The 134,005-nt window shown below is 46.8% G+C and overlaps 2 protein-coding genes across 7 annotated transcripts; one reads left to right on the forward strand and one right to left on the reverse strand.

The window, feature by feature from the left end:
* The first annotated feature begins 756 nt into the window (after window positions 1-756).
* On the forward strand, window positions 757-40,951 carry GDPD4 (glycerophosphodiester phosphodiesterase domain containing 4). 4 transcript variants are annotated; one of them, XM_074932975.1, is made up of 17 exons: window positions 757-821; window positions 17,952-18,160; window positions 18,748-18,851; window positions 19,533-19,559; window positions 19,911-20,004; window positions 25,675-25,734; window positions 27,316-27,414; window positions 29,713-29,806; window positions 31,371-31,516; window positions 31,883-31,965; window positions 32,827-32,977; window positions 33,529-33,753; window positions 34,576-34,733; window positions 36,042-36,189; window positions 37,284-37,366; window positions 38,925-39,007; window positions 39,873-40,951. In XM_074932975.1, the coding sequence occupies exons 2-17, from the start codon at window positions 17,978-17,980 to the stop codon at window positions 39,902-39,904; spliced, it is 1,770 nt and encodes a 589-aa protein (XP_074789076.1). In that variant the 5' UTR covers window positions 757-821; window positions 17,952-17,977; the 3' UTR covers window positions 39,905-40,951. The 4 variants fall into 4 exon arrangements, with proteins under 4 accessions (XP_074789076.1, XP_074789066.1, XP_074789092.1 ...); XM_074932965.1 differs by lacking the exon at window positions 757-821 and adding an exon at window positions 1,960-2,120; XM_074932991.1 differs by lacking the exons at window positions 757-821; window positions 37,284-37,366 and adding an exon at window positions 1,960-2,120.
* Window positions 40,952-41,644: 693 nt separating this feature from the next.
* MYO7A (myosin VIIA) lies at window positions 41,645-110,346 on the reverse strand. Of its 3 annotated transcripts, XM_074918545.1 has the most exons (50): window positions 110,207-110,346; window positions 107,068-107,181; window positions 105,905-106,057; window positions 102,934-102,951; window positions 99,680-99,864; window positions 98,093-98,214; window positions 96,035-96,177; window positions 95,820-95,933; window positions 94,828-94,981; window positions 94,101-94,177; window positions 93,093-93,212; window positions 91,713-91,855; window positions 91,119-91,329; window positions 90,490-90,625; window positions 89,976-90,082; window positions 86,868-86,924; window positions 81,434-81,571; window positions 77,764-77,922; window positions 77,328-77,420; window positions 75,881-75,975; window positions 74,654-74,738; window positions 73,599-73,817; window positions 73,323-73,430; window positions 72,552-72,761; window positions 71,819-72,022; window positions 70,838-71,014; window positions 68,963-69,052; window positions 67,525-67,652; window positions 66,041-66,167; window positions 61,835-61,954; window positions 60,971-61,144; window positions 60,126-60,353; window positions 58,736-58,906; window positions 57,774-57,891; window positions 57,358-57,484; window positions 57,078-57,247; window positions 56,783-56,973; window positions 56,092-56,216; window positions 54,852-55,009; window positions 53,616-53,769; window positions 53,340-53,495; window positions 52,818-52,923; window positions 51,024-51,137; window positions 50,353-50,440; window positions 49,656-49,762; window positions 48,553-48,738; window positions 47,684-47,800; window positions 46,439-46,522; window positions 45,002-45,121; window positions 41,645-44,260 (listed from the first exon to the last, which is right to left on the reverse strand). In XM_074918545.1, exons 1-50 carry the CDS (start codon window positions 110,336-110,338, stop codon window positions 44,171-44,173), a joined length of 6,723 nt encoding a protein of 2,240 aa, XP_074774646.1. In that variant the 5' UTR covers window positions 110,339-110,346; the 3' UTR covers window positions 41,645-44,170. The 3 variants fall into 3 exon arrangements, with proteins under 3 accessions (XP_074774646.1, XP_074774655.1, XP_074774663.1); XM_074918554.1 differs by lacking the exon at window positions 86,868-86,924; XM_074918562.1 differs by lacking the exons at window positions 86,868-86,924; window positions 102,934-102,951 and having other exon boundaries at window positions 41,646-44,260; window positions 110,207-110,345.
* Between the last annotated feature and the right edge of the window lie 23,659 nt (window positions 110,347-134,005).

The following is a 134,005-nucleotide window of genomic DNA, read 5'->3' on the forward strand; positions in this document are numbered from 1 at the left end:
GGCAGGGCTCCAGCAGATCCTCGCAGCCTTCCAGCTGCCGGAAAGGCCACGACACCGGCTGGGGCACCGGGCGAGGGTTTTGCGGTTGAGATAAGCTGGTGAACTCTGAGCTGAACATAACAAAGCCAGAACAGCCTCTGCCGGGCGGTGAGTCCTTTGCCAGGTGTTTGCAGAGAAAACCACAGCGCTGAAGGATTTGCATCTCCGTACCTAGAAGAAAGTAAAAACATGGCGTTATTTTAGAGCAGAGAGCAGGATATTTGGGACTTTCTTTGCTTGTTAGGAAGTGGGGCTGTGGTTGTGTTTTAAACAAACTTTTTCATTTTTCAGGGCTCTTCCCCCCACTGCAGGGAGTTGTTCTTGCACTGACAATGTTCCTCATCCCTCACGTAACCCCTTGGACTCCATCCCTGCCGTGAGGATGCGGCAGCTGGCAGAAAGGCAGCCCGGGCCAGGATGATGATGAAGCCCCTCCAGCAGGTATTTTGGGGAGCGCTGACCTTGCTTCTGGCTTCAAAGGCAAAACAAAGCTCTTGGGCTCTCCGCTGCTCCTCAGAGCTGCCGGGCCACTCCCATGCCATGCCTCCCCTCGGCACGGACCTTCAGGACCTTTGCGTGGCCCCGTGATGAAGCTGGGCTCAACACAGCCACAAATGTAAAAGGAGAAATATCCAGTGGATCAACTCGGGAGATTAAAACAGCAAGGTACCTGGAAAAGCTGCTGTTGCTGCTCCCCACATCTCATCCGTGTCATCAGACTTCTTAATCTCACCCTTTCCTGCCCTATTTATGAGGTTTCCAGAAAGCAGACCATAAAGCAAGTAATATTTCTAGAGGCTCACACACAATCCTATGCCATGCTTCTTTACCCCAGCCAGCTGGGTGTCAGCTGGAAGATGATCAGCAATAAAAGCAGCTGCTTCTACCTTCATACCTTGCACTTCCCTCATTTTTTTAATATTCCAATTCCAAAGGGAGATAGATGATGATATTTTAGGACCTAGTGCTACGTATGGATTAGCAATCCTGCTTTTAAAGTGGAACTCTTATATTCCTTCTGCTCCTCATTAGGTTTCAGAGTGAACCAGAGTGCGATCTCTGTCATTAATCTTCTAATTAAAAGTTTCTCTTTGTAACATGAGCTGCCGAAAAACTGCTGGCCCATCATTTCTGTCCTGTTCTTCCCTTCTCTGTTTACCAGGGCAGTTTGCTGATTTTGCTTTTGAGGGACCCTCCAATCTGTCTTTTCATCAAACAAGAAAAATACCGATGTGAGAAACCACAGGAATGAAAAAACTGCACCAGTTTCAGAGAGCCCTGTGGGGCTAGAGGGGATGTTTCTTTAGCCTCTCATGCAGTGAAGAGCTTTTTAGGATCAGGAGGGGCTGCGTGAGGTTGTGCAGCCTGAGAAACTTTACAGTGGGATTTTGCCTCTCTGAAAGTCCAGGGTGCAAGTGGAGGTTACAAAATACAACTGCACAAACTGCTTTTGTTGTACTGACCTGCTCCCTCTCCCCCTCTGAAGGAAGTTATGTCTCTAATAGGATTTAGATATTAAAGCCCCAAATCGTTGCAAAAAAATAAGTAAAATAAGCAGTTTTCATCCGGGGTTACTCAGAAATCTGCTGCAGCGGATTCCTGCCCAGGGCTTACAGCCGTGGGAAACATTTTCACAGAAGAGGTTCAGGAGTTTTAATTCCGAGAGTCAGCGATGACACATCTTGCCCAAATCTCCTTTGGGATATTTTCTCTGACCCTATCCTTTGGACACCTAATTCTGCCAAGGAGGGATTTGAATACCAGCCGTTCTTGTTCTGGATGGGCGAGGGATGAATCAAATCCCGGTTCACCCGCAAGTCCCCGGCGTCTCCCAGAGCCATGCGGTGAGCAGCTGCCTGCGTCCCATGATGAGATTTTAATTTTTCCAGCCTTGGGGACTGAGTTTATTAAGCCCCGTGTGGCCCCTCCTACCGTGGGAGGGACAGCTCCAGCAGCCTCTCTAATACTGGGTGTCACACAGCGGTGCCACCATTCGGGTCCCGGAGTGTCACAAGCAAAGGACACAGCAACCCAAGTGCGGCAGAGAGCAAAAATAACCCCTCCATGTGCGTCCCGGTGAGGTAAGTTCCCTCCTCTCTTCTAACTCTTAAAGATGCTCCTGCCCAGTGAAATGCATCTCTGCCTGCTCTTTCCTGCCTGCCCTAAAAGTTAGCACCGGGGTGGGGGGGGTGGGGAGGAATTTCTTTGACTTTTCCTTTTTTTTTCCTTTGGACTTTTGAGTGTGTTGGTTGGGATGGGAGAGCTGGCGATTGAGCCAGCTCCTGCCTGGATTGCAGCGAGAAACAACGCCTGAAGAGCCGGAGAATGGGGAGAACCGTTAACAAATGGGGAGCGAAGGGGGGGATTTGTGAGCGGGGGTGTTTCTGATGGCTGGTTGGGGAGGAGAAGGTGCTCAGCAGTCCCGCTTCGCTCTCAGGGTCTGCGCTGGATCAGTTGTCTGTGACTTGTTGAGGGGAGAAATGGGAGCTGGGATGAGATGGGGGCAGTGGGTGGCTGGTGGGGTCGCTGGAGCTGGGGTGGGAGGGAAACAGCGGCCGAGCGTTTGCAGTGCTTGGGATAAAGGGCTGTTTCCATAGTAAAAGGGAGAAAGGAGCCTCTCTCTTTCTTCCCCTGAGCTCGCCTAGCATGTGAACGGGGAGGTCGACTCGGGAACAAATAACCCGTGAAAGGGTAACATCTGGGAACAGCTGTAAATAATCAGGACTTGGTTGGAAAGGCTGGAAGCAACCTTCTGCTCCAACGTTTGCCCTGCCGCTGCACATCACCCTGGGAGTTTTGATGGGCAACTGTTTGGAGAGGAGCGTAGTTCACAGCTGAAAGCAGGATCTGGCCCTGGCTTTAGTCTGCTGCTGTTGTCCGACTACTGCCACGTTATTTGTAGGCATAACCATAATTAGCAGTGAAATGGGGGAATTTTCACTTCTAGGAAAGAGTGAATTTTAATTCAAGGTCAGACGCTCAGCAGATACGCACCTGGGGACCAGCCCCAGGTCAACTTTGGGTTGGATAGTGCAAAAGTTGATTAGCTGGATGTCCGGCCCATGGTGTACATCACCTCCTCTTCACTTCTACGCTTTCTTTGGGAATCCTGATCTCACATTATAGTGTCTCTCAGGACTTATTCCCCGGCACGTGATACCAGGTGGAAGGGCAAGAGAGAACAGAAATAATTTTCTACAGCTGCTCAGAGCTTTTAAGCTGCATTTAACAAAACAACAAAAAAAGCATAATGTACCACGGGACCAGCTGGATTTTAATTTAAAAAATGTTCTGAATGTGAAAGGAGCCAAAACTGTTGCTTCCTTTCCAACTTTGCTATTGGAATGTTTAAAAGGTGTGCAAAATTTCCAGGGCAATTTGAAATCTCTGCAGAAAAAGACAAAGCTGGATTTCATGACCAGTCCTGTGACTTTCTTATGCCATGGTGGTGGAGGTGACTGGATGGTGTCTTTTGAGCTTTATAGTCGTGAAAATGCAGTTCTTTAAATTTGATGGTGGTAGCTTCTTGTGAGACTACCTGCAGCTTACAAAGTGCCTCTGCGCAAGTTGTCACCATACAGTGGTGTTTAGTGTGATAAAATATCAGTCAAAATTCAAAATAAAGTGCTTTTTTCTTTCTTTTTTTTTTTTTTTTTTAATGTTTGGCCCTTTGACAATGTACACTTAATTTCCTTGCTGTGTCAGAGCTCAGAAGCCCTCCTTCAGGCAAACATGTCTCATTGCGTGAAAATGGCTTCAGAAGTCATCACCCATCAGCTGACACACGTGTGCTTCTCCCTCCTCGCAGGTGTGGAGCAGATCCTGCCCCGTGGCCAAGTCCCAGCTCGGTGGCTTTGTGTGGAGGGGACAGGCTGGAGGGTGCTCTGTGATGGTTGTTCTCAGCGGATTGCAACGCTGGGCATGTGTGCAACAATAGCCTGGCTTCGGTCCAAACCTAGCTGTCTTGGGATATTTTGAAGGAGGAGGTGTGAACCTCATCCTGGAGTGACCACCTGTGGTTTGGGTTGTAGGACTGTAGGATAAATGAGGGTCTTGGGCTACTTTTAAGAAGAGGTTGGGAAGATCCTTTGAGCTTCAGATGTTACTAGAAGAAAAGAAAGGGAGCTGGTGTGGGTAGAGCAGCTTGGAGACACGATCTGTGATGCACCCTGGACCCATGGCAGGATGAGCCCTGAGGGCAGCACAGGCTTGGCTCCAGGTTGTGACCTCTGCTCCAGCTATGGACACCTTGTGTGAGAGAGCCGAGCAGGCTGCCTGCAGGTGCTCATCTCTTCAGCATCTTGTCCTCATCCTGTTCTTCATGTGCTGGACGCTCCCCTCCCGGCAGCGTTTGAGGACACACGGCTGGCTGCTTTTTGCTGGATGAGGGGTTGGCATTTTATAAGATCCCAGTAAATGGAAGGTGGCCTTGGCTCATGCTCCCTGTGACTCTCCCCACCAGCAGGACATTGGCATCTGCTCCATTTCTTGTCCTCTCCAGGAGAAAGGAGGGAAGAAGAAACAGTGATACTTTAGAGGGTTCAACAGATTGAACGTGCCCCAGTCCTGGTCTCATACTGCTCCTATTCTCCTGCCACTGTTTGCCTCGCATGACTTTGTGGTGTTCCCAGGGAAGATGCTGTGTTCAGCATGATGAGGATCTGCTCTCAGGGTCAGGATGGACCCTCCATGCTCCTGGTCCAGGTCCTTTCTGGTGGTTGAGCACTTGTAGTCTATATGAGTGCACATGATGCTATAGCAGGAGAGAGATGATGAACCCTGTCCCGGGACTCATCCTCTGCAGGTCTGGCACCAAGGGAAGGCTCTTGGATCCACCACAGTATGCCAGTGCTTTTCTTTAGTCAACACTTGAATGGAAAGGACCAGGGCAAGAAGTTAACCATGGTGGTGGTGCACTATAACAGCAGCAGGCAGGGAGATAGGGCAGGACTGGGAGCAGGGAATGTGTGGGAGTGTGAATGAAGTTGTGGCTGCTGCCCATGGGGGCAGTTTTGATGTCAACTCCACTGTTGGGTGTAAGAAAGAACACATCTACCAGCAGGGCACAGCACGGGAGCAGCTCAAAGCATCACTTGTATGCCTGCACACTCAGGCTGGGGTCTCACCGCTTGTGTAGAAGCGTTTTGGAGTCAGTCCCTTCCTTACTCTCCTGCTTCGTTTGCTCTGTTCTCCAACACAACCTTGTTTCTCCAGCCTCCATCAGCTGTAATTAGGCTGGAAGCCCCTGGAAGGTTTTCAATCCCTGAGACATTTACACAGCACCGAGCCTCTGTGACAATTATGGGTCCGGTCCTCTCTGCTCCCGCGGTCCCGGCTGCCTCCGCTGATTCAGCCCAGTCCTTTCAGCAGCTGCTCTGAGTCGCTGAACTTATTTTGGAAGGTCTCCAGAGCTGGAAGAATAAAAGACACTTTAGAAAAGTGGGGAGGAGGGGAATTGGCAAGAACGATTGCTTTTTAAAAGGCTACTTATTTCTTAAGATGTACTTGCTACCGATTGATTCATGCCTTAAAGCAGTCAGAAAGGTTCTGTGGGGTCATGGGGGTTCTCTCCTAAGTGCTTGCTTTCCGTGCAAAGCTTTTAAAAATTTTCGGCTGAGCAAAACCCAATTCTTGCAAGAAATGCAGGTGAATGACACCAACCCTTTTACCTTCTCCATCCCCCCAATTATCCAGCCCCTGTCTTAGTGCTTTACCACTGTGACCTCTTCCTTCCCTCCCTGCTGTCAGTTGGCAACCTGCTACCAAGCTGATCCTGTCCCATATTCCTCTCCAGTTCATGATGAATGCTGGTTTTGGGGATGATTTTTTGGCTCTTCTGTGAGAATAAGGCACTATTGGGCTGGGAATTATTGCCCTCAGTAAGCCTGTTGGTGTCTTCTGTGTGGTCCTAGCCATGGGACCATCTGTGGTCCCTGTGACTGCTTCATGTATCACCGCATGGAGAATTTTTTGGCTGCCCTTTGCATGGCAGCAGGGATAGACCCACAGCCAAGGCCCTGGCAGTGGTGGCCTTGGCCTCTCCATGCTGCTGGCTGGATGACAACAAACAGCCCTGACCACCTCTCTCCCTGCAGAGTGGGGGCCTGAGATGCACCTGGCAGAAACTGCTTTTTGGAAAGAGGCGTTTGTTGGGCTGGGAGGAAATGAAACACTATCTCTAGGTGAGAAGGCCTTTAACAAAGGTCCAGAAAACATGGTCACCTGGAAGTGTCACCAGGGCTGGTGTCAGGGGAGCCCGTATGGGACATCAGAGGCATGCCTGCTGGCTGCTGGCATGAGCTGGTGCATGTTTGTGCTGGCTCTGACCAGCTGTGATCACAGAGCCCTTGTGCCTTGACCCAGGCACAGACATCCAGGGCTCCCAGTGCCAGAGGAGCTAAACCAAGGAAAAACTGAGCAGGGCAAGGTCCATCACGTGCTTGGCAGTGCCTGGCTCTCCCTGATCCTGACATACTTTCCTCATCCTGTTAGCTGATGCCTGCCTGGTCTGAGATTTTCCATGGGGGGTGTCTTCCAGGTAGCCATGGGCTTTGGTGCCAACACCAAGGCAGCTTGTGAAGCTCAGGATGCAGAAGATCCTTGGAGGTGAGCTGGAAGGGTCACAGGGCTGAGCTGGGCTCACTGGGTTTGAGTGGTGAACTCCCCTTCGTCTTGGGCTGGGTTCATGTCCTGGCGCTGTGGGCACAGGCGACGCAGCTCATCTGCCCTTGGATGAGTTGAGTGGTGCCTCCTTCTCTTCGCTGGCTGTACCAGGTGCTCAGAGTGACCACTCAAACACAGAGGAGTCCAACTGCTCTTCCAGGAAGACCAAGGGAGGAATGAAAACATCCATCCACAGCTCTGCAACTAAATAAATTGCTCCCTTCCTCCAGGCTGCTGGGATGTGAGTCTGACTGTGCTGGGTGTCCTGGGCCCTGAGGAGGCCCATCAAGGTTCTGCCCATGGGTTGTCTGCATTGATCTTCCTGTCTTGCTAAGAAGGCTCCATGGCTCACACCAGCGCGTGGATAAAAATCAAATGAGCAGTTGGCAGACCCCTGAGTTGGGAAACTGAGGCTCTGGGTGACGGCTCCCCTGTATCCGTAGGCTGGTGTTAGACCAGGGGATTTGAACACGGATCTTGTGCGTCAAACTATCCTTTCAGTCTGAAGTGGGTTCAAAAGTTTTCTGTGATGGTTTATGCGGAAATGTGGCAGTGTTTAATGAGCTAGAAAGGATTTTCCCCTAAGAACAGCAGAACCACATTCTTATGGTGCAAAAATGGGCCAGCCCTGATGCGTTTGCTGTACATAACTAAACAGAGAAACCTCTGGCCGGTGGCGTGGAAAGCATCCTTTCTTCCCTTTTTCTCCCCTCCTTGCAGGGGTGTTTTGCTCAAAGATCTGAACTTTAACACCCAGAGCTTGGGGGAGGGCCAGTGCTGGGGGCTCCGGCGTGGTGTCCGTCTAGGGCCCCCGTCCTTTGTCCAGGCTGAATAGCATTCTGCAGAGCTGCCGGGCAGAGGTATGCAATCTGCAAACCTCTTTTCTTCCCCCCTCTTGGCTGACAGACAGAGTCTCCCCTCGCAGACGATGTTCATGGTGGCGTGCTGCCCTTGGTGGGGCTGTGGGGCTAGAGGGGTTCCCCCATGCTGCGTCCCAATCTCTTCGTCTCCCCTTAACAGCAGGGCACAAAGAGCCGCTTAGACATTCACCGGAGCAGGGAGGGACCCAAGCCAGGGCATGCTGAATTGCACAAAGTAGGATTTATCTTCAAAGAAATTATTTCCCCCCTTTCTAAGCTCCTTTTTTTTTTTTTTTTTTTTTTTTTTTTTAATATTGCAAGGGATTTATTCCCCCTCCTCCTCCTGCCCCAGGCAGTCTTTGAGCTGTGGAAACACTTTTTGCCTCCCCACAGTGGCTTTTCAATGGTGGGAGAGTGACTTCTTAGAAAGCCACGGGCCACCCAGGGGCAAAGCCCGGTGTTGTGCCCCGTGTGCTGCACGGGGCTGAGCTGAGCACGGCTGCACGCGTTGTTGCCGGTGATGTTGCGTGGCAACACCCATGCTGAGGACAAAACTCTTCCCTTCTCCTGTTGACTGTGCTGAAGAGCGAGGAGCAGCATTTCACCCCAGTTTGATCATACTGAATCTCCATTTTCAAGCTTGACCTGGAGGTATGATCTCACTGATGCTCCTGATTCTCTTTGGGTGAGTAAAATGGCACCTAGACATGGACATCTTGCTGCTGCCAGCTGGGACCAATACTTGGACGGGTGGTGGAAGATCTCCATGTGGTCACAGCTGGAAGGTCACTGTTCCTGACCCCTTTTGGGTCTAATTTTTGCTTCTTCCCATTTGTACTGCCCAGAGGAGGGATGCCGGCTTCCCCAAAGGGCTGGCTGTCCTTACATAGGGGACCCCCAAGACTGAGCCAAGGGGGGCCTATAGCAAGTTGCTGGGTTATATATCAGTTATATGAAGGAGCTCGGGGTCAAAGAGAGAGGGCACTGCTGATGAGTCTGGCGTCAACAGACACAAACCTACTTGTGCCTTGTGCCCATTTCTGTGATGCTGGGGAAGTGCCCGTAGATCCCGTTCTTAGATCAGAGCTTTCTTACACCAGGACCCATGTGAATATACCCCGGGAAAGCAATTCCTGAAAAGCACATCATCCAAGCCATTTCATACGGGTGAATACCTACTTTTTAAAAATGAGATTTCTGATGTACCAGAGTTTTTCCAGCCCTGCCATGGCCAAACTGGGCCCTATCCACATTTTAGTACAGAGGAAAATATGGAAGACAGACATGAAAGTATAAAATTCTGCTGGTTTTGAGTCAGCATTTGATGCTGGATTTTGGGGATTCTTTGCTATCCTCGTTCAGAATCTCCTCTCCCTCATTACCATCAATAAATCTGACAGCAATTGTTGCCACCTGGGGCTAGGAGAACACCTTGGGTTGGGCACGGGTCACCCTTTCCTCCTTTTGGGACTGGTGAGACTCCTGTTCACTTATCACCTGGACCCACCACGATGGAGCAGCTTCAGCTTTAATCCTTGGGACCATGGAGAGCCAGGACTGGTGTGGCCTGATGGCTACCAAGCATGCTGGGGTGGTGGCTGTGGGTAGCCACTTTTGCTTGAGTGGTGCAACAGAAGCTTCTAGAAGGACAGTTAGGCCAATTGGAACTTTCTAGAACCTCTAGAAGGGGAGGTGCAACATTCTGCAAAGAGCGTTGGGGTAGGCAAAACATCCCAGAAAAACAGCAGAGTGGACTGGGAGGACCATTTTGACCAAGAAGGCCAATGGCATCCTGGCTTGTGTCAGCACTGGCGGGGCCAGCAGGGCCAGGGAAGGGATCTGAGCCCTGGGCTCGGCACTGGGGAGGCCGCCCCTCGATTCCTGGGTTCAGTTTTGGGCCCCTCACTCCAAAAAGGCCATTGAATGACTCGAGCGTGGCCAGAGAAGGGCAACGGAGTTGGGGCAGGGTCTGGAGCACAGGTCTGCTGGGGAGCGGCTGGGGGAACTGGGGGGGTTCAGTCTGGAGAAGAGGAGGCTGAGGGGAGACCTCCTGGCCCTCTGCAGCTCCCTGCCAGGAGGGTGCAGAGAGCTGGGGATGAGACTCTTTAGCCTAGTAGTAAGCGATAGGACAAGAGGGAATGGCCTCAAGTTGTGCCAGGGAAAGTTTAGACTGGATATTAGGAAGGATTTCTGTGCAGAAGGGGCTGTTGGGCGTTGGAATGGGCTGCCCAGGGAGGTGGTGGAGTCCCCATCCCTGGAGGGGTTGAAGAGTCGGGTTGACCCAGCGCTGAGGGATCTGGTGTGGTTGGGAACTGTCAGTGCTGGGTTAACGGTTGGACTGGATGATCTCCTAGGTATTTTCCAACCTAGACGATTCTGTAATTCTGATTCTGTGATTCTGTGACCTCTCTAGAAGGTAAGTGTGGTGTTGCTCTGTAGAAAGAAGCTCTCAGACAGAAATAATTTAAACCCAGACTTCACTGAACATCTGTTCTTGGAATAACCTCCCATTCCCCCTCAAAGGAAAGTTTCCGTAGCTGAAATTGTTCCTGTCTGTTTCAGACCCATGCTTTGCTCTTTGCAATGGAGGGATGCAGAACTAAAACTGCTTGGCTCTTTTCGGAGGTTTCTGAGTAATAATAATGGATGGGAATATGCCTGAGTCCAGCCAACAACATGGCAAGTTTTTCTCCACCCCTTCTTTTTTTTTTTTTTTTTTTAGCTCACTATTCATCAGCTTTATTCAAAACACTCATTTTGCTTCTAGCAGGCGAGAGGGAAAATCTATTGTAGCACCGTGAGACCGTTTTACAGACATGATGATTTCCCCTTGCCTGTTTCCACACGAAGCTGAAAGCATTTGTATAAAACCCATTGTAAATGCTCTGAGCCTTGGCCAGTAATTTTCTGGGCACGCATTTGTTAACATAGCCCGTAAAGTGCTTTGAAGATGAAGAAAAGCAGCTGTAATTTCTAATGACGATGATTATGTTTAAAAGAGGTTTCTGCAAGTGTTTGTGGATGATGAGTCATCTCTGGGGGCTGGACGCTGGGGACAAACATGCTGCAAAAATGAAAAACTATTGGGAGAGGTACCTTGAAGGAGTAGGGAGACACCGAACATTTTTTGGGGAAGGAAAGAGTGATCTGTGCAAAAATGTGGTTCAACGTTGGAGCTTTATTTCTTGTGGTGGTCACTCTGGAATAAAGCCAGAGATTAAGGTTGGGTTTTTTATCCTAAATTCTCATGGCTAACGCTTGGTTTTGTTTTAAGGTGAATAGGTCCTACCTTGGAGTGAGGTTTGCTTCACCATGTAGGGATATATGTAGAAGTTTGGGGCCGATAGCACTATTACCAAACCCATATCACTCATCCCTAGCAATGGGGGTTCCTCAGGGCTTGTCAAATTGACCTCACAAAACTGATTGGTTGCCTCAGAAGATCTCGCCTTAAAGCATTTGCATGTGACCACAGACGAATCCTGGTCTCAGCAGACACTGGGACTGAAAACTGAGCAGCATTGAGCTGTGCATGTCCAGCACAGCTCCTACTGGGTGTCTGACCTTTAGACTGTAGCGCAGAGTCCTCTGTGATGGGGGTAAGTCCCTTATTATCCCATAACGGATGCAGGATTCTGGTTGTATTTGTAGGTTAGTTTGGTAGAAATGTGTTTGATTATTTGCATCTGGTCAAAGTGTGGTGGCATATTACAAAATACAGGGCGTTAACCTTGGTGGAAACCTCCCCATAGCTTTGAAAAACCACAGACATTGCATGTTGGAAGTCTACTACAACAAATAAAGCGGATAAATATTGTCCCTGCAGTTGCAGGAACAGTTATTCCTTGTTAAGCCCTTCTACTACTTCCACATTCATTCATTATTTCTTGTGTTAAGCCCTGTTGTCTCTTTGCACTAACGGCACCTCAAAGCCAACAGCTAATCAATTAATGAAATGTATTTTGCACGTGTTTGTCTTGAGCTGCACATACTCCCCGGGATCCCACACATATGTAAGGTGTAATTAGGGTTTATAAAGAAACTGTTGAAAGTCTTAGTGATAAATTATAATTATCTGTCAGGGAAAGGAAAGGATATCCAGTATATTCCATGTCATAGGAAGGTTAGGACTAGCTTCATTTTCTTTGATCCTTTTTCCTTTCCTGTGTTAAACCTCGTTAACTCCCTGAAAAGAGACGGGAAGAGGATGGTGGTGAAATAAAAGGGATCCTAGGCTGTGATCCAGCACCTTGGGCAAAAATGCAGGTTTAAGGTATGCTCTTTGCCGAGCTTTTCTGGTTGGTGACAAGGTCTGTGTGCAGCTCGTGGTGACGGTGATCAACCCCCAGCTTGCCAGCAGGTTGATTTTACTCCTTTTCACCTACCGCTTGCTGCGATGCTCCGGAAAGCTCCCAGGTGGAAAGGCAGGAAACGATGCCCCAGGGAGTGGTGGGATGGCACCAGAAGTCCCCATGCAAGGCAGTTGCTGGTGCCAGGGAGGCCCAGCTCAGGCTCAAGGCACCTCCCTCGCCTAGCATGGGGTTCCCTTTCTCTCTGAATCCCTTGGTGTGGGCAAAGTGGGCATTGCTCCTGTCTCCTGCCTTCTGACACCATCAAGACGCTCAGGGCAAGCTGGCCATGCTCAGGTGCTGAGAGATGACCATCTCCATGTCCCTCACATGGCTCCTGGTACCCATGTAATAATTTTTTCCAACTCTCTTCTTGCAGTGGACTGGGGAATGTGTTTGTGATATCTGGAAAGAGCCCTGCACCCACCTGCCCATGTGTTGTAGGATATTGTGTGGGAGAAAACTGGGGAGATGCAGGCGAAAGAAAAGGAATACTTAAAAGACACGAGGAAAAAGCTATGGGGCAATGCCAAATTTGGCTGCTGTGCCTGTTTGCCCTTTGAAAGATGAACGCCCCAGCTCTGCAGCACCAAAAAAAGACAAGAGCTTTTTCCCTTTGCTTATGCACTGGCATCTCAAGCAAGCTCTTCTTGCAGTACCTTCTGCATTCAGGCTCTGTGGCTGTAAACGTTTCCTGCTTTTTCTCTCCTGCTCCTTCCTCCATCATCCCCCCAGGCTATTTCTCATGGTTTTCTTCACTCTCTGTCAAGCAGTGAGAAAAGAGCAGCCCTGTCCAACTGCCTGCGATTATGGGGACTCTTATCTGCGAGCAAACAAAGTCTCTGTTTGCAAGGGAAAGACCTGAGGTCTCTTGGGTTTATGGAGCTGAAAAACATATGTTACTGCTTTCGTGGCTCACTTGCTAAGAAGTCCTAAACTTTGCTCTCCCACTGATACATGTTTTCCTGCTTGCTCTTTGCTCCCATGGCTTTCCCAGTGAATGGATTTAAGTTTGCTGTTTCCCTCCTCTATCCATTTACCTTTTTTCCCGCTTCTATCCATTTACTTTTGCCTGGTGGAGATGGGCAGGGATTGCAGACGAAATCTAAATTTTAGGGGTGCTGTGCTTCAAATCTAGATGCAAGCAACTGTAAGGCCTCTTGCTACATCCTGGAAATGACTGAACTGTTCCCAATTCTAACGCAGACCTCCTGTCCTTTGGCTTCTGCTTCTACCATACGTTGTGGTGTTGTTTGCCCCGTAGGTTTTTGCTGGGCCCAGATGCGGGGATATTATCTTTGTTAGGATCAAGATGCCTGTGAATTCAAATGTTGAAATATTCGACGCAGCCTGAGGCATTGCAGATTCAGCCAGACCTTGGGAGAGATGTTATGGCTTCTGAATGCCGTGTCACAGCTGGAAAGCAGGCTGGGAATTTGATAGCAAGGATGAAACCATGGAGCTGCAGGGTCCTGGAGAACCTGAAGGGTGGCTGAGGTGTAAGGGGAGAGCTTGTATTAAACTGAACGCAATTATCTGAGCACATAGAGGTGCACCTGAGGGCAGGAACCTGGGAGGAGATGTGGAGGTAAAAGGGAGGGAGTGATGCCTGTGTGGAAAGAGAGACAAAGAGAAGAAGATCTGAGTGCCTGTTGAGCTGAGTTTCTGACTGCCCTTGCGTTTTCTTCCTCATCGTCACACGGGGCTTGTCACTGCTAAGAGACGTTTTTCCTGGACTTCTCCTGGAGTGACCACTGGAGTGTTTGCTGTTACCAGCAACAGCACAGTGTAAATGCATCATTTACATGTTGCAGAGCTGCAGAGGGAGATGAGCCCTTCTTAGGGGTCACTGTCTTCAGGGTGAAGTAGCCCAGATATTTGTTGAGCTGTCCCTGTCCTTCCTGATTCCTGTCAACTCTTCCCTTTGCATCTACACACAAACATTGCCTTTTGTCTAATGCCTCAAGCATGTCTTGTGCTTCATTCCTCAGCAGGGACCCAGCAGTCCCCTACAGCTGTGGGGCAGAGTGGCTCAAAGTCTCCCGTTTGCTACGTGAGTGCTGTATGCCCAGCGGGAGCAGGAGCAGCCTTGGGTGAAGTCATGATCTGAGGCTTGGCAGTGTGGTTTCTGCTCTGGATGAGAGCTTGGTATTCCCAGTAGATGTGGTACAATGGGTTTATTGGCTTCCCTGGTCTCTAGCCACTGCTGGTGTCTGGTTAGACTTCTAGATGGGACTGCGAGATGACTGCAAGGTCTTTTTTTGCATAGCCATTTCTCTTTCAAGCAGAGGAGGGGGCTTCAGCCACAGTAGCTCTCATTCCCTAGTCAGCTCATGTAAGAGAGGAAGAGCAGATGCTTGTAAAGAATGGAAGAGAGTGATGGGCTCCTTCTTACAAACAGCTCCAAAGAATCATTTTTCTGGACGCAGAATCTATGAACTCAGATGTCTAAACGTAAGCCTCCTAAGTGCCATTTCCCAATGTTTGGCAAGGGCTGGATGCCACCATGCCCTGAGGACTTTGATTGGGGTCAGCTCTTGGACAGGGTGTCCCCTTTGAGCACCAAGGGCTCTGAGGTCTGAGCCTGTGATGGATACCTAGTCCTGGTCTGGCATCCATCAGAAAAGAAAAGGAAAGGGATTGCACCGTGTTCTTCCTTCTGCAGTTGGTGATGTTTCTGCTGTACGTTCAGACACTGCATTGCATCAAAGAGCTCCTGTATGCCAACCATACCTCCTCATCCTGGTGGAAACACCCTTCAAAACCCCAAGCTCCTGAAATGCTCCTGAAGCAACAGCACTTTGTAACTTCAGCCTAGCATCACTTAACTAGCTAAGAGTGATTGGCCTGTGGGGACCACGTATCTCCTTAGCAAGCCAGACTGTCTCTTGTAGGACCATATATCTCCATTTACTTGAGTGGAGATATGTCAGAAAGCATGTGTGCTCAACAAGATGAAAGTTCAGTCTAGGATTATTGCTTTTGTGGGATGCTTTGGCTCTTTGCAAGCTGCAGAATGGCAGCTGCGCAAGGTAGCTCTGTCTGTTGGGGCCTGGGAAAGGAGGGTCAAGGTCTTTGAGAAGAGAAAGAGAAGAGGCAGGGCAAGGAAGAGGGATGGATGGATGCTGTGCCAGCAGAAGCCAGAGCCCAAAGCAGGGGTCAAGTTATGCTCTTTGTTTCTTGATATGAAAGGTTTTATGAAGCTACTTACTGCTGTGGTACCCTAAACACGTTGGGTAACGCGGTCAGTGGGGATTTAGGGGGTGTGAGATATGAAGGTTTTCGCTCATCTTTGGCCAGTCTGATGTTTTTGAGAAGGCCGGGGGTTGTTGGAGGTCATTGTGGAAAGGAGGCTGTGTTCCTCTCTTCTTCCCTCCCCAGCCTCCCCTGCAATGAAGGGTCCTTTCCCCCACAACCCCTGGGTTTGAAGAGATGACTTGCATAGGAAGACTAAGGTTCATTAAATTCTTAATTATAGCTATGTTAAGTGCTGTGGTGCACAAAGTTGAAAACACCTTTCCCTTGCCACTGGGGGGTGAGTCCAGTGTGACTTATTTACGCATTCAGATGACCAAGGCCAAGGTTGTGTTCGATGCATGAGAGAAACTGGATATTGCAAGTGTCGAGTAGCCTGTGCTATGGGTGAACGGGTCTGCCCTGGAGGGGCTGTGAGTTGTTCACCATGTCCTGTTATAGCTACCATGTGTCGAAAACCATGGGAATTGCAAGGAAAATCCCAAATAGCAGGTGGCTGGGGACACCGTATAAGGATGTCCTGAAGAGGAGAAAACATGAACTACAAGGAAAGACTAGAAAATATGGGGTTGTTCAGTCTAGAGAGGGGTTAGGGGAAGACATCCAAACGGCTGTGAAATATGTAACAGAGGAAAAGCTTAAGCTGTTCTTTATATCCACCATGAACAGGGCACGAAGTAGTGGGCTTAAACTGTACCACAGGAGACTGGACATTGGGAAAAAACTTTTAATGTTAAAGTTAGTTTGGACTGAATTAGTCTGTCTTGGGAGCTCCATCACAGACGATTTTTGTGAGGGTGAAAGACTAACCCTTAGATTTAACACCCGACATGCGGTTGTAACCAGCCAGATGGAGCGAACAGTGTTTTGAGATGTCTCTGTTATCTCTGTTTTCCTGTCAAATCTTACGTGTTCATAGGTAAATACTGATGTGTGAGCCTCGCGCTCACACCAGGAATGTGAGTAACAAACCTCATGGCCCTCTGACAGAAAAACCAACGGTTTTGGTGCAGTGTCCTGAACTCCTGTTGCCAAAGGAGAAGGACGGGGCAGGAGCAGGTGCCATGGTGCAGTGATGGGGGAACTCATGGTTTAGGGATCCTCCTAGGAGGTAACAAATGCTGCAACCCCCGCGGCACATAACATCCTTCTGGTAAGAGCTCTGACGGTTCTAATGTATTAAAAACTGTGGCTGGGGTAACTTAGTACTTGCTGGGTTTATGCCAGGTTTGCCTGAGGATGACTGATGAAGACAGAAGGATCAGCTGTTATCAGCACCACTCGCCAGTGGCATAACACCCGCACCCCTGCCTGTGCTCTGAGTAATTCTAGAGCAGGATCACCACATGAGATCGGCATCAATTTTTTACTCCTAGTGCCCAGATCTGATACTGCTGAGCTTCTAGGCATGGCTTAACCCCACTGTATCCAAGAGCGTGTGTTTCCCTGTGACTGTCCTGAATGTGCAGACATGTCTGTCTCGGGAAGGCGTTCGGGGCATGGCACGCTTTGGCACTGCTCTCTTAGTAATGATCCAAACAAAACCCCCTTCTGTTTCATTTCCATCCTCTCTCCTTGCTGCCAGTGGGCTGGGATATTTGGAAAGGGTACCAAGGATGCGTCATTTCAGTTATAACTTGCATCTCATGTCTCTGTTTTATTTGTGCTTTCTGCAGACTGATCGGGTTTTTGGGAGTGTCAGTTTGCAAGGCTTTATCCACTGATTTCTGTAAAGACACGCTGGTCTCTGGGTTCTTTGCAAACAATTTGTGTGTGCATTTCATCCGTGTCTATAGTGCAGCAAATTGTTCATTCTGGTTCTTAAATGACTGTTATTACATCAGATAAATCAGGGAATTTGAAGTTCTAAACTGGGACTTTGGAGCAGGCATGCCTGGATTTGTACATGGTCGATATGGACTCAAGGATACGATGACACTTTTTAATGCAACAGAAAAACGTCTCTGGATATCTCTACTCTAAAGAAGTGCTGGATAATGGGGCTTCTTTGTATGCCCACACAAGACTTTTTTCTTTTTCTAAAACTTTCTCTGCAGTCTTGATAGTGTCCTGCTGGGTGAGCTGCTCTTTGCCGGCACAAACTCCTGTGCTATTTGCTTTGCTGTTTACTACATTGGTTGCCATTTACCACCAACTTCTTTGTTTAAAATCTCGATTATGAAGAGATCTCCCACGTGTGCATCTTTACAACTACTCTTTCCACCATTGAAAAACTGTGCCAAATAAAGGTCTTTAAGTCAGGAAATATTTTTTTCCTAAGGGATCAGTCTCTGCAGTGCTGTAGAGATGTTGCCAGGATAAGAGAGATGTTTACCTGGAGAGTGTTAGTCTCTTCCCTACGTGAACTAGTTAAACTGGTAGCAGGTTGTGGACAGGTCACCGTGAAGTTGAACTAGTTCCCATGGCTAAGCCTAGGCTCAGCTTCATCTGACATGATCTGAGAATCTTCATGGATTGCTTAAGTTGGTGATTTCATTTTCCAAAGCCCCCTGTATAGTCAAAAGGAGGTGGAGGTTTCCTCAGAGGTGATTCAGATTACCTAACTTACAACCAGGAGTACCACTGACTGCTGACAGGGCTTGCAGTGACCATGCTTTTCTGTTAGACATCTCACTTTGGTATATACAATTAAATGGGGCGTCCTCAGCACCCTTTCCTGCTGGTCCTGATGAGAAAACTTCATCTTTTCTTTCTGATATGAAAATCTTACCCAAAAGGAAAGGAGGGTTACAGTCTCCCCATAAAACTTGTGGTCTTGTTTCAGGAGGAAGATGAGATAAAGCCACTCAGATGGAGGCCAGTTCCACCAGCCTCAAGAGGCTCAAGTTTGGGAAGCTGAAGGTGGTACGTCGGCGCTTGCTGCAGAGGTATGAGCATCAGCCCTTCATCTCCTGCCTGGCTGGTTTCTACAGCTGCCGGTGGAAGCGGTACCAGCGCAGACGGACCGAGCCTGGGAAATGCTGCTGCAAGACGGTAAATTAGTTCAAAATCAGCACAAACATTGACTTCTGTGTAGGGACAGCTCAGTCCAAGCTGCCAAGTGATTGAGGTCTTGTACCCAAGATCTGTCGGGTTGTTAGTTTTTGCCCCAAGTGCTTGATGTAGCGCTGTGTTTCTGTGGCAAGCTCAGTTTGTCTGTGCCATCACGCAGGTAACAGATTTGTGGGGGTAGAAAAGGACCTTGCACCAACCCCTCCCAGCCAGTGAAACATCTCAAAGCCATAGCATCAAATTAAAGTAAAATTTGGGATGGGTGTGCAGTAAGAATTGCAAAGAGGGCTGCTGCGTAGTGCAATTCCCTCTCATGTGAAGAGGTTAAAATCCTGTTCATTTGTGAAGCCATGAGATCTGTTTTCCCTGAAAATAAATACCCCGGAGTACGCTTTTGAGGACATTCCCCTGGTCACAGGGACAAGGAGGGAAGTCATCTCCATATTTACTTCAGGAGGTCCAACACCATGCCACGTGCTTTAGGAACATCCTGAAAGTATCTGTCATTTGCTCTGACTGCTTTGGGGTAGCCAAGGCTCTGACCACTTGTCTTTCCTCTCCCTCTCCAGCGGGAATGCGTGTTTTTCCCACTGCTTGTTGGAGCTTTCTGCTTTTCTCTGGTCTTTCTGTACATGTGGGGTGAAGCTAAAAATGACTACAATAACTTTGACTGGTAAGTACCATTTTTTTTCACCTTTTCTGCTTCTCGGGCAGGTCCCCAGGGTGGCTGGGAAGAGCTGAGCACCGTCCCCGGCATGTGTCCTGCAGCAGGGCACTTTAGCCAAAGATTTGGTTCCTTAAACTCTTGGTTACAGCATCCAAATTAAATGTTCAGTGACTTCAGAGGTTCTGAGGCTCTGCCCTTTTCTTGGCTGCAGTTTTTAAGCGTAAGTGCGAATTTGGGAGAAAGGGGAGAATCATTATCACAAAAGTTGTGAGCGAAGGGGACTAAATAGTTCTTTCCTTTCCTTGTCTGAGTCTTTTTCACCATCCTGTTCCCTCTAAAGAAATATAGTGACTGGTGTCAGAGGCATGGCACCAGCTATCTCACTGCAAAGAGCACTGCATGTTCCCAGGCTCCAAAGTGAGAAATAACCAGCAGGGGATTTATGCAAATTCTTTCTTTCTGCAGCATGTAGGTAACAGTTATGCAAATCTGGCCCCTAGAATTAAATTTAAACATCTCAACTATTATGGGGAGGGAAGGTGTACTCATTTTATTCATCCTTATTAGGCTTATGAGTAAAAGGTAAAGCTTCCCCCTCTCTCTCCTTGGGCAATCCCTCTGCAGCTCCTCCAGCTTTCTGGTGTTTTCTGCTTCAAAACCTGACTCAAATCTCCTTTTTTTCTGCAGCGCCCTACACAACCACAGGCAGACAAGGTGGGCTGTTGGCCTGAGTTATGTCATCTTACTGTTTCCCCAGGCTGCCTTGTCTGCAGCAAGGTGCTGTGTCTTACAGTCAGACTGGGAGTTCTCTGGAGCAAAGATATCAATTTGGTCCTGTATTTTACCCCCCCAGGACATTGAGATGTTAGTCTGGTGGTTAATACAATCATGGATTTGGGGAAGGAGGCTCTTAACCACTTTTGCATGTTACAGACTCTATTATTCCTCATTCCCTCTTCGTTTTATTGCTCTAAAAATTTCAAAATTTCAAAGAACGGGGCTGTTGTTCCCCTCCAGTCCATGTGCTAGACACAAACACTATTATAATATTTTATTGCTTTTTAGGTATAACTATGGGAACCTGGGCTTCTGGTTTCTCTGGTCTCTCGTTCTCCTTATTGTAGCTGCAATCTTGTTTATGTACATCACGCTCTTATTGGTAAGTAAAGTTCCTTGTAGGCTGACCATGATTTATAGCTGTAAAAAGTAAACATAGGAATGACTTTAATGTGTCAGACCAAAGCTCAGCCTAGCCCCACATAAGATCCTTAGACAGTGGATGCCTTGGAAATATTAGAAACACGACGAGTGTTTATGGTCCTTTCTCCCCATACCCTCCTGTGGATGAGCAGTTACAGCTTGGGGGGCTCTGAGCCAGTTTCTGTGATTTCTCTCAATGTTTTCTCTTCCATGAATGTGTCCAGTCTCTCCTTGAACCCAAGGAAAGCCAAGCCAGAGTGGCTGGATTTAGATTTAGGGGAAGCTAAAGATTGTTGCTCTGACAGCAGGGAAGTTTGGAGCTCTGAGGCACATAGCGGTGGTGATACGTCAGCAAGGCTGAGTTATTCCTCTAATCCTGAATAAAAAGACTCATTAGAAGAAGGGGAACATTATCACTAAAGTTGCTTTGACTCACTCTTCTTTGCTGGAGGGTTTACCTCTAGGTAGAGACTACAGACACGGCCAGAAAATGCTACTGATGTTTACCCCCGAAGAGGCAATGTTTCTGAAATATTCACTTTTCCAAATCCTGTGAAATTTTCTCTAGAATTCTGATCTGCTGTCTGCTTTGGTTACTGGAACCATATCAAAAGCAAGTGTTTCCCAAAATTTCTACCTATTCATCCCTTTTCTCTGTCCTTTCCCTTGTAGGGAACTCTCCAAATAAAGACAGATCTGTATCTGTGTTTCCGCCTTCTTCATCCAGAGCTTTACGCTAAGAAACCACTTCAACTCCAAGGACTGGAGTCCACGTTCAGCCTCATGCTTGCTCCAACTTTCGTTTTGAAATGCCAGGTGCTAATGGGGAGCTTATGGCTTTGACTCACCTCTGTGACCAAGACAACCAGCTTTTATCATCAATTCCTGCGGTTCTTACCCATTCCATGATGTGACATCATATAGCCAGTCTGTAAATTGCTCATGGCAGGGAATCTCTTTTTGCTTTGTTCATGCAGTGCCTAACACAATAAGTTTCTGGGGGTCCTCTGTCATCACTGAAATAGTGATTTTATTCTAGTGCTAGTAATAAAAAACCAAAGCGATAAATAGGTCGGCTGCTTGGCCATGCCCACAGTGATCAATAGCATCGTAAAAGCTGTGGACTAACTGAGCTCTGAGTAGAATAAATAACTATTTAATTACAAGGATTTTGTGACATCCTGGTGGCTCTAGGGCTCCACATCTATTATTCAGCAAAGCCTACCTGGCTTTCCCAGTGGCCATGGAGTAGTGTGAGTGGTTTGGTGGTTACAATGCTACCTTGGGCAACTCAGAGCTTTGCCAGAGATGTCCATGTGACATGGATGATACCTCTGAGATCATACCTCAGCAGGCTGTGGGTCTGGAGACAACCTCAAGATCGGACTAACGCATCATAACATATGCAAGAAACAGGCTTTACAGGTTTTCCTGGGCTTGAGGATCCAGAAGACTCCTGGGGCTTGATGTGTCAGCTTGGTCATGCTCTGTCTGGATCCAAATATCAGCCAATGTCCAAGCAGTGGACTTTCTTAGAGGAGCTTCATGTCTTTGGCAGCATGAATGTGACGACTGCAAACTACTGGGGCAGGTGATGGGTATAGTAAAGCCTGAAAGGAAGATGGAAAATATGAGGTGAAAGTGGTGTCCTACATGGTTCAGTTCAGCCTCGGTCCCACTCTTTATTGTGTAGACACATCCTCCTCCTCCTCTCAGCGTTTCATTTCTGTCTAATGAGGGCAACAACATTTGCCTTCCTCAGGAGGGTGAGCACAGATAAACCTGATAGAGTACAAGTAGTCTGGATGCTATCAGACAAGTCCTACAAGCGAAACACTTCAGAGGTTCCTCTGCTCTAGTGATAGCCCCTACATTTGCTCCTTGCTTTCATGAAACTGTTAACTGACCCACCCAAAGCTGTTTGTTGGGTACTTTTAAGGGCACTTGCCCTCTTTGGTTGCATCACCATGTCATCGTGTCTCATTTGGAAAGATTGCTGCATGCATCTATGTTGAGCAGTGGGTGTTGGGAGGCATGAGGCCCCATGCCACCAGAGCTGTTACCTAAATAGGATTAAGTTTTGAAGGAAAGGGGAGTGAGAAAAGTAATCACCACCACCATTCATGCTCCCACTATCTCAAAAACATGTGGAGTCACATGATGGTCACATGCCTGCGTGCAGGGTCTTGTGACGACAACTGTGGCTTGGCAGTGCTCACCCCAGCAGGGATCCTTTCAGAGAAAGACTCTACCAGGGATTGCCCCTCCATCGCTCTTTGCAGACCTTCCCTGTCACAGCATCTGGCCCTTCGCTGGAGCCTTTAATGAACCACCCAGCAAAACACTGGGAGCCTCACAAGTGCAACTCAGCCCTTTCACATCTAAATAAATCTGCCAGTGTGGTAGCATATGATAGCTGGATTGCTTTAACACATTTCAGATAGCTGATGGCCGTATAGATTGCCCCCACAATGAATTACATCCTATGTTCTGGTTGAACAGTGTTGGATGGAGACTATCCCCACACGTGTTGCAGGAAGGACTGGAGACCTTCACCCAGGCGATGTTTCCTTGTGATGTTTTGCATCAGCAGCCCATCACATCAGAAAGCGGAGCACCCTGATGCCTTTGTTAAAAGATTTTATAGCAACCAGCATCTGGTCTGGTTTTGTTTGTGAGCACCATGCCCCCTTCCTTAATGATAGCACCCACCCAACCCTGCAAGCCTCCTTCCACGACCTTATTGTGAACCACTGAAGCAAACACTCTCCTGCCCACCAGCCACCAGCAGCTGGACAAAATGCTGCACAAAAAAAGCACTTGCTGTCTGTACAAAGACGCTCTCCGTCCACATGCATCATTGTAATTTTTTCAGACAATCAATTTCAATTAATTCAATTGTTATCACTCCCCAAGACAATTTTCTCATCCCCATTAGAGCTAAAAGGTTAAGCTGAGGGGTCTAATTGCAGGACCATTCATGCTCAGTGGAGAAGAAAAAACTTTTCTTGTTCAGTGTTTCAAACATGGTATTTTTCTCTCCGCAGTTCAACCATGTTTGTTCTAAGCGTTTTGGGGAGGTGACTCATGACTGTACAAAGAGGTTCAGATGTGTTGTGTCAATTTGTAAGCTAAGACCAAACTCAAAATAGTACATTGGCACTGAAGTTCAAAAAGTGATCTCAAACCTCCATCCCTAAGTGTCTAGGGTACCAGACAAGTTCTGAGTTGCTGCACTTTTGCTAGAAAGTGAATGTAAGCACCTGGATTCTGCTCTTGTGAACATTTAGGTGAGCAGATGTTTCAGGTGAGCTGAGTGCCTGAGTGCCTACCTCCACGTCCTTGTGGTGGTAGGTTCAGAGCCTGCCCAAGCCTCACCAGCAGTACTGAAATAAGTACAAACTCATTCCCATGTTGAAGTAGAGTGGGGTTAAGCATCTATCGTTCATCCTTTTGCAGCATAATCTTGTGGTCAGTGCATCTACTCAGAAAGAGGGAGACAGAGATGCAATCCTCCTTGCAGTGAATCCATCTCTCTTGCCACGGGAAGCATCCCTTAACTGCCACTTTGCGGGTAGATGATGGAGGGGAAACACTTCCACACTTCATATGAAAGAAGAGAAGAATTCAAGTGTTGGAGGCTGTAAGATTCAGAGAGATGATGGCACTGGCAAGAGGGGCCTTGGCTTTAGCCTCAGCAGTGCTAGTCAGAAACATACCGGTCACCTCAGCCCACATGTGTGTGTACTTGTATCGGACAATCCCCGAATACGTGTGGAAGCAGTTTGGAGGAACAGATCTGCTGGTGATGGTTGTCCCTTTGCCTGAGGAAGTCCTGTTCTAGGTGCAAGCATGTGGGACATTGCTAAAGGCAGCTGCTCTCTGTGGAAAAGCTTGTTGGATGGGTCCTGAGGCGGGTTTTGAGGAGCAGGATGAGCTGGGTGACTGTGGCTTGGGATGTGAAACTTCAGGGGTGCACATGACATCCGATCACTGGTCCAGCAAGATGTGTTTTACAGTGATCAGCGGTGCAACTGCAAGAGTTCCTTCTTCACCCTCCAAGGATGAAACCTGGAGGTTATTCTTCTTGTAAGCTGATAAGGAGATATTGTTTCCATCCATAAAAATGAGCTCACCCGTCGATGACATTCCCAGATGTGATGCATCATTCATACAAAAGTTGTACTACAGCAGCAGGGGAGAGCATGACCTGTGAAATAAGTACTTGTCTGTACCTTAGGCAAGGATAGGTCTTTGTATAACATTGCTTGCAGAAAAGAGGCAAAAGTGTCTTCTTTTTTTTTTTTTCCTCTTTTTTTTTTTTTTTTTTTTTTTCTGACATAGCTTATTTAAATGGGGCTGGCTTAAGATCTTTAGCAGTAATTCAGTTCTCTCTGAACTGCTCCCATGGTTACTCATCATGTGCTGGGTGTAGGATTCAATTAAAGGAGGCTAACATGTCAAGAAGCACTTGAAAGTTGATCTGTATTCTCTGCTGTGCTTATATCTTGCTTCAAATCAGCATGATCCTGGAAAGAGAGTGTATATTAGCTGGATGGGAAACAGCTTACATTTTTTGTAGTTGTGTTTCGGGATAGAAGAGCCTCTTCCCATGAATCTATATGTCCTGCTTTCATACAATCCCACTGTCCTACAGTCTGGAGGTGCCAGCATCATAAATGATCCTTCTCATCAGAGCACTGATGTCTACTAATAGATACTTTTCTCTAAATCCTGATATCTTGTGATACTGGTCCCCAAACTGTCCCTTACAGTGGTCAGGAAGCTTGTTCCAGGCACTGAGATTCCTGAGCACAGACCTGTGCATTTTCATGGCAGAAACGAACTTCTCTTGGTGAAATTCATCTCCAGGTTCATTGGCTGCTTAGGTCTGGGACAACTTGAAGAAACTCTCCATCAGAGCCGTGAACTGGCTTTCCTCATCCTTTGCTTCCTGGTGTCGAGGGCTTCTTGGGTTGTGTGCTGCCCTGGCTGGGGTTTGTGCCATGCCTCACAGGAACCATCCCCAAGAGCTCCAACTTGCCATTGGAGGGAAGAAATGTGCCAGTCACCAAAAACTAGTCTTTTAATCTCCAAGGCAGTTTTCCCTGTTCTGAGATGTGCCTGTCTCTTGTGTTTCCTGCAATTACTGTGGAAGCGCTGTCCCCGTTGCTGTCTGCTCTGTATTTTTGTGGTGCTTTGGAGGCATTTTTTTATTCCCTGACCTCTCTCCCGTGGTTGATTTGCCTCTAATCACAAGCAGTGCACAGAAAATAGGCAAAGTTAGTGCTGTATTGGGTCATACCATAGCAGTTAACCCTGGCCATCATTCCTCTTTCAGAGTTTGTACTTACAAAGAAAAGTCATTGAAAGTGGTACCCCAAAGTGCCCAATTTTACCCGTGATCCTGCAGGGCACCCTTGATATTTCCTTGGCCATTTCAGAAGTATTTTTACTGTAGCAATAAACACTTCTCTCCATACAATTGTTCTGCTAACAGCCTTGATGTTGTGCAGGAAGACGTAGTGTAAAGTGATTTCCTAATGCAAAAATAATGCCAGAACTACCTCACTGAACACACTTTATCATCTTCTACCAGGATGCAAACAATCTATTCTTGATTTCCCAGGTCCTAGCGATGTGTTTGCTTGCAGAAGGTCAGCAGCTGTACCTACACTGGAGTCACAAGGTGGGGAGAGTCAAGGCTTTCTGGTAACTCTAATCCATGCTTTAAATCAACTGAGTTTGTGGTGTTTCTCTGCATGAAAAACATCTTCTGTTATGGGAAAGAAGGGAGGAAAGAGGTTAATCTTAGGAGACTTTAGATACCCACAAAAATGGTATCTCCACCTGAACTCCCTTTGTAGTCAGTGGAGGGAAATGAATCCTCTGAGGATGCAATTCATCCAGCTGGTCATAGACATCTAAATTAAGATGAGATGAATCACACTTAAAGTACCTTTTTCTCCCCACTGACTCCAGAAGGAGTCGGCAATGACTCATTCAGGTGAAGATGCCTATATTTGACATGTCTACAAGTGTTAACATGAAGACCAAAGCAAAGTCTTCATGAGAAGCACAGCATAATGTTCTGCAGCAGACTCTGGCAGCAGTGAAAAAAGTGGTCGCTGTCCCTGCAGAAGAGAAATCTGGCTTTTTGAAGGCATCCCGGTGCCTTATGCCTTTTGGGTGGCTTGGGAAATGCCACCTGGAGTTTTGAAGGTGCAGAAACAAATCCTCAGAGAGTTGTCACTGCAGAACGATGCATTAGAATCACCTTTCTCAAGAATTATGAGGCTGTGTAAGGCAGTTAAAAATCAGCCTCTAGCCATGCAGTTTAGGGGAGATTGCAATGTGATTGCAAATCTTGAAGTAGAAGGGTCTCGCTGAACATGCAGTTATTTGATCCTGTGTTTCTTCATTTAAGTAATGGATACAGAGTCATTGTTACTATAGAAAACTGGCTTCTAGAAGAACCAGAAAGATGTAGAACAATTTGTAAAAAAAAAAAAAAAAAAAAAAAAAGAGACTGCATCCTTGGGTGGAAGAGATTAAGGATGAGTTATTCAGGTGTTGATCTGTAGCATCCCCCTGAAGAATGGTTAGGGCCTTGGTCCATTTTCTACTTGCACTTAGTTCTCAGCAGATAGATGATGTACCAAGAAGAGCCTGCCAACACCACTGTGCTCGTACCAAACTGAGCAAGAAGCTGAACAATAGATTGAGCTACCTCCTCACATTTGTGGTTAAAAAGTGACCTTTCATCTCTTAATTACGGGAGTGTGTGCTGTTGCTGAAGCCTGTTGCAAAGCAGCTCATAGCACAAGGAAGCTGTGTTGCTGTCTCTTCTGGGTGGAATTCACCCCTTCTGAATTTAGCCATCTGCAGGTCAGGAATTTAATGTAAACTGATCATCATCTAGGCTCCATCTACATCAAAAGAGAGAGAGAGAGAGACGTCTTCCATCATAACGCAAGCAGGAATGGTTCACCTCTGGAAATTCCCCTCTTTCTCCAATGATTGTAGAGCGAGCCCTGAGGGCTGACTTAGTTGGGTACCCAACACTTAAGATCAGTCTTGCCATACAGAAAAGCCAGTCGATAGCACTGTTTGTCTGGTTTTAGTCTCATTGGATCTCTCTGAACTGGCATAGTCCAGCTCACTCATCGTAAACTTACCAAGTCCAAACTGCTTAAATAAGCCTGTGAGTCAAATGGATGGCACACCCTGCGCAGAAAAGCTGAAGCTGATCTATGTCTTGTCTCTCCAGATTGGGACTTTTCTTGTCCTGGGCTTCTCTATCACAGCCCTCTTCATATTGTCGGTACTCTGGGGAGATCAGTGGAAAACTGTCCGCCTGTCGTTTCAGGTAAGAGAGGCTGGGAGGTCTGTTTGAAAGAGTAGCTTGTTTCTAGAAGTATTTTGTAGCAATTAGTAGAAAATATTCTGTATGGTGGGTGTTTTTCACATGGGTTTTCCTGGCAGGGTACATAGTTTGGGGTAAACTTTTAGTATGACTTAACAGTTCCTGTTAGGAGAAAGGAAGCCAAGACCCAAGGTTGAGTTTCAAGCTATCTGATGTAATATGTCTCAGTTTGGGAAATCACTTTTTTTTTTTTTTTTTTTTTTTTTTTTGCAAAAATATTGTAGATGTACTGGGTTTTTTGCATTTGCATGTGCCCGGGGCAGGTAAATCAGATCCCTTTGGCTGGTAGTGTTGCTGAAGCAAGAACTGTCTCCCTAAAGCTCAGCAGCTTTAGCATTAGAACAATTTTGGTCTTCTGTGACTCACAAAAGCTTCATCTCCTGAGGCAGGACTGCACTGAATTTTTTGGGGAGCAAGTAGGGAATGCTGGTGTCAGGTGGGAGAACATGCTGCTTGCAAGAGGTCAGGGTGCATGGCCTGCTGGTCTCCTCAACTTTCACCACATCTGAAGATAGAGGCAAGAGCTGCCTGGTGCTGTTTAGAGTTTGAGCATCCAGGTCCCCACATGTATTGTGGAGGAAAAAGTATGTAGCCTTTGACTACACAACTGCCTTGCAGATGTTATTTGGGCCTGTCACCTCTCCTCCATGTGTCTTACTGCTTGTGGATGTTGGGAGAGCAGTGGATGTGGACTGGAAGAAGAATCGCAGATGTGGTGTTTGTAGGGTGGGGTTAATTGCACATTCCTGCTCTGCAGAGTTTGTTAACCGTTGGGAGAAACCATCAACTTCTCCCCCTTACAGACTCCAGGGGAGGTGGATGAGGAGAAGGAGACACAAGAGCCTTTGGGTTCCCCACTGGTGCTGTTTAATTTGGGTGTTCGTGTCCTTTGAGATGCTTCACCTGGCCTCCTGCTCCTGTTCCCAAAGGACATGAATCTCTTGTATGTCCTGTGTCGTGTCCATTAGCCCTGCAAAGCTATCTCAAATATCCCAGACATCTCAGATGACACCTCTGCTTACGCAACTGAATCCTGCTTCTGATAGAAAGATGTTGGTTTCAAGTGTCCAGGGCAGGCAGTATCACGTACAATAACTGCTGCTTCCTTCAACCCTTCCATCTTAGAGAATCAGGCATGAGCTAAGCAATAGGAAAAGCTTTCATCTGGATAGTTTTTCTCCTAGCACATACCTTAATAACTCTCAGTTCTAGCTGGAACAGAAACCAGGGGGTTCTGACAAGCATGAGAAAACGGTGGACTGGTTTCTTTGACAAATTTGCCTAGTTTTATGAAAAGTGTGTCATACCAACACCCGTTCAGTATCTACAACTGACAAACTATTTCTGCTTGGTTTCCAGCTCTGCTCATGCGTTCATGATGAGCACAGAAGTGATTCTTGGTTTATGATCTTCTCGTTTAATCTTTAGGACGAAAGAAATCAAGTCCATTTATTATATCTGTCCAGTAATAGGTATCATCTAATATATCATAAATATTAAATGAATATATTGTTTTGTGTTAGTAAATCAAGAAAAATATCTACACGTTGAACTGCAAGTAAAAAAAAAAAAAAAAAAAAGAAATGCATTTAGCCCTAATGCAAGTGAATTAAATGCTTCATAATAAATGAAAATGAATGATTTTTCTGGCATATACTGATAATATGTGAAACTAGGTACTGCAGGGTGTATATGAGCCTAATAAAGTCTGTGATCAGGCATATACCAGATTAACTGCTTCTCTTATACCACAGCAGTTAGTTCCGTGCAGGTGTAAATACCACATTTTATCACTCAGGTTTGTTGACATCAGTTTAATGATTTAGCTGCAGTGTGGTATTGAGATGAATATTACCCGGGTGGGATTGTCTTGGGTTAGATTGGATTAAACTGGCTGCTCCCTGGAAGATAATTACAGATTATGGCATAGCAGGGATGGCAGTCGTGTCCTCGTGGACGAGGACAGCCATGTCGCCCTCAGCTGCCTTAGCAGAAAGGAGAGCTGTGTAGTGCAGTGGGGGGCACTCCTCAGCCTGGGGTGCTGGCCTGCCTGGGGGTGTACATCTTTCCTCCAACTCCAGAGGTGTTTGTTGGATCCAACACAGGTGTGGGAGAGAGGTTGAAGTGCTGGTATCTGCAGCAGGAGCCCATCCAGGTGGAAAGCTGTAGCTGTGTTGGGGTTTGTTTCCATCTGCCTCCACACTTCATTCTTTGACCAAAATCCTTCCCTCTCCTTGCCAGATCACAGCTCCCTACCTCCACATAGGGGCAATAACCATCATGGTCCTCCTGTCCTGGCCTGTGGCTCTTCACACCATCAGAGCGGATAAGAAAGGTACAGTAGCTCTGCTTCCTGCTCCTTATATGACAAAAGACTTATATCAGTGTGGGAGAACAGGTGTGCAGGAGCCCTTTCCTCCCACACCTGCACTCCAGCTGGAGGAGACTTTTAACTTCTGTGTATCCCAGGGAAATTAGCGGGGCTGGGGATTGGGCTGTGCATTGTCCTGTGGCTGTCCAGGCACGTTACGGGTTTGCATGTTCCCTTGCACAGTTTTGGCCTATACCAAGGCAGTGACCTGCCTCGAGACCGAGGAGATCAGCAGAAGTGCCCGTGTTCTGAGTCACGCATGGAGATTTGTTCAGCCCTCTGCGGGAGAAAGCAGCCAGTGGCAGCTCTCTTGGCTGACCTTTGCTTGCTATACTCAGTTTGCTGTCCCAGAATGGGTCTCCAGTCTAGTTGATCCACTTCAGACTAGTGCATCTCAGGAGAAGGCAGCTGAGATAGAGGAGAGAGCTTTTCGATCAGTTCCTAGTGTTATCTCGTGGGAAGTTCCTGTCCTCCTCCGAGAAGTGTGACCAAGTAGTCTAAGGACAAGGCCAGATGCCAGGAGCAACTGCAGAAGAGCCTGGCTCTGGGACTGACTGCTTTTGGCTGACCTAGCCTCTTCATATAGCCAAAATTATCTACATGACACCCACCTACAGATACTGATTTGTAATAAAAATCACAGACCGAACAGGCTGGTGAAAGCATCTTTTCCTGCTCAGGATTTTTCTTATCGAACTACAGCTGAGGAGGTTGGAGGGGGAATATGCTGGGACCCGAGACATTGCAGTCCACCATGCCTAATGGACTCTCAGCTCAATACATCAGCTTGGTGTAAGCCCAGGTTCCTTCAGAGCCACTGTCACAACGTGCAGAGGGGTGGTGGTACCCACTCAAGAAAGAGATGTTGGTGCATAGGTACTCATTTCTCAGAGGAACTGTACTGTTCCCTGAGGTGAAGGCTCACTGGGGCTCTTGGGCAATGTGTCTACAAACTCCAGAGAAGACTGTAGGTAATGAGTTGGAGAGTTTCTGAGAGTCAATACCCGTGCAGTCAGAGTGTAGGATTCTGTAGGTCACATTCAGAAGGTCACTGACAGCAATCTGAACGAACCAGGGAAGTATTCATCTTAAGGCTGAAGGAGAAAGCTTCCTCCTCTTCTTCACTGTGAATGAAACTTCAAAATGTTGCTTGTTATCTGAGTATGAAAAAAATTAGCATCTTTCTGTTGAGGATTGTTTTTCTACAGATGGGGGATATTTCACTGCACTACCTCTAAAGAAAAAGAAATGAAGGCCATGTCTTGTTGTGAGGCGTAGTGAGATGTAATTAAAGCACAGAAGCTGCAGACCTGACTTAGACATCCCATGTCCTTGCTTTGACGTTGTTTTTCTGGGTCGTGCTGTTTGGAGAGAAAGTGAAAATTAGGGGAGGGAGGGATGGAAAAAGGGATGGGACAAAACCCAACAGCTACTTAGCTGGAGGGCTGTATTGAAAGTCAAGCTGCAAGGCAAACCTGTACATTACTATATGAATTAACTCCAGCCTTCCTCCTTCAAATTCTTTCAGTTGTTCAGGTGATAATTGTTGGTCCATACCTGGCTATCCTTCTCTTTCTTTTCTTGATACCTCTGGGAATGTACTCTCCTTGCATCAGAGAGATGGGGACACTTGGACCAAAGCCAGCCCTCATTGGACACCGTGGAGCACCAATGGTAGGTCTGAAGAAATTATTTTACATCGTTTCTTCATCCTGTATCTTGCTACCTTCATCATTGTCTTCTGTGTTTTTTCCTCATGAGATCTGTGGAGGGTGGAAGGGGAGATATTTCCATTTGGGACTGCATGTAAAAAATATCACTGCGTGGGTTTACTAACAAGGATAACGCTCTTCCTGAGGGACAAGATGGGTTTGGGGGCTAAAGTGGACGAAAACAAACAGTACACTTTAACAAAATAATGATGTTCCCTTAATAAAAACCATAGGTATTACAAAGAGACAGAAAGTACTTCTGCAGTCCTCCAGAGTGTGTCTGAAAATAATCTGCTCGTGTGCTTTTTTTTTTTTTTTTTTTTCCCAGCTGGCACCAGAAAATACTGAGATGTCATTTCAGAAGACAATTGAATATGGTGGGGATGGTCTTGAAACAGATGTCACCATTAGGTAAGGCAAAACCACCTGATCTCACAGAATATACTCTGCTGCTTCTAAGAGCTGCCTTTGGAGACATGCAGCTCCAGGCAATTCGGTTTTACTGACGGCTGGGACAGGGTCCCTCAGCTGGTGTGTGATGATAGGCGCTGTAGGGCATGGTTGTTCTCAGTCAAGTCAATAAGCTGTAGCTATCGATTTAACAATCATTATTTCTACGGTATATTTTAAATGCTTTGCAGAGTATAAAGACAAGTCCCTACCCTAGCCTGAATTCCAGGTTGTATCAGGCCTACAAACTAACAGAAAATTGTATTCAGACTTGTGACAGCGTTGTCCTAATTACTGGATCTTTAATTGCCTTTGTTTGGGGAATCCATTGCTGTGAATTTTTAACACCCTGTGCAGGATGAGCAGTTTGCAGCCACTGAATGAGAAAAATACTAATGCTTAGATGTTCTACTGATGTAGACCTTTCTCTAAGAAAAAAATTTGCCTTACCATCAATGTCCATTTTGATTTCAGTCCTCTGAAACCCATACAAACACTTTGGTGTCAGCAAAAAGAGATTTCATAAGTTACTATCCATTTTCTAGGGAGCTAGCAGGCATAAATGCCACCATCTTCACTTTTCCCCTGAGGAAACTGAGGCACAGACAGGCATGACTTTTCCAAGGTCACCCAGCAGTATTTAAGCTGGAAATAACCTGGTATCTTCATCCTCAGCCTTCCTCCCTTTCCCACTCTCTGCACGGAGGGAGGCTGTACTGCTACATTCACGGTGGCCCGCATATTCTTCCGACCTGGCTTGACTCTGCTCATGCCATGAACGAACCCACACCCCAGGTGACCTGATCTCTTGCTCTCCAACAGCTATGATGGGGTTCCTTTCCTCATGCATGACAGCACCTTGAGGAGGACAACTAACATCAAGGAGGTCTACCCCAATGATACTACTCAAAATGCTGCATTATTCTCCTGGGATACCCTCCAGGAGCTCAATGCTGGAATGTGGTTCCTTAAGGTAAGTGCCATAAAGGACTATCATCAACTGGATGTAGAAGAGACACCAGCAGGCTACTACTTAATAACATGACTATTAGGAGAGAAACTACTGGTTGAAACAAAACTCGAAGAAGCCAATAGAAATCCTTCAGTTGGGGTCTCCTTGCTTTATCCAGTTGGCCTTTAGGCTTAGGAGACCTATAACCAGTTAGCTGGTGAGTGTTCTTGTGGCTCCTTATTACTGCAGCAACAGAACACATGGGCTGTGGGAAGAAGACAAGAGCTACTCGTGCAAGGTGTTGTGTATAATAATCACAGCTAACACAGTGGGACGGAGAAACACAGCAGAGCTAGCTGTGCACTATGCAGTTTAGGTCCCAGAAGCAGTGGGTTAATTTCCCCTGTTTCCCAAGTAGAAGAGCTAAGGAAAATAAAATATCCTCAACTGCTGAGGGCTGATGTCAAACTTTTTCCCTCTTAGAGGTATATTTTGCATGCAGCTGACTCCCAGAGGCAACCGCCTGACTGACTTGCTTTTTTTTTTTTTTTTTAATATTTGTTTATTTCTAGGACAAACCATTTTCATGCATGGGCTCACTGTCAAGGGCAGATCAAAACCAGGCAATGAATCAGTCAATTTACAAGCTAAGTAATTTCTTGCGCCTTGCAGACAGTCAGAACAAACTTGTGATATTTGATCTCTACCGCCCTCCAGAGAAACATCCTTACAGGAACTCGTGGATCAACAGAACCCTGGAAGTCATCCTCAACGAGTCGGGAATTAAACCCAATCTGGTAGGGTGGCCTCACTCCTCCATATCCCTGCTTCTTGCTCTCCAAATTGGGACTTTGGGGTCATACCCTGCATGATTTCACCTGCATAAAGTATGGCCCCTTGCATTTCACTTGTTTTAAGAGGCATCATTTGGAGTATATTCCTACTATTGGTTCTTTTCAGCAGGTACAAAATGGTGTAACCCTACAGCAGCACAGGGAGATAACCCAGTGTATACAGCCGCTGATGCCTTAGTCCCCTAACGGCATCCTTTCATCACTGTAATAACTGGCAGCCTGCTTCCTGCCACCCGTGCTTATTTTATGTATTGCATAAAAAAAATTCCTGTCTTAAATTAAAATACATGGAGCTGGGAGCCTTCGTTGCCTTCCTCTTTCCCCTGGCAATGGATGAATGCTAAAGTCATGTGGATCTGGTTATGTACCCATCGACGTCCGGGGAGATATTCTGATCAGTGTCTGCACAAGATGTCTTCTCCCATGCTGGGAGAATGGGAGAACAGAATATTTTCTGTTGCTTTTCCCATAAACCAAAGCTGTCTTTTCATTCATTTCCAACACCGCATCTTTTGTTGGGCTGTGTGAAACGTACTCACTGATTTCAAACTGATAAGCAAGGAACAGTGAATAGTTATTTCCTGATGAAAGCGACTTGCAAGTTTTAACCCTGCATCCAAATGTTCTTTGATCATTGAAAGGAACACGTCATTTGACAGGCTGGGTTAAGCCCCTCAAGATGTTATCTTTGCTGGGTTTGTGTGAAGGGCAGGGCATATTAGTATGTCTGCTGTGAATTCACTGGGTCCTCTTGTTGCCTGCCAGGTCCTGTGGCTGGAGAATGACATGAGGTCCTTTGTTCAATCTGTTGCTCCTGGGTTTCAGCAGACAGTGGGCAGTAAGGCCCCAGTTGAAGACCTACTGATGGACAATATTGTCAAACTCAATCTGGCCTACACTGAGATGTCCAGTGAAGATATTAGGTAGGTTGCAGTTTCAACCCCAAGTACAGCCGGTGGACTGCATCTGGGCTATGTTTGCATCATGCGTGTGGCAATGTCTCCCTCCAGTGACCAGCTCCAGTATCTATGAGCATTTTGGGAAGAGCTCCTTTAGATCAAGTGGCCATCCATCCTGGCTGCAATTTTGGAGTGAAGGACTGTAGTTCACCCCGACCCTGTGTGTGGCCAAGAGGTAGCATATGTAATTACACCCCTCCCTGTGCTCAAGTCCATATTTACTTGATCAGGATCTGAGTGAGGATCTTTTGTGTAGAATAACACAGCTGTGTGTCTTTCTATTCATGACATCCTCAGCCTCATGCACGAACAATTATTTAACCTCCCGTGGCTCTTCCACAAGCACCAGTATGAGTGCATAATGCTGTGGTGAGAGACCATCACGCTCTTGTAGCTGGTGTTTTGGAGACTTCATTTCTTGTCTCTGTTACTACCAGTACTCTGCTGCTTGTGACACACTGAAAATGTCATCTCTCCAATGGAAGGCTCCACATTCTTTGCAGCAGCTTCCAAAGTGGTTCTCTCATATAAAAAAAAAAAAAAAAAGAAAAAAAGAAAAACCAGTCTTACCTGTCAGACTCTCTGTTTGTAAATAGGATTCTTTTGCTCTTTCCAGTGGACAAACCCATTGAAATCTAATCTAAAAAAAAAACAAAAAAACAAAAAACCAAACAAAAAACTTGAATCCTTTGGATGAGAGTAATGTTCGTGTTTCCTCAATGATAATTTTCACAGGGTGTAAAATCCTAGGTGGATCTGGTAGATCCATTTGGGTGAACCCTGGATAGAACCTAGGTAGATTTACAAATGCTGATATTGATGATAAATTCCTTTACCATTATTCAGAGTGTGCTCTTACTTCATATTAAGTTTCAATTGCTTATAAGAACCTGAAAAACGATGAATTGATGCAGCAAATGTAAGAAACATGAGTAGCCATCTTCATGGTTGTTTTGAACACACTATTAGGAGATTACAGACACATCATTACATTGATTTGTATGGCAGAAGGGTAAGCAAAGTTTTGACTTTTTGGACATTCTAACTGCAACGTCTTCCATCGGATCAGCTAGTCTGTATTAACCGGTTGTGAATGATTTATTATTGGCTGGTTGGCTTTCCCTTCTATTCCTTATCTAGGTCCTAAAGCAAGCCTTTCCTGCAGAAAACTGCTCTCTCTCCTTGATTCAGCCCAAAGGAAGCACTAACATCCTTGCTTAACTAAGGCTTAACTTTAGGCTTGATTAACTATTACCTTTTGGTCTTTTAAAGGAAATATGCTGAGGCAAACATCACCACCAATCTCTATGTGGTCAATGAGCCATGGCTTTTCTCCCTGGCGTGGTGCTCTGGGGCACATTCCGTGACCACCAATGCCGTCCACACACTGAGGAATCTCAGCCAGCCACTATTCCTCATGGTAAGCAAAAATCCTCCCCCTCCCAGGGGTTCGCGGTTACCTTTGGAGACCATGGGCCTGTTCATGTATGGATACAGGACCCTTTGCATGAAAAGGACCTGAGTTGAACCTGGCTTACCTGGAACCTCTGAGCCACTCCAGGTATCACCATACCTTTCTCCTCTTTTCTCTTGGCTCAGGTAGAAGGACTCTAGTGGTTAGGATTTGCCATTTAGGCCTTGATGTGAGGAAAAGAAGTCATATTGAGACTTGTGTGGGGAGAAACAAAGGGTCTTTGAGGACACAAGCTGATGTGTGAGGATTTCCATTTCTAAGCTTTTGAAGCACCTAATGGATGTCAGAAGTTCCTCATTTTCCAGGGCTTCCCACTGCCCTTCTCAATCTTGGTCTTGTTCCACAAGACTGAGGGAAACAACCATAGAAATAACCCTTCCTTGCTGGGAAGAGTTTTTTTCACATACTTTGTTCTCTATTCTGCCTTGGACAACCTGGAGGGCTAAGGAGCAGCTGGGGCACTGGTTCTACCAGAGTCCCTGCAGCCTAAAGGTTACTACTTTGAATAACCATCTTCACAGTCTTGAAGCTGATATTACGAAGCTCCCATCGAGACAATTGCAGTGTTTCTGTTCATTCTGAGGGTGGGTGGAGGTCTAGTCTAAGGATGGATCTTCAGATGCTCTAAGACTTAAAGTAGGAACCACCCCAGACTCTCTGTGGTGCTCACTAAAGGACAATTTTACCAAAGAAAATGAGATGCCACTAGTTGAGGTTAATGTTGGAGGAAAGCAGAGGGAACTACAGGGTCTGTTTGTACAAACAAGAGGTCCCTGTTATATTCACTGTCATGTGGTACAATCTTCTTGGCCACACAACAGACCTGTTTTTATGAAGGATGGTGATTTGGCACCAACACCCACTGCTGAGTAGCCACTTTGAAATGCCACCAAATGCTTTAAACACCTGAGGGATGTTACTCCACATACAAACCAGGCAGCTGAATGGCCATATTTGAGCAGCAAGAATGAGCTTGGGCAACTTTTTTGCATATTTCAGGGTCCTTGGTGGTGGACACATCCTCTGTCATTCTCTTTCAGACTCCGCAGCAGTACAACATCATGTGGATCCTGACAGATCTCACCTCTGTGCTCCTCATCTCGCTCATCTTTGCTCTGCACTGGTAACTACCAAGTTGCTAATGGCCATCCTAACCTGATCTTTTGCACCAGGTGGAGGGAAGGAGGGATGCTTTCAGGTGATCTGAAGGGTTAAAATGACGCTTGAAAACGTCACCTTTCCCCTCAGGAGCTACAAGAAAGCCCTGACAGTCTCCAAAAACCTCTCTGCTTCTCCTGCTTGCTCACATTTTCTGTTTCCCTTTTGGCAGCTCAGACATTGCCTATGCTCAGGACTCAGTGGAGACATGGCGGATTTACAGTAACATAAACCAGTTATCAAAGTTGATGGGCAAAGGAACTGATTTTGCTATTATTACTATTTAGTCACTGTTGCATTGGACCGACTTAGGAGGAAAGCTCTCCGTGTTAATATGTGAGCATCCCATGTCTCTCTGCGTATGCCAAAGCCCCTGAAGCAATCCATCCTCCAGGATGAAAATTTCTGAGTGTGTCACAAATGCCACATTTTGTTTCCCATAACTGGGAAATCTGGGGTTCATGGAACAGGATCACTCCAGCAAGTCAGGTTGGGCTGTGGGGTACTCTGCCACGGCTGGGTGAGGAACTTGCCTGTGCTTTTGTCCCAGTGGTGCCCAAGGAAAGTAGGAGGTGCTGGGTGTGGATGGGTGAAAGGAACAGACCAGCCAGCCCAGGGGTGTTTTCTGCAGGGGTGCTGGCAGAACAACTGTGCTACAGCTGGCAACAAGGGGAAAATTTGGGAAGCTCCTGGGCAAGGAGTCTGGATTGCTTGTAACCGTGACTTGCTCTGGAATAGGAAAGAGTGGAAGCTCTAATTTTGCTCTGGGATGGTGAAGAAATGAATTAGCAGTATGGCCAGGTGTTGAACTAGCAGCGGTATGGCATGTTTGCTGGGCATCCAGGCTTTTGCCTTCCCAAGGCAAAGTGGCTCCTTCCCTTCCTTCCCCTCTCACCCTGCCCTGCTCTCCTCAGGTCCTGCTTTAGTGGCTGCAGGTCGCAGGGTGATTCACAATCACCCCTGCAATGCATCACCACCACCATCAGACCTTCCCATGTCTGTCTCCTCCTTCTGGTCACGTTGTGCGTGCATTTCCCAGGGTCCTGCAGATGCTTCTGATCCAGCCAAGTAGCAACCTCTTCTGGGCTGGCATTGCAGCAAGGGCATTCCCAGCGCTGCTGGGAGCAAAGGGCCACCAGCAGTGCCCGAGAGCCCTGCGTGGTTTTGTTTACCTGGTTTATGAACGCACCAAAATCACAATTTTTAAATCCCCCTGGCTGCTTAGGAATCAGTGGCTGCAAACATTTCTGGGGCTTTTGAGCTCTTCAGTATTTCCTAGAAAACAAGGCTTAGTCACAAAGTTGCCTTCAAAATGCTGTTGCACATGTGAAGTGTGGATGCTTAGACATCACTCATGCACTTACCCTTCATTATCCTTCTCGGTAAAGACCTGAGCAAATCACAAAATACCAGGGCAGCTCCTGCCTTGACCAAGTACAGAAAAGGTGTCCAGGGCACCAGGGTGCTGCGGGGGGAACCACGTCAAGCGGTGGCCTGACCCCCGGGTGTTTTGTTCCACACAGGTGGCGAGAGCAGAGTTTCTCCTGCTGTGCCCATGACGGTGGCCCGATGCTGGAGAGCGGGACCTACAACAAGTTTAGGACAGGTGAGAAGGGCAAGGAGAGCCAGGATCTGCATCCTACTCAGTGCCGTCTCCATGGGGGCATCGGGGTCCTGATGGATGGGTGGGTGATGGGGGCCTATGCTGTAGAGAAGGATGGCTGCATCCTGGGTTGTCTCAGTCTCGGGTGCAGGTGGCAGTGATTTTTGCCCTCTGTTCAGCACTGGTGAGGCCACATCTAGGCACTGGGTCCAATTCAGGCTCTCCAGTACCAAGTAGATTGTGACAAATGGGAGAGGGGCCACAGTGGGGCCACTAAGATGAAAGATGGGACATTTGAGATCTGGGTTTGCACAGTGGGAGAGGAGATCAAGGGGCATCTTACCGCTGTCTGCAACCATCTAATGGGAGGGTGTAGAGAAGATGGACCCAGATGGTTCTTGGATGTAGAGTGACAAAAGCACAAATTCAGCCTCAGACATTTTGACTAGATATAAAGAGAAATAAATAAATCTTGTCCATGAGGGTGGTCAGATACTGGAACAGGAGCCCACACAGGTCAGGAATATCCAACCTCAGAGATGCTCAAAGTCCTGAGCAGCCTGATCTAACCAGCCCTGCTTCAAGCAGAAGTTGGGGCAGACCTCCAGACATCGCCTCCAATATGCATTACCCTGAAATGCTGTGAAAAGAGAGCCCAGAGGTGCTGAGCATTCTTGGGTCTGCAAGGCAGGGTGGGGTTGGATGGAGATCTTCCCATGCACCAGGTTTCTGCACCCATGGAGTTATCATCCAGACAAAACGACCCAACCTGGGTTACATGCATTTTCAGCCAGGTTCTGTTTGCCCGCGATGGCTGTCAAAACAACTGCAGATGTTTCGGTAGCTCACTGTGTGTCCCCTTTTCCAGAGCTCAGCGACATGCCTGCCATCACGGCCTGACACGGGCAGGGAGGGGACATGGACCTGCCATCTTGATGAGGACTGGAGAGCAGACTGTCCCCTGCTGCCCCTTCCTGCAATGCAAAGACCAGCCTGCCAAAGGGGCCAGCTGGGGGGCTCAGATCTGCCTGGTGAGGAGGAGCCATTTGCCTTCATGAACCTGCCAGAGATGAGCACTGAACCTCTTCTACATTTTTTCTCACAATCCTGTGCCTGGTGGGGATCCCTGGGGTGTAGCGGAGCACAGATGGAGTTGCAGCCATGAGGAGGCTGTGCACCATGATGAGATGCAGCGACCACATGGGAGCCACCGCTTTCCTCTGAGACCACTGACATCCCACAGGGCAATCATCCTGTAATCCCTCCCGTTGTCCATAAACTCTCTGTTGCTACAGCTGTGTTTTACATATACTGCAAAGATCTGAGCATCCTCCAGTCCTCCTCATCCTCAGCTCCCGTGTTTCTCCTGTCAGACCAGCCTCTTCTCCTTGCACTCCCTCCCTCCTCGCAGGTCTCTTCCATCCTCAAGAGCACACTAGCCCCACCACAATGGTCAGGTGCTGCTGGCTGGGTCACTAGGGTCTGTGCCTTTCTATAACCCAGGCGGGGGCAGTTTAGCTTTTCCTTTTCCCCATTCTTGCCCTGTCATAGACCTGAACAGGACAACTTTTTCCCCCTGGCTGTGGATGAGGGTGTATCTTCCCATGGATGCTGAAGGACTTTTTGGTGCCTTGGCCATCTAGTTACTGGGACTTTGACCAGGAGTACACCACTTTTCTTCAGAAGCATTGAGCTGCGTGTGAATCAGTCCCACCAAATGTCCCATTTGCTTTTCGTTTCGGAAGGTCTGTATACCTGTGCTGCACCCTGGGATTTATTCAGATTTTTCATTTCTCCCAGTGGTTGCCAGCACACAGAGGGGAGGGAATCTATGCCCTGCTCTGCAGGGGAGATGTAAGCATCTCCCAGGTTTAAGCCATAAATTTCTACTTGAACGGATAATAAGAACATGTTTTTTTGTAAATTACAAGTGCTGTTTCAAATACATTTTAGCTCTCCTGTCTTGTTTTGTTTTTGTTTCAGCAAACTGGGAAAGGTGAAGAAAATAGTAGTCTTTGCCTGAATCAGGCTATAGACATTTTCTCATACATGAGCCTCATGCAACTCAGTGGTTTTGCTAAATAAATCTATCACAAGTGAATTGTGACAGGGAAGCATTAGGTTTAAGAGCTAACTGTGATAAGAAACACTCAAACCTTTCCAAGTTGCAATTCTGAAGTATTTTGGAGGCTAGAAATGCAAAAAAAGCAGCAGCATCATCCTTTGGAAAAGAGCTAAAGGACTGGTGGATTGGTGTAGGGCAGGTCCAGATCTATGAAGCTTGGGGAGAGGATGCTACTGATGGTGTTGAGCCCCCACTTCCCATGCTCCACATCCATAACTGGGTCATAATTTTTTGTGGGTACCACTCACATGGTGGTAAGAGCAGCAAAAATAGGAGGTGGAGAGTGTGTGGGTTGAGCAGTGGTGTGCACCATGGGGTTCTCAGCCTGTCCCCTGGGGTTCAGGTGAGGAGCTTGGCTGTGGTCCCCCAACTGCTGCTTTTAATATGTATTAGGAAAAGCCACTGCAATGCAGGGTCTGGCAATGCCGTTATGCCGGTGGCTGGTGGTCTGACTTCCACACACAGACTTTTCACCCAGTACCTCCTACATCTGGTGATTCAGCTCAAAACCAGCCTTTGTAAAAGAACCAGCCCCTGTCTTAGAGGACACAAGCAATGGAGACTTCCCAGGATTCAGCATTTTTTACCCAAAAATAAAAGATTTCATTGAGTTTCCAGCCTGGGCACACTGATGATTTGCTCCCCATTGCTGGATGCTCTTCCCTGGAGTCCCACTCTGCAAGGAGAAGTCTTGTCCCCAGTGAGGACCCGGGACTCCTGAGCCCACCCTTCCTATGGAGACACCACCAGAACCATGCAGCGCAGAACAGCCTCCCACAATCCACTTGATGCTTTTTAATTAGATTATTTCGCTTGGACATATGTTTTTCATGTTACATCGTTGGGTGTGAATACAAAGAGGCCAGCAGATGCTAATAAATATGACACACAGGCACACGCAAACAGAGTCCCAGCACCCACCCACCCACCCCCAAAATGGTGGGGTGCATGGGAGGCCAACATAGCTATAAGTGGAGGGATGAGAGCGGTGGTGGGGGGAAAACTGGCCCAGGACAGGACTGGAAAACATTGCTGTGCTGAATTTGTCTACTGAGTGTGCTGTGGGAGGCAGGGATGGCTGGAGACTCACAAAAAGCAGTGGTGGTGGTAGGGATGATGGGCACGTGTCTCAGGACAGGTGGGATCCCTGGAACAGCTGGATCATGGCAGCTGGGGAGGGAAGATAAGCATCAGAGATGCATGGTGAGAAGGCAGCTTGGCTCCACGGTGTAGCCTTGGCTGGTGTAACCATGCTTCCATCACCAGCGTGCCTTGAGTAGGGGAATGGTGGAGGAAGGGGATCGCCCAGCAGCCCTGTCTGGCTTGTCGATGTCTCTGTGCAGCATCTCATACGCTCTGGTGGAGCGACCAAGGTCCAAAGTCACTGCTGCATCCCAGTTGGATGTCAGGGTCCTTGAGGTCTGGTAGGCAGCACTGCTGACCATGCTGGGCACACCATGGTGTTGCAGGACTAAGTCCAGCTGAGCTTAGCAGAACACATGACACCCTACAATATGGAATTTTTTGGAAACAGCCAAACTCAGCCCAACAAACAGGACCAAGAGAGGTCTCCCACATCTACCAAGATCCACCTAGTGACGCCAGCACCCAGTCTTGGTGGACAATTGTCACCCTTCTTGCTGCCCCACACCCAGGCACGTGCTCCTTTGAAGCTTGGATTTTGGAAAGGCACCGCAGGCTCCTTCCCTTGTATACCCCCAGACACAAAATGATTTCAGCCTCCTCTCTGCTGGCAGGTCCCATCTCTGCTCCAAAGCAGGCTGGTCCGCATTGAGTGGCATCGGGTGGAAGACGGGACAACCAGCCAGCAGATTAGTACAGCCAACTAAAGACGGAGGAAAGCCCACCACAACCAAGGGCCTGCTCTTGCTGTGAGTGGTTCAGGTCCAGCTGGGACTCAGAAAGAGCCATTTTATACAGGAGTACACACAAAAACCACAATAAGATCATCAGGTGTTTCCAACCCTGATGGCCAAGTCCATATTTGAATTACAGCTCAACAGCTTGGCCTCAGTCTTCCGAGCATGGGGACTTTAAAACCCCTACGTCCATATTGAAGCTTGCAGTGAAGATCCTCCCAGGGTTATTTTGTCTGAGCATTGGGGCAAAAGGAGATAATTTGTCTTCAAAGCTTCACTTCCAGCTGAGCCTGTAAGCTGTCAAGATGTGCCTTACTCAGCCTCTGGCAATCACAGCTCTGGGGGAATCCCTGGGCGAGGGATTGTTCTCCAGGTTGCCCTCAGCCTCGAGTCAGCGTCCAGATATCGGCACAAAATGCAGGATTATTTTTTTTTTCCTTTTTAATATTTTAAAAAATAAATAGAAGAAGAAACAAAACTTTAAAATTTGTTCTTTAAATATTTCCAGCATTGCACGGACAGCACTTTAGTACTCTAGCCTGTTCAATCAGTAGTTTATTCTGATTCCTAGTTAAAATGTGATCCTCACAGCCTGCTTTTTCCTTCTGTCCTTCTTAAGAACACAACGTATTCTTCTGTAACGTCAAAAAACAAACCCTGCAGTGTTCATTGGACATCTTTGAGTGTGGGTCAGGGCTCTGTGATTCCTTTTCAAACCTGAAATGCCCATAACCTCACCAAAAATCCATTAGCATCCCAATAGCTCTCTCTTACTGAAGAAAAGAAACAAACCAAACCAAAACAAGCCACACGCACGCACACACACACAGAGAGAAATCCTCTTCCAAGAGCCTTTGCGATGCCAACCATTGGGTTCAGTCACTGTCTGAGAGCGGTGGTGTCCCCTGGAAATCTTTGAGGTGTAAGGTGGAGTCGGGGTGCTGGGTGGGGGAGGAGAATGGGAGGTCAGAGATAGTCATCTTCGCTGGAAGGGGAGGTGGGATTTGAGCCCTCAAGGTCAGAGTCCAGCGAACTCCCTGATGGTGTTCGGCTCATCTTCCACATCTGGGAGGCAAAGGTTCTCCCCCAGCTGCACGGGTATCCCACAGGCCTCAGCTGGTGAATTAGCCCCATGGCCACCTGCCAGTGGCTTCTTGCAGTTCACTTGCTACTCTTTGCACTCCTCTGTTTGCTCATGGCTGTTAGCATCTGGCTGATGTATGAGGTCAAAAGATCGTCCATCTTGTACCCCTGAGTAGGAGAGAGAAGATGTTACCTTCCTTTAGAGCACAGTTCACAGTCTCTGGCTTGTGCCTCCTGAATACTCTGGCTACTGGTTGCTGACTTCCAAGTTTTCAGGTGCATTTTGACCTGTTCCACCATTCTCCTTGGGTGACACCACCACAAGGAACAGAGCCCCGACATAATTTGCAGTGTTGAGGTGGAGGAACTCACCATCCCTGGATGCTGTTGAGGCTAAGGACATAGGAAGTTTTGGATGGGACCTGGATTTTCAAATGGCCAACAAAATACTAATACAACAAAATACAATTAATCCAACAGGAATTTTTATCCTTCATGCTTTGTGTTTAAGATAACCTAGGAGGAGGTTTGATGCTGTGACTGTTAGTAGGGACAAGCTGGGATCTTGGTTAAAGGGCTCAAGAGCACCCCCTGAGCCCACATCAGCTTTAATGTGCCTTTCAGTCCAGTGACAGGAAGCAGTGTCCCATGCTCCTGAGATGGTGATGTCCCGAGCACCTCAGACTTGCTTGTAAGTTGGATAATGGACCAAATGAGAGCCCTGATCCATTGAGCAGAGCCATGGGAAATCCAGAGGAAAAAAAAAAAACATATTGGGGGCTCTTCTAAGAGACCACTTTCAGCCTAGAAAATCCCCGAGACACAATTTGCTGGAAGCATTTAATTTTGCCTGCCAAAGTCACAATTTGATCTAAAAAACTGTGCCCAACAACCTTTAAGGCTCCTTACCAGGGAAGTCTCGCAGAGCAGCTTGCTTCCTCTCACCAGGTTGCCAATGGTTATATGGAAGTACGTGTTGCCACTGCTCCAGTTGGAGATCTTGGTGAAGGGGTGAGTGATGAGAATATCCTGGTGGGAACACAAGACTGACACTCAACACGAGAGCCTCAACTTTCATGAAGGGCTGTGGGGACCTCTCGTGTCCTCACTCACTTTCCCTCAAAGCCGAGACCAAGGATGTCTACTGTGATGAGACTGTACCATGGCCTCATGGGAATGGCAGTGAGATGCAAGACTCTGAATCCACCAGTGCTTGTGAAGAACTGTTGTAGTAGAGTGACCATGCAGCTGGTTGAACTAACTAGTAGGAGCTCATTTACTCCAGCTCCTGTCCTAACGTCTGTGAAAGGATTAAGGAAGGAGTATGTATATGCACCAGTCACAGGGCTCTAAAGTGGATGCTCCCCACCCATCTCCTGTTGAAAAGGGGTGGACTGGCTCTGTGAAACAGACAAACTTTTCTGGCTCTCCAGACTTTCCAATTAGGCTTAATGAGAACTCCTGAAGTTCTGAAGAACACACTTTTGGGGATAACCTCTGTGAGGGTTGGGGAATGGATCCGGATAGACTGGAGTGATGGGCTGAGGCCAACTGTGGGAGTTTCACTGAGGGCAAATGCCGGGGGCTGCACTTTGGTCACAACAACCCCCAGCAGGGCTACAGGCCTGGGGAGGGGTGGCTGGAGAGCTGCCGGTCAGAGAGGGACTGGGGGGGGTGAGAATGAGCCAGAGTGTGCCCAGGGGGCCAAGGAGGGCAACGGCATCCTGGCTTGTGTCAGCACTGGCGTGGCCAGCAGGGACAGGGAAGGGATCTGAGCCCTGGGCTCAGCACTGGGGAGGCTGCCCCTCGATTCCTGGGTTCAGTTTTGGGCCCCTCACTCCAAAAAGGCCACTGAATGACTCGAGCGTGGCCAGAGAAGGGCAACGGAGCTGGGGCAGGGTCTGGAGCACAGGTCTGCTGGGGAGCGGCTGGGGGAACTGGGGGGGTTCAGTCTGGAGCAGAGGAGGCTGAGGGGAGACCTCCTGACCCTCTGCAACTCCCTGCCAGGAGGGTGCAGAGAGGGGGGATGAATCTCTTTAGCCTAGTAGTAAGCGACAGGACAAGAGGGAATGGCCTCAAGTTGTGCCAGGGAAAGTTTAGACTAGATGTCAGGAAGCATTTCTTTCCAGAAGGGGTTGGAATGGGCTGCCCAGGGAGGTGGTGGAGTCCCCATCCCTGGAGAGGTTGAAGAGTCGGGTCGATTTAGAGCTTAAGGATATGCTATAGTTGGGAACTGTCAGTGCTAGGTTGAACAGTTGGACTGGATGATCTTCAAGGTCCTTTCCAACCTAGATGATTCTGTGATTGGGCTCAGGAGCACCTGGTGAATATCTCGTTTTTTCTTACCTTGGTTTTGGGATCAATGAGGCTCACTCCATGCTTATTGATGGCAATTAGAAGGATTTCTGGATAATTTGGCTCTGTAGTTTGCTGTTGGAAATAACATGAACTGGTTAGGGGACGTGTCACGCAAAATCAGGTCCTTTCCTATTTCCTTGTCTGTCTCCTGTCAGCATTTGAGGTCCCACTAATTGTGATCCAGTTTATCCTTTGAAGATAAACATAGAGCTCATTAAAGTATCAGCAATAGTCAGGGCTGTCTAGTTAAGTACAGATCTCATAAATGCCTGATAACCAGTGGGTGAGTTGCTGACAGCATTAAGGTCCTTGCTTCCTTTGGTGGGCTCCCGTCTTACCATTGACAAGGAAGAGCTGGAACAGGCTGGCAAACCCCAGACACCTCTTCTCCCCGCCCTGTTTGGTGTTCTGCTCCTCCTCATGCCTGCTGCTGTGGCCCTCCAGGCCAAGACTACACTGCTCTGTCCCCTTCTGATTTGCATATTCAGTTTTGTTCCTGCTGGTAAACCCTTCTCCTAGCCCTGGGCCATAAGGACCTCCAATTTGTTTGACCAATGAGAGAGATAGAGCACATAGGATGGGAGCTCAGCTCCTGCCCTGCCACAGATCTCCTGGCTACCAAAAAAAAAAAAAAATTGACCACAGGATATATTCAGATCCTTTACGTCATCTAAGATGGACATAATAGAAAATGGGGTGCCCAGGTTCAAGGAACTGATGAGTAATTTCAGTAACTGGTTTCCAGCCCAGGCGCACTGTGTGGTCATTGAGAAGAGGGAGTTGCAATAAGGTATACAGAGTACTAGGACAGAATTCATGACTACTGGCCTCTACTGTCTTTGATGGGAGTCTGGTGCCATGGTGGGTGGTCTGGATTTCGTTCGTGGTGGGTGCAGACATGTCCCTTGGAAAACCACACGTTCCCCTTTGCCTTGGCAAAACAGAGAATGGCTCCTGGCTCTTCAGCAGCACAGCCAAGAGTATGGAACCAGTGACTGAGATATGCTGAAGCTCTACAATGCCTCTGTCTGTGTAAAGAGGCAGGGCAGCAATAAATGAGTGTGTATCGGCCCTTCACTGATGGAGACTCTCACACTCTTTTCCTGCTTCATCAGGGTTGTCCCAGTCTGGTCCAGACACTGGGACAACCTGGCATACCTGGAACCCCTCTGTGATATGGGGTTCCTGACCTTGGCTGAAAGCTGCCAGAGAACCCCCAAGTAGGGCAGGTACCTTCACTTCAAAGAATGCTGATCCAAATGTAGGCCACTTGAAGATAATCTTTAGGAAGGCAAGCTTGGCTTCTTCTCTTGTTTTGCCCGCGTGCTTATTGTAGTATGCCACGATGGACTGCAACAGAGAACACAACAGAGCTGGAGGGTTTGCACTACCTAGCACCAGGGAGGTTTGCAGGGAAGGAGCATCAGTCCCACAGAGATGGTCAGTTCTAGTCCCTGCTCCAATGAACACTGCACAAAAGTGCTGGAACCAAGGCAGGTCTTTCTTAGATGACCTGTGCTGGTGACTCCATTAAGGGGCTTATAAATTTTGATCCCCCAATTTATGCAGTGGAGAAGACTGAGAAACCTTCAACCCAGAGAAGCTGATAGCTTGCTGGTCAGGCACATGGCTGAGTTCAAGTCCCAGGAAACAGAAAGGACTTATAAAACTATTTCTTGGCAGTGAGACACCTATGTGATTTTATGGCTCTAAATCTGCCTGTACCCGTGCCACAGCTCTTCCTGTGTAAAGCAGTGAGAATTACCCCTCTGCTCAGTAGTCTGCTTTAAACAACAGAACTTTACATGGGACCATCTCCCAGCATGCGTCTGTATGGCCCTGCATCCACCACTACAGCCTCAGCCATGCGCAGCACAAAGAAAACCCGCTGCAAGGCATGCCTGTATGAGCACACGTGTACAATTCCTTCTCTTGGTGATGTTGGTGAGGCTGCAGCTCTGCTAAGGCTCAAGAGAGACAATGGTTTGCTCATTCTAGCACATTCTAACAGCTTCACTTCAATGCTGAATATCAGACAAGTACCCCAAGAGATTGGGCTTTCCCCAGCCAGGCCTGGCATATGGCTCAAGTTGCTGTTTTACCCTTTTCCAGTCGTCTGGAGAGAGCTGTCGAACGAGGTCCTGAGGCACCAGCTCCTTCAGGAGCTTGGGGATGCTGGGGAAATAGGACTTGTCATCCTCAAACTTCACTCGGTAGATGAGAGCCGCCAGCTGCAGGACCTCCTCCCGCGTGCACTTGTGGTAGCCACGCAGGTACTTCGGTAACTCCTGCGTGGAGGAAAGAACAATTCAGAGACAGAGGAAGTGACCACGGACCTTCACCCTCAGGTGTTAAATGGAGTTTGTGGAGGTAGCCAGCCCCTGGTTGAGAGGCTGTGCCCTGGGAACACTCGTAGCAGTTGCGTTGACTGTGGTGGGGAGGTAGCTGCTCAGCTGAGACCACACTAGATGTCTGAAGATCCTCTATGGTCCAAAAGAGTCTCCTGTTACGTGGAACAGGGAGGTCCCTATGTCAGCTGTCAGGTGTGTGATCCTACAGTCTTGTTCACCCTCTTTCATCCCAGGGAACCCACTCCTAGTAACGGTCACTTGGAATTGAAAGAGTTTTCAATTTTAAAAATCTATTCCCTCCTTACCGAAAGTGTCTGAAAATGCATCAAGTGATTAACTGACTCAAGCATTAAGGGATACAGTCATACTGGGATAACCAATCCAAGATATTATTGGGATAACCTTCATCCAGGCAAGAACACAGGGAGCGTATGTGTGTGAGAGAGCGAGCTTTGGGACATGAAGGGGTCTCTTCCATTCCAGAAGAAACAAGAGTAGAACAACTGTAACTTCTTACCTGACTGCTGGGATCCTCACAGCTCATCTCCATGAATGGAGGTGGCTGAAAACCCTCAGGATGCTTCTGAATTCAACCCCCCCCCCCCAGCGAGGCTGTCAGCAGGACACACTCTCTCCTGTTTCTTGCTGCCCACCAAAGAGCAGCTGGCCCAAACGCCAGCTGGGCTGGTTACCCTAAAGTGCACGAAGGCTGCTCCTTGCCGTGCATCTCATCAGCACTCTTTGTAGTGCTTTATTTAAGGCAAGAATTCATCCATCAACAGATGGAAAAAGTCTTTGTAACCCACTGCCAGTTCTTTCCAAGTCTCCACTGGTATTGCAGGCTCTTAGAGTACCTGGTAATAATGGAAGATTGAGTCTGCCATCGAGTCCTTTCCAGGCGTTGTGTTGGTCCACAGCTTTTTCATGAAGAACACTTGGTAGGTGAGGGAAGGCACTATACCTGTGCAAGGGGAGCAGGGAGCAGATATGTAAGAGCAATGCTGTGAGCACCAGCTGGCAGCCGGTGTCCCTGCAAGCCAGCGGTGCCCATGTGCCATCACAACTTGCAGTGATAGGGGCACTCGCAAGGCCAAATGGGCTCTGACCTTGCAGGGAAAACCACATTTTTCCCTTGCTAAGCTTCAATAAAATGTAAAGAGTGTCTGGGTTCATTTACACGACTGTACTTCGATGACAGTGCTCATGCCTAATGCAGGGCAGAGGAATTGCACCACCTGTATCTTACAGCCACTGATATATTCAGCAGAACTGCAGCCAGCTCCACTGCAGATGTGGGCAGCCACCACCTAAACCTTCCCGCAGGCAGGTCCTGGAGAGCTGCCCACCGGCAGATGCTCCTCACAGGAGCCAGATATAGCCCTGGAGCAGAGAGGTCTTGCTGCTCCTGGACAGGTCATGTCCCAGGTGATGTCCCCAGACAGCACACCCACAGCAGCGTGGCCCAACAGACGTGGCAGACCATGTGGTCAGCCTTGTTTGAAAGGGCTGGAGGGCTCTGTGTGACCCACAGTGGAGAAAAGTCACTGTTACCATCTTTTGCTGGTCTTGCTTTCTTTATCCAGTCCGTCAGGTGTCTCACAAAGTCAAAGAAGAAATCTCCCTCGGGCACACTGATGACCTGGAGGACACAGGACATGGTTACAAAGGCTGAGCAGGTGGCAAGAGGCCACAGGCAGCGTTGGCCATTACCTCATCTTGCAGCTTTTGCTCACTGGTTTGTCCCCTTTACACTGACGTGTTACAAACTCCTGACGTGAGAAAGCTGCTGCCAGCACCTCCCTGCAGGCTCTGTCTCTAATTTCACCCATTACTCCTTATTGCAGCTTCCTGTTTCACAGGAGCAATTAATTTCCCTTCATGATGACTATCTCCACAGATTTCTCCCAGTTGCCTGAGGCAGCTCGAAGCTGCACATTTTTCTTAGTCCTTTCTTATAAAACTGACTCAGCAACAGGCTAGAAGAGCTCTGCCCATCTGTGTTTTAAGCCCTTTGGGGTGACTGCTGTAAGTCAGAGCTGTGAGACTGCAAATCTCACCTGTAGTAGGTTGGATCTGACTTAGAAGCACCACACTGCTTGCAGAGAAATGCATCTCACCTGTGAAGGTGCAGAAAGCTCTGGCTTCACCAATGAATACCCACAGGCGGGTGGGTCACTCTGAGTGCCCCGGGGGTCGCCCCAGCTTCTGGGTGAGTCACTCACCTTGTCGGAGATTTTGACGAAGAGGCTGAAGCCCTCGGAGGACTTTAGGAGCAGCCTGTTGGAGATGTTCTGGCAGAAGTCCTTAGCTTTCGTGCTGGACTCTACCTCAAATGCCTACAAAGAAAGGAAAATCCTCACCACTGCTACCTCAAGGTTAATTTCCACTTTACGCTCTCTTTGAGGAACGCTAGTCTCAGACACACAAAGGGATTTAGGTGTCCAACCATCAAGGAAATCAATGACACTGGGTTGTGGCTCTGGGCACAGGAAGGGACGTTTGCAGAAGCTCAACCATGGTACTGCTGTACCCTTGTGCTTCATGATGCTCTATCTATACCCTGTGCTGGCTTATCCAGGGCTCCCCAGGCAATGCAAGAGATTTTTCTGGTCTTACAGTTAAGTATTAGAACTATTTGTCTAGGGCAGGTAGAGAAAGATACCTCCAGACTGAGTGTGCCAAGTGTCTCTCCACTGATGATGAAGAGGTCAGATGCCTGGCTTAGACCAAATTCCTGACTTGTAGATAGCTGAAGAGAGGGGAGATGACTCCTGCTTTACAGGTGGGTGGGATGGGTAACGGACTGTCCCACCTGCATGCAGGTCCCAGCCCTGTTTTGCCTTTTGAGCTGTGCTCGGCATTTACATTGCCTCAGTTTTGCTCTGTCCATTTAAAGAGATTCCATTTGTAGTAGTTTAAGAAATTTAAGCTTCTGACCACCATGTGCATGTCTGTGTTAGCCTGAACCACCTGGACCCATGTTCCACACCCCACGAGAGATGGGCCTGGAGCTCAGTGCTGCCGATGTTCAGCAGCTCTTCCATGCAGATGTGTGCTGTACTGGAATGATGCTACTCCGCCACTCCACCTGGGTGCCTGCCATGGCCAAATGGATAACAGCAAACCCATCCAAGTGCAGAAGTCCCCACTGCCTCCTCCTCCTGGCTCTCACACAGATGAATGTGTATAAAGCAGTGTCATGTTTATTGCTGATCATGTAGAAAAAAAACACTCAAAGTGATGAGAAATCCCAGCAGTTAGTTCTCTCAACTCTCCATTACAGATAAACAAGGGTATGCACAGCTGCTGGAGAGGAACCATCCTTTTCCTTTCATGCCTGTGCACTGCTTTACATATAAACTCACTTGGATATACAGGAATTTAGTTGTGCCCAAGGGCACGAAGGGAGAGAGAGATTCAAGCCCCACAGGAAGACTAGTCAGTAGCATGAGACAGCAGTATCTGCAAGGACATGCATATCTGCTCTGGCATCAATATAATTAGCTCTCTTATTAGTGTGTAAGATGCTTAATGAGAGGTTCCCGAGTGCAGGTGTGATTTCTGTGTCATCTCAGGTCAGAAGGTATCATTTCAGTTACCTACTGGCCAGTGCTGTCATAGTGTGCCCAGTCCCCAGGGAGCCCCATCATGGTGCCCCACAGGGTAGAGTTGGGTGGAGGGCATCTGTTGGTCTAGGCTGCAAACCACTATCCAAGGCTTGTGAACCACTGTGAGCGAATGGAGATGAACCCACCCAGTTTTCTTCTTTCTGGAGTCATACTATAAAGCTTCCAGTGAATACCAGCACAGCACCTACACCTTGAAAAAAGTAAACTGCAGTAAATCAAACCCCTAAGCTGGTCAGGGTAGGTAAGGATGGGTTTTTCTTACACTGCTCTGGTCCAGAACCTTCTGGAAAGGCTAAATTCTTCTGAATCAGAACCAACATTAGCCTCTTCTGATAAGAAAACTGACAGCCATTCTGACGGAAAAGAATTTCCTTCTCGCTCATTTACCTCATCAGTGTCATCAGGGAAGTAAACCTTGTGGAAAATTTGGGTGGTTTTGTGTTGAATGGCTTCCACTTCTACCAGATGGGGTGGGTACTTCCTGGATCCATTCCTGCAAAACAGGAGGTGGCAACTGTCACAGCATCAGAGCAAGAATATTTTGTTTAAATCTTCTCTTTTAATACATATTCTTTTTTTGAGTAACTTCAGCTACTTTCTTAAGATTAGGGTTTTTTTCCCTCTTTTGGAGGGAGAAAGAAAAATTGTAATGGGGATTTACTTAGGTTGTAGGTGACTTGAGGGGACCAGGACAAAATTGACTTAATTAATCTCTGTTTTCCCATATGCAGTTTACCAGTGACATCCTCCACCCAAACGCCCCTCTAATTCAGCTAGGTTGAACACAGAGACAGGCTGTGAGCTTTCATTGTCCCCCCCAGTCACCAAAAAAATCTCCTATTCATATTTTCTCACACGTATTTGGATGCTGTGGCACAGTCAGGACTAGGAGGCCTTTTGGTGCCGTACCTCAAGGCTTTCTGGAGTCTCTGGATGCAGTCTGCTGCCAAGGGGTGATGTTTCCGGGACTGCAGGAACCTCTGGACATGGGGCAGGAGGATGTTACTCGGAGGGAAAAGGCCTGTACACAACCACAACAGCTCCCAGCCTTTCTCTTCACTGTACCTAGACAAGGAGAGACCCAAAAGGAAAAAAAAAAAAATTACTCACAGCACAGACATTTCAGATCTGCTTTGCCCAACACAGGCTAGTGCATTTGGGCCAAGGGGAACAAACAACTCTTACTTGATGTGGTTGTCTGTGAGCTGCTTGAGGGTCTGGCAGTAGATTTCATCCTTCAGGGGTTCAGCTTTCAAGGCACCTTCAAATATTTGGTCTGTCAGCTCATTAACTGAGCGGGTCCTTTTGGATGGGTAGTCACCCATGTACTTCAGCACTGGTGGGAGGTAGGAGTCAAGGATCAGCTAACTGGGATGTCTGGGGAAGCCCTTCTGTTGATGATGTGATTAAAGACATCCTACACATGCTTACAGAAGTGGCTGCAATTTGGTGGAAGGGGCATAGTAAAGGTTTTACATTGCTTTAAGACATGTCCAGCAAGCTCTCTGCCTTTATCACACATCATCTCAGGTTGAAAGAATTGTTTTGGGGTCAGGACATGTAGACCTAAGAAAGCTGCATGTGATCATGTGTTCCCTGATCACACATACAGGTACCACTGTAAAAGACCAGATTTTCAGCTAGGGTCAGACACCAGTGGAGTTGCAGTAACATACACCAAATTATGACCTTCACCATCATGCCATATTGCAACTCTTCCACATGAGAGCAGGCCACAGTTTTCTGAATTAACATTTATGACACAGAGAGGAAAAGGATAAAATTGCAAATGTCCTCTTATTTTTCTGCCCATTCTTTTAATTTCTCCTCTTGTTGCTAGTAAAAGAAAACCAATAGTAGCAGCAATAGTGTAATATTAATCAGTAACAGGCTTATACCCACAGAACTGTTCAAACCATGAAGTTTGGAGCCTAGAGCAAAGCCTGACCAAGAAATAAGGGTTACTTCAACGGATGGGAGCTATGTCTGTACTCAGCTCATCTCTCCCATGCTGTGTATATTCTGCCAAGTAAGGGATATTCAGGCATCAAACTCTGTCCCTGAGACCATGTAGACCGGTTTGCATCCACACAGATTAGGGCTACATCTTTCCACAGCACATGCATTTCGGAGAGACACAGCTGAAGCAAGCCAGAACAGAACCAGTGAGTTAATCACTAAGCAGTGTGGACTCAACAACTTGTTCCCTGGCCCTCATTTATTAAGTATTGGACACCCCTCATATCTCAAGGATGCTTGAGTAGAGATTTCAGGATCAGACCCATCTCCAAGACTGTGATATATTCCCAAAGCTCTTAAGAGGGACCCCAAACCTTTCTGTGGGCTTTGCTTGTGGCCCTAAAGAGCCTTTTGCCTGTCAGATGTGTTGCCCCAGGACTCCCCCAAGCAGTGGAAGGATATCAATGAAGGCCATGCAGGCTTCTTGGGACAGCTCCTCGCTGCCCAGGATCTTCTTCAGCAATGGCTGTTTGATGGGCTCACGGGTGTAACACCACAGCTTGTCCTTCCCACGGCTCTTGGTGATCATGACCCGGCTGAGGGTGTGCTTGGGAGGTGGCCTGGTGGCAAAGGCAAAGCAAGAGGAAAAGTGGAGAGGTTACAAGATAAAAGGGACAACTTGAGGCCAGTGCTTCACCTGGGAAGATTGCTCACAGCACCTGGCTAATGAACTCTTACACCAAATGGGACTTGACAGTTCAGCAAGCATCCGGCTCCAGTTCTGCCCAGAGATGACCATTTGTACTTTCCTAGGGCTCGGAAAAGTCCCTTAAGGGCCCTACCCAAGTACTGACACCAGAACAACCTGTCACAAAAAAGCTTCTGACCACAAGAGGAAGAGAATGATGGCAGTGGAAGGTCAGGGCAGCAACACTGAAAGAATATTGCCTAGCAGAACAAGCCTGCAGGGTGAAGGAGGACCTGGTCTGCCTGTTTGGATTGTCAGCCCATCTGAACAGGAATGAGAGTTTTGGAATCAGTCTGTCCATCTGCACTCAGCAGTGATGCACATTTAAATCTTTAGAGCTGAGGTGAAAATGCTCGCACCTACTTCAACTGCTGCCTATATGATCTGAGGCTTTGTAGGAAAGAAATATCAGACCACTGAGCAGAGCCTCCCAGATAATACTAAATTTCACACTGTTACACCTGTGCTGAGCCAATCTGCAGAAATCCTTCATAAAACCATGTCTGTGGAAAACCTACAGCTCAAATGCTATGACCAAAGCTGGAGGCTGCGGTAGTACAAAGTCACACAAGAGGATATTCACAGATCCACAGAATTAACTAGGTTGGAAAGGACCTTGGAGATCATCCAGTCCAACCGTTAACCCAGCACTGACAGTTCCCAACTCCACCAGATCCCTCAGTGCTATGTTGACCCGACTCTTCAACCCCTCCAGGGATGGGGACTCCACCACCTCCCTGGGCAGCCCATTCCAACGCCCAACAACCCCTTCTGCAAAGAAATACTTCCTGATATCTAGTCTAAACTTTCCATGGTGCAACTTGAGGCCATTCCCTCTTGTCCTGAAATGTCCTATTCAGAGTACTTTACAGTAGCCAAAAATTTCCTGATTCCCAAGCTACCTGGAGATGGTTACCTATTTCTGCAATTTTTGAGGATGGTTTAAAAAATCACCTAAAATAATCATAGGAAAACTCCTCCAAGGTGTATGGCTTTACTCTTTCTTCACTGTCTGAAATTGCCAGCTGAGAGGTTCTGATAACATCTTGTCGTTGATCAGGGGTCATCGTGACCAGTGCCTGTGGGATGAAAAGGTCTCTGTCACCTTGTATATTTGATATAATATATATATATATATCTGATGTATTCAGAGAGAAGAAGGAGATAAAAAAATTAAAAGAACAGTGGGTGAATGAGAATAACCCATTAATTCCAGTTAATAGTCAGTAAGAGCTGTGCAACTGTCATTTCTCTGTGCCATTTTCAGTCACTAATGCAAGGAATAACAGAAATTTCCCTAGTGTGGATCATTTCCTAATGAAGATAATGTGCTTTGGATCCTACAGCTCCATACATGAATGTAGCAGATCCCTCCAACTCTAAATACACCTCCAAGTACTCAGACCAGCTGGAAGGATTTAGCATGATTCATGGATCTTCCAAGTCACAAGCCTGTGGTGTTCAAAGTGACAAGAATAGCAGAAAGGCCGAGATCACTTCTGTCTCGGACAGCTTATCACTTCTCTCAGCCACTTTGGTTTCCACCTTATCATCAGGAAGGCTCTGGCCAGATCTAAGCTCTTCAGGAAGGCTTTGACCTCCTTGGGCTTTGTATCGAGTTGTGCCATTCTGTAAGACAGCTTACCACGATCTCCAGCGGAGGCATGGTGACTGTAGGCAAGACGTAGACAGAATCAGTTGGGAAATCCCCTCTCTGCTTGGTCCGTTCATTGAACCCGTTAGCCCACCCTGAGTTCATCACATGTTCTCCTGTGTCCTGGTCCAGAACTATGAGGTCTCCTTTGAGGAAGCTGAGGAACCCAGATTCTTCTCCCACTGCAAGAAAAACAATCATTAGTTGGATTTTTTTTTTTTCCCCAAATGGTTGGGAGTAATTAATTTATCTACATATTTACCTATGGGCTGGGCCATTTACTTACCAGGGTTTGGGTTGTCTTGGAGAGTGACCACGTACTTGGATCTTTTCCTTAGTCCTTCAAGGAAGGTCACCACCAGGTCCCGGATATCTTCGGCATTGTTGGAGGTGAAAGTGTATTCATCGCCTTTAATGGTAGCCAAAGTGAAACTCTGCCCTTGCAGCTTTCCCCCTCTGAGATATATTTTTATACAAGACATAAACAAGGAACATAATGGCATCAAGAGGCAAAGCCTGGAAAAAGGTTTATGGTGAGATTACGAGCTAAGTCTATTCCTTTATACCTGCTGCTTGACACAGCTGTGATCTCTGGGAAAGAGAGCTCTAAGAGAACCTGCTCCTGTTCATCCACAAAGTACACCCCTGTCCAGTTGACAGCTACAATCACATCATTTTTAGGCAGGCTTGGCCCTGGATTGAAGACAAGACATTGTCAGTTCATGAAGGGTCTTAGGATACAGAAAATGTATGCATTTCAAAGGGGAACGCAATGATCAAAAAAGTGTTATTTTTAGTACGAGAAATAGTGGCATATTCATAGCTTGAGCCATTGTTAATCAGGATGCACAAAAAGAAAATAACATTTCCAGAAAAAAACAGCTAGACGGTCCATTAAGTCTTCCTATCTGTGGAGTCCCTATCTGTCCTTCCTTTCACTCTGGAGCATCCTATGCTCTGGGGATGTGCTCTACTGACTCACCTGAGAATTTGAAGGCTTCATAAAACCGAGAAAACAGCAAAGGCCACTTGAAACGTGCAAAATCCACTACCTCTTCTTTGACTTTTTTTGGATCTGTCCTCTTCTGAGTATAAATTCCCTACAGACAAAGCAAACCACAACCAACATGAAGCACAAACCCAGTTATATCCAGGAAGAGAGCAAACAAAACCAATTCATGCCACCTGAAGATCTTGGAACCAGTATTAATTGAGGTCTCAATGCAGCTAAGGGCCAAACAAAATCCTACAGGAACAAGTGACAGTTTGGACAAAGTTCTGGCCTTTGGTTCCCACTTCAGGGAATAATTTGACTTTGAGAAGGCTGGGAAAGCATCTAGAGTGACCAGTCTGGGTGGGATTCATCTCAGCTAAATTTAGGTTTCCCTAAAGTAGGTGTCTACCTTGCAGGCTGACAGTCCTTCAGCTGCAAATGGACAGACACTCCACAGCCCTTGCGCCCAGACATCTAGCTTTATTTAGGACATCCTCAGACACCTGACACTTCTGTATGTAGCTGGCAGGCTGAGGGAGGACCTGCAAAACCCAACTGAATTGCATGCCTGGGTTTTCACCGACAGTAATGGGAGGTGAGACTCCTAACACACATAAAGGTGTTTACGTTTTAGGTCTTGACATTGCCTGGAGACCCAAACCACCACTGTGATACAACCAATAACACCACAATCCTTTGTAACAGGAATGAGAGCACAGAAATGGCATTTTGCTTCTCACAGTGAATCTCTGAAGGTTGTCTTCTTCTGTCAGATCTTGCCTCAAAACCAGTGGTAAATCTGAATACGGCTAGTACAAAACCTGCCACCTTCTTTGATTTAGCTTCAAGCCAGACTAAGAGCTGAGCTATGATGTCTGAGGTATGTTTAAAAGGCACACGAAGCTACTGAAGCACCTCTTGGTCCTTGCCAGGTGATCTACTGTCAGCACCTTTTTATGTGCAGCTATGATGAGCTGAGCCCATTTTTCCACTGTTTTCGAAGCTGTGATCTCTCTGTCCGGGATGTAGGATGGAATTAGATTCAGCAGCCTTTCCAGTACCATCTCTGACCCGTAGTCCACGTAGTACTGCTGGGAAGCCAGTTCTGCCAGATCTTCTTCCTGTGGGAGCCAAAGGAACCAAGTTAATGCTGTTACCAGGCCATCACCTCAACATCCATCCTCCATCATTCAAGGAGCTCCTTGTGGAGTCTTGATGTACTGCTGCTTCAGAATGGTGTGGGGATGCGCCCTTTCAGCAGAACTTCACCAGTGCTTTTTGAATATCTAAAGTTCAGGAGATTGACCACTAAAAGCTGTCATTAAACCTTAACATGTTCAGTGACCAGCACCATGCATCCCTGTACCGTGTGTGAACATGTTTGTCCCAGTCTTTCCTTACAGCTTAGTCTTCTGACACCTGCAGTCAGCAGTGGGGGTGATTTTGCTATAGTAGAAAGAGTTTAATGATTGAAAACTACATGTCTCCATCATTTCTTATATTTGAGAAGCCCAGGAACTGAAGCACCTGTGTATAATGCAGAATGGTAAAATATTCTTTGGTGCTGCTACATTCCAAGCACTTTGGGGTGAAATAATAGAGCTGCTGAAATGACAATAGCACAAGGAGACCAGGAGCAAGAGAGGGGCAGGAAGAAAGGGCAGGACTTGTGATAGGATAAAAGAGCTGTAGTTAATGCAATATAGATGGGAAAAGATTATTTAGATCCCAAGGTGACTGGATTTTATCAGACCACAGTAGAATGATTAGGTGTGGAAGAAAAGACATATCTTCAATTTGATACCTGGATGATTTCAAACACAAGTAAAAAAAAAGAAAATTGCGATGGACATATTGTCACAGATTTTGATGTTACATGAGATACTTGTTTCAGTGACACTGGAATAATTTTGTAAGCTCTCAGAGACTCTAGAGGCATAGATTTCTGCTGCCAATGTCCCTTCAGCAGATGGCAGCATTATTGGGTTTGTACTGCATGGCAGAGGTCTGGGTATCCTGAAAAGCATCTTTCATGTCTAAGGCTTGGCAGGATTCACCAAAAAGGATCCTGCTGTGTACTCCTGATTTGGTGATCTGCTTACAGACTCCCTGTGGCCCTTCAAACTGAGGCTGGTGCATGAAATGGCTGTTAATTCTTCCATCCAAAATTCACCAGGAGAGAGTGCTCATGCAGCACATGGGAGCGTCCAGTCTGTCCCCAGCCAAGAGGATCTGATGCCCGTAGCTACTGTTTCCCAAGTGAATACCACAATCCCCAAGCTAGCAGGGGTTCAGGGAGGAAGATTTCTCACCCCCTTCGGTAAAACCTATTTCACATACCTTGTCACACCGGTACTCCCCAAACTTCACCCCTCGCACAATCTGTTGATAGATGAGATTGGTGGCCACGTTGTCCTCACTTGGGTTGTGCCAAGGAGTGAAGATCTCCTTCCTGAAGAAGAGCCGCCACGGCGCGTTGCGCTCCTGTGCTCCCTGCTCTTTGGCGTACTGCTCGCACTGAGACACAGCATCCATCACATGGTCATTGCCACTCCCCAGCGAGGAGACCTAGTCAGGGCAGAGGGAAATGTGGCACTCACCTGACTAAATGCTGACCTTTCCAGGTAGAGATTTCTATCTCTGAGTCACTTATCCAGACTTCCCTTATAATCAAAATAAATCAAAGTATCTATCTTTACTAGCCAGCCAAGAGGTCTACAGCATAGCTGGGTGAGCCATTTTGTTTTGAGCCCCAGTTTCCTAGCCAGAATGAAAGGAGGACATCAGTGTGAGCTGGCAAAACCAGTGGTCCCATTATAAAGTATTGTTTATTCATACTGTGCTTTGAAACACTCTGTTTCAAAGTCATGGATTTGGATCCAGCCATGCTAAACGTCAGAGAAACCCAGAATAAAAAGCCTGTCCTGTTACAGAAGATTTATCACCTCTGCCTTCTCACTGTAGTCTGGCATGAAGCCCTAAAGCACTATATCTCCTCAGAGGGAACATCCCTGGATGAATGTGAAAATCATGCTGGCACCTGCACTGTAGAAATGTTCCTTCCTGACCTCAAGGCTCATTTTCTCAAAGCACAGGGTCCTTCTACACTCTGGAAGATATGTGATGGCAAGGAGAACCTCCCTCTTCTTTCACAGATTTAGTCAGAAACATAACTTAAGATATACCTTGTCAAAAAGTGCAATGTAAAGCGAAAAGCCAAATCGGTCCTTCAGGCTGATTTTGTCGGCCAATGAATTACAGAGCTCTTTAGCAGTTGTTGCAGAGTCGGTTAACAGCGTTTTTGTCGTCCCATCCATAAATGTGACAGGCAGCATGATTGGTTTCTTGGACTTGGTTGCCTATTGGATCAAAGTAAAACTTTGTAAAGGCAGTTCAATCCCATCAAGGCTATCTACCTGCATACTCTTCCACCCAACTGTGGTAACCATTTTCTAATTCCTGATCCCACTGGCTGGCTGCTTTTCAATACTACTGTAACATACTTCTCAACAGGATAATGTACAGTCAACCACTGGAAAACACTTGAAAGTCCCAGATTTTTTATTTAATACGTTCAGTTATCAAAGAGCCTAATTCAATAAATCCGAGCATGCTTGGGAATGCTTCTGGGTGCTGGAGCACAGCTGCCTATGCTAGTAAACTAGCATAGAAAACGAGCAATTATTGCACAAATTGTGCCTGTTCCAGCTAGTCCCAGGGACCATTCTCAATAGGCAGTTTGCCTGCAGCCACCTTCACATGGAAGACAGTTTCTTAGCATACATGGGGGGCTTGATCCGTGCCAGCTGGCCTTGATACCCAAGAGCACTCTTGAGCTCTTATGGATGTAGCCAAAGGGATTGATCTTCGGCATAGTCTGGAGCAAAGCCAGGATTCATGGGGAATCTTGGAAATACATGAACATTCTTGAGAGAAGTAGGCATTTTGTCATGCTACTTTCTGTCCTGCCAGAGATGTGGTTCCCGTGATAGCGAAAGGCTTAAACCCAGAGCTGCAGCTGCCTGGGGAGGGGATGGAGGGGCTCGTACCTGCAGCTCCAGCCAGCTGGGTGGCTGCGTCCTTGTCCCATTGGCAAACGTTCTCCTCAGCCTCTCTTCACAATAGGGAGCATAACCCGGGGGACCTCCATTGATAAAGTTCCTTAAATACTGTTAGCAACAGAGAACACATTGGTTAGACCATTGGCTCTAGAGGACAAACATTTGCAAAGGTTAAAAACCAGTGTCTTACTGGAGAAAAGCCCTCTGGGACAAATGGCTGTGACACTGCTCTGGCTCAGGATGTTCGTACATCACATTGCTGGAAGCTGAGAGACAGTAGGACAGTCTACACCCTTGCTTTGCTCTTATACTGCGTGTTTCTGGCCTCAGTGGACATAAGATACCAGACTAGACAACCTTTGATCGAAGCCAGTGCAGCAGCTTTTCTGTTCCTGTTATTGATGCCACTGATTTTTATCTCTGTGTTTTAAAGATGTATTATAAAATGTTATTGAGTGTTGGCCAAAAAGATGGGAGTGAATGAAAACAATGTATAAGTAATGATCCAAGGGAATTGTAAACAAATGCCACTCAGAACACTTATCTGCCAGTACAAAAGATCTTTCACAATTACATTAGACAGATGTTTCTTTAGTCATATTTTTAATTGCATTGTAGAAGATCCTGAACCAGAATTTGAAGCACTTCACCATATGCTAAAAATACAGCCACATCATTGTAGAGCAAACTGGCTTCCACAATATGAAAGATAATACACTTAAAAATACCACATAAATATCTTGGTAAAAAAAGGTAGATAAGACTAACACTTCTGTAAATCATATTTTTCAGAGAGACTTTATAGATAAAGAGTTCACAGAGTAATAACAAGTAGTTGTTCCTTCAATAACACAGACTGCTCTATAACACTGTCACTCCATAAATAGCATGGGTAGAGAGACAGATATCTCTGACAATCATAATTTACAGAAATACTCTGAAATAACTAGGTAATACAGCCGGATTATATGGATGGGTGCTGTTGCAAATGATTGCAAGCAGCTGATGCTCTGTAGAAGTGTAGTGTTAATTATGCTGTTAATAACGAACTATGTAATCACATACTTATTTTTAATTTTCCTTCCTTGTGACTGAATCTTCCCACCAAAGTCCACTGTTAGTTGAAAGAAAGGTACAAAGAACAGGAGTGCTAATGTGTCTTGACCCATGCTTAGCATATGATGTGATAAAGGTGTCAATGCGATCTAAATCGTGACCTTTAGATTTGGGAGCAGGAAAACATATTAAAGATGTCTCATTATCAGCTAAATCCTTCTCAAAATGTTTCGTTCTAACTGACACTATTGAAGGTTGTGGAACAACTTCTAGGCACAACAGTTCCCCAAAATTCCTTGTCATTTTTTTTTGTTTGTTTGTTTGTTTGGTTTTTTTCCATATGATGCTGCTATTAAAGTTAGAGCCTAGAGGTTTCAGGAGAAAAATAACCAGGAATCTGATACAATATTCATTGCATGTAAGAGTATAGGAAAGAAATGCTAAGAGATATTTACCCCTATATGCTTTTCATTCTATTAAAAAGGTGGATAATTACTGCTAAGTGTGAAGTTATGGCATCAGCTGAAAAACGTGAGGTTAACAAAACATCATCTAGCTAACTGGCTGATAGCCAATGTGTGGCTGTCATACATTCAACTATCAGATTAAAAGTCTGAGAGTAAGTTCTGGCACTGACATGGAGTCTGTCTCCCAACCCAGACCAAACTGGACCAGGCGGTCTGGTTTAACATAGCTTCAAAACGGAAGAGTTCACTGAACTTCAACAAACTTTGGATATTCCTTCGCTTTTCACAAAACAAAAAAAAGAGTGAGTCTGAATGGGAACATATGTGGTTTGGGGGCAGAGTTAATGTTTCATCATGAGAATGCCTCATCTCAAAACGTAACATTTTAAGCAGAAAGGTGCCCAGGTGGCAACTTGAGGCCATTACCTCTTGTTCTGTCGTTTATTACTTGGTTAAAGAGACTCATCCCCCCTCTCTGCACCCTCCTGTCAGGGAGCTGTAGAGGGCGATGAGGTCTCCCCTCAGCCTCCTCTTCTCCAGACTGAACCCCCCCAGTTCCCCCAGCCGCTCCCCAGCAGACCTGTGCTCCAGACCCTGCCCCAGCTCCGTTGCCCTTCTCTGGCCACGCTCGAGTCATTCAATGGCCTTTTTGGGGTGAGGGGCCCAAAACTGAACCCAGGGATCGAGGGGCGGCCTCCCCAGTGCCAAGCACAGGTGTTAGGTGTTGGAATGGGCTGCCCAGGGAGGTGGTGGAGTCCCCATCCCTGGAGGGGTTGAAGAGTTGGGCTGACCCAGCGCTGAAGGATCTGGTGGAGTTGGGAACTGTCAGTGCTGGGTTAACGGTTGGACTGGATGATCTTCAAGGTCCTTTCCAACCTAGATGGTTCTGTGATCCTGTGTCAATGATGTCCCCATGGATAACTACAGTGGCTTCAGAGGAGTTCTGAGACATTGCCCAAGTCACTGCCTGTGTGTTGCTATTTGCAAGACTGGGGCCTTGAAAGGTAACCACACTGTGGGCTGCTGCAAGTGTTCTTTGCACTCATACTCGAGGCACTTCAGTCACCACAGGCTCTCTATCATCTCCAACAGCCCAAGGTGCAAAAGGGTGATGAATAAGGGCAGAATTAGTACAAACCCTCTCCAGAGCTGTTGAGAATATTGTCCTATATTTCAGCATGGACCATTATTCTGGGCAGGGGTACATGTGAACCACTGGCACAGGTTGCCCAGAGAGGTGGTAGATGCTCCATCCCTGGAAACATTCAAGGTCAGGCTGGACGGGGCTCTGAGCAATCTGATCTGGTGGAAGCTGTCCCTGCTCGTTGCAGGGGGGTTGCACTAGATGACCTTTAAATGTTCCTTCCAACCCAAATTATTCTATGATTTTATGACTCGATGTCTGAGTCGCCAGAACTACCAATAAATTATTTCTGAGGAGCGCTTCACTCACCGAAAATAATCTTCCGCTATTAAAGATTTAAACCCACGCAACCTCCTGTGGCATACTTTCTCAGATCTCATTTCCAGACATAATTTAATTTTCTGCCACTTTGCCAGTGATTTATCTGCTTTATTAGATTTCATATTGGCAAGGCCTGGGGATGAAGGAGGGATTTCTATTCTTGGCTTCAGCTCTTTCAGTGCTGAGGACCCAGTAACCGATCTGATATCCATGGAAATTAAGGGAACAGCTTTATCTCCAGCAGGCTTAGGAGCAGGTCCAGGCTCCAACATTCAAAGATCTGAGAGGGACAAAGGAGGCCTTACATCACCGCAAAGAAAAGACTGTGCTGAGCCCCTGGCCCTGAGCCAGCCAAACTCTTAGGCATAGGATTAACTTGAGCAGTCCAGTGGGTGTTAGTCAGACTCTAGGTGTGTAACTCATTTGGAAGGCAGACTCTTCAAATTTAGGCAACAAAATGTTACCCAGGATAAAAAAAAGAAAATCTTTAAGAACAACCTGCTTCTCAAAAGTGTCGGCCTCTTTGTATCTCCCACTGACTTCAGTCCTGCTGATCCACAGTGCTTCTGAAGATACATGTCACTGTCATGTGGCTGTTTAGCACTGGACATTTGCAAGTTGTAGCATGCAGAAAGCAACCATGCAGACATACTTGCAGGGAAATTAAACCCTTTCCTTTCTATGTGCAATTTTTTATATTAAGTTATATTTATAATTAGCTGTGTAGTACTATTCCTTGCCAATTTTGTTATAGTACATGCCTGAGGTCACACCGTCAAAGCTAGTAGATGCTTGAATGAATGAATAGACCTTTGCATGTGAGAAAGAGGGGAGAAACGTGGGCTATTCCAGGTGTGCAAATTCCACTTGCAGCCTCCCACCATCAACTTTCCTGCCAGAAGTCACTTAATCACATCTTCATACTTCTATAGTGCAGGAGGCATCATCTGATCTGGTTGTCTGCACTCCCTTTAGAGTCACAGGAAAGAGAGAGTCACTTCTCAGGAGTGACTCATGTGATCCACTTTAGAGGCTGAGCTTGGGATCATGTAGAATTTTGTTAGGAACTTTATGTCATTTTAATTCCTGGTAAAGATAAAAGAACAGGATTCCTTCTACTGTGAAACCCAAGAGAAAAGCTGGTCCCATGGATGGAAAAGGAAACGTACTGGCAGATAACTCATGAGACAAATTTCTACAATTTACCTTCACAAACTTCTCAGATGGAGCAAAACATCCCACACAGAGGGACATCAGGATCCAACCCCTGGCGTGGCTGCTTTTGGATGGGTTCTGGGTCAGCTGCTTGCAGATTTGACAATAGATTTCATCCCTGCAACAGGAATGAAAAAAGCATTAGAGATAATGAGGCGGTGGTTTTCAGCATGATCAGACAGAGAGAGAGACAGACCCTGTCTGTATGTGATTGATAGTTAAAAGTTCATTTTAGCATTGCAGGGATATTAATTTAACTGCCCTAATGATGGTCACCCTGATCATTGCAGATGCCATCCATCACCAGTCCTGCAATGTCGGCTGAGTCTTCCCTGAGCTTCAGCTGAGATTTCCTACAGCTGACTGACACTGCTTAGAAAAAGAGGGAAATAAAAGAGAGTCTCAAGGTTCAAGGAAGATCAATGTCACCTCTAGATGATGGAGTTTATTCTGGTTTCTCACAAAGATTTCCCAGTAATACCAAGAGAGTCTCCTAAACTAACTTTCACAGAGGGCCATCAGCTGGGATCTTCATTTGCTGGCTGTTCCTCTTGAGACACCGAAATTTGCTTTGTGGAAGTGTTGGGAACTATCAGCTCCAGCCAAGGTCAAGGTTTGTCCAGCTCTTACATCCGAACAGGCATGCGCGATACCTGTCAATACAGGTATCTCAATTTGGGATTTACTGTCCATTTTTGACTTTAACCTTAGTTCTCTACATGCAAAATGAGGGATAACAGTACTTCCTCATCTACATGGGAGGCAACAAAAGTGTTAGCCAACCTGTTACACTGACAAACTCCATAGGAAAGCCCACGGGACACTACCAGGTCTGCCTTCAGAGCAGACTTTGTGCAGAAAAACAAGGCTAAGGGTTTCGTGGTGAACTAGGAGGATAAAATAAAAATTAGAGAAGCTGGTCATCAGATGAAGATGTCCATCCTGTTCCTGGAGTGAGGTAATAGGTGTGAGTGAAAAGAGAGTGAGACTACATAAACAAGGACTGTATTATAACACACACACACACACACACACACACGTGTAAATGGGCTGAACCAAAGATGTGCAGCTGGCCTTAATTTGTCACTTTACAATTTTTGAATGCTTAATTTAGCAACTGAAATGAGTTTGTTTTTCATTGCTGCACCATTAAAATATTCACACGAAGAAAAAAGATGTATATGGTCAAATAAAAAACAAAGGGTAGTGAACAAGGAACGTTAAAAATAAAATCCAGTAGCCACTAGCACTTTCAGAAGCATTTCAGTCCCTCTGCATGGTCTTTCCATCAGGCCTGATAGGGGCAGTAAGGAACATGACCTGATCCAGCCCATATTTATACAACACAACCAGAAAAATTATACTAGAGAGCTTCGTAAAGCTGCACACAATTGCAAAATCATTTGGACAAGAATAGCTCAAGGAAGAAGGAATGAAAAGAATGGCATGTTTATGCCTTGGTCTTGATTTCTAACCTTAAGGCTGGCCTGAGGATGCCATTACCAATAATGAAATGGAGCTTCTCCAGGTTGGAGGTGGGTCGGTCTTCGAGCATGCTATTACCCTGGAGCGTGGACTCACCATCATGAAGTCTCTTTGTCACCTGCCAACCAGACACATTGCTCTCTTTTAGCACAGCCAGTTACTATGTCCCCCCCACCCCCATCCCAAATGTGTGGTGCTCCCCCAGGAGGACTCCTCCAACAGCCATGAGGGGTCTCAAAAGTTCTTCAATCTAGCACTTTTATCAGCGATGGGAGGGTGTAGCTTTGTTGGCTTTGGTCACATAAGGGTGAAGATGAAAATGATCCTGTCTCATCACACTCCCACCTGGTTGGTCTTTGCCCAGGATTTCTACCATGGCACCCTTGCATCCCAGCTCTGAGCTGGTCCTGCAGCTGGGACAGGGCCACCAAGGATCTTTAGAATAACGCCAGCTTATTGCTAAGGAGGACCTGTCACTTTAACTCATATTAAAAAAAAAAACCCCACAACATTAAAACACTGACAAAATGGACCCGCTCCCCATGCTAATGATGCAGCCAGAAGTGCATAAGCATGGTGCTGTTTGTGAAAACAGGGATGGCATTTATCTGCCTACCAGTTCTGTCTCAGCTAGTCCACCCAGTCTCCATTTAGAGCCACTGGAGAAAGGTGGCCATTTCTAGAGTGTGCTCAGAGCCACATTAGGGTAGGCTGGACTGGGTCATATTTCTCCTCACTGACCCTAAAGGGAAAGGGGGTGACTATCTCAGAGAGCAATCTTCGTGCTCTCAAGCAGCTATAGACACCTGAGACGGTGCCTGCTCTGGGAACGGACATGATAATGTGTAGAAGACGACTGAATCCATGTCTTTGTATTGCTTTAATCTCCCCACCCCCCCCTCCAAAAAAAAAAAAAAAAAAAAGAAAAAAAAAGAAAAGATTTATTGCTCTTCAGTCTTTTGAGGTGGGATTTTCAAAAGCTCTCAGCTTGGGCTAACTGTTCCCATGGGGAGTTTTGCCCCTGGCAGAGGATGGGTGAGCGCATTTGGAGACCCCACATCTGCTACCCAGGCCACGGTGGAGGGCAGGAAGCTAAAATCAGGGGTAACATTCAGACCATCACAGAGTGGTGAGAGATATTGGCGGCTGGATGGAGGGCTGCGAAAGAGGGGAGGGAAGGTGCTGGATGGATGGAGAACAGGAGCCGAGGGGAGGCCGGCGCGAGGTGCAGAATGACTCAAGGAGACACGGGAAGCCAACCTTTCCCCTTAAACACTCCTTAAATCTTTCAGGCAGAGAGACAGGTAGCGCCAAACCCAGAGGAGGGCTGGTTCTATGTTGTCTAGGGAAAAGCAGAAGAGAGTCAGAGAGGGCTGCAGACAATCCAACGGCACTTGTGCTGCCAGGCGGCCAAGCGTCTCCTCTCACCTCCTCCGTCAGTTTGGATTTCTTCTTGAGTGTTAAGGAGACCAGTTTGTGCCGCACACTGTTCTTCTTGTGCCCGTCAACGTGAGTACTCTGCAAAGCAAGAGGCGTGGATGCCATGTGGTGAGACACAGAGCCTTGCTGAGTACATGCTCTCCCTGCCTCCCCCAGGCTCCTGCAAAAGACCATTAATCCTGGGCAGAGAGTGAGAGAGATTTCAGAGGCTGGTGGCAACCAGAAGCGTGGACCCGTATTCCCGTGCCCCCCGATAACCCAGGTCTGCCTCAGAATTTTGTAGATACACTCCGATCAATAAGACTCCCTCAGATCAAAATTATACATTGGGGATGTCTGAAAAAAGTTATGTTGAATACGTGGCTGACTCCCAGTCAACCTAGGACCACCCAGGTCTGCTGTTTGACATTCAGGCTTGTTCCTACTCTAAATGAGATGAGCAAGACCACTCTCTGAGATGAGCCATTTGCACAGCAGGTTTGTGAGCTGGAAGTCATCTAAGCACGGATTCAAGGGCAGGTAGTTACCCATTGTGGTTCCATCACTGTCAACCACCTCTCTGCTCTATCAAATTTCCAAGAAGAATAAATTTGATGTGGGACAGACCCAAGCACTGACTACATACCATCAAATTACGGTTGGATTTCTACTTTTATACCAAATTTATGTCAGCTGTGGGATTAAAATGGCATGGATAACCAATTCACTTTTTGACCCAGGTAACCTTTTCCCATTTAAACAGCTTTGAAAAGACTGTGATTTTACACCAGATCAACACTTTGAGTCCTGCAGCTGTGATGGTTTATATCCATTATAAAGCCAAGTTGGTACTGTAAACCTGGATTTGTATATCATCATGCTCAGGGTCAGCTCAGACATCTCTCTGCACTCCTGTGCACTCTGCAGAGCAGACGCAACCACAGAGAAAAACGACATCTTAAATTTTCCTTCTCTTCTGTACTACCTGATGTCTCAATGGGCCAAAATACGCCTTTTTGTAACAAACAAACAAGAAATTACGGGTAGAAGGAATGAAAGGTGATTCTTGGTGTATGTTTTTTACAGAATTACAATCCAGATGAGGCTACTCTCCTTCTTGGGTAATTCACTGAAAGTGCTAAATGATATCACTGTCTGTAAACCAGGAGATTTGTTAATTTACAACTCCAAATGCCACAGGGGCTTGTCCAGAGAGTACAGAAAACTTGAAAATGCAACAGTGCCATCTAGAAAATGCCAATACTAAGTAATATCTTGTCCTACTGAATAAAGCAATTGCCCAAGATATGCAATGTGTATCAGCATTATGATATGCAATGCGTATCAGCATTATGCACGGTGATTTATGCAGAGTGATGTCTTAACTGGGAGGGGTCCTCCAGCGACATCCCAGAATGCACTGTGGATGCAACAGGGATTTTTTTCTTTTTCTTTCCACAGCTCAGTGTCCTGGTAACTCTTTGCTTCTGGCTCCAAGATTAAGGGCACATTTTAAAATTAGTCTCTTCTGACCCAGGGCAGATCAAAAAGAAATCCCCAAATGAGAGACCGATGTCACAGGACGCTGCATTGTCCCCATGTATTTTTGCCCTATGGGGTGGAGAAGAGAGATCAAAGCCCCATGACAGGTCTCAAGGCACTTCTCTTAATGTATTGCTGGGGGACATGCAGCTATCCCTGTGAAGAAGAAGGGACAGGATCAACACCTGACACGTGAGCAATTCTCCCTTTGTAGCACCACCACAAATAAAATTGGCAAAACTAATTGCCTGCAGCAAACGCCACAAGTTGTATCTTGCCAAGACATTTCAATACCCAACACCTAATAATAATAATGTCTTTTCTACAGCCACAGCAGTTTACCTCTCCTTCTCCCTGCAGAGCCTGCAGTTCTTTCTTATAGGTCTTCTTCCCAAGAGTCTCATAGATTTTTGTCATCACTGGTATCTTCTCACCACCATCGCTCATGGCTGTATGATATTTTGGCTCAGGGAGGTCTCCCATGAAACGGAGGATAGTGATCCAAACAGCAAGTGCTGCCTATTCGAAAGGAAAATTACTCTCCATTAGCTCACACCAAGGCAGTGGAGGTCAAGCCATGCTGAATCCACCGGGATTGTGTTGCAGGAGGTAAAACGCTTTCTTGTGCCACACACGACAGTTTTGCCTGCAGCGTACATCCCACCTGAGCAACCCAGGCAGGCTGGTGGCTGGGACCACAGACTCGGGCTCTGTGTTCACACATCATGCGTGTTTGTGCACTCAACAAGGGGATTGCTTCTTGGCTAGGAGATGCCAACCTTATTGAGAGGTGGCGACTGGCAGCTCCTAAGCATTGCAGAGGGGAGGAGAACCACGGTGAAGACAAGTTCATGGCCAGCCTAATGTTCATTATAGCCATGCAGATTCAACACGGTTCTGCTCTCATACTGCTGGTTATAGGACAAGTGTTTCTCCTCTGCTAGCTCTGCCCAGTTAAGGTAAGAAGCCACTTTTCCAGTTGCCAAGTAGCAGCTTTACAAGTGGTACTCGCTCACCAATTTGTACCATCCATGTCCTGAGCCCAGAGCACTTCATTAATGGTCCTAACACAAATATCAAGGTACCAAGATGGACTCACCACTACGTCCCTCTAACACTCATGGTCTTGTCAGTGCTCAAAGCATGCTGGTGGGACAGTGTCGACTGACACATCTGCAGCAGATGAGGGCTGTGCTCTCCACCAAACCACGAGCACACCAGTGTATCCCCAAGGGAAACTGCTGGTGCCTTTTGAGTGAACAGCTCCTTAGGTTTGCTCCAACCCACCCTCCCCTGCTCAATGGTTTCCATCCTCTGCCTCACCAACTGGTCTCCTTCATCTTCATGGTACAAGAGAGGCTGCTTGAGAGGCCGGCGGATGTAAGTGTGTGTTGTCGTGCCCTGGAAATACGTTGCTGCAAACTTGGCAAATTTGTACTCCGAGAGATCTTCCTCCTCTTCCTCAGGGAGAGGCAATGCTGCATCCAGGTCCTCCTCCTCCAGCTCTTTCTGGACTCGCTCAAGATCCTGGTGGGGAAGGACATGCACTCAGTATGGCTTTGGATACCGAACTACCCCTTCCCTTTGGGCCTGACTTTTCTGTTTGTCTGATTTCTATCCCAAAAGGAAAAGCCAGCTGGAGGGAAAATCATTAAATATAACTCTGGAGCCTGTTGAAAGCCTCAATGCTGAAGGACATGCCTGTGCAGGAATGTCCCCAGAGCAGTAGGAAACGCAACAAACACGGTCCCCCTCATAGCATGGGGAAAGTTTGTCTAAGAGCTAAATGCCGTGAGCCGTGATGAACCACGGAGGAAAAGATCTCAAAGGCCACAGGTCCTCAACGATCTTATAGTGATACTGCTCTCCTCCATTTGGTAGCCCCGGAGGAAGCCTGCAGACTACCTGCCTGTCTCCAGCCACAGCATGGTAACCCTCTGGGGACACACAGAAGAGCCTGGTCTTGAAGAAAGTCTTCAGAGACCGACTTTAGTATCGCTGTACTCTCCCCTGATTCATTAATGTGTTGTTAAAGCCTTTCATGTGATGAAAGTACCTCGAAGCCATTGGGTGCCTGTCCTTCCTGGCCAGGCAGGGAGGAGGTCGTGCCCAGGAATCCAAACATTTTGTCCACCATTTCTGAGTCGTTCACTGGCTCATTGCGAGCTTTCTCCATTTTTTCTAAGAGCTCTTTCTTCCGACGTGCTTCCTCCTTCTCCTTTACTTCTCTCTCTGCATCTTCCCGTGCCAGTTGGGCCAAGCGTACCTGGAACAGGACAAGTACAATGACTGAACTTCTCCCTCCAAAGAGCCAGCACTAAATTCTGCAGTGCCTGGCTTTAGAAAGGCAGACTGCCCAGTGCTTGGGGCACTATCCCAGCAATGTGTCTTGGAGAAAATTAGTGACATGTCCATGCCTCAGTTTCCTAACTGCAGAAGGACAAAGGAACAGCATTTTTTCCCTTCCATAGTACCTGTTTAGCAGGTCTGTTCCATGAACAGAGACTCTCACTGACCTGATTTTTTTCTTTTACACAGCAAACATGTATGTGCATACAGACACAGTGTCCCAGTTCACCTTCAAGGTTTTTATACAATAGCAAATGAAAGTGAATAACTGTAGTCTCTGGCATTCCTGTGCAGCAGATCAGAAATTCTGGAGCAGCTTCAAACTAGTTAGAGCACAGAGTACTTCAGTGAATTAAACACAAACCGCTCTAGCAGGGCAGAAATCCCTTAGATATATTTGGCGTTCCCTATCGAAGGAGCAAAATCAGTCCCTGGAAAACAGAGACAGAGCCTCAGAAAGAGATCAGTCTCCACATACTTGGTGCTTCTTTTCTGCTTCCTCTTTGGCTTTCTTGGCACTCATCTCCTTTCGGAGTCGTTCCTCTTCCGCCAGCCGAAGTTTCTCTGCTTCCAGGCGTCGATGATACTGGGAGAATAAACACAAAAGCCCTTCTGAATAGGCATCTGCTTACTTTCTAAATTCTTTTTTTGTTCTTTAAAAACTGATCCCATGAGCATGTGATGCAGAAGCATGTTTATTTCCCCCCTCCCTACCTCCGTTTCCCATGATTAACCTCTCCTCCACAGTACTTACTTCCCCCCGGAGACGCTTGTACAGCCTTCGAGCAATCATGCCCCGGGCGTATGCCTGGACGGTGAGGACAGCCCAGAGGCGGTGGCGGAAAGCCCTACGGACCAAGTAGCCCCGGCATCGTGCCTGAAACTCGATGATCCTCCGGCGAGCCATGTGGTACTGCTTGTGGAGCTTGCGGGATCGGTAGAGGGCCTGCAGCCTCAGGAAGCCGATCCGCATCTGCAAGAGGGAGCAGGATGAAACCACTCCACCACCCAGGAGATCACCCACCATAAGCAAACATCCATCTCTAACATCCTTCTTGCACAGCTTCAGAGCCACTGAAATCAGCACCCACCAGGACAAGCCTTCAAGAGGGTCTCCAAGAAGGTGGAGAAATGAAGCCCTCCAGCTGCTGCACTGATTCAAAGCCCAGGAAGGACAAAGAGTCCTTCAGACTGAGTCCTACAGAGCTTCAGGAGGTTTGATTTATCATCTCAAGGTGATCACAAGACATGAGGGTTGCTCCCATGGAGGTGCAGCGTCTGCAGACCCACTGCCTGACAGACAAGATGTTGCTTCATGGCGGAAGGCACCTGATCAACCTGGAAGTGGCTATTTCTATCATATTGCAGACTTGGGGAATGATATTGAGGCATGGTCCTCAAATGACCTGCTGTGGGGTCAGAGCCAGCTGGGACAGGGAGAGAAGAGGGCCATGGACGGTGCTGGGGAGAATCACAGATACGGTCCCACCTGGGGATGGAGTCTGGTTTTTGTATGAAAATGCTCTTGAGTTTTCAGTCGCCTGGAAACTAGGGGAAGAGTTTCAAAACCCCAAGTGACCAGTTGGTGCAATGGACACGGGGAAAAGGACAGCTAGAAGGTGGTAGGTGCTCTCTTGAGTGAGAAGGCAAAGCAGCAAGGGCAAACCTCCATTCATCGCTCCAATTGATAAAAGCCAACCTCACCCCCTCCTACATTCAGTGGGGCATTTTGAGCCAGGAAACGCTTACGTATGGCCCAGAGAAAAGAGGTAAGAAGGCAGAGGTGTGAGGAAGCACCCCCGTACTTACAGCACCGTAGTTCTTCCTGCAGTTATGTCCACGCCAGTATCTCTGAATCATCAGGACCGAATTTCTCACTTTCAGGAAATTGGACCTGCAAAGGCATTTCAATCACTTGCCTCTATGGTTTGCCTGCAAGTTATCATCATTTCCTGGGCCTCATTCTTTGGAGATTTGAAACTGAGCAGCCCGGTAAAGTAAACACTGCATTTTTGGCCTGAAAAAGTCTCCCCCAGCTCTTCTTGCTTTGATAAAAAGATCTGTAGGAGCTCTCTCTGATAGATCTCTGCAGGCAGATTCTGCCAGATTACGGGAATGGGCAGAGCGGGAGATGCTGAGAATGGTCCCCTCTTTCCCCTTGCCCTGCACCCTCATCTCGCATCTGAAGTCTCTTTCCTGCCTGCTCTCCTTGTGTCATCCTGAGAACGGATTCAATATCACCCAAATGATCAAGAGAAAACTTCAGCAACACCTCCCTTCTACCCCCCATCTGCTCCTTCCACTCTTCTTAGCCTGGCCTAATTCTACCTGTAGACATCTCAGAGACAATTGTCTTGGAAGGGTCTCGCCAGGAATACCGTGGGAAAGATTGCCGAGTTATTTAGCTGTGCCCTTTCTGCAAAGCCTAAGGCACAACCTGAGTCACAGCCATGGCTTGAACAAAGAGCACAAAGCCCCAAGAACTGTCCCTCCTCTGTGGCTGAAGCTTGGCCTTGGCTGTGGCTCCCTCTTTTCTTCCACAACTGTGCCATGAGTTCCCCACGGACTAGGACCCACCCTCCGCCCAAGTCTGGCAACTGGACTGTAAAGGAAAGAGTTCTGACCCCTTGGGCTTTGGGGAGAGAAACGTTAGTCACAGTGGACGACCCGTGGTCTCACTGCAGTCTTGTGGGGATCCCCACGGACTGGAGGCATAGCACTGCCTTCAGCAGGCTCAGAGCCCCACTGCTGCATTATCACAGCAAACATCAGCTCCCCTGAAGACAGCACCGAACAGGGACAGAAGGTTCTAGTCTCTCCATGTCTGAGGCAGATAGCACAGTTTTCCTCTTGTTTCTTCTACTGTTTTCCTCCAATATTTGCTGCACCTGCGTGCCAACACATCAGGGCTCCCCTCTCCCCAGCTGCAGGCAGGGCAGGTCAGATGGGCACCGAGGGAGTGATGCATCCCCCAGGAGCCACTTGATGGGTGAAGCATCCCACATAGCCCACCTCCCGTTTGGCAGTGGGGCTCACCTGTCTTTAAACCCACGGACCACCTTCTGGATAAGGATGACTTTGTCTGTGATAGCCTTGTCTCTCTCAATCTCCAGCAGCATGTCATGGTGGTCCTGTGGAAGGAAGCGACACAGCACCCATGTCTCAAGCTCTCCATCTGCCTGACATGGGGCAGGAGGGGTGGTATCAGGCCCTTCCCCAGAGGACATTTTACATCCCAAGTATCACCCCACTTACTGGAGAAATCCTAATATAAACCCTAGTGATCTACTGCCTTCATTCCCAAATGAACCAGAGCATCCAGAAGCTGCATATGCAATACTTTATAGTCTGAAAACAACCAAATTACATTGCCCTTCCATGCAGAGATCCTTGCTAGTGCTGTCAGGCATGGGAGCATTTCCCAGGAGCACTGGAGAGGTTTGGGAACAAACTCCAGGCTGCCCAGGTCCCATTGCTCCATCTAGCCAGGGCTGCAACATAACCTAAAGACAAAAACCTCCCCCAAACACTGAATTTCCTTACCCTGAGGCTTTCAGATGCACCACTCCAAGCTTTCTATTGATTCTTCCCATGCCATTTGTAATTTGATTTTCTTTCCCGGTTGCTGCATGCTGAGCCCTGCCGTGCTGGGTGCAGCAGAGGCAGCTCCACACATTTCCTGCTTTGCTCGACCTCACGAAGCCCCTTGGGGCCTCCCAATTTCTCTGTTTCCTGCCCTGACAGCTGCAAGATCTTGATAACAGGCTCTGGAAAGAGCGACTAGTGGGAACAGCTTCTAAGGAAGAGATGGGGGTGTTTGCACTGGTGATGGGGTTGGGGGTGAATTTAGATATAAGCAGTCAGGGTTTTCTGCTGAGATTTTTGCTCGAGAGAAGCCTTTGCTTCCATCCTGGTTCCTGGCCAGCTCAGCCTCATCCTCCCAGAGCAACACAGGAATGGGTTTGTAAGGAGAGATGAGTGCGAATGGGGCTGCAGGGGACCTGCAACGTTGGGCTGCTCTGTGTCAGCTGGACCGACGCAGAAAGGGAGGCTCTAGGCACATCTTGGGTTGCACAAGAGCAAAGCTCTTAAAAGCAAAGTGAGCCTGTTGTGGTCTCAGTCCCTCTCTCTGCAGAGCTCTGCATGGACATCCCTCCTGCTGCCATGGTATTTTGGGTGAAGGTAGGAGATGAGGTTGAGTGGCTCAGCCCAGGAGGGAAAAGGCCGTGCGCGGTATGTGACTACTTCTGCCTCCGTATGGGTATGTGCATGCATCAGTGCTGGTGGAGTGTCAGGACTTCCTCCTGTCTGATGCTTCCTAAACCAGCCCCAAATATCCTGCCTTGGCTCAGGTTCTACCCACTGCCACGCCAGCCCAGGGACCACGGCAAAGGGTCACATCTTGTGATGGAAGGGGAATGGTAGGAGGCGACTTCACAGGCAATGGTCCCTGATGGCAGGGGAGATGTGGAGAACCACTTGCCTTCAGGAATATCTTTGTCTTGCCGATTTGCCAGTCATCATCCTTCCCGAGCACTGCTTCGGCAATGCGCTGGCACGTCCCACGCAGGTCGCCCTGGTAGTAGAGGGGGTGGAATTCACCAGGACCAGCCTCACCCATTGCTCCTCCCAAGTCCAGTGGGGACCTTTTCTGATCCCAATTCCAGCAGTTTTCTGCTAATGAGGTTCCCAGAGCTTTACAGTCACCTCATTTAAGGTGAGTGAGAGGGACAGGCTGAATACGGCTGCCTGTCCCTGCCAGCCCTGTAACCATTTTTACTTCACTTGGAAAGTCCAGATCACCACTGTAACATCTGGGGATCAAATATTGCATAATTGCTTTCGGAGAGGATGCACACCCCATAAACATCTCTGGAGAGACCGGCAGAGAGCTATCGTTACCCGTGGAAGATGTTCACCTGCTTGTACGCGGGCTTCACCCCAGGCATGAGCACCCGGTACCGGTCCACAAACTCCACAAACGTGTAGCGGATGGGGTAGCCAGCTCGGCGGATCCGGATGGTCTCCATCATCCCTGAGTACCTCAGCTGGCGGACGCACAGCTCCCGGTCAAACAGCTGGGGAGGATAAAGGACACGGTGGTTTGATTGCACATCCTGGCCTGGATTGGCTGTAAGCGTGGGGACTCTGAAGATGTGCGGGGCAAACAAGTCAGGCATCCACCCAAATCCTTCCCTTGGACTCAAGGCCATAGGACTCTTGTCTCTGTCATGGGCCTGATCCTATAAACTGCTGAGTGTGCTTGATCACTCCATTTCTTTAATTCCTTCTTGCCAGACTGGATGTGCCCTAAACAAAGGACTGAGAGGAGAACTGGTGAGCACAACCTAACGGTGAACGTTGCCTTGGGAAAATGAGCAGCGATGCTGCCTCTACGAGGGTCAAACAGTACAGTCATCCTTGCAATGATCACTCGTGGTCATTAACTTCTGACCATCACTCTGAGCTTCACTGACACGATCACAGCTCTCCTGTATGGACAGGACAGTACCATTTCACAGGTAGAAGAAGCAGAGGACCATATCAGCAAAGGTTCAGACACTAAAGGTCTCAGCGTGCCTACACTAGGTTTTCTTAGGATAGGTGACACCCTGAAGTCACAAAAACGAAGAGTGCAGCCTTGAAGATGCCGAGGTCCTATGATAAGCTTGTTATCATCAAACCACCCTGTACCCAGGAGAACATCCGAGGAGCTTAAAATGGACAGGTCAGACCTGAGACCAGCTGAGGGTTTTAGGGAAAGGACAAATCTGGACCTGCATCCGTGGCTGCTCCTGACAAACAATGGACAGTTTCAAGGCCAGACAGCAGACATAGGTAACCCAGTCCTTGCAGATAATAAACCTGGCTGCTCTCCCTTGCTTCAGGGGCCTCAGGGTGGATAACATGTGGTGCTGCTAGATGGGCAGATCTGCTGAAGCAAAGGGAGGTTCAGGAGTGCATTGAGAACCATGGAGCCCCCTCTTGCAGCCTGATGTTGTCTGCTGGGAGCATCCAAAATGTGTTCAGCCCAAGTGCAAAATAAAGGCAGACATGGTGTGGTGCTGGCACACCACAGAAGGTCACAACAGTAAAGCCAAAGAGTTACTGCCAGGGTGTTATTCATCTGCCCTCCCTTTAGCCGTCTAAAATGTGAGCATCTGAGAAAGTACGTGCCTGTATCTAAGACATCTCTGTATCTCAGATGCATCTCCTGGGACAGGAGGATCTGCCCTATGGGTGCAGCCATCTCCTCATCCCTGGAGGGAGCTTTTTCACTGGCTTGTTGCAGCCACTTAACCATGAGAGGGCTGCAGTGAAGTGACACAGATCCTGATCGCAGGAGAAGACAACGGATGAGCGAGGAAAAGGAAGAAAGTAGCATCATCCAGATCTAGTCTCAAGCTCTCCCTGTCTAAAGAGGGTATTGGGGACAAGAAAGATGCAGAGGAAAGAGGTGTGTGTCCCTCTGTCTCCCCTTGCCATGAAGCAGAAGGGTATGTGAGTGGTTGTGGACTTGCAAATAACCCTCCGGAGTTTGTAGGGCTAGTTCACTGCATATATAGGCAACTACATGCTCCTGGCATCAGGGTCTGATGAGGCACAGACTGCTGGAGAGAGTTTTGACTTTCTCTGCATTGTTTGTTACCTAATTCATCCCAACGCATTTCTCTTTGACTAACCAGAACAACAGAGCAATGCTCAGAAACAGCAGTGTGGAATGATGTACAGACCCAGACAACGCCCGCCACCATCCCAATGCAAACAATTTTATTCTTTTTTTTTCCCCCAAAGCACATTTTAGGAGGAAGCAAAAGTTTTAAAATAACATAAAGTAACAAACAGTCAGAACTTTCCACTGACCTTTCACTTCCCACCATTCCATTTCCTATCACTATCAGTACACTTTCCTTCAAAGCCAGGGACAGAAAATGAACTCCTAGAAAATGTTCTCTTTTGCAGTCACCCTGCACAGCTCTGCATACCATTATCTGGGATTTTTTTTTTCTTTCTATTATTAAACCAAAGCAAAAAAAAAATTTAGCAAGAAATCACATTTCATGTCATATAGCACTCTAGTCTCTGACTCAGCGTTAGCTCACTCATTACTTTATTGGAGAGATCAATTTTTCTGTGTCTTATCCTTTCAAAATTGTAGGGTTTTTTTATGTCCCACTGAAAGTTTTGTAGATAAATGTGTTGCGCAGAGACTTCTGGCTCAGCGCTTGCAAGAGCTGATGAAACACAGACTTCCTATGAAGGACACAAAATGCCAGACCGAATCCAAGTGTAAAAGCAGCTCAAAGTCAGGGCACTGGGAATAGGTTATTAACATCAGTTCAGGATGCACATCTGTTTCTCAGCATCATCCATGTCGTTTTGATCTCAGCTCAGGTGATAATCTCAGATCAGACATACTGTTAAATATTAACCCAGTTAAGATGCTGTTAGGTTGCTTTTTATGCTCACCAAACCCAGGATAAACTGCTCTGAGAGAGCCACCAAACCTTTCACCCTTCATCATGTTAGGCTCACTGAAGAGCAAAAATAAATTTCAAACAAACACTGCTTGTACTTAAGAGCTCTGAAATGCAGTATTTCATGGTTTTTTGCACTCAGTTGAGCTTTGCTAACAGACACTGATTTTAGATAAAGCTTCAGCTCGGGTTAAATTAACTGCTACTGAAGTGCAAAGGCACGGGCAAAATGATTCGCAGAAACAAACAGCTGAAATTATTATTAAATAAAGGTCTTCTTCCCTGAGCAATATCACTATTAAGAGCGGTGAGCTGCTAACAGCACCAGGGTCCCATCCTGCAAGGTGCTGAGGGTGGGATCTGGGTGTTCAGCACCCGCCTTATCATCTACCTTTCACTGCAAAACTTGGGAGGCCCCTCCGTGAGCTGTTTGTGGTCAGGGGGATTTACAGCCATCTCCTTCCCTTTCATTTGCTCTTTAAAGTTTGTCCCTAGAGCGTTCGTCGCTTTTGAAGTAACTCTCTGGGAATCAGAGTAAAATACCTTTCCTCTGTTCTATTTTTTCCTTTTTTTTTTTTTTTTTTTCCCTCTGCTTTTAGAATTGTTTTCACAATTGGTGCTAAAAAACCCTAAAGGATCTAATGAGGATGAAACAGAGCGAGATTCCTTGGAAGCAAAGATTTTGTAGAAAACACCCATGGGAAGGGGCTCACTTTTAGCAAATGTCGAACCCTGCCAAAGGACTAAACCCATGGCCCTACAGCTCAGCCTGTCTCTGGTAGGGAGGTACCTACCCCCTATGGAAATTCAGAGGCATTTTCTATAGGAGAAAGGGTGAATTCCTCAAGGTCATCCTTGGGAAGAAAGGCAGGGGCAGGATTTCCCCTCAGCAAAACATTTTGGGGTGCTGTTGGATCGCAAAGCAAGATTTTGTCAACCCTTCAGTGACTCCCTTGCCTGCAGAACAGGCTGTGGGTTGGTTTTCTAGGCACCCAGGCTTAGTCGTGACTCCACTGACGCCCAAAGGAGTTTTGCCATTAGCTCCAAGGCGGAGTGACCCTGCAGGCAGTCCTGTACAAAAGAAGTAGTCAGGAAGAAAAGCAGGACTTACCATGGGCTTCTTGTACTCATTGGGCTTGATGCAGCGAACAAAAAAGGGCTGGCACACACTGAGAGTCCTCATCAACAGCTCCAGGGAGCGCTTGAACTGGCTGCTGAGCGTCGGCGAGCGCTTCCTCGTCTCTGCTCCCTGCAAAACCGCAGCAGAGGGGGCTCAGGAAATGAAAGGATAACATTGCCTTTCCCCTCTGGCCACGTCCCTGGGAACGTCCCGCAACAGCCAGGGCTGGAGGTGGGGGGGAGCAGGGCCAGAGATGGTTGAGCAATGTGGCAGGAGAGGTGCAGGACAGAGCCAGTGAGCTTGCAATGGCCGAACGCTGGCAAACTGCTCCATACGCCTCTACCCAGGGAGGAAAAGTGCCAAAATTTAATTTCTCCAGCTCAAACCTCCCTATGTGACTGGCAATCCCAACTGCCCTATGCAGAGCCACGAGGAAGATCTGCCCGTGAGAGCAAACAGCCCCCTTCTGGGCCATCAAAAATCTCTGTATTGCAGCTTGGGGTGATGCATCTGCCCAGGGATGCTCCTCAGGAATGGCTTGGGCTTCCCTGTCCTCATGCATTGCAGCACGGTCACGCCAACCCCTGTGTCATGGTCCCTCATGTCAGGCTGATCCCCTTCTGTTCCCTGGGGTGTAGGACCAGAGACCTACGTTTGGTAAAAAAAAAAGGCCGGGGCACTTTTGCTGCAGAGTGATTCTGCAACAGCTCCAGAAACTTCTGGTTACATCTATATTCCTCAGCCTGCACTACAGGGAAGATACAAGTCGTGTTTGGAAAAGAATATTAACTGGAGTCAATGAGGAGGGCATTTAGGTTGAATCAGGATGATTTTGAGTATTTTGCTTGGTTTATCTCCCTTGGTTAAATTAATAATTCAATCTCCATTTTCGAGGCAAGTGTTTCTAAAGCAGACTAGAGATGTTTCCCTTAACAGCCCCTTCTCCCTGCCCTGGGAGAACATTGTTAAACCACCTCCAGACTAAATGAAGCCCCTAGCTCATTTCATGTTGCAGTCACTGTTACCTGAGCTCATTACACGTCAGTCACAGTGCTGCTGTGTGTCTCACAGGGTTTGGTGTTCAGGGAGCCTTTGTGGGGCAGCAGGTACTGCTGGTGGGTTGGAGGAAGAGTTGGACACCAGGATGCAACTCCCTCCGAATAAAAAAATGAGGCAGACTGTGACATGCCTATCGACATGACCTGGTGGCCAGGGATTTCCAAAAGGGAGGATTCCAGCAGAATTTCAATGTATTTTTCCTCCAAACATCCTCTTCTTTGCAGGTAGTGAAGCCATATGTGGAGTCACAATGTCTCCATTTGCACTGGCCTTGCTGCTACGTTTTGCGAGGTGGTGAGTTTTATTTCTACTTTTGCTAAAACCTTTATGTGCGCTTCATCGTACAGCACTGATAACCTGCCAGATAACATTCCCACCCCCAAAATCTGAAGAATTTCACAGAATCACAGGATAGTTTGAGTTGGAAGGGACTATAAATACCATCTAGTCCAACCCCCTTGCTGTGGGCAGGGAATTTGCACAGCTCGGGTTGGATATGATGTTGAGACAAACCCAATCAACACAAACACAAAGTCATCATGGAATTCCAACAAGAGAAAACCCAGCTCATGCACACACCAGAAAAACCTGGCCTGCTTCTCGAAAAGGGCATGGGGGGTGTGTGTGGGGTTTGTATCAGTGATCTCTCCCAGCAAAATCCTCCCCCAAAGGACAAGCTGTTAACAAATCTAGCGTAATGATGCGGCTGCTACCTGCAGAGCACTGTAGAGTCTAGTGCTGACATTCTGTCACAGATTTGATGAGCAATAGGCCATTTCACCAAGAATCCTGGTTTCGATAGCTTTGATTAATATTTTCTTATCAGTTTGCTGGGGTGTGCAAGGGGTCCCCTCTGTGAAATGTGAAAGGATAGCCACAGGGGTTAGAAGCAGCAACAGATGTAGGAGCAGGGCTGGAAGTTGGAAGCAATTGCACATTAGTCAGGTTTGCCAGTTTGAGCTTGGCTGGGAAAGGTCATTTTTCAGCTGTGGTGGTAGGAAAGGTGCAAGACTTTGTACAAGGGTCTACAAGGGAATACATGAGTGGTTTGCTGCCAGACAGCAAGACCTCCCTCTCTAGGTTGCTGATGACTTGCATTTCTTTCTTGCATGCATCCAGCTCTGGTAGAAAGCAGTGGTGCCATCTCCATCTTTACACCTGAGTGCTTTTTGCTGGGAGGTGTTGGAGGGAAGGGGCAGTGGCCAGAAAGCAGCTTGTCTTCCTACCCAAATTGTCTGTGCAGCCTGAGATTCTCCTGTCAAGACTGCACCACCCCATCCATTCACATGCTTCCTGGGCCTGACCTTCGGGCACAGACCCCTCTCAGTGTGGGCACCAGCCACGTGGGCACTAACCAGGCTCTTGGCTACACAACGAAATATCAGGTGAATGCTTTGCCTCAGCCTCCTCTTGCACGGACAGGACGAGACCACTGAAGTCATCATGGTTCCTCCCATCTCACCTCAACACCAGGGTGGGGAGAATCATATCTCTTCCCTTATTCCAGCAAAATGGCCAGAAAAATAAAAGGAGTGGAGCAGCCTGGCAACACAGCCTAGCAAGGCACTGAAAATACAGGCTTTACTGCAGAGAAGGAGCATTTTTTAGCGCAAAAGAGACCCAGTCCCTGTAGCCTGAAGCAGAAAGCGCTGAACACCGTCTTCTTTTCTCCTGCTTAGACATGTCTTAGCTTTCAAACTCTGAGACTGTAGCATCTTTGGGACATAGACTATCTCTTCACTAGTGTCTATACAGAGTCTAGCACACAGGAGGACGTGTAGGATTCACAGGTGCTGTAGCCCAGACTGAGGCACTGAGTAATCACTGTGCTCAGCATCGAAGATAAAAAAACCGCCACCAAACAGTAGAGAAAAAGAAGAAAAAGAAGAGAACTACATGATTTACAGAGATGCACCATCTCAGAAGAGAGTTCAGAAAGATGTGTAGACCAGCATGATATTCAGAAATGCTTCAGTGCCACTCCTTTCTGCCATCTCGAGCCAGCCTGAACTCTAGAGGTGCAGACACACGCGTGGCTGTTTGCAGTAACATAAAGACAAAAGTCAAGTCAGAACATCATCGGCAGGGCACAAGAGGATGTTCCCCCAGCATGAGGTGTCTGAGATCCCCAGTGATGCAGCTGGAGCATCAAGACATTTCCCAGCATCTCTGTGAAGCTCTAAAATCTCTAGGGACCTGTTCAGACTCCTTCCTTTGGTGTCTTGGACACATTTAGGTACTTAAGTGTCCAGGGCTGAGAAAGCAATTACCAGTTCAGCCTGTTCACACCCTGTGGGTTCAGTGGATTAAGACAGACACAAAGATATGTTAGACAGGGTCGTCTTAATAAAGACCAGATTGCTAGGGCAATCACCAGGGTTTTTTTTTTTAATTTGTAACATTCAAAACAAGAAAACAAAAGCAAGGAGAAAAGGCAAGTACAAAGAGAAATGTCACTGAGTCAGAAATGGTAGGAGTGACTCCTGCTGCCCCTCTGCACCTTCTCCTCCCACTTTAAGGAGAAGGCTGCACGGTGCACCAGGATTGTCGTGCTCAGCACTAGGTCTGCCAGGGAGATGGTGACCTGCTTCAGTTGAAACGCAGAAAGATTAGTTACTTAAGGTGAGTTAGGGAAGGAGAGAGAAACATGCACCCCAGCAACACTCTGGGGAAAGGTTCTGGACAAAAGACTGTCCTTCCATCTCTTTAGGTTAATAAGGTCACTAAAATGGTCCATGCCAACATGACGTGCTGTTTCTCAGCCTTTTTTTCTAAAGACTGAGAAAAATGACACTATTTGTTTGTTATTTTGTATGACATGTCACTGGGGTGGCCTCCGGGTGACCACTGAAAGTTGAGGCCCCCTCACAGGAATATCTGCAGTGGCATATAGTGAAGAGACAGTCTCTCTCCTAAATGCTGTGCAGTCTGAAAAGTGTCTTCAGATGCAAAATTGACACAGGCTATGTGCTGAGTATCACTATATTGACCTGCTCCCCTTTTTTATAAAACTTACTGATATTGATATATTTGGAAAATTTTTTTGGCCTGGGTGCTCCACACTTCCTCAGTGCCTAGCAAATACAATCAATTATTATTCATTAGAAAACCTACAAAACATACGGCTATATTATAAGAAGAACAACAATGAAACTTATAAAAATAATCAGTATTATGCCTTCCATTTCCTCGTATCTCCTGTTGTTGTCTTCAGGGAAAAGACTGGTCTGGGTATTTCTGACAGATTTTGCACAATTCCCTCCTGGATTTAATTCCACCATATCCTAACTCAGGAAGGATGGGTTTGGTTTTTTTTTTTTGTTTGTTTGGTTTTTTTTTGGTGTGTGGCATTGCTACAAGTCTAGAACAGGGCCCAATTTGATGTGCAATTCAAACAATTTGCAATCATGATACGGAGGGGAAGGAGTCCAGCTCTAGAATGAATGACTTTGGGTCATCTTGGGTCAGATCCCCCTCATTGGAATTCCAAGTGCAAACATCCCGAGACACTGCAGAGGTAAGAAGGGTTGAAATTCAGCCCCATGCAAGGATTTGAATTCTGAAAATCAGGTCCATCTCTAACATAATCCTCTGGCTATCGGAAGATTGTCATGGAAATTTGAGCAGTCGCAAAGTTAATTCGCAAAACCTTTAGCACACAGTATGTTACCCTATGAGCAAATATCTATCAAGAAAGGTTTGGGAAGCCATCAGAACCAGTCAGGAGATGAGATGGAACAGAAAAGACCTAAAAAAGGTGCCAAGAGCCTGTTTTGATGATCATGGCAAGGTTCAATATTAACTGTGTCTTTGAAGGCTTGAATCTGAAATGTCCCCTGAACAAGACCTAAAAAACCTCTGAGAATAATGGCATTTCCAAGTGACCCAGAAATGCAGTCTAAGAGTCTCTCTTTGCACATGAAGTATCAGCTTCCTGCCCCAAAAAGGCCAAAACAGGGCCTGATTTGCAGTTGCATGGAGGAATAATGTCCCACTGAAACCAATGGTGGCACCATGATAAAAAACAGACAAATCCCACAGATGGTCCATCTGAAGTTAATTAAAATTATTCAAATATTAGGAAAAAAAAAAATAATCCCAAAACTTTGGCTTGGGCTGGTTCTGATTTTATCCAAACCAAATTCCCATTATTACAAAGCTTCTGAGTTGAATCCTAGAAATAAAAGACATAGTCATACTCCTTCATCTATTCGAATAGCTGTAAAAATGCTCACCGTCATACTGATCACTTGAAACGGATCCTCTATAGATAGTTCAGGAAGAGTAATAAACCGACAAAAGCAAAGCACAATCCTTGCCAAGGAGAGGTGAATATACAACAGAGGAACTCATGTATTCAGTTTACCTTTGGTGTGGGTGTGGGCGACTGGCCAAATGTGCTGGATGCATAGCCACAGAGAAACTACATGAAGCACAGGTGAAAAAAACAAAAAAACAAAAAACAAAACAACAAAACACAAACAGAGACAGAGAAGAGCAAATAGTGAAAAGAAGGAATAACTGAAATGGGAGCCTGATATTGTTAGTCTTGAGGGTCCAGCCATTAAAATATCTCACAAACAAAATGCATTAATTCTTAGATTTTTGTCTACTCCCCTCCTGGCTTTTCTCTTTCATCTTCACGTTCACATTCCTGAAGCTGAGTGAACTGCTACCAGCCAGATCTGGCCTCTTGGAAAGAAGTCTTCTACATCTTCTAACCTCACTTGTTATCCATCCAGTTTCAGTCACCTTTCTCTCTCACACATCCCTGCTCTCCTGTGACTGGTGCTCTCAATACACGAGCGGTTGGGAAAATGCCAGGGAAAAACCAAATTTCCACAAAAATCTAAAGAAATCTCTCCCTCCTTGATTTTAATCCAACAAATCAGATATTTTCTATAGAATTGAAATTTTTGACAAGGGGAAAGACCCCAAACGTCCCATTGGCTTTTCCCTTCACCGGTTCCCATCCTCCACTGATCCTTCCACCTGTTCCTCGAGGAAGCAGCGCTGTCAGACCCCTCCGGCTGGAGGAACAGGGTACAATTCCCACTGAATCTATCATTTCACCTGGCACCTCTCACAGCAATGTTCCAATTCATCAAACACATACAGGTTGACCTTCTCTATGACGAGCGTGTTTAAATCAGGCTTCGCAGCCCCACGTGCTCTAGCAAGTTCCCCACGCAGGTTTTGTTGTGCACAAATATTGGGTCTTTCAAAGACCAAACAGTTACCGTAATATTCAAACACACACTCTCGACTAGTTTTCAAACGTCTCTGATCTGTGGCTTTCTCAAGTTTCTGCCATATTAAGATCCCGTTTGAAAGACTGAATGTCAAGCAGACATGGACTTGCTTTGCACTGACTCACAAAATCCTACAAACTCGTTGATAAGCTCCTGAGGACCAAAGGGTGGGAGTTGTTGAGCAAAATGCCTCATTATTTGATTTAGCTCTTAACAAAGAGATTAACCTAGATTTGATTGACCTGGCCTGAATGTCTCTGGAAGGTTTCTCCACAGATTGTCTCACTGATGCTCGGGGAAGGCATGCACACTTCCAAGAAGAGCTTTCGCCCCAGCTCTTTGCTACATGCAGTCAATTCCCATGACCCAGGCTCACCTACTTCTTCTTTTGGGGAATTTTCTTTAAGAAAGGGGCTGCGAATATTCTTGAATTTTGGTGGAAATCAATGGCAAAATCATCTCAGCCCCACGATGGATCCTGTTTGTCTGAGCCCTTTTGTTTGTGTGGTGTTCAGGGGACATTGTGCATGATTAAGGGATCTGGTACACAATGTTTGCTCCTCTTCCAGTTCCATGCCAGTCAGGTTACAAATCTCTCATTCAAAAAAGAAAAGCAGAGATCATTAAAGTATCAAAGCACAGGGACCACCACTCGGGACAGATTCCCAAGAAAAAAAAAAAGTGCTCTGATGCTTTAAAAGGTCTCAGTTCTCAGGTCCTGGACAACACCCAGGTGAAAATCTCCATTTTGCTGTCATATACTTCCAGCATCTTTTAAAGATGCTTGGTAAGTGTCCCCGTGAAGAAATCTGTACAACTGTGTAAAACTGAGAGCTCCCTCTCCTTGATTCCCCAGAGTGCATCTCTGCTCAAACAAGGAAGAAATAATTTCCAAGTTGAACTGCAAAGCTTGCACTGAAAACAAAAAAGCAGTGAGGAATAAGCGATAAAAAGCAAAGTAAATGGCAACACTGATGCTAAGGGAGTTAGCGCCTAGTTCAGCAGGAGTATCCACACCTGGGGATAGCTCTGAACCCACCAGAAGTGTCATGCCAATTGGTAGCTTAATTGGGGCTGATAAATGTTATCCTCTTGTTCCCAACGAAGTCAAAAGGACATTGATCATTCATTTCAGCAGAAGCAAAACTGAGTGGCTAAAGATTATGAACAAGGCTTGCAGAAGTGCCTGTAGCCTAGTTAAAAAAAATTCTTGGGAATTTAAACATTTCTTTCCCTCATCAGCTAAAGGAACTCAGCACTTAAATCTGTTTGGCACTCCTGAGAGTCTCTAAGTCCCTTAAGCCATCAGTGGCATTGGCTGGCATTTGGAAATAGGACTCCAACTTCTAAAAAACTTGGTTGCTTTGATAAATTTTACCCCCACACCATTTGCAGTCCCATGGCTTTGCCTAGGGAAAGAGTGGAGGATTTGGCCATAGCGACCTATCTGTGTAGACTTCCAGGTTCTGTAAGGTTGATATTTTAAAACAGTTTCTGCTTTAATTTTGGGAGCAGGGCTAATGATGTCTTAGTAGGGAGATGTAGATGTTCAGCTTAAGAAAACATCGTATATTTGTGTTATTAATGGTGAAATAGTCATTAATCTCAATATTTAAGATGGCATCCTAGTAATAAATGCTCAGATGGGGTGAGAAGAGTTAAAGCAATAACTGTGCCTTCCTCCAAGGCTTCAGTGCACATGGTCTTCTCCCACACCAAGCATGGAGTAAGCACACACCCTCCCAGAGGGCTGGGATGTGGAAAGGGGAGCTTTGAAGTTCAGCTTTCATACCCGGTGTCCTCTTTCTGCTGTCATAACAGTAAAACACAACCGTCCTGCTGCGTGCTTAAAGGTTAGCCAGATTGTCCCTTCAGTCTGCTCTGGTCTACAAGTATTTGGTTTTCACTTCTCACTTAGATCTAGACTGCTCAGCTAAAGGAGCTAGCTCTGTCTCAGATTTCTACAGTCAAAACCCTTACTGTTCCCATCCCTACACAATTAGGAGGGGACTAATCACAGCACAAAATAATATTTGACAAACTGAATGCAGTGAACTGGGGGTGTGGAGGTACCACATTAACACTTAACACTCTCTGATGGTTGGCTCACACCAGCAGGTTTGAAACACCCCAAACAGCCTTAGAGCAACGTGACTCTTTGCAAATCTTCTGCCCCTTCCAGCAACATCCCCCTGTGAATGAAGGTCTCCCGCCTGCATTACCATTGCCACATCTGCTTGGAAGATCTGCTTGATGAACTTATTTTTTGAGGAATGCACCAGCTGAATGATGTCTCCATGCAGCGTGTCCCTGTTTTTCTCCAAGAAACCTAGAGGAATAATGGGACAACACATACATAGATGACACAGTGCAACATGGCCAGGATGAGCCGTGCAAACAGCCTCTGGGTTGCTGGATTACTGGCTGTTCTTGGGGAGGTAATGAGTGGGCAGAGATAAGGGGGACCAAGAGAAGGAAGACAAGGTGCATCTTGAGCCTGGATCAAAGATGCATGTGGTGCAAAGGATTGCAGTTCTGTCATGGGCACAACAGGAATGAAACACCACCACACTCTGCAGCTCATAGGCACTGCTGAAGGGCCAAGTCCCTGCAGCCAGAGGAGGAGTACGCTGACACTACTATGGGCTACCATCCTGCTCTGCTCCAACACAGCAGCAGTTCACCTTCCTCCGGGCATCCCCTCACACCTGCCATGCCCCAGGAGCTGCAACTTACCTTTTGTTTCGTAGTAAACAATGCCAGCAAAGTGATTAATGCCAAACTGGGTTTCATAGTTATTCTTCGGAGGAATATAGTTGGTGTTAAGCTTGTGCTGGGAGTTCAGCTTGTGTAACATGGTGGCATCTGTACCCTGTGCATACAGGAAAAGATCTAACATTTAACCAGGGTTTGTTCCATTAAAATAATTTTCCAATCAACAGTGCATTTCTTTTTTTGTCTTGGGTGACAATGTGTATTTATTTTGAGAAGAGATGGGTTGGAGAGGATATCTCAAGCACAGAAGTTAAAGAAACTGATTAAATATCACTGGCATGTTTTGCTGGTTTTAAGACAGTGCTCCTAAGGGAGTATATTTAATATTATTTTCTCTTAAACTTTGTCAGAGGCTATTCCTGAGCCTCTTGCAGGCATATTCTTCCGTCAGAAATACTAACGTGTTTTAAGCATGGTTGTGGTACGCAGGGAAGAAAATGTGACAGAGCAATAAAAACTACGAATAGGCAACCCTCTGGTGAATGTGTGTTGGGGGCCAACCACACCCCTCATAGGGTGCCAGCATGCAAGTGCACAGGGGGTAAAAAAAAAGGAGAGTCATTGGAAGCAGGGCTGAGCCAAAAACACACCTTAGGGAACTTGCTCTCCTCGTCAATGAGGGAGATGATGTTCATGGGCTTGATGGCAATCATGTCCAAGGCATCCTGGTTATCGGTGAACTCGATGTGCTGCCAGTTGATGTTCTCCAGGTTGTACTCCTCCTGCTCTAGTTTGAAGACATGGCGCACGAAGAACTGCTGCAGGTTTTCATTTGCAAAGTTAATGCAAAGCTGCTCAAAACTGTAGAGGGAAGGTCAAGGAGAGGACACTTTAGATCCACCGCGGTCTATCTTTCTCCATCTCTCTCCATGCTTGAAGCGACACTCTCAGATCACGTCAGCCACTCAGTAAGGTTGCTGTTGGCTGAGAATTTCCTTAGTGGTTCACATAAACAGTTTTTCTCCCCCCAGACAACGTTATAGCCATCATATGTGTATAGCCTTTAGGAGATACGTTGTCTGCTGCAACATAATAGTGATTAGCTCTGATGATATCTCATACAGAAAAAGCCTTGGCCCAGCCCAGTCCTGTTCATCTCAGGAGAGGTGAAAGGACAGCAAGACCTTGAGCTTGGGGTGGTGAAGGAGGGTTAAGACCTGGTCCTCCTTCTGCAGGTTCCATACCTGTTCACTGTGAAGTTCTCAAAGCCAAAGATGTCAAGGAGGCCGATGGATCTCCTGACACTTTTGAGTTCCTGCGAAGGAGGTCTGTAAATTGCAGCATTGATCTTCTCCACAATCCACACAAAAAGCCGCCCATAAATTCCCTGCAATATCCCAAAGATGGAGGTCACTAAGAGAGGTTAGCAGTCCACTCTGCTATTGTGGCACCACTTCGCTCGTGATGGCACAGGCTCCCCTGAAGTATGGCCAACAACTGGACAGCCCCTCTCCAACATTTATGCCAGCTCTTGGTATGGCTTAAAGCTTCAAAAGCTGTTATGTAGATCAGGGAAAACAGACCTGAAATCCTAGATAAAAGATAACTGAAAGCAAAATCCCAGATTTGGATAGTCCTATATTTGGGATTTATAGGCTTGCTGTAAAGGCAGAGAGTCCTTTCCTTCATTTCTAAACATGTCTCTCCACAGATCAGAAGAGCCACGTTACACTGCTAGACAAGCCAAGAATGTCTCACCTGGACAAGGTGCTGACTTAAATGTTGCAGCACCGGCTGACCAGTCTGCTGATTTCATGAAAGAGCTATTGCTGCTTCAGTAATTCCAGAATTCCACATTTTACAGTGTTATTAATTTCTTTTGTATAAGCTACAGCAGTGCTACCAGGAGGGAAGCCTGATCCAAAGGCTCACTACCACTGGAGAAATCACTGCCTGGATTTGCAGAATAGTTAGGTATCAAACCAGCTAACTTGATCTACCAGTTCCCCACAGACAGAGCGGGGGGCCCAGGTTGGCCAAAGTATGCCACTGGTACTTGGTTTTCAACCTTACATGGGGCTGCAAACAGCACAGCAGCGCTGCACACCCACCCTGTCATCCTTCATCACCCCACAGCCTTGGGTGGTACTCTAAGTGTTCTGATGGCTGCTGAACTCCCTTTTCCTGTGATGTTTGGCTTTATGTACTGCTGCAGACATGCCCAAATCCTGAAATTCAGGTGTGGGTGTTAGAGGTGCTCTGATTTATAGCAGCTGAGGATCTAGCCCTGGGGCTTAAGCTGGAATGTTTTCCTGAGGTTGAGGTGAAGTCATTTCAGTCATGCTGGCTCCTTCTATAGGTCACCTTTAGGTATAGACAGTTTCAAGTCCAGACTGCAAATCCCCTGAAGACCAGCCAGGCTCTCTAGACTCCTTCCACCTCAACTCTTTGTGCATCCCAGTGGGAACACAGTTTCAAGGCCACCTGCTGATCTGAGTTCAGCAAGATAGCGAGACATTTCACAAAGCGAGACATTTCTCCTGTGCAGTTGATGCTCTCATCTCAGAAGCGTCAGATTTCTTCAGCTTATGAACAGGACCAGAAGGGAATGCCCTAACACTTACCTTTACAAAAGCGTCCCTCACATCCAGTGCTTGCTCCATGCTGAGAGGGGTGGAGACGGTCTCACCCCTGGTGATTATAGTCCGGCTGGTAAGGCAGTTCATCACGTCCTGAGGGTCAACCTGGCAAAGACACCACCAAACACAGCTGCTGACTATAACACAAGGTGTCCTTACAGTGGCCTGGGCTACTGGCCTGAATGTGCATGGCCAGGGGGGAACAGTGCAGCCCCCCATAGCTGGAGGTAAGTGACTTTTCTTAGCTGTACAGGGCAAATATCTCAAATGATGTCACAGGCATTTTCAGAGAAAGTAATTAATACTTTTATACACTGTTTTAGTATGGAAAGTGTTCTTGTGATTTAGTGTGAGATGTTAAGGAACGTGGGGAGAGAAGATGAAAAAGCAAAGCTGTATCCTATCAGCACGAATGGAGCTTTGGATCCCCTTAACCCTTTGTCATACTTCTGAGATAGAACCAGAGAAATGTCAATCCCCTAAAGTACATGAAAACAGCCTGCAGACAGCTGTGGATCACACTCTGGCAACAGCAGTGCCTATGGAGATGAGATGGTGTCCCTGAGGGAGCCCTGTTACTTGCTGGGGAGGCCACTGAGGAATGCTCCAGCCACTGCATGCATGGCTTGGGTGAGAGGCATCTCACCTCACTTCAGGTACATCTCTGTCTCAGCCGCTGTAATAAACTCTTTACATCAATGAAGGAAACACTCTATTTTAGGAACTGAGCTATTCTGGATGTCCTTCTTAGGATGACGTGCCACCAAAGTGCCTGTTTCTCTCTGCTGGTGTGTAGGGGAGCTCAGATACCCAGCTCAGATGGAGATCTCCACCTTCATGCTGCCAGTGCAGGGCAAGATATGGCTTACCCAGGCCTCTACGTCCTTCTAGAACTGGGTGCAAGGAGAGTCTGGCTCAGATGAAGCTTTGCCGCAATACTGGGAATAGGGGAACAAGCCAGAAAGGGGAGAGCAGCATCGCAGAGCCACTGACCTCCAGCAACGATGCCGCCGTGATTAGCGATGCTGACTGAACAACCTCGCAGGCATCCAGGTTGTCATAGGTCCGAGCTGGGGGAAGAAAGGCAGAGGGAAAGCCGTCAGCGAGGGACATGGCTCTGCAGAAGGTGGATGAGGGTGAGGGGAAGGGTCTTTCTCCACTGGCTCTGTGTGATGGCCAGGCAAAAGCTGTCCATCAGAAGGAAAAGTTCATGTGGCTGCTGGAGTCCTGCTGCTGCCTGCAAAGGACCTGTACTCTGCTCTGCCAGCCACCCTAAATGACTGATGGGGTAAAAACATTTCTAACATGTAAGAGCTTTAGGCTTCTGTCTTCCAAAGAGGCTTTTAAATTGCCATGTCATCTCTGACAGCAGGGTGGTTTGGTACCTTTACAAAGGCATATTCAATCATACAGGCACTTGTCAACCACTCCATTAGTCTCTTCTTGCAAAACCTGAGTCTACTGAATGGCTTGTGGCCATATTCAACCTCCCTAAATTCAGGAAAGGTGGATGTCACTGAGCATACTGGAGTCTGGCAGCCCTACAGAGTGGGGCTATTCCTCCTTTCTTGTCCTTACACTCCACAATAAGCACCGGAGTCGCTGGCATGGCACCATGGCAGGTGGACTGGCTACAGCCCTTTGTCCCTGAGCCTGGGTCCCTCTCACCACGCAGAATAAGGAGCAGAAGTGACCATGTCCCTGTATTTTGTCCTTTTACCTTCATACTGCAGGTTCCCCATGTGCAGGATGGCTGCCAGCAGCTTGGAGATCTCCCAGTTCTCCGTGTCGGTGAACATCAGGACCTTCATCGCGGAGCGGATGTTGGCGTACTCCTTGCTGTCATCTCTGCCATCGCAGGTTGTGCAGTTACCCTGGGGAGGCGAAGAGACCGCACAGTGCATGGGGTAAAGCAGAGAGGGAGGGTCTGGCAAGGATGGGTGTAACCCCAGGCTATGCAGGGCTTCCCCCTAAATGAGCAGATGTCTTGTATAAGGGATGAATAAGCAAACGATGATGTTGAACCTGTGGATCTGGCTCTGCCCTTTGGTGTATACTGTGATTTGGTTCTCAGCTCTGTGACCTGCACTTACCCTGCTGTCCCCAGCTACCCTGTGTCTGGCTGCAATCAGCAGAGGAGAAGAAGCTCCCTGAAGTGGAGATACAGAGCGAGAAGGAAACATGCCAGAGGCTCCCACTGATCCAGATAGAAAACTGGCTCCCAGCCTCGTTGATGATGGACCAGCCTTATTTACACCTGCTTCTACCAGCTCCTCTGGATTGCAACACTGGGAGCGGGGCTGGAGATTGCTGGCTCTGTCAGACATGTGGAGCAGAGACAGCTCAGCACTGTATGCTGCAGAGAATGCACCATCCAGCCATGCATGTCTCCTCGTCCATCGCTGCTGCAAGAGCATCACGTCGTATCCAACACCCTGGTTATTTCCAGACAAAGTGGCCTGGGCACCAAACACTAAAGTCATCCAAGCATATGTCCTGCTTCACAGGAAGAGTGGAAATAACCTGGTCTATACACAGGGGATAAGGGTTTACACTAAGACTGTGAGGCTTGTGGTGGTGGGACAAAGAAGTCCCACAAACCCCGTGGCTAAGACTCAGTGCTGTGAAGAAAGCAGCTCTCACTTCTCTCTCCCTTGCTAAGAAGTTTTCACCACATCACCTCACCAAACCTCTGCTTCGCTGCGCTCTCACCATCGCAAGGTAGTTGTAGTCTGTGGCTTTCCCAAGACCCAGCTTCTTCTTCTGCTCCATTGTCATTCCTCTCAGCATGCAGTAAAACACGTGGTAATTCCTCTCGTCCTGGGCCTGCGGTAGAAGAGCCAGTGTCAGCTCTGCGAGGAGAACAGCACTGCAAAGGCCGACTGACGGGGTGCCAGCTCCCACGCCTTGCAGATGTATCGCCTCACCTGCCTGCAGACCCGGGACTTCTCCAGCAGGTACTGCTCAATCTTTGCCCCCTCGATGGCTCCCCTTTTGTTGAAGTGGATGTCGATGTACTTCCCAAATCGGCTGGAGTTGTCATTACGAATGGTCTTTGCGTTCCCGAAAGCTGCGGGGAGGAATTGCAGCGGGTCAGAGAGGACCTGACGCAGGGACAGTCATGGATCTGGTCTCATAGGCAAAAAAAAAAATAATCGGAAGAGCAAGGCTGAGAGGGTAAAAAATAATCCCCAAAGCCTTTCCCTTAAGTTTGGCTGGCTCGATTTCATCTCAGTGTGGGGAAACAGGATATACTGCAGATGACTGTCCTTGGAAATACAGAGAGGAGCCCAGAGAAGGAGGTATGGGAACAGGGTGACCTTATCCAGGAAGAAGGGCTCTGACAGCAGGGTTTTGGCAGCAGCTGATGAAACACAAGAGCGTTGAGCGAGGCCGGCAGAAGGATGCTGCAGTGCGTGAGTGCTGTGCTGTGCAGGAAATGACAGAGCTGCTGGTGAGTGATTTGGTGACCGAGATTTGCTGAGTGATTTGGGGACTGAGGGGGAAAGAAAAGAGTTCGTCCTTCAGGGAGATACAGAGGACTAAGTCAACTTCCAGAGGGATGCTTCTCCCTGCAGACAGACGGTGTGCAGAGGAAGGTACCCATCCATCCTCTGTGTGGGTGTTCACCACTGCCATGAGTGCCCCCACCAGCATGACCTGGAATTTATTCTCCAGGATTGCTGGTGGGTGGTGGAGATGCATCTGAAATACAGAGCTTCTCTTCCCCTCAATCCTAGCAGCGATGAAGCACGTGTTCAAAAACACGCTGTGTACATGCCGTGCGCCACGATGCTTTACACCACCTGTGGTCAGGCAGCCCCGCAGTGCCCCGAGAGCCTCGTTGCATCTTCAGGCCACGACCGAGGGAAGCTCCATCAGAGCACAGAGAAGGAAAGCTCAGCCAGTGGCTTGCTTGTCTGCTCTGCTAACATTATGCATGGAAAGCAGTTAGGATATTCACATTTCTGTTGATTCTTAGGGGGCTATTTCCCAAGCAAAATACAGCTCCCTGGGAGTAGTGGGGGTGGTAAAAATGTTGTTCTTTAAGAAAAATGCCATTTTTCTGCATAAGTGTAAAAGGACCATCTGCCATCACTTTGTGGCCAGAGGGTCGGATCACCTATTTAATTTAAAGACAACCAATTAAAACAGTGGGGCTGATCACAGTAACAGCTTGCCAATGAACCTATTAAGGCCACGAGCTGATCCTCGTTATCTGGTTCTTTCTTGATCTGCCTTTTTCTGCATTCTACTGCCGATCACTGATCTTGGAAGGAAAAGGTGGGGATTGTTATTGTGTATTGACAGCACAAGGGGTTTAGTCTGTGAAGCTCTGGTCAAATTAACCTCATGTTCTGCTGAACCAGCCAATAGGGATAGGATTTTTGCAACCATGGTCAAATAGCACAAAAAATTAGTTACTCGAATGTCGCATTTACAGGATATTGGTTCTCTGCATACAGTTGTAATTCCAGCACTGGAAGAGGTGGTGAGATTTTTCAAAAGAGCTTTGTGTATTTGGTGATCAACATTTTTGAAATCCCAGACTACACAGAGAATTAAGTAAAATTCATGTTTCTGTTAGGAAATTCTGGGGGGGAAAAAAAAGTACTGATTTAAGTGATAAACCATGTTTTTCAATTTTAAGTGAATAAAACAATTGAAAAGTTTTTCAGGTCAGCTGGAACGTTTTGCTTTCAATAGCTGTCGAAGATATTAATGGAAAATTTGAGAGCCCAAATCAGAGAATATTAGTGCTGTGAAAAATAAATTAATATGGAAAGAAACAGAACATGCTGTTTAACAAATGTTGACATCATGATATCATTGCTTTTGATTTTTTTTTTTTTAAATTTTGTCACTTTTTGAAACTCAAAATGCAACAGAAGTGACTTACATTTGGCTATATTTTGTGTTTCCTGAATCTGATTTTTGGGGTTTTTTTGCCAGAAAAAAAATGCCTCCATTTTCTGAGGCCTCACCTTCCAAAATGGGATTTGCTTCCAGGACCTGTTGCTCAATCCAGGAGTGCTGACCGCTGATTGCTGCCAGGAACTGCAGAATCAGTTTTGTGCTTTCTGTCTTCCCTGCTCCAGATTCACCACTGTGAAGACAACAGGAATCGAGGTTAGTGGAAGCCCTGCTGCCTCCCCGCCAATGTCCCTCTCTCTGTCTCCAAAGGGACTGCTGTTTCTGCCTCTTCTGTTAGCACAGGTGGGATGAGGCCACTAAGGGATGGGCTTCCAGCATCCCAAGGACTGGTGGTCGGATGAATGGTAGGACACAGCACCAGAATTTTTCCACCCAAGATACAGATTTGCTTTACAGTCCGTTTGGCCCGAGCTGTTGCTTGTGTTTGGGTTCCTCCAGCAAATACCATCATTCAACCAGCACTAAGGAGGTGGTGAAGCACTTGTAGACAGTGCTTTTCCAGGTATGATCACCAGTCCAGGGGCTAGCTGGTCCTGTGGGTTGTTTCTATCACCAGTCTTGAGCTGCCAAAATGCTCTAGAAGGCAGACTGTGAAATATTGCCTTTTAGCGGCGGGCGCTTTCACAGGTCCCCTCGGCTTGTCCTACCAAGGGTCAGGTAGGAGAGGAGAAGATCAAGAGGCAAGAAGCAAGAGTAACTCCTCAGAGCTTTCTCTCCACTGAAAGATAACTTGTGCTGGTACAAGAGGAAGGGCTGGGCAGAAATCCCTTGGTGTGAGTCTGTGGCCCGTCTGATATATGGGGCAGCCGATATAAGTGATTGAAATGGACCTTCCTGGTGTTCAGTAACCAGCCCTGGACCCGCTGCCAAATTACCTCGCTGGCCACTGGGACACTGCATCACACCCGGCCTTGGCTCTTCTCTGAGCCCCATATGATGCTTTTTAGCCCTGCGAAGTAATCATTACTGTGTGGACTTTTCAGTCCCACGTATCTGAAATATTGTGCATGGGATGCTCCAGCGTTGGTTTTACGTAAGGAAACTTAGGGCAGGCGTGCCTTGGAGGGAGGTGGTGCCCCAAAATCGCAAAGACTGTCTGAGGGTTCAGAAATTGATAGGATAGTGTTGGAGAGCTGAGGGAACCCAATCTGGTTCATACCACCATTTGGGACAGACGCTGGAGTGAACTACACCCATAAGTGTGGACAGACATTTCTTGGTGCCCAAGGCTGACCAGTCCAGAGCAGAGCCATGCAGGGAGACACCAGTTTGGCAGTGTGAACAACCACAGATCCAGTGGCTGAGCTTGTCCCTGGCCCTTCCTTGTGTAGAATGTATAGATCTTTGCATCTTTGATGTCTGTAGAAGTACTGAGTTTAAATTTAAAAGGAGAGGTTAAAGATGATCATGAGATCTATGAGGTTGTAGGGTAAGTACCAAAGGATCGAGAAAGCAATTTTACTAGGAACAGTGACTGAAATCAGAGACCACCTCTGCGCTGGAAATGTGTGGAGGGAAGATCTAATAGGTCATTCAAATTTCTGATTCTATTTGATAAGCTGTTCCCTATCAACGATGTTGCAGATGCTCAGCATCCATTTTCGGGACATGGCCCATTTGGGAATTCACCAACTCACCTTATGATACAGCACTGGTCCTTGTTGTTGCGCTGCATGTTGAAGTAGCAGTTGTCAGCGATTGCGAAGATGTGTGGTGGCATCTCACCAATCTTTTTGTTGGTGTACAGGCGTATCTGCTCAGGTGAGTAGATGGGTAGGAGCTGGTAGGGGTTTACTGCCACCAATATTGAACCAGTGTATGTCTGGAGGAGAAGCACATAATGGTTTAGGGGACAATGAGTTGTAGCTGAGAGGCTTTGGCAGCTTGGATGGAGTGTGGAGGCCAGGAAAATGAAAGTTTTTCAAAAGCTGGATGAAAGATGATGTTCATGTCAAAGATGCTTGCAGGGTGGAGCCTGGAGCAAAATTGGAACAAAAATCCCAAACTTTCTAAATCAGTTCATACTCAGCCCTGCTCATGCACAGCATGGATCCAAGCCTTAGTTCATATTTTGGATGCTCCTCAGTTAAGATTCAGAATTTCAAGTCAAGCTCATATTTGCAAAAATATCACCAGAACCAGCACATATCCACACATACCTATTGCACTGCACAAATGATGAGAAACTAGAGAAGAAAGAAACCTGAAGATCATTGCTGTATCTCAAAGCAGGACCAGCTGGATCCAAACCATTCCTGACAGATGTCTGTCTAACCTGGTTTTATAAATCCACAAGAGAGATGCTAAGCCTCGCTCTGCAATATGTTCTCTACCATTTCTGCCATTTAAACCTTGTCTTGTGCACACGGATATGGCCCACGGAGTCCTAACATACTCCTCAGCTCTTTCTGAAATTTTGGAAATAGCCTTTGGTCCATCCTCTGCTCTCCATGGCACTCAAATGAGCAAAGCTGTCCTGGGCTTTGGGCAGCAAATCTCTTTGGGTGTCTTGCTCTTTCATTTCAGCCTTTCCAGGAGCTGTTTCTCTCAAGCCTCTCACCAAAGGACTCATGACCTTTGTCATCTTGCTCAGATGTGGCTCTGAGGTTAGGAGGTTTGGCCACATCCCAAGCTCAAAGCGGAGAATAAGGATCTCCGTACCCTACTTCAGCTGTCTGAAAGTCAGTGTCTAGAGCAAGTAAGTCAACAGGCCTCCATCTCGGGCTAACCAAGGGTTGTGAGAGGAAGGCTACTTTCACTCCATGACTTCAAAGGAGCCAAGTCACCTTCTCTAGGTTAACTCTTAGAAACTGAAGTTACAAGATTAGTGTCATCTTTCTTTCCTGGTGGGACCAGCTGCAAAAGTGCCCCCTCTGCTGCATATATTCTTCCCAGGAAAAAAAAAAAAAAAAAAAAAAGTAATTTCAATGTAAAAATAATCCTTAGGTTTTTATCTGTGTGGCCTAAAACCAACGATAAGCCTTTGGGACAAAGCAGCAAAGTGGCACAGGCAAGGATGCTTGTGAAACAAGAAGAAAATCTCTCTGTGCTCTGCTTGCCGCTCCTCTTTTTGTGTGCATTGCAAACTGACGGATTGCAAACAAGTCTGAGCTGCTCCTCATTTCTGAAGGCAGCAAAATAACTGTCACTGTTGGTGAGAGGAGTGGAAAGGGAGACTTGGAGACACAAGCCCTAGGTCGAGTTTACCCCATCAAGCCCAGTATCCCTCAGTCATGGTGTAAAGGGCTTAATTGGAGTGAGATGATAATTTGTTTGTCACCATCTACACACCATTTCCCACCAGCTCAGGCTTCCTGAAAGGCAGCCAGTAGGTGGCAATTGTGTCCTATAGTTGCTGACAGCCCTTAGGGACTCCTCACTTGTAGCCTCACAGCCAACATCAGAGAGCAGCTTTCTGTTCAGTTTCAGGTGAGGTTTGACTTTACAGTGGTAACTGAGAAAGGAGATGATAGGCTTCCCTGTAATAGGGGGTTATGTGCCAGTAAAGGCAGAAAACTCTTTATGCTCAAGAACAAAGCTGTTACAAATCCAAAAGTTAGAGATTGGCTGTGCAATCATGCAGACTGGATGTTAGAAGGCGGCATTGAAATAAGGGGACAAAGATGTCCCAGAGCAGCTTTCCACAGGGACAGGGCAGGTAAGCTTGGTGCTCGGAGAAGGAGTGAGCTCAATTTCTGAATGGAATTATGTCATCAAGATCCTCAGCGAACCCCAAAATTCCTCCAGTCCTGGGTGAGATACTTAGCAGACTGTTTTCCTCTTCACACTTTATTACCAGGTTAATTTTAGGGACATTTCTAATCTTCCTTGAGCCTCTTTCTGAACGAGACTGGCTCTTTGCAGAGATCTCTGAAATCCCTGCATTTCAGTCACACGGGTCTGCCCTGCCCTGCCCGAATGCAGCCAGCAAGACTTTGACAGGAGTTAACCATTAGTTGCAGGAATGTTTTCTGGATGTTCTCACTGACCCTTCCCTTGTGATCCACAAAATACCACGTCAGCACGAACTCTTGTACTATTGCTTGTTTTTGTAGGTCAGTCCTGGTTGATAAATACTCACAATTTGACCAATCCTCACAGTTTACGGCATGCAAAACTTTGCCTTCTTTGCTGATGTGGGGGCCAAAGTGTGCCTAAGGAAATATTATCTCTCTGGTTTCTATTGCTGGGTGAAGGCAAAGCCCTCCTGTCTTGGGAAAATAAAGGTTTACCAATAGCCAAGGACTCTGCCGTAGCTGATCACAGGAATCACATCTCTGTGCAAATTCATTACTGCCTGCATGACCTACATTTTAATTAGCCCCAAACAAATCCTTTCTGAGCCTGCTACCCTCACTACCCAGAACGCCATGACTGACTTCATCTGGATTTTTATGGGGTTAAAGCTCTACCAAACGTTACTGCATTTTGGCACCCCTTAAAGAGAAGCAGCAGGCGTTGCTTTCGTCTCCTAATAAAGAGATTTAACCTTACTGATGAGTCCCAACTCCCCACCAGACACTCTAGCTACCCAATAGTTTCTCTCAGTGCATGCAAGACAATCCATGAGCAATAAGCCCTTGTTGAAGTTTTTCTCATTTTGCTACAGAAGTTTCTTTTCTTTCCTTCAAGCTGAGGTCCTTACTGAGAAGCACTTAGATCTTTAACCACATTCACAGGCTGGGGACTTTCCAGCTCTGGGAAGGTGTCACAACTTCACCATGAAGGCCAAGCTCTGCAGCAGAGGGGATGATGCTTCTCAGTGCATTTGTGAAGCGGCAGCAGTGGTGGTGCAAAGTAAATGGGAATGCCACAATGGTGAACAGAAACAAGTGATCCAGTGGAAGGCATGACAGTGATTGCAAATGACAGCGCCAAGAGTCATACTTACCCTCCCGCCGCAGTTTGTCTTACAAGTAAAATGTGAGGGAGGAGAAAAAGGAAAATTATATTTTATTAGACCAGAATTACACCCTCCACAAAGCTAAGGAGATGAGGAAACAAGAGTCTGAAGTCCAATTAGAAAAGTCACCCTTTACTCATCAGGCTCAGAAATTCTTTTAAAGAGTGAAGGTAAAGTCACACTGAGCTTCAGCATCTTTAAGACAGAGTAAATTATACCCCAGAAAAAAACAAACAAACAAAAAAAAACCCAAACCAAACATCTCAGGGGACTGGGTATCCCCTACCCACACGGCATCCATGTGATACCTTGACTTTGCAAGACTTCCATCAGTATTTACCACACTTGACACAAATCTGCTCCTCCTAGTGCCACCGCTCTTAAAAGATGAGATCTCAAGTTGGGTTCCTGAGCCTTCAACAACACATGGAGACAGAAGTGGTTCACGTGCCCCTCTATGGAGCTATGTACTCTATGTCATTCTGAGAGTATCATTTTGATTTTGAGGTTGCACTAATTGCCGTGCTGTGCCCAGGATTGTGGGCTGCCACTCCAAAGCCATTAGTGGTGTGGAGCAATCAAGACACGGTAACCTGGAACCTCTGTGATGCAAATCCCTTTGTGGGATGTGGCCAGGACACGTGAGTCTGTCACACAGGGAAACCACATGGTTACTGAGTCACTTCAGCCCAAACCACCACCCATGCTCACCTCCGGGTTAGAAGCTGACCTTAGCCCTTATTAGTATGATGCTGCCAAACAGCTCTCTGTCCAGTGCTCGTTTGTGTTCCTAATCCCCCTGGATGCCTGTGAATAGCTTGGTGAGGGAGCTCAGATGCAGAGCTTTACTGAAGGAGCTGGTTTTATTCACGGGCAATCTGATATTGCACACATGAAACCTTCTCTGAGGACCTCTGTTCTCTTAGTGAGGCAAGGTGCTTGCCTGATGACACAGGGACCCTAGGAGACACACATGGACACCACTGAAAAAAATATCCAACATATTCTCAACTTTCTCAGAGAGCAAGAGAGAGCTGCAGGAATCCACTTGGTACCACCGCAGGGTGCCCACCTGCTAAAAGGGGGAATGCTCACTGGATAAATACATGTTCCCTGAATTAGCCAATGAGCCACAAATTACTGGCCATCATCTGTGCTTCTCAGGTGGCATTCGGGTTGCTTGAATTTAGCTGTCCATATGAGTACTACATCTAACCTTGAAGATGCACACGGAGGAGGTTGAACTGTAGACCTTCAACATGAACTTTCCTTCCAACATAATCTCTTCTACCATACCCAAGCTCCAGCCAGCTCTAAAGCAATCACCTTATCTGGCAGGCACCCAAGTTTGCACAACTGAAAGGTGGTCTTGGCTCTGGTGGTTCTGTTGGTATCTCTGGTGACCGCTCTGGGTGCTTAGTGCACACGCAGACACCACCTCAAGTCTGGATTTAGCCTGCTGGTTTAGCATTATAATGGCTGTGTCTCCTTGAAGAGAGCTCCAGTGAGTAACTCAGTCCATCTAACATGTGAATAACTTCCTGGCTTTGCATTTTTTTCTAAACTAACAATACAGGGGACCTAGACACCATGCACAACAAATAAGGTGCCTTGGTGAGAGATGAATATGGGTGTCTCTATTCTCCTCCAAGCTCTGAGAAATTAGGGGTGCCTTTTCAGCAGAAATATACCCTTCCTCTTGAAATCCATCTCTGAAAGAAGTGATGGGTATCTTCCAGAGTTGGGGTCAGGGGGCTGTCAACAGTATGAACAGCCTATGTAACAGAGTGGTGTGTCCTCCATCACTGCCCAGCTCTAATCCAAAACCATCCTGCCAAAAGGCACTGGAAAAAAATGCAGAACAAGCAGAGTTGATTGATAAAATCCTGCTATCTGGGAGGTCAGACTGTACTGCAATTCTCTCTGGCCTGAAAATCTAGCAGTCTCTAGAATCTTTTAAAAATTAGATTCCCAGTTGGCTTTGAAAGGCCTTCAAAGGCACAGCAGGCACTTACCTGAGTATCTGAAAACTGTAAGATTTGAGAGGAATACCAAATTTTCCATATTTGCACAGGCTGTTTGAGTGCATTAGGTGTGGAAAACACACAATCACACACTCTGCACACTCTAAGAATGTGCACCAGCCTACACAGCATATAGCACACTGATAAAACCAGCACAGGCACCTGAACGCTGACTCTTGTCCTGCTGGGGAGGTGGCCTTTGCGATGCTGTTGCAGAAAAGTGATGCAGTTCTGGCTGGCTCCCTGTAAACCCCTCGGTTTCTGAATGTCTGGTTGGGTTGGTAAGGCTGCACTGAGTCCACTGGGCGTGAAATGAGTGAGCTGACCCAAGGGAGGACACTGCTGTCCCCAGAGGTAGCTGTCAGGATCCCAGGTAACCCAGAGCTAATAAGTCATAAACACAGGTCGGGGAGATACTTCTGAGCTGTTCTGGGAGTTGCACGCTTCATTGTTCCCAGTTATTTCATGTGTGCACCTCCTCATCCTTCCTCCACCCCTTGCACCTCCAGCAATTGTAATCACCCACTCGGGTTGACTGAGTTAATAGTTCAGAGGGAGAAGGCAGAAGAGCCACATCCAGCACGCAGCTGCCAAAGGCCTTTGCTCTAGGATTACTACAGCATGCACATGGCCTGGGTTGAACTGGCTATTGTGTGTGCAGAAGTTAATGCATGTCCCCAGAACTTCTACAGGGGCTACCCAGTGGTGGGGCACAGACTTTGCTCGTTACCTGACTCATGGGCTCTTTCACTGGGGCATCCATAAACTCTGCAACGCGTCCTCTACAGTGCAGAAACCCTCCACCAATTGTGAGAGTGAAGGTAGAAACCCTGATGCTCAGTTCAATCAGGGTTTCCCCCATGTAGGTTCCCCAGAGCTAAGGAGAGCAGGGGGTGCCGTGCAGAACAAGAGGCAGAGGTGGGGAGGACACTCACATAGATGAGGTGCTCCCGATAGCGGATCAGCAGGTTCCTGAGGATTCCTGCCTCGTTCAGGTCCCCCAGGCGGATCATGTCCTCCACACCATGGATGGAGGTGGGGTGCATGGGTTTGATGTGGGTGGCATTCTGCGGGGAAATCCAGTGCTCCTGCGAAGAGAGTGAGGGCAGAGAAAGATAAATCAAATGAGATACCACTGGGATGAGAGACAGAAACAGCCCACCCCAGACAGAAGGACCAGATGGAAGAACATACTTGGGAGAGCATTAGCACACAAGCCACAGCTTCTATTCCTGGTGACTAATTTGAAAGATTCATAACAAAAGGAAGAAAACATCTTTTGGTTTACTGGAATAGCAAGAGACATGAGCCATTCGGACAGGACCATCATCCCGGGCAGCATAGACACCCAGCACATCAGGGGAGTTTTTAACGAAGAGCAGATTTGTTCTTCCCTTCACACAACTACATTTTCACATCACTGGTTAACTCTCTGCCACGAAATACTGTTGATCAGAGAAAAGATGATTTAGAAAAGGAAAGAGAGATGCACAGGGGTGGCAAGATCACACTTTTATCGGCAGAGTGTTGTTTAGACTGATCCCTTTTAGAGGGCTTCAAAAGACACTACAAATTGGACACAAGGACCCTGCTGAACCAAATCTCTTTCTACCATCCTTGAAGGGAATGAGAGCATTTACAGTTATCTCAGACTGAAAAAAAACCACTATATAAAGGACAGAGAACTTCCTCAGATCACCCTCTGCTTGTGATATAGCTGTTACTATAGAACAGGCACCACTGCCTAGAAGTAGAGGTGGAAAATTGAAGGAGAACATCCTGTATTAGTAGGAGGGGAGGAAGGACTGGATAACAGCAGAGGAAGAGCAGGTCGAGGTGGGTTTGCTCAAAGCAATATCTAAATGTACTTTGGAGACTTCTGCTATAATTGTACTCAAAAAGCCTTTAAATCTTTCACTCCCGGTACAGCCACGAAAGTAGGGACACGACATTATCTTGTCTTTACAAACAGAAAACTATGGCACAGTTGATTCCTGAGTTCATACGAGAAGTCTGTGATGATCATCATGACACTATGGCCCCTGGCCTAGCCAGGCCATAGAGCTGAAGAAGGATCATCACAACCCTTTGTACGTACATTGCCTTCATCATCCACAACCTGGATCTGTCCGGAGTCACACAGTTTAACCACCGCTCCAATGGGGACGTCGAATTCCCGTCCGGTTTTGAGGTCCATCCACACATAATCCCCCTGGAACCAAAGAGAGGACAGTTACGCTCAGGGCTCAAGAAGGTTCAACAGCCCTGGGGATACAAGTTGCTGATGTTTTGTACTCAGATCATTGGTACAAGTCAAATTACTCCCTTTGCAAACCACAAACCATCCCTTTTTCACAGATGCAAGGTAATAGCAGCGGGGCATGCTCCACACAGCATACACCCACCGCACCCTCTCTCCATTTCTTGAGCTCATGAGTGGTTGTTGGTCACAGACTGCATCCAACAAGCAGGTTACAGAGCAGTGATACAGGCAGAAAACCCCACCCAGGTAGAGGTTTCCCTCTGTGCAGTGTACAAGCCTAGAAAGTCATGCTCAGGAGATGATTTCGAGCTCTGGAAAGTCTTGTCTGGAGACTTGTGGCACATTTTTTTCTTGCAGATAACCACTACCAAATATACATTCCCCCACCTTGGAGACTGGTGAAAAGGGGATGACAAAAGAAGGGTTAAGAACATACCAGAGTATATATACACAGAATTCTCCAGGAGGTCTCCCAGCTACAGCAATTTGTAGGTGGGCTGTTTGCATTTAATACTTCTCAGTGGATTTTACCTACTGTGAGCATGTCCTTCCTGAAGCTGTGCAAAGTTTTAGCATCCATAATCAGACGGGAAGAGTTTAGCTACAAATAGCATGAAAAGCTGTGTCCTTTCGCACGTTTCACGTGTGTCACCTCTTTCATTTGAGACCTCTTTGTTTTTGTTTTGGAAGACACAGCAAGCAGTTGACCCCTATCCACTCACTCCATGTCACTGGTGATCCTATAGACCTCTTGTCAGTCCTGCTGAGCAGGGACTATCTGCTCATCAGTCCTGTGGATATTAAATTACTCAACTGCAAACAGGTTTTTAGGAAGCTGTTTTCCTCAATACAAAAGCAATGCCCAAAATAACCCAAAACTTAACTCCCAAGCAGGACTCACACTCTACAAAACAAGGCAGAATTATTTTCCACTCCCTATTTTCAATGCAAAGAGATGCTAAAACCGGGAGCCACCTAGTTAAATTAGTCAGGCACGTTTGTATCAAGCAATTAAATGGACTTTATTCATGCATATGAGTTTAATGTTGTGAACCTGTAGCCCCACCTAATGCCACACTCCTAGGGACAGCTCCACGTGTACCTAGTAAGCGCAATGCAAACGCAATGTCTACCTTTTGAAGTTCTTAAAAAAAAGAACTGTTGGGAGACGGGAAAGTGAAAAATAGGAGGGATCACTTTGCATGTGCTCTGATATAACCCCTTTCCTGAGCATCCGCTATCGACTATTTTCTGTGGACAGAGTAGTTATAGGTTTGGTTTGACCCAACGGGCTGCTGAACAACCTTCAGCTCCACTCTGAGCAGTGGGAACTGAAGACATTGAGCAATATATAATAAAACATGGTGAAACGTTCACCATCCAAGTCACTGCCCACCAGGACTTCTGAGAGGTACGAACCCATGAGTGCCGTGGGGGTGGCTATACCCAGGGCCCCCCACATGGACAAACACTACACACTAGGAGACTCCACCCTTGCTTGCTAGGTTTCACCTGGGATATCAACACAGTCATCCGGCTTACAAGGAGCTGAGGATCCACCCTTAGTCTGCCTTTTCTTTTCCTCAGATGGTTGTGCTACAACACTGTTACGAGTATCTTTACCCAGCTCATAAAAATACAATATTCAGATATTTTTTTTTCATTAACTGCCTTACCCTCGCATCTCATAACTCAGTTAAAAAGGAAAAAAAGGAATTGATTAATTAATGCAGTAAGTCATGCACAGATACATTATAAATCCACTTATATTAATATTTATTTCTTAACTCCTTTGATCCAAGACTCTCAAAGCATTTCAGAGTGTTCAGCACCATTATCCTTGCTGCATAGCTGGGCAAATTCATGCACAGGGTGGGTAACTTGATCACGGTGTCAGCAAGAGAAGAGCCACGTTGCTCAGTCCCTGCTCAGCAGAAAGCCCTTCTGACACAGCTGACAGCAGCTGTGTAAAAACTCCTCCCAATCAAGAAAACAACATTTGTAATGCTGGTTTTTTTTAACAAAAAAAAATCTCTAATTTTGAATAGCTGTATAAGCTTCGTATGTTCTTTTACCACACAGCTGAAATAAAAAGGCAGTCTGCTCTCCCCAAGGTCAACTGATACTGTACACACCACTAAGATAACTTCTATGCATTGCTGGCCTCATGCACAGAGTGCTTGTCCCCTCAAAATGCTCTTTCTAAACACATTAAACTGCAGTTCTTAATACTGGTGAAAAAAAAGCAAGTCTTATGGGATGGGCTAAGCTGGTAAGCTCAGAAAGGTCTGGGGGGTTAAAAAATAACATTACTTTCTAAGAGTGCCGACCTATTTCCTTCCCTGACTTTAATCAATTCGATATAAACCCCATGGAAGTCAGTTACACTCCTGCTGCTGATGCAATCACCTTCAGATCAGCCCAAAAAGCAGCAGATTGGGGATTTCAGGGCAAATTGGGGCAATTCATGCATTTACCAGCTTGGGCGGACTGGCTTATCAATTGCATAACCTGCCTCATGCCTAGACTGATGCAGTTTATTTTCCAACACACGTGACAGAGCACTGGAGAAGTGAGAATACCTCCAGTCACTTTACAGTATCACCATGGTCCAACTCTTCCTCCTCAGTGCAGCCGCTGGTTGCTAGTGCCCTCCCAGATGCTCTGGGGCAGACCCTCAGGACCTTACAAGCTATGGTTTGTGACCACCAAACAGGAATACAAGAGGAGGAAAGACCACGATGGGTGCACAGAATTCCGAAAGAGGATCTTTAGGAGGAGCTTCCAAATGCAAAGAGCAAAAAGCTCTTTGTAGGGGAGCTACAGTGCTGGGTGGGGGGAAACCAAAAACTCAGGAGGAAGGTGAGAGAAGCTGCCACAAGCAGTGTGAGGATCCCATCAAAGAGTGAGACTAATTTCAAAGTAGCCTGAAAGCTCCCAGACATGCTCACAGCTTGGGACCCCCCTATCTTACCGCTAAAATGGTCGTGGGCTTCAGGGCCTGGTTGACGTTGCGGAGTAGGGTCCATTTGCCCTGGTCTTTCTCCTGATCTTCTACCACCTCTGGGCACGGCTGCACGAAAACGACTTTCTTCCTCTTCAACATCTCCAAAATCTTGCCGTGGTCTTTGTCCCTCTCTCTGCTCTCTATGTGTATTCCACCATGAATGCCAGAGAGCAGTGGGCAGTTTGCTTTAGACCTCCAGCGTGAGCATGCCTGCTGCTTGCAGGACACCCTCTGACCTGATTCACAATATGGCTCTTGGTAAAGATCTTCTCCTAGCAGAAAAATTTCCATGCACCGGCCATGGTCCTCCACTGGCCAGCTAGCATGCTCACTCCATACAACCGGCAGCGCAGGTGTCTCAAAGCAAACCGAACGACTTTGCTTCTCTTCACTTTAATTATTCCAGTCTCTCCAGTAAGGGGTGATACTTGGTCGGAGTCCTGAAGGACACTGCAACCACCCGTTCTGGAAAAACGACTGCAGGATTAACAGGAAAACTCTTCATTTCCCCGTGAATTCTTTCCATTACCTTCCTTTCTCAGTGAAATAACCATCTGCCAGCTTGAGGACTTTCAGCACAGAACACACTTGGGTACTTATTAATCCACAAATGCAGTCAGTCCCCATGCAACACATGGCATTTAATTAACCTAATACCTTTACATACCAAATTAACCAAAGCACAGCGGGAACTCAAAACCAGAGGCCATCTGCATTTTCTTTAAACTGATCGCCTTGAGTAGATCCATAGCAACTGGATTTTAAATAATTGAGTGGAAGGTGTTCAGAGCAGCACAGCCTCTGTGCCTATAGGTGAGAGGAACGCTGGGGCTGTGGATGAAAATGTGCTGAACACGAGGACCATGGAGATAATGAGATCGCAATGACTCTACACCTGGATGCTCTACAGACCCACTTCTGCAATCTCTCTTTCTGGGAGCTGCTCTTGTAAGGACTAATCAGGACTGCTGGCCCAATCAGAAGAGCACAAAACATTTTACAGCCACCCAAGATTTGCTTTTTCCTGTCCTATCTTAGATACACTTGAGATTTTTCATTTTCATCTAGGGAAGGCTATTCTGCTCATTTAGAGAATTTAAACCCACTCTAGCTGGGCCTTAGTCTCTTTCACGGACATTTTGAAACTAACTCAGCGTCATTTGTGCAGAGCAGAACAACGCATGACTAGATAGTGGTGCAGCTGCTAAGCTCTCCATGCCATTCTCATTTATCACTATTTTAATGCAAAACTCTACCGATGCCTTGATTCCGTGGGGTTTTGCATCCACTTGTCCATGATGCAGTGGACATATTCTTGGTGGAAAGTTAACTAGAGGAACAAAGGCTTTATAGATCCCCTCAGTGGGACACAGTCACCAAGGACAACCATAGATGATGGGTCCATCAAAGTCCTACTGAGCTACTTCTTCTGCTCGTCAGGGAACAGCAGTGACAACAGTGAGGCAATCCTTGCCCAAAGGGCAGATAATGGATCAATGACTTCGTAGGCTTCAGCCATATTACAAAGCCCTGAAACAATAAGGTGTCTAGTTCTTGAACCTGTGCAGGTGATTTAAGCAAGAGGTTGAGTCCCGTGGATAAGAAGGCAGGTTAGAGATAAATAAGATGTATGTCTACAGTCCCCCAAAGGAGCAAGCAAAAATGTACATGAGATGCAACAGTAATGTAGGAAGAAGGAGGCACAGATCAGACGTAGCAATCTCATGGGAGATATCTGCCTCCAGCATGACCTGAACACACACTGCTGTAAATAACTGCATTTTTGCTCCTCTAGAAATTACAAGATAGATGTCCAATCAAAGTTTATAACCAACGGCAGGATGTACATGGAAGGAAGGACTGAATAAATGTACATAAAGGGACCCATAGGATGGGCTTTTTAGATTTGAGCTGGGTCCCACAGATGCTCATCATCACACCTTTCCTCACGGCCACACCAGGGGAACTGGAGCAGCGCGGGAGCAGCAGATGTGACAAGGAGCAGCCAATGTGTTTATCTCACTTTGCACCGGAGCAGGCATCACGATCACTGCTCAGCTACACCCTGTCCCATATTTCTGAGGCTGTGTATCTCCATGTGCTCTCAGAGTACACTGAGGAGCAGAGGAGGGGAATGATTTGCCCGAGGTTATACTTGGAGCAAAGCAGACATGGAAGCCCAGAGGGCTGCATCCAGTCTCTGCAGTCCTGTTACATCAGTGCGCTTATTTTTGCCCTGACGCCAGGGCTGCTGAAGGTCTGTAATTCCACACATTTCCGTTCCATAATTTTCCGCATTGCTCCTCTGCTAGCAGGACTCGTTAGACAGTCACGTGCATCAGCAGAGGCACTCGGCGCTTGCAGTGCTGTCTGTCTGAATGGCCCCAGCACGCTGCCTCCTGGAAAAGGGAAATCCCATCCCTCTGAAGGGATGACCCGGCTTGGAAACCAGCCTCCTTTCTGTATGCATCAAGGGGCAGAGCAACAGCATTAAACCTCCTATCAGCACGCTTTTTCTAAGGGAACGTGCTATGCCTTCTGTGGGAAACAAATAAACACACTTAGGACAATAAGGGGAGGGACGTGATGGAGGAAAACAAACCTTTAGCTGGCTGGCAGCCTGGCAGCAATGCCATCGGTTTAGATTACAGCTCCCCAGGGTAACATTAGACTCTTCACTGCAGAGATAGAAGCATGAGCCCAAAGAGCCATGCTGGACCCTGATCTGATGATTTCCCACACCCCTGCAGCAGCAGGCACAGCTGAGATCAAGGTCCTGCTGTGACACACTTTGTGCACACACAGAGCAAGGGGCAAATGCTTCTCCTAGGGAACGACGTGACCCAGGCAATAGGTTTATGCTGCTTACTGTGGTGGTGTGGGCCTCACTGCTGGAGAAAAAAGGGAAATGTCACCTGCGGGAAGCACCCTCACAGCAGGTGAACAACCTAATTTAATGAAAGTTTTGGTTTCCTTGCCCCAGCCTGTTTTTTAGACCCAAAGAAAATGCACCAGGCACTGCCAGGGCTGAGGAAGGGTTCCTGAACCAGTTATTTTGCAGCTATCGCTGAAGCTGAGTTATTCAGTGGAAAAGGTCAGGGGGGACTCAATTAACCCAGTGCATGTGCTCACCTCTGAGCTCTGAGCAAGACATCCAGATCTTTGCTAGATGATCATTGTAGGTCCCTTCCAGCGGAAATTCTATTCTATTCTATTCTATTCTATTCTATTCTATTCTATTCTATTCTATTCTATTCTATTCTATTCTATTCTATTCTATTCTATTCTATTCTATTCCACTCCATTCTACATTCAAGGGAAAGAAAGAGGCATTTCTATAGTCACCTTTGCATAAAGCAGGTAATTAATCTAGGTCAGATGATCCTGACTTAAAGGGGTGTGTGTACAGTTTGGAGGTATAAATCTACAGTACAGGTGTCCAAAGCTAGCTAAGATGGCTCCTGCCCCAGCAGGGATGCTGAAAGGCCCTAAGGGCTGATATTCAGGTAAATTGCTGAAGGATATGGAAAATCACTGGTTATCAGAGGCTCTCTGTGGACTCAGGGCAGCAGTGCTGCACCGATTACTCCCTGCAGCCCTAAATTTACTTTTCTAAAATAGGAAAGATGATACCCTGCAGAATGGCTCTCAAGACACTGTGTGGGCCAAATGTGACGTGGGGACCATACTTCTAACAACTAATTCAAATCAAACTGCTTATGCAACTCTATTTTTTTTATTTGAAACAGGCACAATCACATACCCAGGTCTCCAGAGAACTACATCCAAGCGGAGTCCTTCACTTCCTCACTGCTCATCTCTGAAGCAGGAAATCCTTAGTGCACACAGACACAAGTGCAAACACAGCTCGAAATTTCAATGCCTTTTGGAGAGCAGATTGAAATCTAAATGTATTGGTGCATGGCAGCATATTATGCCAGCGCAGACTTCCAACAGGTACCTGAATCCTTTGGGCAGTATAATGTCTGTGCTCTACTAAAACACACATCATCACCTCTAGATATCACCTGTCTGATTCAATTCAGCTCTCGATTACATGGGTGTACCCTGCTCAGTTTAATGGAGCTTCTCCTGGATCCACAGCTGTGCAACCCACGGAAGAATTAGGACCGCTCATCTCTATTCTTTGCACTCATCTTTAGCTGTGCACTTGCCACCAGCATCAAGAAGAGGTGGAAAAGGAAGAAAAACTGGATTTGTACTTATCAATAAACCGTACTGCGAGAAACACAATTGCTGGTAGCCAGTAACCCTAATAATTTTCCTGTCTCATAAATAAATAAGATTCTCTTCCCAATTTCTTGTAGCACATCAGGCACCAGCTGTCAGCCAAGGTAACGTGCTACACAAAAAAAGCTTTCTGAAGCAAAGGCAGAGAGGCAAGAGGAATTGTTAAATAATTCAATAATCAATGCACCGCTCGCTCATCCTGTAACTTCGATACTGACAGGAGGGAAAAAACAACCCACAAACATGGCACCCATCCCACCATTTTCTCATTTAGTGCTGAGGGATAGTCAAAGACTCCAGGAGCAAAACCAATGGATTTAATCAGGTTTGCAGGAACGCAATCCGGCGTGGTGCAGCGATGCTCAGCTCCCAGTGATGTCTGACCTCATCCCTGGCTTTTGGCAAGGAGCTTGTTGTTTGGGACCTCTCAGCTCAGGAGTGGGTTTAAGCGTGCAGACAAACAGGGAGATAGAATGTTTAATCCATGACTCCTACAGCATTACTTGTTGCAGGTGAAGAGGAGAATCCAGCAATCTGTTGACATGACAAGGAGATTAGGCTGGCCCCAGGCATCACCCACCCAGACGCTGTGCCAGAGCACTGCCTATCAGGTCTCACAAAAAGCTGATGGCTGCTGCTTGGGCCATGATTAAAAAATCTGCTAAAATGCACAAGTGGAACAGGAAATGAAGACTAAGCCTTCCACCCCATGGCTGGATCCTGTCCTAAATGCAAATAGAAGAATCCAAAGGAAGACAACAGAGCAATTGTGAGACGTGCAAATCTGGAAACAGGGAGAGAGGAAAAATAAAACCAGGTGAAATCGGGGTGGGGGTGGGGGGTGTGTGTGCTTTAGGGTGGTGAAATGCCGGGGTTTCAACCCCAAGCCCCAAATTAAGGTTGACAAATGGGTGATTCCCACAGCCCTTCCCAAAGGGGGGTGAGTTTCCCTTCAGGCTTCCCTCCAGGGTGCTGCGGCCTGGCAGACAGAGCCATTGGGTAAAGGAGCCCCGGGTGTCCCGCAGTGAGTAACCCAAGGTCAGGGGTCCCACTGAGGGATAAAACCTGGGACCCCTGGCAGGAGGGGCAGTGTCTGTGTGTGAGGGGGATGCCCTGTGCAGAGTTCCCTGTTGGGGAAGGACCTCCCGCCTCCCTGGGACTGGGCTCCACTCAGGTCTGGCTTTTGTAAACGCGGGCTGTGTAGAGATTCAGTGTGTGGCTTCCTTGGTCTGATGTGTTTGGCTGGTTGACCTGGTTGTCTCCCATCCCTTCTATGGGAAACTGCATTTCACTGTTTATTCCACCCATTGTTGGTTGTGTGGTGTCGTTGTTGGGGTCAGTGGGATTGATGTCGATTATGTATAATCTGACTGACTTGTTTGTACACCCAGCACTCACCCATGTACTGACCCTTTTGTATCAAATACAGTTTGGTTATTGGTTCATCTTGATGCTGGCTGTGTCCTTTATGCTGGGCCTGATAACTGGCAAAACAGGTGGGAGTGTGTAATTTAGTTCTATTAGACCAAGACATATCCCTCCAGGTCCTAGGAGCAGAGAGGTTGCACTGGTACCACACTGGGAGCTCTCAGACCCACTCTAAATCTTGCAACAACAGTCATCCCCATCCCCCCAGACAGCCCAGGGTGCAGGTAACAACTCCCTAGTTTGCAATAGGAGGCAAAATGGGAACCACTTGCCCTTAACCACCCAGAAACAAATATTTTGGACATTTTCCTTTAAATGCATGTTGTTCTTTATGTTGAGTTTTAGGAAGATCTCTTAAAGGAAAATCTTTTCTGAGCATGGCTTGGGAGGGATGCTGGTTCCAGCAGGTCCCTATGGCTGGACAACACAGTCCAGCTCCCATCACTTTCTTCACTTTGATCCCACAGTGACCAAACTCAGAGATTTAACCCAGCAGCAATGTCTTCCTGTGTTTTTTTCAAAATGCTTTGCTTCTTTAGCCCCTGAACTGGCTCATCAGGCAATCAGCAAAGCCCCAGAGCAGGAGCAGGGAGAGCAGCAAAGATATTAGTCAGAGAGGGACCTGGGGGTGTTGATTGACAGCCGGCTGAACAGGAGCCAGCATTGTGCCCAGGTGGCCAAGAAGGCCAATGGCATCCTGGCTTGTGTCAGCACTGGCGTGGCCAGCAGGGACAGGGAAGGGATCTGAGCCCTGGGCTCGTCAATGGGGAGGCCGCCCCTCGATTCCTGGGTTCAGTTTTGGGCCCCTCACCCCAAAAAGGCCATTGAATGACTCGAGCGTGGCCAGAGAAGGGCAACGGAGCTGGGGCAGGGTCTGGAGCACAGGTCTGCTGGGGAGCGGCTGGGGGAACTGGGGGGGTTCAGTCTGGAGAAGAGGAGGCTGAGGGGAGACCTCCTGGCCCTCTGCAACTCCCTGAAAGGAGGGTGCAGAGAGCTGGGGATGAGCCTCTTTAGCCTAGTAGTAAGAGACAGGACAAGAGGGAATGGCCTCAAGTTGCACCAGAAAAGGTTTAGACGGGATATCAGGAAGCATTTCTTTGCAGCAGGGGTTGTTGGGCATTGGAATGGGCTGCCCAGGGAGGTGGTGGAGTCCCCATCCCTGGAGGGGTTGAAGAGTCGGGCTGACCCAGCGCTGAGGGATCTGGTGTGGTTGGGAACTGTCAGTGCTGGGTTAACGGTTGGACAACCTAGATGATCCTGTGACATGTAGCTGGCAGCACGGCCTGGGGAGAGGAGCTGCTGCCTGTGCAGTATCTGCTGTGGCATCACTGAGCTGCGCTGATGGGGGCTCTGCCTCGCTCACAGATGAGTTTTGTTCCCTGGGTGAAGGCAGAGAGCTGTTTGATTTGATTCATGAAAGAAGAGTCCCAGCTGATAAGCACGAGAGCTACAGAACTATACAACACATAGAGGTAATCAAGTATTTCCACCCAACATTTTTCTGCCTCTGAGGCATACAGCCTTTCCAGTGATTCACAAAAAGAACAGTTTGAATTCCGACGTACACTACTGATGAAGGGGAAAAATAATTAAAAAAAAAAATCATACATCGAAATATAAATTGGAAAGGATGTTTTTCATCTTTCCTCAGAAAGACTGTTCAAAGAAGCCTAAAAGCAACCACGTTAATTCAGGTTTTTTACCCGATTTTATTCCTGGGTAAAGAAAACAGGATTTTTCTACCTTCTGTGATAAAACTCTCTTTTACTTTTCATATGCAACCTGTCAAATTCTCTTTCAGAGTTTCAGCTTCATCTTTCATGCTCTGGGAAGAGCCTTTCTACTTCATTTCTTTACTTCAGGCTCCTCCTTCCCTGCTCCCTGCCTTTTCCCTGAGATGTAGTCTGCAATTAGTTCCTTTGTGCCAAATACAGGTGGGTCTACTGTAATCTGCACAGCTGTCCCTGGATAAACAGAAATGCAGACATAGTGCAAAGAAGCACTTAATCCTGGTAAAAAAAATGTATTCTTTTTGAATATAGTAGTAATCTATACTCGTGTAAATGCTGTTTTCCCAGCAGAAATGTGTCTGTGCTAAGGGCGTTAGCCGAAGTGACACTGATAAGTCTAGACAAACCCTACCACTTAAGATAGCACATCTCATCTTCAGAAATATTGAGTGAAAGGGGAGTAACGCTGCTTTTCCTTCACTGCCGTGCCAGATCTGAGCAGCACTGCCCTTTTTACACGCTGCCTTTTCTCATCCGCTGAGGGTTGTCTTGGTTACTGAGGAGAGTGAGGTGGTCTGGAGGAAGGTTAGCTTGCAGCTCAGTCTATAACACCTTGAGGGAGTTGTGATATGACTGCTTAAGGGAGAAGTGGACTGCTCCAGGGGGGTGTTTGAAAAGCCAGTTCCTGGGATGAATGTATGCCAGGAGAAAGCATAATGGAAAACAACAACAACAAAAAAATCATGCTGGCAATGCTTGCGGTGCAATCCAAACCATCTTGATACTGGTTTTTGTTCCTTAGGTGCCAGAGATGCTGTGATACAAGGAGCATCCTTCCAAAAGGAGAAAAGATACTCCCAGATGTAAAAAAAAAAAATAAAAATCTTGAGAATGTGAAGCGCCTGAACTTTTTTGTCATCAGGAAACAGATAACAAAAAGAATCCTACTCGTATTTATTAAAACCCAGCAACACCATCCACATCCACAACCATCCAGACTCCCTGTTGGCTCCATGTAAGACCACCCTGGAGATGGAAACCCACAGCCGGTTGGTAATTGCAGCCACGTGCCTGGATTCTTCAAGTCCCTCTGCCTATTGTGTTTGGAAAACTTCCCAAATTGCTGGTGGTGGGACCTTCCAAGGGAGGAGGTGGACCAGCCCCTGAATCACGGGCTCCCGGCAGCACAATACCAGCCCCATCTGCTGTAACTCTCTGGAATTACCTACCCAGTGCATCAGGAGGCTTGTTTCTGATTTGTCCATGGGTTTTAATTAAGATTTCATGCTAATAGTACACTCTTAGCATGAAAGCAGAATGAGGAATGACAGAGAGTGCATTTTAATCCCAAACTTCACACCATTGCAGCTGGACTGTGGAAGGTGTGAAATTCCAGAAGGTTCTGGAAAATGGTAGGGACCCCAGAGGGCAATCAGGTTAATCAAGGGTCTGGAGGAACCAGTCAGCAAATCCAGCTAGGCAAACCCTAACCTAGAGGTTGCAAACAAAGAAAGAGTGGAGTTTTTAGGTTGGCATGAGATGATGGAGATAGGGACAATCATCACTATTCAAATCGCAGCTGTAGTTGGCAGATCCAGCCAAGACAGTTGCCTTGTTGGATCAGGACTCATACAGATGTGCACTGTGGATGCCTTCAAGCTGTTAACTTGGGATGGCTTTACAGCTAGTGGTTTGCTGGGCACATATTGAAAAGATTTGGTTTTCAGAAAGCGATCTGAAGCCAGATCCTAAACACCAGTCATTTTTACACACAGAAACCCAGAAACCTGCCTCAAATTCCAAGTCCCACTAAATAATCACCAGCTATTGCAAACAGAGAAACAGCCACAGCTTGAAAAAGCAAATTGGACCTATTTCTTACATGAAATTATCAAGGAATGGTGACTGGTAAGATTGCCAGTGGGATTAGACTTTCATATAGATGTCCTAAACTCTAGTAGGTAGAAGAATAAAAGAAATAAGTGCTGCATGATTATGGCAGAGCAACTAATTCCTGTATTCCTGGTACTTCTTATTTTCCTCATGGGTATTTTATTACATAGACAGTCCATTCCGCATATGCTGCATAGGGGTATGTGGCCTCCAGAGGGGTTTTGTCTCACATTTCATCTGCTTTATGATGAAAAGGGCTGCATTACAAATGGGTTTTGTTAAATGTTATTCCTGGAACCAAACTTGTGGGTTTGCAAGGTGCCTAGCATGGCAGAGATCCTGGTCCAGCAACGGGCAGCTGGTTGGTGCTCATGTGAAAACTTAAATCATGTAAAGGTGAAATTAATTCATGGGAAGAATGCTCATCGATTTTATACTTGTTTTGAGAAACTCAGTAATTGCTATATAGCCTTGATTTTGAGACTGCAAGACTATTATCACACTGATATATTAATTACGCCTGTGTTTCTGTAAGGAATGGGCTGACAGAGTATAAGGACGGAAATATGGTTAATGCCTCCATTGCGTTTTGCTGGATGCAAACGCTGTCTAACTTCGAGCATCTACTTAACGGGAAAGGGCTGCCTGTCTGTCTCGCACCAAATCTAGCAATTTTATGGGGTTAAGGGGCAGTAAAATGCCTTTACAAAGTGATTTGCAGATCATGAAAATGCAGTGTGTGACCTTAAGAGTCATTTGCCAACAATGGTGCTGGCAATAAAATGTCTGGCTTGGGTGGTAGGAGATGCACATAAATTGCTCACATTGCATTCACACTGGCTGCACAAAAGGTTTCTGACTTGGGAGGTACAAACCACTGGCAAGGCTCTGTCCCAGATAGGTGTTTTTTTTTTTTTTTTTTTCCAATTTTACAAACAAGAAGCATTTGGCTCTTTCTTCTTCAGCATGCAAAATAAGCCAACCTCTTTTTGTCCTGGGTTCTGCTAAAGTGACTCTGGGGAAAGAGTGGAGGGCATCTGCTTCTTGGCAAAAGAGTTGGGAGGGAGCAACATTATCAGGATGTAAGTGGAATTGCCTCAGGCGGGACATGAGAATGGGTGTGCAAGATGAAGGCACACCAAAGGGCTACCTAGGGTAGCATCCTATCTTCACCAGTGGTCCATGTGGCTGCCTGGTGCAGAGTGGACAAGTCTGTAGAGTTACTTCTTTAAAATACTCTTCCAGTCCAAAAATAAGGGGACAGCAACTGAAGTCAGTGGAGACAAGGTGGAGCAAAAAGCAATGGAAGTGGGTAGGATACCTAGAGAAGTCAGAAAGCTGGACAAGTGCTTGGAAGGGAGATGCATTAGGGACCACTAACCAAATAAATCATATCAGGCTTGGGAAATCCTCAAGCTGAGAGTCCATAGATGGAGGCCAGGAAATTAGCTGAAGGATAGGAAAATATTGTGAGGAAATTACACTGTATGCTCCTCATCCCTTTGGATACAGAATACCTGATGGGACAGACCCAGGTCTGAACAAATATGGTCATTTTCTATGTCCCCAACTTCAGCACATTGTAACTCTGTTCAGAATTTTCCATTTTCTGTTCAGGAACCTAAGTCCTCACAATTTATAGCTGGTGAAGTTTTCTCCTTTCACAAAATTGCCTAACGGAGGATGAAATCCTCGTAAACTTTTAAGATTGACCTTTCCCCAGTGCAAAAAAAAAAAAAAAAAAAAAAAAAGCAGCTGCATTCCTCTGCCAGTGCCACCTCCCTTGTACAGACAGCAGCATTCGGGAAGGAGAGGAGGACTGATCCACTGCATCACCCTGTTTGCAGAACTCAGATCCACATAGATGTGGTCAACAGGAAAAAAAGACAATTGCCTTACACTGCCACAGTCTAATGCACAACCCCTGCACGAGCCGGTCGGTACTGCTGACCACTAGAGCAGTATCTGCAAATATACCCAGGAATGGCAAAATGAAAATACAAAACATCATCATACAGATTCCCAAGTCCCAGCCCACACTAATTCATCTAATTTCCCCACTGCTGGAAGCCCCAGTAGAGGTATCTGAAGTGCCAGCTGGCTTACCAGCGTGTCTCAGGCTATTTCACTCACAGTACTGAATCTTCTACGTTCTTAAACAGATTTTCTTTTTTTTTCAGAACAGCCTCCTTATGTGTATTCTAGCAAACATCCAAATCCTCCTTCTGTTTTTGTTACATTTATAAAACAACTAAAAATAGATTTACTACTCCAAAATTCTTACTGGAAATCTTCCTTAGAGAATGCCATTTCACCAAAACCTAAAATGCAACAGGAAAAACAAATAAAGTTTTTCATGGAAACACTTGAGTTTGGCTAAAGACTGACATGGAGTATATAATTTTGACATTCTCACTGGAATTCTGCTTTCAAAGTCAACTTTTAATTCCAATAAAATTATTCTATTTACTGACCAGGCAATAACATCTCAGCAGATATTCTCTGTACTCTCAGCTCAATTTTCTACTTAGAAATAAACGTAATTTTTCAATTTGTGCTATTGCAAAGGTCTATTATTGCTTTCCTTTCCCTGGACTCCCAGGAGCTGTACACAGCTTCTTGAACCTGACTGCACAAAGCCAGAGCTAAAGTTTATTTAGGGAACAGCTTCCAGATCTACACTGTGCTAGCAAATGATGCTGTGCCTTGAAAAAGGAATTAATTTTACCCCGTAAGGGTCAAATCTTTCACTAGCATACATCAGAGTCATTCCACAGATGTGCCTGTGACCCCAAAGCCATGCAATGTTGAGGGCTTCCTTTTTAATGCCTTGCTGTTGAATGTTTTCCAATTTTGCAAGAAGAATTTGATGAAGGGGGTTGCCTCAAACAGAGAGAGCCACCTGCCTGCTGCACAGCCATTCGTACAAGGAGCAGATGAAAAGCATGGTCCCACCTCCAGTAAGGATGTCATTTCACAAACATTTCTTACAGCAGCCATGTTGGCTTAAATGTCTATCATTTACCCCAATACCTCCAACTGTCACTCCCTATATCCCATCTGAAAACTGATCTGAGTAAAAATAACAGCAATAAGCAAGAAATTATAAATTATGCTCAAGATTTTTTTAAAGGACTTGTAAATCATACGATTTGTGGTGAAATTACGGGCAACTTGGTCCAGCCAACAGCTGTATCACACATCTGGGAGGGAGGTGGATGTGTGAGGGATGGGATGGCATGGCATGGCATGGGAGATCCCTTGCTCTGCTCTGCTCCCCTTACGAACAGTAATCAGAGCCTCAGTGGCTGGAGTGAGGACCAAGGGAGATCAACACTTGTGTTGATCCCTAACAGCAGGATAAGATGTGGGGTGGAGGTTGGTGGGAATGAAGGATTTTTGACCTCCCTCCCTAAACGTCCCTCTTGCAAAGGGGTTGCTGAAAGGGCCAGCATCCCCCAGTCCCACCAGCTGGTGCACAATGGCCATGTGAGGTTCAAGAGTCATTACAGGCTTTTTCTTTACAGAAAGCACACACAAACAGTGACACTTCTTCAGAATCAGATTACAGAATCACAGAATCATTTAGGTTGGAAAGGACCCTCAAGATCATTGAGTTCAACCGTTGACCTAACACTGCTAAGTCCACCACTAACCCATGTCCCTAAGTGCCATTATCTACACATCTTTTAGATACCTTCAGGGATGGTAACTCAACCCTTGCCCTGGGAAGCCTGTTCCAATGCCTGACAATCCTCTTAGTGAAGAAATTTTTCCTAATATCTGATCTAAACCTCCCCTGGTGCAACTCGAGGCCATAATAAGTTGGAGGACTTAAGAGAAAGAGGAAGTTTGAGGGTCTGAATTTCTCTCTTCTTCCTCCAGACTTCAGGTCTCAGCAAGTTAAATCCCATTTTTAAGGGTTCTGACACACATGGCAAAGTTACCATCAAGTAGACAAGATGATATGTGAGCTGCTGTACCAGGGCTGTCTCCGAGGATGTAGATTTTTCCCTGGGGAAGCCTAAAGTTCCAAGATGAATTCAAGGTAAATTTTGTTACTGAGTCCTTTGAAGTTTCCTATACCCTCAAATGAATGTCCCATTAGCTGGGTATTTTGCTACTGCCTCTTTAAAAAAGCAAAACTAAACTCACCCACACATACAACAACTCTCACTCCAAGACTTCTCTATCTTGAGATCAAATAGATTAAGTTTTCAGTGACTGTACTTTGGGGAAGATAAATCCTGAGAGCTTGTCTAAGGTACCAGAAAGCAGGATTGAGCACATTTCAGACAAGCTCTCTACGAGGCAGGGCATCTCCACACCGGGGCTGAGATTGCTCGCTCTACCTTTATTTGACATCATGCAATTTATATTCTGCAGCCATAGCACTGCAACAACATCTCCCTAGCCTGCAGCTTCATTTTCTGCACGCAGCTACCCCAGCACTTTAATTGTCCCATAAATTTGATGGAAAGGATTTGATGCGGAGAGCTGTTAAAATGCCAAATGTCTTGAGCACTGCACCTAATGAATGGCTCCCAACGATTCATGTTTCAATCTATATGTAAATGTGCCCTTTGGTTGGCTTGTGCTGGACTTTTCATTGCTGCATTACAGCTATCCAGGGAAGCCTCAGACTCATAGATCAGACAGATACAAGGCATAAATGGGAGAAGACTTAAATTATTCAGTGTTTTTGAGAAAGAGAATCCAAACAGTGAACTTACACTCTGCTTTTTATAATAACATGATTACAGATCAGCCCTGAGAAGACCTACAGTAACACTGTTTTTCCCCCCCACCCTTTCCTCCTTGCTAACAAAATATATAGCACAATGAATCACTTAGCAAAGCTGAATGCATATTATCCAATAACACCCAAAATAGTGTATGCCAGCTCCAGGTAAAACCGGTGCTCACAGAACCCAGCTGGGAGGAGTCTGCGAATGGACTGAAGGATTTCAAAATCTGGTCTCTGTTATTCCTACTCCCAGCAAGGAGCAGCAATCTGGAGCATCAAACCGAATCTCTGAAAATGCCGGTGGTCGCAAAATCTATTCCTGCTCATTCATGAACTGCACAAATCCCTTTCACAATGTGCAATTCTGGTCTTAGCAAGAAGAAATTAAGCTGGAGCTGGTGCAGAAGGGGCTGCCACAACCATGAGAGGGCTGCAGAGCTTGTTTTACAAGGGGAAAAAAAAAAAAAAAAGGGGGGGGGTGTAGGATTTTGGTCAATTCCAAGGCTAGGGAGGAAATTGATTGTTCTCTATACAAACACCTGAGAAATAGCAAGAAAGGGAAAGGACATTTTTAGTTAAAAGGCAGTCCTGACACAAGACCAGGAAACCACAGACACCCTCAGAAAACACAGACATGAACAATGACACTCTCGTTCCCGCAGGACTTGTTTTGTGGGGTTTAAAGCTGAAGCTGTATTGGGGGTTTTACACTCAAAGAAATGCCACAGACTTTGCAGAATGAATAGCTGCAGAGAAATCATGAGGTTTTGGCATTGTCCCCAAAAGTCACCTAACCAGGAGCACTGCCAAGCCAGGAGAGCAGAGCTCAAGTCTCTGCCCCAAGCCTCGGCTCCTGCAAAGCTTCAGACTAGTTGGAGACACCTCCCTTGCTTTGGTGTTGAACTAAAAAGAGCTTTAGAGCATGAGGTGTCCACAGTGCTTGATCCCTCAGGACCTTAATTTCTGGCTGAACTTTGGTTTCCTTTATCTGCTTGGCTTAGGTCTCTGCTGTTTCTTTTACTCCTATTTCTGCTTTTCTCCCTGTAGCCCCAGGAGCAGGTTGGGGGGGCCACTAAGAGTAGGATAAATCCACAACAGCGCCAATGCTCCTCATGCGGTCTGGACATGGTCAGGAGACCACAGAAATACAATCTTCTGCCAAGTCTTGTTTAGTGGATGAGCTTTGTGAGATGGTCCTACGTGAAATACCGGAATTTTGCAAGCATGCTTTATTCCCCAGCAAATAATTGGGTTTTATTTCTGTCGATCTGGCCCAGCAGCAGGAAATTTGCAGCACTGGGAAACGATGGATTTAAGATCAGGTTATATGAGGGCTGCCTACGTGAGCAAGAAGACAGAATTGGCAAAAACAGCCATGTGGCAAGCAGCAAACATTTGTTATTTGTCACCAGGACAGCGGTGGCCTCGGCAAAGCCCTCTCCCTGGAGCAGCGATGTGCCCCTCGCCAGGCTGTGCGGTCATCTGCGTTTGGGGCCACCACACCCTCCTGGTCTCCACTCCAGCTCTAAAAACATCTCCTCTGCTTTAAATAAAAGACAAAACGAGCTGCCGCTGTGCTGCAGAGCCAAATGAACTTGTCAGGTTTCCAAGGCAGGAATTTAGGAAGCCCTCCTTTTTCATCTTCCCTTTCTTTGTGCATGGAAATGGACTTGCCACGAATAATTTGCTAGAGACTAAAGCTGATAAGTTTGGCTCCCTGCAGGCCCCTACTGGGGAACAATATTGGCTTTTCTTCTGAATTACTGGGTAGAAGGCACAGGACAGGAGCTCTGTGTGGTTTTTTCCTCCTTGCTCAGTGCCCAGCTGCTCAGAGCCAACCTCTAAGACAGATCCTAGTGTGAACTGTTTTGATGGGAGAGTGGAAGGGGTGCAATGCCATGGGCTCACCTTCCAAAATCCTGGATTTATAGCTGGGTAAGGACAGGAAAAAACAAGCTTTAGGGTCCAAAAGCTCTGTGCTGGTCCATCCCAGGTGACAATTTGATTTTTTGTTTGATCTTGCTGGAGAAAGTTTTCAGGGGAAAAGGATTGGGATGGGAGGACCGTAAGTATGTTGTGCACATTCAAGAATGAAAAAAAAAAAAACAAAAGAAAAGACAGAGGGAAAGCTCCCTGTAAAGTCATACAGATCAGGAACAGCATCAATGTGTTTCTAAAATCTTACAGCAAAACTGAAGGAGGCAAACCACGTATATTGCTGCTGCTGCTTGTAATTAAACACCACCATAAACAGCAGCTCTTTGGACCACAGAGAGCAAAGTGGTTCAAGCGTGACTCAGATTGGACCTTTAGATGGGGAAAACTGGTATAAAATGACCTCAGAAAGAGCCTGTACCTCCTAACAACTGAGTAACCTTCTTTCATTATGGAGTCCTTGCTCACCATATCCATGCTGCAGAGAAGATGTCTGCAGTAAGCGACAAGTTCTACACAAAATTATTTCCCTGATATTTGTCAGCACGTGCTCTGCATCTGAACCCACAGGGAGAGTTAGTCTCAAAACCATCAAGAACAGCAAGAAATGGAAGAGCTTTTTGAAAACAGCAGGTTGTTTTAGGGGGGTAGGGTTTTCCTTGTTTAATAAGAAGCTTTAATCCCAAAATAATGTGTCAAATATTGTTGCTAGCTTCTGGGAGTCCACTTGGAGATTCCTTATACGCTTTCAACACCCAGTCCTCATGAACTAAAAGACGTTTGTGTGGAAAACAACTGAGTATCTTCTCTAAAAAAGCCTATAGGAGACTGAACACGCACACTGACTATTAAGGCTTCACTGTTAAGGGTTGTTCTAATACCTGCCTGGAGGAGATGGGGTTTGAACACTTGAGTGATGCAAGCACATCAATCACAAATGGCTCCAGGTTTATTCTCCAGCATCCAGCTTCCAATATAGAAACACCACTATGTTTTTCCTTCTATTGTAACATCCTAGAAATAACCCTTCATCTGCTAACATAAGGGCAGCATCACCCTTGCTCTGCTCCATCTTTACTGCTGTAACACTACAGACGTGAGAGGTAAAAGCCCAAGAATTCAGCCCCATTTTCACACCAGACCAACCAGATCCTGAGGTTTTAATAAGGACCCAAATACCAGACTAGATCCTGGGAGTGGCTAATTAGTGACTAGATGGATGGCATAAAGTGCCTTGATGATGTTATTGGAGACATCTGCTTGGCTGTATCATGGTAGCAGAGGTGACAGAAGAGAAGAATGATGTTCCTCACCATAGTTCTCCATTCACAGTTGGGTCAAGCACCTAAGCTAGTCTTGCTTAGGGCTTAGGTAGACAAGGGAAAGAGACATCTCCGGAGAGAAGATCTGTCCTACCCTAAGAAATGTGGGAAGGAAATGACTTCAAAAGCACCCTGCCTCGACAGACATCTTGATTTTGGATAACTAGGAAGATGGTCGATTTGATTAAAACTCCGCAAAGGGTGAACTCAGACCAATACAGAAGACTATGAACTAGCAGTTAAACCACAGAGGGGTAACCTCCAGCAGAGAGACATTACAGGCAGCCTGGAGTGATACCATCCTCGACAGAGTTGCTCTAGGGTATTTCTTAGAGCCACAACTGCTATTCTGAGCTTTCAAATTAGCATATCAACATACTTTGTTTTAATTTCCACACCCATTTTTGTTGGCATCTCAAAATGCATCAGTCAGAGTTTGCGACATGGGGCCAACGCCTCTGAGCCTTTTGGAAGGAGGACTGAGCTCTTAATCACCCCTGACAAAGTGCAGCCTGCTTTTGTTGGGCCACAGCTCCTGACAGGTCAGGGCAACACTGTAGAGAGCATTTCAGTTGCTCCCTGAGGTCTTTGGCATTCCTTCCACCCCCAAAGCTATCCTCAACTCTTCTTGTCTCTGGTATAAATTGATTCCATGTGAATTCCTGCACGCGGCTTCAAAGGTCCAGCCCTTTCTGCCCAATTGTAGCCAAAAGCATATTTGCCAAGACAGACACAGAGTTGAATCAAAACTGTTGGGTAGATTTGCTCCATTGCCTCAATGCTTGACTGTGTTGACATACTTGAATCTTAAACTGCAGCGCCAGCCCAGGACACGTGGCAGTACTGTCAGTCCTCCCCAGGTGAGGCATGGCAGTGAGACACCCCAGAAGCTGAGAGCGAGAGACATGTTGTTCCTAGACATGGAAAACACTACAATTTCAAGCCCTAAATTATTTCAGAATCGACACGACACTTGCCGTATAACCTAATTCTTCAATCTGATTTCTTTTTAAAGGTGCAAAAGGACTCAATTCTTACACATCCAAAGCATCACTGTTCCTGGAAACTGAAAATCTATTCTTGACTAGATCATTCTTCAAGACAGGCAGTAAACTGTTTCATTCTTCTGCATATTCAGGACTCACATGTGGCTTCTGAGCTACTCCAGATGAGAAAATAGAAGTGGAACATTGCAGGAGGTTAATCTGGACTACACACACAGAGCAATGATTTCCTCTAAGCCAGTCAAGGATTAAGGCTAATTAAGTATCTCTGCATCTTGTAGCATTCCTTTTAGGGAGATAGAATAGTATAAAAATAGCCTGACTTGAGCCTCCCCCTGCCAAAAAAAAGAGACATTATTCCTTGGGGTGATGGAGTAAAATTAGAAATGCTGAAGAGAGGAATGCTTCACTTACCTGTCGTAGAATGACCATGGTTCCTGTATAAACACATCAGCAATCACCAGGAAAGGACCTAAACCAAAAGAAATCGGCAGTTAATGAACTGACACCCGGACTCATAGACCCCCAGCTTAGGGACTGTCCCAACCCTAAAGGGACAGATGCAGCCCTGAGGTGTGGAAGAGGAGTAGGAGCACTTAACTCCCAACGCTTTCATAATATTAATTCCAGACAGTGAGAGACAATCCTCTAATACATCCAGATTAATGCCTGCACTGTGGTGAATGAGACTGGGGCTGCAGGTTGCTTATGCAGGTACTGTTTTGTAAACCGAGTCCTAGAAAGTTATCCAAGGATTAAGCTAGCAAACAGACTGATACTGATTTATTCCATGTGTCATCAGATCCCATGGTATGAATTAAAGCACACGGAGAAGGGGAGTCCCGTCCTTACAGCCTGCAAGATGGGATGGATTATCATCTTTCTAACAAAACTGCTTTCAGGAGAGGAAAGAAAATACCAGGCCCTACATCACAGCTTGCAACTAATACCTTGATTGGACTGAGTAGCTCTACACCCTGCTCCTGCCTGTGAGGCAAATTGTACCTTTGTGAGCTTTGCATGGGAAAGTCCCATGCTGCTCCTGGGTTTGTGCTTCTTGGTGCGTGTGGTGTCACTTCACAGTGCTCCCAGCATTAAATGGATTTGGTGTGTATGAGTGAAAAAATGCTTTCGAAGAATTGAATTTCTGCAGTTTTTAATCTCCAAGTCATCCTTACTACATGGTAATCAGTAATTGTTATATTTACGATGTGGAACATTTTCCAACATGGTAAAAACACTCATGCTTTAAAAAGCAGACAAAAGGTGCTCTGCCTGAGAGACAGAACTCCCACAAGACACTGGGGATGTGAAGGATGATGAAGGATAATCTTGCAGGACACGAGACATTTCCCTTCACATTGACAAAGCGGTCCAGACTCATCATACAAACCTAGATATTTTGTTTCAGGCTTTAACCATAATTTTTGTCTTTGTGCCTTCCCCACTAAAAGGAGAACGTTTCTTGGGGGGACAGGAGGGAATAGTAAAATCTTTCCACCTCCCCCTCAGCCATCTCCAGGTGAGATGTCTCAAAGACACACAACATCACAGTGGGACAGAATCAGTCTTGGGAAAAAAAGGAGTGATAATGCCCCGTGCCCGTGTCCCAACACACTTTCCTCATGGCAAGGAGAGTGATGTCTCTTCCTCACCAGCAGCAACTGCACTCATCCCATCCAGCAACGTAGGGCTCAGTCTTTGGTGCTGATCCTGCTGGATGATTTTTCTGTAGCCTCTCAGCTGTTGTGTGAAACACAGGATGTTCCCATCCTAGCCAGAAAGGCAGGATTTATCTCTACTAGCTCCTGCAGGGACTGCAAAGGCTCAGCAGCATTTCCAGCGATTCCCCTTTTCCTCACCATGCTGACTGCACCACCTCTACATTTTCACTGACAACATGTTTGAAGGTGGATAACGATGACACTGGAAGTTGTAGGAGTTCGATGTCTAAGTGCCTTCACCACCTTAACAAAAACAACCGGTTGTTGAAACCATCTACATGATCCCTCAGCATTGCCCTTCTCTCCCTGGGGAAGGAACCGGTGTCCCAAAAGCAGCCAAGGCATCGCTGTTCATTAGGAAACACTCACTAGACAAATTTTGGCCATAGATCATATTTAATGAATTAATTTAGCTTTTTCTAGAAAACAGGTGACTGGTGGAAAATCATGCTCCCACTTTAATACCTGAAAGGCTGCGAGGCAATTTTCCTAATTCTCAGTTTGAATTTTCTCTGTAGCACATTCAATTATTCCTCTTCTCCTTAATTCTTATGGCTTGAAAATAACTTTCGAACCCTGCCAAGCAGTGAGCCCTGAGACAGGCTGCCTAAGGGTGCCAGTGAGTCTCCTACACTGGGAACAGTCAGTGAAATCTTGGCTTGGCTCAGGTCAGGTGCTGGGTGAGGTTCTCCAGAGGTCCCTCCAGGTCTCTAACAGGATATTATAGGGGCAGTGTTGAACCCTGGGTTGGGTAGCAGTCTGAGTTCCTCGGGTGAAGGACATCTGCTACAGACAAGTCATCTTATAGTTTCTTGCTTCAGTTTCCCTCTCCGAAAAACAAAGATCTCACCCAGCAGGTGAGCTCGGAAGTGTTCCAGTCATTATTGATTTGCTTGCTAATTAGCCAAATGGCCTAGGTGAGCTTGCCCCATTGGGTGTCCATGTTGCAAAAGCTGTGTATGGGGGATTTCCTCCCACAGGCTGGGCTAGAGCCATGGGTTCGGGTCTCAGAACTGCTCCTTCAGTTGTTTGTCCTTCTGCTGCTGAAGCAAAGCACTGTCCCATGGTTGTCCTGGCTTCCAGCATAAAAACCACCTTGTATGTGGGCATCCTGCGCGGGCCGGCCCATGGTGATGCTGAATAGGCGTTGTGCCAGGTTTGGAAGAACATTTACATACCCCACACCATGCTTTTAAACAGGATTTTAGTACCTGGAGCCTGCTGTGGGGTTTTTTTTGGTGTTATTTTTCTGAATGTCTAGCCCTCAGCCCAAGCCATCAGGCTTGCTCTTGTTCAATGCTCTCCCCATCGCAAAGGTTTCCCCATGGCTTGCTCAGCAGGGAAAACCCCAAAAGGGAAGGGCAGGGGGAGCAGAGAACTGCCCTCCCTGTTCTTCCCACAGGGATCAGTAAGAAGGATGGGGCTTGTCTGAGCACCAGGGAGATCAGCTGCCTGCTAATTCACGGGAGCTCTGGTGGAACAAAACGGCCATCTGGATCCTCCGATCCTCGATGGCAGGCGAGCACAGGGCACTTCAATTCCACCTTCATCTCCCATGTGAAGCTCTACAGCTGCTTGTGCTACGGGAAATGAGCTGAACGAAGCAAGATGTGCCCAGCTTCTCTCCCAAATCACTCACATATAACACAAGAGCACAAAGACACACTTTTGGATATGTTTTTTTGTAAATTTTGTACATTTTGCAGCTTTCTGGGCATGACTAGTTGAGCATCATCTGAACAGAACATCTGAGGGAGGCAGTGGGGTGAGGCTGAAGGGGTGTTAAACTACTTCTGGCTGCAGAGTGATGTGTGACATGGAACTATACACACCACTTGCTGGTCAACAGAAGCCAAGGAGTGCTTTAGTACAAGGTCTCCACCATGAGCGACCTCCACCATGGCTTTCATATTTCTGAAGAGATCCCAAATGCATGAGGAATCTGACACAGCTCGACTCTGGAGGGAGAAAGTCTGAGAAACCTGGACGAAGCCATTATCCTGCAATCGCAGAAAAGGGGTTTGCTACTCTAATCAGCTTAACTGGCATTTCTGTACTCCTTGTTGGCACTTCAAGACCTGAGTCCAACCACATGACTGGCCATACCGCCTGGGGGATCGCTCCACAGCACTAATCCTCCAGAGCACATGCTCAGTAAGCATCGGTTAGGAGAAATTAAGATGTTTCATTCTAAATGTAAATTCTGTTCCTTTCTCCCAAAGTTCCACATCCCACGTTATTTTCCTGTCTGCAAATCCAGCCAAGAGAATTTACAAAGAATTAATTTACAGGGTGTGTGCATTCACATTCAATGATAGCCTGTCCCCCTCTGCACCCAGTTTGCTGTACAGCCTGTTTTATGGAGAACACCCTGGGGATTTAATAGTGTGAAAAAACAGGAGAAGTTAATTCGCCTCATGTTTACCTCACTTGACTGGCAGAAATGTAATGTATCACCTTAGCTGAGCAGAGATTTAACACGCTGATGCTCTCTGCACACTGCTGCTTTCACCTCCTGCCCTCCAGCAAGGGATCTGAGCAGGATTAAAGATTTTGCAGTGTATTTTACTGTTCATCTGAGAAACGGTGAATAAAAGGGTCAGACCTACACCCTTGGAGACAAAAACCTTTGTCCCCGCCAAAAGCAGAATTGAGATCAGGAAGAAAAACAATGGCTCTTGAATGAGGTTAAACTAACAAACTCACTAGTCTTCGGGATCTCTAACCATTGAACGTGCGTGACAGAGAGCAGAGGGGAAGAAGGCAGTGTCACTACATACCATTCCTTCTACTCTTTGTCCTGCTGGAAGTTGTCATGCTTGGATAGTTATGACAGTCTGTATTTTTCCGTTCTTCTAGAGCCCCGAGTCAAAACCAGGGCTTTGAGGTCAGAAGATATTAGTCTGAGTATGGCAGCCATCCATTTTCTTCTTGGTTAACAAGTGTCTTCCTTGTTAGCTTGATCAACAAGCAAGCTCTCAACAGAGACAATCCACTACTACTCTAAGTGATTAGCTTCCAAATCATCCTTAGTGTTTAAAATGAAGTATCTTCTCCTTATACGTACTTGCCTTCAGCTTCCTGACTGAAGCCAGTCATATATTACCAACCACGACAGACCCCACAGATGGGTCCACGTGGGAGGGTTTTGCCTGAATGCTGCACCTCCACATTCCTCATGCGCCACTTGGCTTGGAGTGGTGACCAGGGCATGGAGCAGAGGTTGGCCAGGATCATACGCCATGTCTGGGAAGCTCTTCCCAAGAGACATGTGCCCTTGCTTTGGTACCATGTGGGACCCTCTCTGTGGTATGACCTGCGTCTATTGGTTTGCCAGCGGTTCAGGGCTTGAAGTCTGCTCCCTGTGGCGGCACTTACAGTCTACTCCCCTCACTTCTCACTCTGCTTTTCAAGGAACTGAACACTCAGGCTCTCACAGCAAGAATTTCAGACCACTTGCCATGGTTTCTGAGTCCATCCTGGATAAATCTTAGATACTTCTGATCTCCTGCCAGCCAGTGCTGGCTGGGACACACCTGTCTCCTTGTGCTGTAGCCTCTCATTTTGCTTTCTTTTCTGCACAAAAGGTGAGTTCTCCCATCTGCTCAGGTTTGCCCTCAAAGCCTGTGCAAAGGTTGGCTGTCCAGGACTTGCTGAGAGGTGGGTAACTCAAGTCAAACTCCCACCTTGATAGAGACTTTCAGTTTCACTGGATGAATGCTCTAACTACTG

Source organism: Athene noctua, chromosome 1, assembly GCF_965140245.1.
Source record: "Athene noctua chromosome 1, bAthNoc1.hap1.1, whole genome shotgun sequence".
Taxonomy (NCBI): Eukaryota; Metazoa; Chordata; class Aves; order Strigiformes; family Strigidae; genus Athene; species Athene noctua.

Coding starts and splice junctions, on each gene's coding strand:
- GDPD4 (XM_074932975.1), top strand. CDS start 17,978: ATGGAGGCCAGTTCCACCAGCCTCAAGAGGCTCAAGTTTGGGAAGCTG. Junction 25,735..27,315: donor ACCTACACTGGAGTCACAAG/GTGGGGAGAGTC, acceptor TTGTCTCTCCAG/ATTGGGACTTTTCTTGTCCT. Junction 27,415..29,712: donor CTGTCCGCCTGTCGTTTCAG/GTAAGAGAGGCT, acceptor TCTCCTTGCCAG/ATCACAGCTCCCTACCTCCA.
- MYO7A (XM_074918545.1), bottom strand. CDS start 110,338: ATGTTGAAGAGGAAGAAAGTCGTTTTCGTGCAGCCGTGCCCAGAGGTG. Junction 90,083..90,489: donor TGTTTACTACGAAACAAAAG/GTAAGTTGCAGC, acceptor TTATTCCTCTAG/GTTTCTTGGAGAAAAACAGG. Junction 53,770..54,851: donor AGCCTGCATGGCCTTCATTG/ATATCCTTCCAC, acceptor CCTACCTCCCAC/CAGTGCTGAAGTACATGGGT.